This window comes from Oncorhynchus keta, chromosome 3 (genome assembly GCF_023373465.1).
Source record: "Oncorhynchus keta strain PuntledgeMale-10-30-2019 chromosome 3, Oket_V2, whole genome shotgun sequence".
In the NCBI taxonomy this organism is placed as follows: domain Eukaryota; kingdom Metazoa; phylum Chordata; class Actinopteri; order Salmoniformes; family Salmonidae; genus Oncorhynchus; species Oncorhynchus keta.
In genome coordinates, this window is record NC_068423.1 from 8,347,380 (window position 1) to 8,469,275 (window position 121,896).

General features: G+C 43.2%; 6 protein-coding genes and 1 long non-coding RNA gene across 13 annotated transcripts in view; 3 read left to right on the top strand and 4 right to left on the bottom strand.

The window, feature by feature from the left end:
• LOC118364930 (7-methylguanosine phosphate-specific 5'-nucleotidase-like) overlaps nt 1–14,917 on the bottom strand; it is an 18,185-nt gene extending 3,268 nt beyond the window's left edge. Inside the window, exons 1-7 of one of the 3 annotated variants that reach the window (XM_035746758.2) lie at nt 14,706–14,917; nt 13,536–13,610; nt 11,590–11,688; nt 5,840–5,909; nt 5,556–5,602; nt 5,329–5,414; nt 5,061–5,150 (exon numbers count right to left, since the gene is read on the bottom strand). In XM_035746758.2, the coding sequence (XP_035602651.1) occupies nt 5,061–5,150; nt 5,329–5,414; nt 5,556–5,602; nt 5,840–5,909; nt 11,590–11,688; nt 13,536–13,610; nt 14,706–14,708 (470 nt within the window). In that variant the 5' untranslated portion in view covers nt 14,709–14,917. Of the gene's footprint in view, nt 1–5,060; nt 5,151–5,328; nt 5,415–5,555; nt 5,603–5,839; nt 5,910–11,589; nt 11,689–13,535; nt 13,611–14,532; nt 14,618–14,705 lie in introns of those variants that run through there. The other 2 variants (XM_035746774.2, XM_035746767.2) reach the window with 2 other exon arrangements.
• A 208-nt stretch (nt 14,918–15,125) lies between these two features.
• On the top strand, nt 15,126–18,515 carry LOC118364954 (kelch-like protein 10). Its single transcript, XM_035746796.2, has 5 exons — nt 15,126–15,527; nt 15,923–16,412; nt 16,637–17,245; nt 17,437–17,586; nt 18,130–18,515. Exons 1-5 carry the CDS (start codon nt 15,259–15,261, stop codon nt 18,499–18,501), a joined length of 1,890 nt encoding a protein of 629 aa, XP_035602689.1. The 5' UTR covers nt 15,126–15,258; the 3' UTR covers nt 18,502–18,515.
• Nucleotides 18,516–18,554: 39 nt separating this feature from the next.
• On the bottom strand, nt 18,555–24,255 carry klhl11 (kelch-like family member 11). The gene is made up of 2 exons (XM_035746784.2): nt 23,656–24,255; nt 18,555–23,090 (listed from the first exon to the last, which is right to left on the bottom strand). Exons 1-2 carry the CDS (start codon nt 24,219–24,221, stop codon nt 21,506–21,508), a joined length of 2,151 nt encoding a protein of 716 aa, XP_035602677.1. The 5' UTR covers nt 24,222–24,255; the 3' UTR covers nt 18,555–21,505.
• A 12,333-nt stretch (nt 24,256–36,588) lies between these two features.
• LOC118363297 (serine/threonine-protein kinase BRSK2-like) lies at nt 36,589–53,674 on the top strand. 2 transcript variants are annotated; one of them, XM_052488053.1, is made up of 19 exons: nt 36,589–37,943; nt 38,165–38,259; nt 40,884–40,969; nt 41,485–41,625; nt 41,981–42,097; nt 42,438–42,471; nt 42,750–42,818; nt 43,176–43,322; nt 43,980–44,011; nt 44,190–44,354; nt 44,699–44,796; nt 45,234–45,387; nt 47,325–47,385; nt 48,196–48,832; nt 48,926–48,974; nt 49,213–49,336; nt 49,733–49,943; nt 50,342–50,425; nt 50,721–53,674. In XM_052488053.1, exons 1-19 carry the CDS (start codon nt 37,859–37,861, stop codon nt 50,942–50,944), a joined length of 2,613 nt encoding a protein of 870 aa, XP_052344013.1. In that variant the 5' UTR covers nt 36,589–37,858; the 3' UTR covers nt 50,945–53,674. The 2 variants fall into 2 exon arrangements, with proteins under 2 accessions (XP_052344013.1, XP_052344018.1); XM_052488058.1 differs by having other exon boundaries at nt 36,591–37,943; nt 48,556–48,832.
• A 4,147-nt stretch (nt 53,675–57,821) lies between these two features.
• On the top strand, nt 57,822–102,727 carry LOC118364961 (carnitine O-palmitoyltransferase 1, liver isoform-like). 2 transcript variants are annotated; one of them, XM_052488090.1, is made up of 19 exons: nt 57,822–58,027; nt 75,373–75,515; nt 82,140–82,279; nt 82,483–82,654; nt 83,083–83,184; nt 84,622–84,759; nt 85,245–85,322; nt 87,161–87,268; nt 90,821–90,905; nt 93,292–93,487; nt 93,743–93,931; nt 94,171–94,276; nt 97,604–97,720; nt 98,067–98,231; nt 98,506–98,634; nt 98,781–98,936; nt 99,576–99,689; nt 99,965–100,057; nt 100,256–102,727. In XM_052488090.1, the coding sequence occupies exons 2-19, from the start codon at nt 75,375–75,377 to the stop codon at nt 100,373–100,375; spliced, it is 2,349 nt and encodes a 782-aa protein (XP_052344050.1). In that variant the 5' UTR covers nt 57,822–58,027; nt 75,373–75,374; the 3' UTR covers nt 100,376–102,727. The 2 variants fall into 2 exon arrangements, with proteins under 2 accessions (XP_052344050.1, XP_052344048.1); XM_052488088.1 differs by lacking the exon at nt 90,821–90,905 and adding an exon at nt 90,092–90,179 and having other exon boundaries at nt 57,824–58,027.
• LOC127913970 (uncharacterized) lies at nt 83,191–84,613 on the bottom strand. 3 transcript variants are annotated; one of them, XR_008087440.1, is made up of 3 exons: nt 84,044–84,613; nt 83,819–83,854; nt 83,191–83,758 (listed from the first exon to the last, which is right to left on the bottom strand). It is a non-coding gene; the product is annotated as an uncharacterized LOC127913970 (long non-coding RNA). The 3 variants fall into 3 exon arrangements; XR_008087441.1 differs by having other exon boundaries at nt 83,819–83,878; XR_008087442.1 differs by lacking the exon at nt 84,044–84,613 and adding an exon at nt 83,953–83,983 and having other exon boundaries at nt 83,819–83,878.
• A 3,363-nt stretch (nt 102,728–106,090) lies between the features above and the next one.
• LOC118369044 (scavenger receptor cysteine-rich domain-containing group B protein-like) lies at nt 106,091–121,124 on the bottom strand. The gene is made up of 7 exons (XM_035753551.2): nt 121,111–121,124; nt 120,154–120,370; nt 113,983–114,034; nt 111,060–111,128; nt 108,130–108,444; nt 106,532–106,632; nt 106,091–106,318 (listed from the first exon to the last, which is right to left on the bottom strand). The coding sequence occupies exons 1-7, from the start codon at nt 121,122–121,124 to the stop codon at nt 106,181–106,183; spliced, it is 906 nt and encodes a 301-aa protein (XP_035609444.2). The 3' UTR covers nt 106,091–106,180.
• Between the last annotated feature and the right edge of the window lie 772 nt (nt 121,125–121,896).

A 121,896-nucleotide genomic window follows, 5' to 3' on the forward strand; every position in this document is an offset into this window, starting at 1 on the left:
AAAATCCCCAGAATGAATCTAAGAAATCTGTAATTCGTTTATACATTTTTAACGCGGATGTTTTAGTTGCACTATTTTACAACTAAATAAAGGTGTTTGTTTGGTGCAGTATTTCTCAAGTTTAAAAAAAATGCGTGATGTGTCGTCTTATGTAAAAGTCGAAACTGCTGGGCAGGTCCGTCTCACTGTCCATGTATCGGATAGAGAGCAATCACCGCCGCTGTTCACCCCATGTTAGTGGGCAACTGGACGTTGTCAAATCAAAACACCAACCTTCGTTAACCCATTGTGACGGCCGACTGTTCCAAAATCCGTTTCAGACAAGATTGACTTTATGACCAAAATGATCCTATTTACACTTTGTAGTCAATTCTGATACTAGAAAAACTGTTTGACTTATATAGGCTGTTTTCAAAGGGATTTGTTGCATTTTTTATTCAAGAGCACATAAAGAACATGTACCATACATACACAACGTATCCTTGCAAGGGAGCGTAATTACATTCACATGTTATTAAAGGTACATTTTTGGCTATATAGAGCAAATATTTCAAGTGTCTGGATAAGAATTCAATTTGGATTAAGCCACAGAAAGACACCAGAAACGACAGAATAAGACCAGTACGATATGTCAGGAACTCTGACCAAACACCTTCATACGTATGCTGTCTCTGTTCCAAGATTGATGTAATTCTCTCCATGTCAGCAAGTTCCCCGCATAGACCGAACCGCATATCTTTTGAGGGAGTAAATTCATTTTTTCACACATTTCCTTGCTGCTGCTAAAACATAATATATCAATTGAACTGGAGAGGACTGGAGTGTATCCACAGGAACAATACCTAGGAGGAGATGATATGGGTCTGGTTGAATAATAATAGCTGTGATGTCCTGTATAACATGGAGAATTTCAGACCAAAAATACTTGATTTTCAGACATTGCCAAAATATATGTGATCAAGTACCTATTTGTCCACACTGTCTCCAAAACAATCCTTTTTTAATTGTATTAAGTTTATCAGGGCTTAAAAAAACGATCTAGTACTTGGAATTAAAACTCCCTTGTTCGGTTACATGTTGTGGCTTTATATAGCGTTTTCCATATTCCCCCAACTCTCCTCTGATATCTGGACCTGTATTTCCACCTGCCACGAGTTCCTAAAATAATCTAAAGATAATATAAGCATGTTAAGGATATTGTGATAATCATTTGAAACGGTTCCAATGTTTTCCCCTTGATAAAGTAATTCAAATCATCTCATCAATAGGAGTAATCAGCTCAGTAATTTTTTGTAACAATGAATGTCCTTACTTGAAGGTACCTATAAACATTTTGCGGGGGATATAATGAATTCCTCCTGGATTTCCTGAAATTATTTCTAAATTGAGCCTTTGAATAGTTGAGACTCTACAAAGCCCTCTTCACATTCCCTAAATCCTTGGGACATAGTAACAGGAAGAAAAGGCTGGGTTGTGGAATATAGGCGAGTGTCTAGACATGTCATTACTCAGTTTATATTGGCGTTGAACCTCCCTCGATGTAAGAGAAATAATTGGGTTTTGTTTAATCCTGTCAATAGAAACAGGACTCTCATTTCAAGCCATGACAAATCCTTTTGGTTGTTGAATCCATGATGCTGTGTGATTAAGTTGCGCCGCCCAGTTATATGATTTAAGGTTAGGGAGGCCAAGCCCACCCAATTCTTTGAACTGCTGTCGTTTTTTTTATAACTAATACGAGCCTTCTTATTTTACCATAAAAAATGTGCCTATTGCTGCATATAGGCGAGTAAAGGTTTTAACAGGAAGCATTGAAAACAGATAAAGTGTTCTTGGTAAGACGTTCATTTTCACTGAAACAACCCGACCTGCTAGATATATAGGGAGGGGGAACCAACGGTCTTGATCTTCAGTGATTTTACTAAATCACACGGGGGTAGCTCAAAGCATATAGTTTCCCAAAGTCTGACGTAATATTAACACAAGTAACGCATGCTTGTCTTTGATACTTGCATCACCGAATGTCACCATAGCAATAGTTTTACCAACGATCATTTTACAGCCTGATGTAGAACTATTATTCACCTATTCATTTGAATATATTTGGAATCGTCGTCTCAGCCTCTTATGTACGGGATGACATTGTCTGCATATAGAAATATCTTGTGTTCATTTGGCTCCACCTGCAAACCATGAATGTTTATGGCACTTCGAATAGCTTCTCCTTGACGATTTGCTCATTGTAGTTCTAGCAGATGATTTTGGACTTGAATATGTCAACTCTATCAATTTTTTTTTTAAAGTGCTCCCCATAACCAAACTTCTTTAACGTTGCTGAAAGAAAGACCCAGTCAACGTGATGAAATGCCTTTTCTGCATCTCGAGATAGTATAACTGTTAGTTTGAGTTGGGTTTTAGAGTAATTGATCATATTCAGATGTCGTCTTATATTCGACATTCTTTAATGAACCCGGTTTGATCTGGATTAATGAATTATGTTACTACCTCCAACTATTTTTGTTAAAATCTAAAGGATTTTAGAGTCACAATTTAGTAAATGTACTGGTCTATGGGAACCACAGTCTAGTGGGTCCTTACCTGGCTTCTTTAATAGGGTGACGGTTGCTTCGATTTGTTGCTTTTTAATGGCAGTCACTCTTTAAACTTCAAAATTGTGAACTATCGCTTTTGATACTGAGCATAGTGTGGGTGTGTTGGGAGTAGAGTGAAGTTGCCCCTTGACGCTGACATTGGGTCAGCATTTTCCCAACTTATGTTTAAGGTTAGGATTGAAGGAGAGGAAGCTCATCCCTGTACCTAGGAGAGACTTCAGCCTGTTACCAACCCGTAGTCAATATTTTGGAAGAAAATGCGTTTGACCAGATACAATGTCATTTCACAGTAAACAAATGAACAACAGATTCTCAGCAAGCTTATAGGGAGGGCATTCAACATGTACAGCACTTACACAAATGACTGATGATTGGCTGAGAGAAATTGATAAAAGGATTGTGGAAGCTGTTTTGTTTGATTTCAGTGCAGCTCTTGACATTATCGATTATAATCTGCTGCTGGAAAAACATGTGTGGTGGATCAACAGTTACCCGTCTAACAGAACACAGAGGGTGTTCTTTAATGGAAGCCTCTCCAACATGAGTCAGGCATTCCCCAGGGCAGCTGTCTGGGCCCCTTACTTTTTTCAATCTTTACTAATGACCTGTCACGAGCTCTAAGTAAAGCCTGTGTGTCTATGTATGCTGGTGAGTCAACACTATACACGTGAGATACCACAGAAAGTGAAATCAATGCAACACTTAAGAGCTACAGTCAGTTTCAGAATGGGTGGCAAGACATAAGTTAGTCCTGAATAATAATTTAAAAAATAAGTATTGTATTTGGGACAAATCATTCACTAAACCTCAACTACATCTTGTAAGAAATCATGTGGAAATTGAGCAAGTTGAGGAGACTAAACTGCTTGGTGTAACCCTGGATTGTAAACGGTCAAAACACATTGATGCAACAGTAGCTAAGACGGAGTGAGGTATGTCCATAATAAAGCAATACTCTGCCTTCTTAACAACGCTATCAACAAGGCAGGTCCTACAGACCCTAGTTTTGTCGCACCTGGAATACTGTCCAGTCGTGTGGTCTTGTGCCACAAAGAGGGATTCAGGAAAAGTATACTGACCAAAAATATAAACTCAACAATCAACAACGAGTTACAGTTCATGTAAGGAAATCAGTCAATTGTAATAAATAAAGTCCTAATCTATAGATTTCACATGACTGGGCATAGGCCCATCCACTGGGGACCCAGGCAATCAGAATGATTTTTTCCCCACTAAAGGGCTTTATTACAGACATAAATACTCCTCAGCAATCCTCCCTCCCCCGACGATCCCGCAGGGGAAGAATGTGTAGGTCTCAGGCTGGCGTGGTTGCATGTGGTCTGCAGTTGAGGCCGGTTGAACGTACTGCCAAATTCTCTAAAACGACTTTGGAGGTGGCTTATGGTAGAGAAATTATTATATATTATTATATTATTATTATTATTATTATTATATTATAGAGAAATTAACGTTAAATTATCTGCCAACAGCTTTGCTAACTGCATGCTAACTGCACGCTTCCTCAACTTGAGACATCTGTGGCATTGTGTTGTGTGACAAAACTGCATATTTTAGAGTGGCCTTTTATTGTCTCCAGTACAAGGTTCACCTGTGTAATGATCATGCCATTTAATCAGTTTCTTGATATGCCACACCTGTCAAGTGGATGGATTATTTTGGCAAAGGAGAAATGCTCAATAACAGGGATTTAAACAAATTTGTGCACAAAATTTGAGATAAATAAGCTTTTTGTGTGTATGGAACATTTCTGGGATCTTTTATTTCAGGTCATGAAACACGGGGCCAGCACTTTACGTTGATATTTTTGTTCAGTGTACAATTGTTCCAGAACAGGGCAGCACGGCTGGCCCTTAAATGTACACAGAGATCTAACATGAATAATATGCATGTCAATCTCTTCTGGCTCAAAGTAGTGGAGAGAATGACTTCATCACTACTTGTATGTGTGAGCGGCATTGACATGCTGAATGCACCAAGCTGTCTGTTTAAACTACTAGCACACAGCTCGGACAACCATGTATACCCCACAAGACATGGCACCAGTGGTATTGTCAAAGTCCCCAAGTCCAGAACAGACTACAGGAGGAGCACAGTACTACATAGAACCGTAATTCCACATCAAGTAATTTATGCAAGCAGTAAAATTAGATACCATTTTTATTTTTTAAAGTTAAAAATACACCTTATGGAACAGCAGGGACTGTGTAGACACACACACATATCATAACATACGCACTATACACACACGTGCACATGGATTTTGTATGGTAAATATGTGGTAGTAGAGTAGTGGCCTGAGGGGACACATTTCATGTGTTGTGAAATCTGTTGTAATGTTTATAAAATTGTATAACTGCCTTGGCAGCAGCTAATGGGGACCCATAAATACTTCACCCTGGAGTGTTCAGAGTCCTACAGTGATCTGACCTGAGCATGGCACTGGACTGTTTCACTGCCTGAGCCAGCAAGTCCCTCCTGATCTTCTGTTGGATCAGCAGCTCATGGACACTGGTCCACCTGCAATGAAAAACTCAGGATACTGAGTTCCACTTAAATTACCACTTAGAGACCTAACATACACATGAAAAATGGAAATTAGATTCAACTGTACGGTAGACACTATTTGGCATGAAACCAGAAAGAGAGGCTGAATATGTTTAGGTGTAGTGTGAGGTGGATACTGCCAGTCACTAACCACTCCACCATGTGAGGAAGCTTCTCCTCAACGGTGCGAGTTGCGTCGATCTCAATAGGGTAGTAGGTATTCAACAACTCCCTAATCTACATGGAAGGGAAAAGCGTGCGAGAGACAACACAACAAAATATCTCAATAGAGAATGGACTTTTTCCAACTGTCTCATCAGAGGAACACAGTACATTAACTTTCTCTGAGTCCTCTCCTGGTTTTGTGATTGTACTCACCATTTTCTTACAGGTGTCATTGATGAGCAAGTCGTTATCCAGTATATCTTAAACAGCGGGAAAGAAAATGGCAATATCTAATTGCACTTCAAAATAACAACTTTTGTAATCATTTGTTATAATGGGATCCAGGGTAGTGTTCATTATGGCACGCAACAGAAAACGTTTTGTAAGGAAAAATGAAAATGAGTTTCTTATTGGACAAATCTAAGACCCTCGGTTTTCTTCCCTTGGTGCCTAATGAACACGACCCAAGTCTTGGTGATGGGGACCTGTGTACTCACTGTGAGTGGTGGGGCACCTCTTCCCGTTGTGGGCAAATCTGCTGAGGGTCATGTCAAAGTCCGAGATCACCTGTAGATACCAGGCATTGCTAAGAAGGGAGTCCTTTCCACTCATACACATTCACTGAATTATTATTATTATAGATCAGCTTTAATATTGCAGGGTGGATTGTGGGTTCTATCAATTGAATTGTTTGCATTACTTATAATCCCCCTCGTTTTTTAAATGTATTTATACCCCCGCAACCCTTCCTCCCCTGATTGGAGTAAACTAACGGACAACAATACTTCTACTGCTACTTACAGCTATTTTCACATGTAAGGTACAGGTAATCATGCATATATTCTGAACTTTTTCTGCAAGTGCTGGATTGTCACCCACAGCAGCCAATCCACTATTCATTCTGATCTTAACTCCAACCTTCCGATGTCCAGATTAACCCAGCTTTCCCAGTATAACGCCATTTTGCTATTTCCTTTTGCAATACATCCCTCCATTTTACTATGATGTCTTATGAGGGTCCTGAACCTCCCTATTTGTAACATTTCTACCGATGTTGCCCTAAAATATATACTTTAACCAAGTATAATTTCCCATTGACTGATCGTAGTTTTTCAGATTCCCTATCAATACAGTTTGCAGGTCCATCAGAACTCTATTATGACATAACAACCATTCCTGGACCTGACTCCTTAAGCGAGCCACCAAAGGACAGTACCAGAGAAAATGCTCTATTGATTATGTTTCCTTGTGGCAGAGTCTGCACTACGCTGACTGTTAAAATGCCCCATATATTGAGCATTGTGTTTGAAGCAAGTATTTCACATAACAGATTAAATTGAAACGGATTGATTGATGTGTCAATTGTTGTTTAATATATCAGTTCAGAAATCCGATGCCATGGTATTGGGACATCAAAGACCTGTTCCTAACCGACTTGAACGTTATACGATATTGCTGTCAAACCTTTTGACTTTAAGTGGAACTGGTACATTTGATTTATACTAATTTTAAGCCATTTATGATTTTTAACAGGTGGCAGAGGCTAATTATTTAGTTTCTTCTTTAAGTTATGGTCTCTTCCAATTTTGTGTCAGAGCCGCTCTGAGTTGGTTCTAATTTTGTTTTGAGCATACACCTCCATACACTGTTGTTAGTTGCTTGTGTGACATAATTTTACCATCCTTGTTTAAAATATCCTTCATTAATGGGGTGCCTAGTGGTTAGAGAGCTGACAAGGTAAAAATCTGTTCTGCCCCTGAACAAGGCAGTTAACCCACTGTTCCTAGGCCATCATTGTAAATAACAATTTGTTCTTAACTGACTTGCCTAGTTAAATTTTAAAAAAATATATCCTTCTGTACATTTTTTCCCCCAAAAATATTCTGTCAGTACATTGGAGTTTAGCCATATAATTTGCTGTAATATTAGATCTGCCATTGTCAATCCACCGTTTTAATGTGTAAAAAGGCAGACATCCCTCTTAAAACATAGGATCGACCCCAGTTGGGATTTAGATAAAGCCTCCATTGTACCAACATTTTAAGAGAGAGGTTTAATGCCTTAACATTTAATAGTTTTAACCCTCCAAACAAATGTCCGTTATATAAATATGCTCGTTTAACTTGATCTGGTTTGCCATTCCAAATAAAGTGGGGGGGAAAAATTCCCGCATGATTTGAAAAACGATTATTCAGGAGTCGGTAGAGACATGAATAAATATGTCAAGTGCGATATCACTAGTGAATTAAACAGGGTAATGTTCCCGTGAATGGATAGGCGTTTCCCCTCTCCATAGTTTCAACATTATCTATTTTTGCTAAGTTTTCTACCAAAGTTAATGATTGCAAGATCGCTCAACATTTCCGGCATATGTACACCAAGCACGTCGACTTCACCATTTAAATCGGGAGACAACATGGCCATTTAAAGTCTATCTTTTAGAGACCCAATCCATTAACAGTACACTTATCATAGTTGGGTTTTAGACTAGAGAAAGAATCCGGGTCCTCAAGAGAACTTGAATCGTCGGCGTACATGGATACTTCTGTCTCTAATCCATACATTTTTACCCCTTAATGTTATCATTAGATCTGAAGCTAGCCGTTCAATTGCCATAATAAGTAGTTATGGTGACAGAGGGCAACCTTATTTTACGCCTCTTGTCAATTCAAAGTTCTCAGAGAATGAATCGTTACTTATTATTTTACATAAAGGATTGTTGTACATGACTTTTACCAATCTTATGAGAGATTCTCCAAAATGTATCAAATCTAGGCACTTAAACAGATTCTAGACGTAGAGAGAATCAAATGTTCTCTCAAAATCTACTATAAATATCACGCTTGGTTTCCCTGCATTCTAATAGTTTTCATTATTTCTAGGCGGTATCTAATGTTGTCTCCCATATATCTTCCTTGTAAGAATTCTATGAGCAATACATTTAGCCAATATTGTTGTGTCGCTACATTTAATGGTGAGGGGCCTCCCTTACTTTTTATTTTAGTTGTTATAGACGTGTCTTTGTATTGGCCCTCTGGCTCCTGCTTCAGTAGCAGGGAGATCGGTCTATCTTTTTGTGTATCCGACAATTTGCCATTTATACAGTGCCTTTGGAAAGTATTCAGACCCCTTTACTTTTTCAAATCAAATTTTATTAGTCACATGCGCCGAATACAACAGGTATTGATAGACCTTGCAGTGAAATGCTTACTTACGGGGCCCTAACCAACAGTGCAGTTTCAAAAAATACAGATAAGAATAAGACATAAAAGTAACAAGAAATGAAAGAGCGGCAGTAAAAAACAACAATATATACAGGGGGGTGCCGGTACAGAGTCAATGTGCGGGGGCACCGGTTAGTTGAGGTAGTATGTACATGTAGGTAGAGTGAAATTAAAGTGACTGTGCATAGATGACAACAGAGAGTGGTAGTGGTGTGGAGACGGGAGGGTGCAAATAGTCATGGGTAGCCATTTGACTAGATGTTCAGGAGTCTTATGGCTTGGGGGTAGAAGCTGTTTAGAAGCCTCTTGGACCTTATCCACATTTTGTTATGTTAAAGCCTTGATTGATTAAATCATCCCCCCCTCAATATATACACAATACCCCATAATGACAAAACCATTTTTTTTTTTGCTAATTTATGAATGTGAAATATCACATTTACATAAGTTTTCAGACCCTTTACTCAGTACTTTGTTGAAGCACCTTTGGCAGCAATTACAGCATTGAGTCTTCTTGGGTATGATGCTACAAGCTTGGCACACCTGTATTTGGGGAATTCCTCCCATTCTTCTATGCAAATCCTCTCAAGCTCTGTGAAGTTGGTTGGGGAGTGTTGCTGCAGAGCTATTTTCAGGTCTCTCCAAAACTGTTTGATCAGGTTCAAGTCCGAGCTCTGGCTAGGCCACTCAAGGACATTCAGTGACTTGTCCCGAAGCCACTCCTGCGTTGTCTTGGCTGATGTGCTTATGGTTGTTGTCCTGTTAGAAGGTGAACCTTTGCCCAAATCTGAGGTCCTGAGCACTCTGAAGCAGTTTTTAAATCAAGGATATCTCTGTACTTTGCTCTGTTCATCTTTTCCTCAATCCTGACTAGTTTCCCAGTCCCTGCCGCTGAAAAACATGCCCACAGCATGATGCTGCAACCACCATGCGTCACCGTAGGGATGGTGCCAGGTTTCCTCCAAACGTGACACTTGGCATTCAGGCCAAAGAGTTCAATCTTGGTTTCATCAGACCAGAGAATCTTGTTTCTCATCGTCTGAGAGTCTTTAGGTGCCTTTTGGCAAACTCCAAGCGGGCTGTCATGTGTCTTTTACTGAGGAGTGGCTTCCGTCTGGTCACTCTACCATAAAGGCCTATTGGTGGAGTGCTGCAGAGATGGTTGTCCTTCTGGAAGGTTCTCCCATCTCCGCAGAGGAACTCTGGAGCTCTGTCAGTGGCAATCGGGCTCTTGGTCACCTCCCTGACCAAGGTCCTTCTCTCCCGATTGCTCAGTTTGGCTGGGCAGCGAGCTCTCGGAAGAGTCTTGGTGGTTCCAAACTTCTTCCATTTAAGAATGATGGAGGCCACTGTGTCCTTGGGGACCTTCAATGCTGCAGATTTTTGGTACCCTTCCTCAGATCTGTGCCTCAACACAATCCTGTCTCGGAGCTCTACGGACAATTCATTCGACCTCATGGTTTGGTTTTTGCTCTGACCTGATTGCAGTGTACAGTATTTAGCACATCTCCGTGACTGCATCACCGCTTGGTATGGAAACTGCTTGGCATCCGACCGCAAGGCGCTACCGAGGGTAATGCGTATGACCCAGTACATCACTGTGGCCGAGCTCCCTGCTATCCAGGACCTTGATACCAGGCAGTGTCAGAGGAAGGCCCTAAAAATTGTTAAAGACTCCAGCTACACAAGTCATAGACTGCTCTCTCTGCTACGGCATGGCAAGCAGTACCGATGCACCAGATCTGGAACCAACAAGACCCTGAACAGATTCTAAACCCCAAAGCTATAAGACCGCTAAATAGTTAACCGGAATATCTGCATTGACCCTTTTAACAACTCTTTTGACTGGTCACATACGCTGCTGTTACTGTTTATCACACTACTGCTACTCTCTGGTAATCATATATGCAGTCACTTTAACTATACATTCATGTACATACTACCTCAATTAGCCCGACTAACCGGTGCGCCCGCACATTGGCTAACCCGGACTATCTGCATTGTGTCCCGCCACCCACCCTCTTTCACGCTACTGCTACTCTCTGTTTATCATATATGCAGTCAGTTTAACCATATCTACATACTACCTCAATTAGCCCGACTAACCGGTGCCTGTATATAGCCTCGCTACTGTAATTTTTCACTGTCTTTTTACTGTTGTTTTTATTTCTTTACTTATCGACTGTTCACGTGATACCTATTTTTTACTTATAAATTGCACTGTTGGTTAGGGCCTGTAAGTAAGCATTTCACTGTAAGGTCTACCTGTTGTATTCGGCGCACGTGACAAATTAACTTTGATTTGACTTATTATCTCTCCCGTTGCCTAGTCACTTTATCCCTACCTGCATATCTACCTCAATTACCTCGTACCCGTGCACATCGACTTGGTACTGGTACCCCGTGTATATAGCCAAGTTATTGTTACTCATTGTGTACTTATTCCTTGCTATTATTTTTACTATTTCTTTTTTCTCTCTCTGCATTGTTGGGAAGGGCGAGTAAGTAACCATTCCGCTGTTAGTCTACACCTGTCGTATACAAAGCATGTGACAACACTTTTTTTATTTGAACAGTTTTTCCATCCCCGAGCCCAGCTCAAAGACTAGACTTGCTATGTAAATGCGTATACCATTGTAGCTGTTTGCGAGGCGCACCAAAATTGAGCAGGGATGGAAAGACTTGATAAGCCAATGTCTAGTCCTGGCTGATGGAGCTCAGATACCCCCCTTTCCCCACAACACACACACGCTGGTCCACCGTGGAGACCATTCTTCCCCGGCACCTCGGTGCAGTCAGACCATTATGATTATGCTGTGCCGTCAGAGCCACAGTATTCTGCCCCCTCTGTTATTGTGTGAGTGCGACCCCTCCCCTATCGTCACGGACGGTACTCAGAAGTGTTTGCTAAATTTCTACTCATACACACAAACACTCTTGTGGGGAGCTATTGCAGTGTGCTTTTTTTGGCTAGGTCTAAGTGACCTTTGACCCTGTATACAGTACTTCTGGCCAGTGGTTACCTGGAGGGCATCTGGCCCGGCTCGTTGCATGGCCTGTATGGTCTCCTCCACTCTGCTGCGGTCCCTCATTAGCACAGAGGCCTTGGCCAGCTCTGGGATCTAGGGAACAAGGAGAATACAGGCGTTGAATACCTGTAACAGTGGGGACCATTCCATGTGGGGGTTGAGGAAGGAAGGGCCAAGGGACAGAGGGGTGGGGGGACTAGAGTCAGTAGATTATACTACAAGGCTCTACACTGCAAATTCATGAATAAAGTAATGCATTTACTACACTACCAAAACATTCCTATGATGAAGCTTAAAACAAATAGTCCAGAAGTAAATCAAACACTGGCCAGAAGTAAATCAACAGGGCAAATCAACACTATTCAATTGGAATGAATGGATTAGTGAAATGTGTTCAGTATGGACAATAAGATGAATGCGGCTCGATAAAATCGCAAACAAATTGTACGAGGCTATTTCTGAATTAAAAAGCCCGTATTTCAACCTCACTAAATCTCACACACATATCTTTAGTAGGGTCTGAATCCAAAATAATAATACAAATCCCACACGTGCTATTGGTGCTATTAAACAGTAGGGGGCGCAAAAGGACAAATGTAGAAAACAGGGGACAACGCTAACCCACATAGGCCTACTTGAATACACTGTGGTTAGTTTTGAGATACTACTCCCGCCACCACGTTAACACCTTATGTATCATGCATCACTCTGCATGCTGAGCTAATTGCTTTAATTTACTAGTCAACTACGAAGCCTGCATTTCTTAAAATGTAGCCGATTTCTTCCAAGTGAGTAATACTAGACTACACACAAATACCTATTTTTGCTATTACAAAGCTACTACACAGCCTAGGTTGACTTAAAGAGCAAAATAGGAGGATAGGATACAATTCTTCCAAATCCACACAGTTTGCAGTTATTAACTTATTATAAGGCTAAGTTCACCATTTGAACCTCATAGGAGCATTGTTAAATCTCCAAGCTGTTTCCCAAAACCATCGTTATTAACGTTGCACTTGTAATCTAAAACCTGCCTCTGACCACTCGTAGAATAGCTAAGTGCGTCTTTCGACACTTTTTTTGCCCTCCCGTGTCACTTTATACACAAAAGATCTCCGTGACCGCCGACAACTTCAGAACAAAGTTGACTAGAAATAAAAATAATGTCTTTGCACTTGATACAAACAATTATATTATATTATGTATTAAAATTAAAACCGAGATGACTGCAATAAAATATAGGCCTATTTCAATCATATTTCATGTTCAATAAATGTAGTTATATTTAGCTACTTGTAGGCTACTGTCTGTAATCTCAATATATTTAATGATGTGTAGCCTAACATGTGCCAAATCGGTGGTTTAGTGAATTTTTATAGGGTAAGCATTAGAATAAGCCACCTCAATATTTGCAGACGGGGTAATATCTCTCTAGCAGCTGATACGTCGTCAAGTATTGTGAAATAATTCAAATATTAAGGCCTGATTTGAATTGAGGAAGCTGATCCAAGTGCATGACTACCTTTCTTTCGATCCTATCAGTATCGACACATGCTCCAACGACATGCGTTTCCCAAATCACCAAATACAGTGCATTCTAATGGGCTACATTTTTTTTTTTGTACCTTTATTTAACCAGGCAAGTCAGTTAAGAACACATTCTTATTTTCAATGACGGCCTGGGAACAGTGGGATATCTGCCTGTTCAGGGGCAGAACGACAGATTCGTACCTTGTCAGCTCGGGGGTTTGAACTCACAACCTTCCGGTTAATAGTGTGGAATTCGAACAGGAATTCGATGCATTTGTATTTACAAAGCAGAGACTGTCAGACAAAATGCATGCAGTTACTGAATAGCAGAGATGGATTTGGATGAATAAATTGTACTAGGCATGGGTAAAGAGAGCAGTGGACAACAATAGAACAGAAAGCTGTCTGACCTCAGACTTTGTCAGCTGGTGCCAGATTGCTAGGACAGTCCTTACTGGCAAATATATCCAGGGGATGTGGTATATCTGAGCAAAGAACCAGGGAGAGAGGTATTAGCTAATTCATGGAATTCATGGAACAGGAGACATCGTCATCCAGTCACTGATGCCTCAAGGCAGAGCGGGGAAAAAACAATGCTTAGCTTATCCAATTTATATTAAAAGAGCATTTCCGGCACTTTTCAACATCATTCATCAGCTCCAGCACCAAACCAGTGTCTACATATGTGAAAACAATGTGTGTTATATGATCTGTGTTTAAAAAGATAAGGTTAAAAAAACGATTCTCTGTGATAAAGGGTAGGATTAAAAAAATGTTGAAATGATTTTCAAACCTGCAACGGGTTTCTATCCCAAGGGATGGTATTATCTTGCTCCGCACGTCTCCGCGAATCTCAGTTTGAAAATCACTGTTTTAAAACTTAACTTTTGTTGTAGACTAACAGTGAAATGCTTACTTTAAAAAATATATTTAGTTGCATTTTAAACTTTATATATCTTTCTACAAAACGTAGAAATGTACCTTTTTTCACATATGTTGACCCTGACAATGTTCTGGAGATAATGAAGATGAGGTTGAAACGTGGTGGAGTTACCGTTTAACAGTCATTCTACTCAAGATACCCTGAGTAGAATGACTGTACTCTGTTCCCCAATACAAAACAAACATTTGCCAATATGAAATGAGATAATGTCAATTACTTCCGTCAGTAATAACATGACTATAGGCATGTACATAGCTAGCTAGATATAATAACAAGCTATGTGTGTTCTCTGTAGTTTGAGAACATTTTTTTTAATCATTTCAATATGTTTGCAATGAATTATATTTCCCTTACTTTTTAACACCCTTCCTTGGTAAATATGGCATTATTACGTTGTGCTCATCATTCCAATTCAAAACAATATAGTAAACAACCGTAGCTAACCTAGCAAAGTGTGTGGTTACCTTGCACTGCTATCCAAAATAACGCAAACCAACGAGATGTTTCTCTCGGTAAGCCATTAGAACTCGTGTCCCTTGTTTTTTGTTGTGCAATCTTGCCAGCAGTGCATAGGAATAGCCAATGGCAATGCTATCTATCTAGCTACGTTAGATATTTAACAGACCGAGACACTTACCATTTTCAGACGCTTGCTAGCTAACTAGACAAACTGGTGTGCAGTGAGCAACAAACATACGTATTTGCAATACATCAGTGAATGGTTGGTTCGAGTAAATGCTACAACTAATCAGAAAAAGAATACTGTTAGCTAGCTAGCTTGCCAGCTAGATTTCTTGACATGTCAAAATCGTGTTGCACCTGCAGTCCTCCCTCTGAAACAGACTAACGTAAACAGTGGTTCCCATACGTTGATTCAAAAAAAGTTGCTCGATATCCGCGGTTGTTGAGCAAATGGATGTCACCTGAAAACTGAAGCAAATTCCAGAATAATTCAGAATATACCCAAAAAGTGTAATCTGTTTTGACATATTTTATTTTTTAAATATAGAATGTCAGTTTTAAGTTAACAATAATTACAATTTAAAACATTTTTATTGTACATTTTATATTTTGGGGCTCTTAACTTTTTTGTTTTAGATTATTTCATTATTGGATCACGTTACCATGGTAAATTGATTGCTTTGTATCAACAGAGAAGTGGAAGAAATGCCATTGTGATATATCAATGTATGGATGTTCTAGAACTCAACAAGAATGGAAAGCAAAGTTCTCTCTCTATCACATCAAACATTTCACAAACTAAAAAGTCTGCTGAAGACAGGCAAGAGTCTAGAACCTTAACCAAATTTCAAAAGGAGAAGACTACCGGTGCCATGGCCTGCAACATTTTCAATGAGCTACGCCTGGAAGAGAAACTCTGCGATGTGGTCATCAAAGTCGAGGGAGTTGAGTTCAGTGCCCACAAGACTATCCTGTGTGGATGTAGCTCGTATTTCCGGTGAGAGGCTTGTCTGTGGTGATTGTACCATAAACATGAAAACAAAAATAACTTCAACATTCTAAATATGAATTGACATAGATGAAGAATGGAGACTTTAGCCTCAATCCATGCCCAAGAGAGAGTACCAACACGAGCCCAGTTTCCCAACACGATTGAGCCACCTTCTGTAAATACATTTAATTCAGATTAATCCTAATTTGTCTTCATAGACACATCTTCAATTATTTCTGGACTATGTTTAATGCTTAATCAAAAGAGTTTCATAGGCCAGATACATGTATCCAACTCTGGACAGTTACATTTTTTGAGAATTGGTTTCCTTATTCTGGGTCTGTGATGTGTGAAACTGTCCCTCAGTGAGTTGTCAATGTTTTGCCTTTTTCCCTCTGCAGTGCTCTGTTCACCAGTGGCTGGAACCCCTGCGAGAAACGTATGTACACCATCCCAGGTGTATCTCCTGAGATTATGAGGATGCTCATCGAGTACGCCTACACCCGGACCGTCCCGGTCACGGCGGACAACGTGGAGTTGCTCCTAGAGGCAGCAGACCAGTTCTCCATCCTGGGCATCGTGCAGGCCTGCTGCCACTTCCTGGAGACCCAGCTGTGTCTGGAAAACTGTATCGGCATCTGCAAGTTTGCCGACTTCTACTCCTGCCCGGAGCTGCAGCGCCGAGCACTGTTCTTCATCCTGCACCACTTTGAGGAAATCGTCTGCTGCTCCCAGGAGTTCCTGGAGCTGTCTCTGGCCCAACTCCTCGACCTCATCAAGAAGGACGACCTGAACGTGAGGCAGGAGAACACTGTGTTTGAGGCCATCCTGCGCTGGATCGACCACACTCCTGCCAGCCGCAGGCACTGGATCTCTGTGCTACTGCCAAAGGTGACGGTCCACTTATAAAATGGTCACTGATCAAAGGCCTACTTTTTTGTTCTCATACTGGGCACCTATGGAGCTAATAACAACCAAGTGAAAATTGGTTTCATAATATGTGCCACATTATGTTAGACAAGAAGCGTGTTTGCTTAGTCTTCTATACCTCTATGGTTTGCTTTGAGTGTTTTTCAACTGTATGAAATCCCTTACATTTAATTCTGTCCATCTAGGTGCGAATGGCTTTGATGAATGCTGACTACTTCATAAACCATGTGAGGAACAACTCCCTGGTGAAGGGCAGTGATGAATGCAAACCCATCATCCTCAACGCCTTAAAGGCCATATACGAACTCAACATGCACGGCCCCTCCATTTCCAGTAATCCGCTGAGGCGACCTCGCCTGCCTTACGCCATACTACTAGCTATCGGCGGCTGGAGTGGAGGCAACCCGACCAATGTCATCGAAGCATACGACACGAGGGCCGACCGTTGGGCGACCATAGCGCAGGAAGAGAGCCCACGGGCTTACCACGGTGCTGTGTACCTCAACGGATTCGTCTACTGCTTAGGCGGCTTTGACAGCGTGGAATACTTCAACAGCGTCCGCAAGTTCAACCCCATCACGTGCACCTGGCACCAAGTTGCGCCCATGCACTCGCGGCGCTGCTACGTCAGCGTGACAGTGTTGGACGGCTGCATTTATGCCATAGGCGGCTTCGATGGCTACGGGCGTCTTACAAGTGTGGAGCGGTACAAGCCTGAGACAAACCAGTGGACCCTGGTAGCACCGATGCACGAGAAGAGGAGCGATGCCAGTGCCACCACACTGCATGGCAAGGTAGGCCGAAGTTGAAGGGGAATAGATTAAGTGATGCCTGCCAATACTCGTGTGGCAGTACGAAAGAGTAATTGGTATTAAACCTGAAAACAGTAAATGGCAAACTAGACTACTAGATTGCACCTTACAAGTAAAAAAAAAAAAAATAACAGTTGCGGTGTGTCAATCCTGTGGGGTTCTCTGGCGTTCAGGTGTACGTCTGTGGAGGCTTCAATGGGACCGAGTGCTTGTTCAATGCAGAGAGCTACTGTCCCAAGACTAACCAATGGACCCCGATTGCCCCTATGAGTCGCCGCCGCAGTGGGGTCGGCGTCATTGCATACAAGGAGCACCTCTATGCAGTAAGTTACACACACAACATGAGTCCGAGCAGCACTTCTAGTCGGAACAAACTAAGTAATCATGTCTGGAGGACTAACACTTTTGTAATGTGTTTTGGTCTGTACATTCAAAACACTTGTCTCAGGACAAGTCCAGGGGTGTGCAGGCGCTTTACTCATGGTACAATTCAGTGGGAGATATTCAGAATTGAGTATTAATACAAATTGCAGTAACTACCTGGAGCACTGAGATGGCCTTAGGAGGCAATGGTGCTCGGCTCCTCAGTGAGATTGATTGCTGTGTAAAACTACCAGTCTGGAATAGATGGAGACGTCAATTAGCTCAATAGTCTCAGGCTGTCAAGCAAGTTACATTTTGACGGTACAACTTGAATATAAGCAGCTGTTCTTTCATGAAACTTTTCTTTCCATGAAATGTAAAGTTTATAATGAATGTATATGTGGCTAATTAAACATACAGATGAATTGCCTCTAGCTTCTGTTTCTTTCTCACAACATTTGAAATCCAATTAGCCCCAGACTCACAAGATTGTTCTACCCTAGGTCGGAGGCTTTGACGGCGCCAACCGTCTGAAGACCGCAGCGGTCTACAACCCACTGGACAACACCTGGCGCGCCTTGCCCACCATGTTCAACCCGCGCAGCAACTTTGGCATCGCCGTGGTGGATGACCTGCTCTTCGTGGTGGGCGGCTTCAATGGTTTCAACACCACCTACAACGTGGAGTGCTACGACGGGAAGACAGACGAGTGGTATGACGCCCACGACATGCCCACTTTCCGCAGTGCCCTCGGTTGTTGCGTCGTGCCCGGCCTGCCTAACGTGGCACAGTATGCTGCCCCCCGCGACTCCCCAATGTTGCTCGCTGACGAATGGAACACACCTTCCAAGACCAGGCTGGCCTCAAACCTATAGACAAGTACATCCTTCCCATTCCCCACGATAAGACTAGAAAAAAAGAGAGGATATTTTGCTTAGGAAATAAATATATTAAAAGATAACTGTTTGGAGTAAAACATTTTAGCTGATTGTTTGCATTATACATCTGACATACCAAAATAAAACATATTCAGCATCTTCACAGACAACAGATATAGGCCGCCTAATTATATGAAATATCTTTTTTTTTTTTTTAATTGCAAATGGCGGTATTCTCAGAGCTCGTTCTGCATTTTAAAGCGAATACACACAAAGCAAAATATGTCCTTTACAACTTCAAATTACTGTACGAGAATGAGACCAGAAGGAATATGGGTTCTGGACACCTACAATAACAAACACGCTCAGATTCCCTCTGCATTTATGGAAGAGGAATAACAACTGGTGGGAGATTCACTGCTTTCACCATAAAAAACATCCCAACTGGAGACATTTACAAAATCAACACCGACATAGTATACTACTCTGAATCTAACTATCCGTGGAGTGCATTTATGAATGTACATGGTAGAACATAATGAGGATCTGAATCAAAAGGAACTCTGGATTGTTTTAGCTGAAACACGATTGTGAGGTACTGTGAATAAAAATGGTGTTGAGGAATGTAAGTCACTACGTAACACAATGTGCCTCCAGCCACAATGACCTTAAAAGGTTAAGTCTTTGACAATATAAAACACACAACAGCAGGAAAATACACACAATTACCTGAAAACATTCACAATGCACTGAGTGAGTAAATACATAATTACAGGTTTTCCCATTTCTAGACAAGTTTCCAGAAAGAAAGAAAAAAGTTATTAAACCGCCAGATAACATCACGGCTTGAAGAACATTTCACACACGTCGGTATTGTAAGCACAATGGAATGCTAATAAAGTCTGACCTTGGTTTCAGGTTAACAAACGAGACAAATAATGACTGACAGACATTTCATTGAAGACCACCTGAGTGTGTCGTTAAACTTTCCTGTGCAAGTGGGGTAGGTATGTTACCCCAGTAGCTATAATCTGCCTTCCTGTGAGGTAGTGGAGTTCATTATTTCTAAATAGAATTACTTCCAGGTTACGCTTTGGCATTGGGGGAATTATAAAGTGAAATTGTAGCGTAAGGTCTTCACTGCCCTACCAAGCAAAAAGGCAGTAACTGCTCATTTGGTCGAAAACGAGTTAGTCATTTTTGCTACATCAAATACATGCTTAATTATATGGACAAGTATCCTGCCTCTTTTGTATTGTGCTCTGGAGAAAGTGGGGGTCATGTTAGCAGTAACTGCATAAGGTTACTGTGAAACTAAGGTAAATAAAAGCCATTTTTTTCCTCAGTTCCATGCTATGAGCAGTTACTGCCTTTTTGCTTGGTAGGGCAGTTCAGTTGACCAGTTTTATAAGCAGGCAAAGTCGATAGGCTTACTCAAGTGCAATTAACCGTGCTTTAGGAATGTCACAATTGAATGGAATGGAGAAAGGAGTGCTCTCAACGACTCCCGAGAAAACGTTAACGTTAAGTTACTGTAGATATCATTTGGCCCAAGTTACAGAGGACACTTGTTCCCTTAAAATTATTATTCTGCTCCACCTATAATTTTATAGCTCTCTTTTGCCAAAGAAAAAAAAAAAAAAAAAAACACATCCAACCGGTCAAAAATAGATTGAGAATTTCAAAATGAAGTGCTTTTCGTTCCTCTCCTATTATTTACAGTGCATATTTAAACAACACAAACAAATCTGGTGTTACGAGTCTCTTTCCAACATTCAAATGGTACAGAACACATTGAGCTATCGTAACACATATATCTAGTGCAAAACAAAGCCATGGAGGAAACAGGCCGAAGACTGTAATGAAGCAAGCAAAAGGAGTAGCCTAAAACTGAAAGGAGTAGCCTGTCTATACAATGCACTCAATAGATGTACATTAAAGCAAGTCTTTAAAATCCTTCCCCTTTGTGTGGGCCGTAGCATCTCACTAAAGCCAGCACATAAAAGGTGGTCATGGGAACCATCACAGTGTCAAATGGAATGTCAGTCTAAGGTCGAGTTCCTGGCCGACTACAAGCGTAAGTGTTGCATTGCATCAACCAATAGACTCCGTGCCACGTCATCGACTGTGCAGTCGGGCATCAGATTGCTATAGCATGTGATGTGGTTTAGCAGATGTGTTAAATACCTAATCAGGAGTTGTAAGATCTGGCATGCGTCTAATGTAGTTGGACAGGAACTCCCATTTACAAGCTAGAATGGAGCATTGCTAGCCTGGTCCCAGATCAACTCGTCAGGCATTGACAGCAACTGAGTTGGCATGATAGTACTAACAGGCTGACGCTAACTCGGTCCTCAGGTGCACATTTTGTACTACACCACAGGAGGTTGTTGGCACTTTAATTGGGGAGGACCAGCTTGTGGTAAAGGCTGGGGTGGAATTAGTGGAATGGTATCAAATAACTCAAACAAGTTTTCCAGGTGTTTGATGCTTATTCCATCGCGCCGCTCCGGCCATTATTATGAGCCGTCCTCCCCTCAGCAGCCTCCACTGCACTACACAACCGATTCAAATAATCAACTCATCATCACGCTTCGATTATTTCAATCAGCTGTGTAGTGCTAAGGCAAAAAAAAAAAATGTGCACACTTTGGGTTCATCGGGACCAAGTTTGGGAAACGCTTCTCTAAAGCATATATTAAGAGAGGATTAAGAGAAGGCATATTTAAGTAAGGCCAAAAGCATACATAAATAATGTCCTTTTTACATGGCGTATCGTTCCATTGTCTAGTCATACGTTTATTCAATGCCAATTGTCACATACAACTGCCACAGACACTTTCTCTCATCGACAAACCTGAGCCCAAAAAATGAAAAGCAACCCCGAAAAAAAGCGTGGCAATATCAACGAACTGCATATTAGACAGGAGGGACAGTACTGAAAGGAAAATGGGAATCGGACACTGAAAACGATGCCGCTCGTGGGAGGACGGAATGGAGTTCAGCACTCGATCTGCGACTGCAGCTGCCTGCGCAGGGTGAGGGTGCGGCGGTGGAGCTGCTGCATCTGCTGCATGCGGTCCCGCTGCCGCGCCAGGTTCTGTGGCATAGGGTAGCGCTGGCAGCCGTACAGGAAGCGGTAGGGGATGCGTACGTGGCAGGCGGTGGCACGGCAGCGCGGCTGGGGCATGGGCGGCAGCAGCATCCAGCGCTTCCGCTCGCCGCAGTAGCGGTAGGCCTCCTTGCGGTACTGCTTGTCCACGTCGTCGCTGTTCTTCCAGCCGCCGATCACAAACACGTCCTCGCCCAGGTAGCAGATGGCAGTGCCCTCGATGCTGGTGACCTCAGGCGGCAGGCTCTCCAGGATGTCGTCCGAGATGCGAGCACTGATCTTCTGCTTTGCGGTCTCGTCCTGCACGGCATAGCTCTTGGGGCAGCAGGAGGCAGTGTGGTAGAAGTTGGTGGGCGCCACCGCCATCTGGAACACACAGTAGTTGTCAATGAGCGGCAGGGAGTCCACCTCCTGCCACTGGTGGCTCTCGGTGTCGTAGCGCGTGGTCACAGTCTTCAGCCCGTCCTCGTTGTCCGTGTCCACGGGCGTGCGCGCCGTCACATATACATAGCGATCCTCCACGCTCACCGCCTTCACGTCGCGCAGGATCTTGGGCGCCGACTCAAGGTTGTGCCACTTGTCCTGCTCGGGCTCGTACACGCTCACGTCCTTGAAGCCCGGGCTGAAGTTGCCGTGGCCGCCGATGCTGTACAGGATGTTCTTGATGCAGGTGAGGCCGAAGGAGTGCTTGCGCGTGGTCAGGTTACTCACCTGTTCCCAGGTGTTGCGGTTGGGGTTGTAGCGCTCCACGGTCTTGGCGAAGCCCGGTTCCATGGAGCCTGCTACGTAAACGTGGGAGTCCGTAGTGGCGATGGCATGGCCATCCAGGTGGTTGTGGATGTGGGGCAAGTTGACCCAGCGGTCCTCATACACAAAGTAGCCCACGCACTCACTCAGGTAGTCGCCGCCCTCAGACACCCCGCCCACCACCATGATCACGTCCATGTTCTGTCCGAAGCGCGGCTGGAAGGCTGCCATGTGTGACGCCCAGAACTCTAGGTCGACTGACTTGAGGTTCTCAAAGCGAATGGCGTGGCCCTCCACGGCCTCAGACACCAGCTGCAGGCAGGCGGCGTTGTTGGCCACCAAGGGCTCCTTCTTGACCACCTGGGTTAGGTAGGTGGGCATTATCTGGGGAAGTCGGAGGAGACGAAACAGCTCCTCAAAGTGCTTCTCTCGCTCCTCAGCGTTGCGCTGTACCCATTTGACGATAGCGTCGAAGAGCACCTCCTCCGAGTCCACGGTAATCTCGGCGTCGGACAGCCAGTCCCGCACCAGGTGGAAGGGGAGCGTGTAGAATTCTTCGTCCTGGATGACCTTGTGGAAGTTGCGTCTGATCATGTCAGCAGCACGCAGGGCAAGCTGGTCCAGCGTGTACATGTGGGCCAGGCTGTGCACCGCTACGCAGTTAGCCAGGCTCAACTTCTTCTTCAGGAACTCACCGCAAAAGTCTTTCAGCTGCACCAGCAGGAACCTGAAACAGTCAATGTTCTAATGAAGCATCACATTTATTCAACCTTTATCAATATAGCACTCAGACTACCAGTAGTGGTTAAAGCCATATCAATGTATATATGGATCTGGTAGTGGTTATACATGTTTTTATTTCAATAAAATCATAATAGCCTAGATATAGATCTATAATAGAGCATTGGAATTGCCAAAGCTTAGAAACTAGAATTTTCCCCAAACCAACGCATCCCACCACTTGTTCTGTTTGGTGAGCCAATCCTGCACCTGCAACGCAGCCTTCATTGTACCCAATACATTTGAAAGGGGGTTGGGGCAAGTGTCTTTTCCGGCTTTGACAATTGGCTCAATGTGAAAATAAAATATCTAGCTATGTTTTGCTTGTTAGGGCACACATTGAACAACGATGAAAGGACAGCTTTAGGCATTCACTGTAATAGGAAAACTGTGTGTTTACAGTAAACCATCAATAACAAATGGCGGTTGCCTATTTTGGAGACTACTTTTAACTATACAAACAGTAAGTTCGTGCTACCCGATAGATGGATAACTAGTGCAATATGTATTACCTGTCAGCTAGTTCCAATACTTCGTGAACGTTGGCGGTGCTCACTCGTATTTCACCAGTGTACATGAACTGTATGACGCTTTCCACTGTCTCTGGGTCGGGCCCCGTTTCAGAGCTCCATTCTTTCATATCCACCCGCCCGGACAGCGACTCAGAAAATTGCCCCCCCAGTAGAGGGGTGAAATAGTCCGTAGATGCAGCCAGAACCGAACGGTGGGCCGTGAACTCGCAACTTTGGACCCTTTCGCTGGCTGCCCCGCTACTGAAGGCCAACGTCACATCGCAGAACAACCCGGTCTTCCTCTGCTCATTCTGCCGACGAGACAGCTCTGAGCAGTGGGTTGAAGATGTAAAATCTTCGGCCTCCTCTGAATCCCCATCCCCCGCGAGTACAGTGGGTGGGCTGGTTCCACTGCCGCTGCTTCTGTTCGAATCGTCCGGGTTCGGTGCTGTGGCTGCCATATCGGCAGAATAAGGTTTAAACCTTAAAACAATGTTATGCAAAAGCCTGGGGAAGCAGTCGCACGCACATACAACGCAAGTAAACAAACACTCCAGAATGGACATGCGTAGTCGATGGCAAGCGGTATAGCGTTTTCGAGACAACTCGGAACTCGGGGGAAAAAACGATGTCAGATCGTGACGTCAGCCATCTTTAGGTCAGAGAAGTCGGAGCCCTAGTGGTGCATTCAAAACAACCGGAACTCGAAAAAAAAACTAGGTTACATTTTTTCCGAGTTCGACGACCGTTCAAATAAAAAATCCATGTGACAAACTTTATTTGTCACATGCGCCGAATACAACAGGCGAAACAGTGAAATGCTTACATACAAGCCCTTAACCAACAATGCATTCTTAAGAAAATACAACAAAAAAAACAAAGTAAGAGATAAGAAAAACACATAATTAAGGAGCAGCAGTAAATAATAATAGCGGCGCTATATACAGGGATACCGGTTCAGAGTCAATGTGTCAATGTGCAGGGCACTGGTATTGAGGTAATTATGTACATGCAGGTTGGGTTATTAAAGTGGCTATGCATAGATAATAACAGAGAGTAGCAGCAGTGTAGGGGGGGGGGTGCAAATAGTCTAGGGAGCCATTTGTTTAGCTGTACATGAGTCTTATGGCGTGGGGGTAGAACCTGTTTAGAAGCAACCTGTCAGGATGCTCTCGATGGTGCAGCAGTAAAACCTTTTGAGAATCTGAGGACCAATGCCAAATCTTTTCCTCCTGAGGGGGAATAGGTTTTGTCGTGCCCTCTTCACGACTGTCTTGATGTGCTTGGACCATGTTAGTTTGTTGGTGATGTGGACACCAAGGAACTTGAAGCTCTCAAACTGCTCCACTACAGCCCCGTCGATGAGAATTGGGGCGTGCTCGGTCCTCCTTTTCCCGTAGTCCACAATCATCTCCTTTGTCTTGATCACGTTGAGAGAGAGGTTGTTGTCCTTGCACCACACGGTCAGGTCTCTGACCTCCTCCCTATAGGCTGACCTCGGTTGTTGAGAAACCTTCACTGGTCATGGTGGCTGTACTACCATTGTTTCTTCATTGCCACTCGTTCCTTCCCATCTTCTCACCACCTCCAGATAGGAGACACGCTGGACACTCCTTGCCACATCATTCTCCTTCACACGAACAGGGCACTCCAGGAATTCAGGTGCATGTTCACCTCCACAGTTACAGCATTTCACTTCATCTGGCGTACGATACTCTTCCCCTCTGCACACACTTGACACATGGCCAAATCTTTTGCATTTATGACACTGAAGGGGCTTGTGCACAAAAGCTCTCACATGGTATCTCATGAATCCTAACTTTATATGAGAAGGTGAGAGACTCTCCGTCAACAGTAGCATGGATGAAGTTAATTCATTTTCTCCATCCAACATACAGGTCAGTCGACGTGCACCAACCACTCCATCGATGCCTTCAGTAATATCCTCTGACTTTATTTCTTGAGCCACCTCAGAAATAACCCCCTTGATAGGCACCTTGCTAGTCTAGTAGTTTCCTATGTTCCACCACAGCTTTACTTCTCCTGTTTCCCCTTTTTCTTCGCCACTGTAACCCACTCGTTCTCACTTTCTGTGCTATTAGCTTCACCCGACTCACCAGCAGTTTCAAACAAAACCTCAGCTTCCGTCATCTTCCAATCGCCTCATCGGACAGCCCTGTTTGTCTAGCACGCTTCTAGAGTATGGCGCATGAGATTAAAGGCGCACGCATACTAGGTTCGGTTTGCTCCTAGCAGATGCTAAGCAAATGTCTGTGCCTGGCATACTCCTTTAAAAGACCTTTGCTGAAAAACAGAAAAAAAGCATCAATATTACTGTCTGTCTTGAGACACCTTAACAACAACATACACTTCCTCAAAATAGTCCAAATTAATCTAAGTTAAATCAAGACGTCTGTAACAAATTGACAGTCTTAACCGCACAATCTTACATCTAACTAATAACCTTTTCAGACATATGGAATGTGCCGCCTTGAAAGTGCCTCGGCTACGGCATGTTTAATGTGTCTTTTTAAATCATGACTGGCTTCAACTGAAGTTATTATCTGAGACTGGACATACTTTTGATTTAGCATTGTTCCTTGCTCAAGCAATGGACACTGCCCACAAGGATGTCAAAGAAATCCCAGGGAAAATGTGTGGACAGGGTTAATGTGGCTTGGAAACAAGTGACAGGCCAGGGAAGTGTGCACAAGCTAGGCATACGTCAGAGAGAGAAACCAGCACGAGGTGAGTACGTGAAAGTATGTTGCAGATGTCAAGGTGATCACATGGCAAGTGAGTGCTGTTTTCAGGATGAAAAGTGCCATACGTGTGTCAAACGAGAACATATAAAACGAGCCTGTAGGGTTAAATCCCCTGCAGAAAGATCCAGACAAAAAGGGGGAGGGAAGCAAAAGCAATGAAAAGGGAGAAAAAAATATGTATGAGACACATCACACCAGTGGGGAAGCTGAACAAAACAAATCGGAAGAAGAGGAAGAGGAAGAAGAGGAACGTTTACAATGTACAGCATGTCAGATAACATACCAAAAGTGGCGAGTTTGATGTGGATACAGGGTGCAGTGTAACCATAATCAACAGAGTTGTGGGACAGTGCAAAAGTTCCAGACTTAATGACTTGTTCTGTGCATCTCAAAACGTACACAGGTGAGAGACTAGACCCAATAGGAGCAGCTAATGTAACTGTGCAGCACAGAGACACAGTGACTCAGCTACCTGTAGTAGTCGTATCAGGCACCGGACCAAAGCTGCTACGTCAAGGCTGGATAAAATAAATGAAAGTAGACTGGGGAACAGTAAATCAGATTGATGAGGGTCAACAGTGGACTGGAAGAGGTGTTGACAAAGCATGAGAATGCGTTCAAAGAGGAACCTGGAACATTGAACGTCTCCCCAGCTAAAATCTATGTCGACACAAAGGACAAACCAAGGTCTTACAAACCAACACATGTACCTTATGCCATGAAGTCAAAGGTAGAGGCAGAGATTGACCGTCTCTTGAAAGAGGACATTATCGAACCAGTCAAATTCTCAGAATGGGCAGCTCCCATAGTGCCTGTTTTGAAACCTAACAATTTTGTGAGAATCTGTGGACATTACAAACTGACTGTTAACAGACTATCCTCGTCAGAGCAGTATCCAGTTCCAGAAACAGAGGATCTATTTGCAAATCTGGCTGGTGGACAGAAGTTCACAAAGTTAGATATGAGCCATGCATATCAACAGGTCACTCTGGTTGAGGAATCTAAGATGTATTGTACAGTAAACACACGAGGGGTTGTTTCTGTATAAAGTTTACCTTTTGGTGTCTCCAGCAGTCCTGCTATTTTTCAGAGGACCATTGAGGGCGTACTTCAATGGATTCCATATGTTGCCATTTCCTTTGATGACATCCTGGTGACGGGGAGGAATGACCAGGAGCATCTGAGCACGATGACTGAGGCACTACAGAGATTGGAGAGTGCGGGCCTGTCGTCTCAAGCGTAGGAAGTGTACCTTCATGGGGAACGTGACAGTGTTCCTAGGACACAGAGTGAACGCCATGGGTGTCCATCCGCTCAATGACGAGGTACAAGCAATCCAGCACGCACCTGCTTCTAAAAATGGGACTGAGGTTAAAACCTTACCTGGGACTGATAAACTATTATAACAGGTTCTTGCCAAACGTGTCAAGTGTTAGCACCTCATCACTGCTGAGTAAAGAGACAAAGTGGCAGCGGGGATAGAGCAGGGAGGACTTTGTTTGTAGAATCAAAGAAACTGATGCAGTCATCGGTTGTGTTGGTTCACTTCGATACTCTTGTGTGATGCGTCACCCTACGGGGTAGGGGCAGATCTGTCATACCGTATGCAGGACGGAACTGAGAGACCAATAGGGTTGATGTCGAGAACTCTTAACCCAGCAGAAAATAACTATTCCCAATTAGACAAAGAGGGGTTAGCAGTAATGTTTGGGGTTCAGAGGTTCCACAAATACATATATGTCAGGAGGTTTACCGTACGTACAGATCATAAACCTTGACTGTCTCTTTTCAATGAAATGAAAACGTGGAGAATATTGCACATAGATTACGCAGGGCCATTAGTGGGGAAAATGTTCCTGATAATTATTGATGCACATTCCAAATGGATGGATGTGTGTCCTGTTAGTTCTGCTTCATCTACTACTATAGACGGGCTACAACCAAGCTTTAACAATCAAGGGATACCTGAGATGGCGTGGAGCGACAATGCGACCTGTTTCGTGAGTACAGAGACAAAATAATTCTTCAGAAACAACAGTATCGGGCATGTGACATCTGCTCCACATCATCCACCTTCAAATGGACTGACTTGCCTAGTTAAATAAAGGTAAAATAAATAAATAGACTCAGTGACTGGTCCTGTTTCCTACAAGGTAATGTTGGGAGATATGTTAATCAGATTCTTGAACAGACGGGATGGAACAACGGTGTTTGTCGTTCACAGAGGCATGCAAAGCTTCAAAGCCGCTTAAAATACTTTGAACTCTGAACAAGAGAAAAAAAAAGAACAGTTGACAAACTGTTTTTAAAAGACAAAAGACTCACAGTAAAAGAGACTCAAGAGTTAAATACTTAGTTACCCAAGCATGTGAAAAAATAAATGATTGTGAACATGTGAAATGTCATGTTTATTGTTTACACTGACTTGTTTAGCTCAGTAGAGTACATACGTTTAAATGGATGTTTCTGTTATAGTAACTGTATTTCATAATTAGTTCCTTAACACAATAGTGGAGTATAGGGAATGTCTTGTGTTGTACATGTATATCCTAAAAAAGGGTTTATTCGGGACAATGTTATATTTAAGCAATAAGGCCCGAGGGGGTGTGGGATATGGCCAATATACCACTGTTAATGGCTGTTCTTATGCACGACACAATGCGGAGTGCCTGGGTACAGCCCTTAGCCATGGTATATTGGCCATATACCACAAACCTCTGAGGTGCCTTATTGACATTATAAACGTTTTACCAGCGTAACTAGAGCAGTAAAAATAAATGTTTTGTCATACCCGTGGTATATCTGAGCGTATACCACGGGTATGACAAAACTTTTCATTTTACTGCTCTAGTTACGCTGGTAAAACGTATACCCGTGGTATACGCTCAGATATACCACGGCTGTCAGGCCTCAAACCACCCAGTGTATAATGAAATCTTAAGAGGGGTGGAATGTGGTAATGTGGTATCAATGTCATTACACATACACACCACCAGGTGATGTAGCACTGGAGTACCGTGCAGCTGCCTGCCTGTTACACCATGCTCCTAGTTAGTAATAAAGTAATCAGTTCATAAAGAGCTACTCTCCCACTGCTTCCAAGGCATGAAGAGCTCCAAGGGTTAATAACCACATTTGGTCATAATATATGGGCAAACCACTGACAGAGAAGCATGCAACAAGCTTTAGCTCATTCGGTGCAAGCATCCAATTACTCTCATTGCCACCGGTGCCAAAAGTCCAAATGACAAATCGTACATTTCTCAATCTCACTGTCTCAAGTCCCCAACAGAACATGGACTAGTGTACTCTACCTGCTACTGCATAAAGTCATGCGCTAAGAAACAAAATGATTCTGCCACGACAATTAAATGACTCTTCTCGATATCTCACCTCTTGTTCCCTTTATTTTTCCGCCCCCTTCATTTCAATGTCTTTGTCCACAGTCACGGTGCCATTTGTCTCATCCTTCACTCTTTCTTTTAGTCAATGGCATCGAGCCCCTTGGTCAGCCGAGACCCCTCTAAGCTATTAGACTAAGAAAACAAGGGGGAGAATGTCATTATTCACTTAATGGTGAGGGATAATTGTTGACTCCTGTAACGTGTACGCTAGGAGTCGGGAAGCAAGTTCAGGGAGTGTATTTTAATTCATTAATTAACACGGAACAAAAACAAGAAACACGTGTAGCATATAGACATGAACACTGGAATAGAAACAACACCGAGGGAAATAACTGAAGGGAGTGACATATATAGGGAAGGTAACCAGGCAGGTGATGGCATCCAGGTGAGTCTGATGAGGTGCTAGTGCACGTAACGATGGTGACAGGTGTGCGTAATAATGAGCAGCCTGGTGACCTTGAGCGCCAGACAGGGAGTATACGTGACAGTACCCCCTCCCTGACCCGCGGCTCCAGCCGCAGGACGCCGACCAGAGGGAGGGTCCTGGGGACCAGGCCGGTCTCTTCTGCTGAGGCGCGGCAGCCTGAGGAGCCGGCTGAGGCACCCCCAATTGCGAGCGACACCCGGACATTGAAATTGCCTACACTAACCCCCCAAAAATTCAACACTCCCTGATGCTTCCTTTTGGTGAGGCGTTATTTTGTAACGTGTAAGCTGGGAGTCGGGAAGCAAGTTCAAGGAGTGTATTTAATAAATAAACATAGCCGAAACACAGGTGGCATACATACATACATGAACACTGAAATAGAAACAACGCCTAGAGGAAAAAAACAAAGAGAGTGACTTATATAGGGAAAGTAATCAGGCAGTCTTGGCCCGTGGCTCAATACTGATATTATATTTTGGTCCAGGAGGTTTCACCACGTTAGGTTTACAAATCATAGGAACGCTGCAATGTTATGTTACAGTAACCCCCTGGCATATGTTGAATCCAATCATAAAACATAACATCAGTTTATCTGTTGCTGAAGGTCACCAGTAGATCTTGGCTCCTCAGTTGGCTCATGACATTCATCAATCGTCTGAAAGCAGCACAAAGCAACTCAAAATTGGAAAATGAAAATGCTACAGACGTTCAGCTGTTCATACAACACACTGTAGATACTTTCAGATAAATATTGTTTAGAAAATCTTTATTCCACTTCAGTAATGTTAAAGGAGAAATCTGCAGTTCAAACAGTAACAAAGCTTTCACCCTGCCGCTGTTTTGGTAAAAAGCTGAGGGATGGGGCTAAAGAAATTAACCACTCTCATAGACAGAGCTATGGATGCAAGGAATGACCATCCATGATATCAAAATTATATTTTTAACCATGTTATACAGAGCTTGTATAAAATTACATTCATATCAAATCTAATTGTATTTGTCACATGCACCGAATACAACAGGTGTAGACTTTACCGTGAAAAGCTTACTTACAAACAACACTGCATTTAAGAAATTAGAATTAACAAAATATTTACTAAATTAACAAAAAGTAACACGATAAAATAGCAATAATGAGACTATTCACAAGGGGTACAGAGTCAATGTGCGGGGGTACAGGTTAGTCGAGGAAATTTGTACATGTAGGTAGGAGAATAGAGACTATGCATAGATAATAAATAGCAAGTAATAGCTGTTTCGTAGCAGCATTTGATTAATTGTTCAGCAGTCTTATGGCTTCGGGGTAGAAGCTGTTAAAACTTCTTAGGGCTAGGCATCCTGCTAGCGGGACAACTTCCGGTGAAACTGGAGGGCACGCAATTTAAATAAATAATCATAACAATTATGGATATTAAACATTTAGGTACATACAAGTGTCTTATATCGTCTGAAAGCTTAAGTTCTAACTGCACTGTCTGATTTACAGTAACTATTACAGCGAAAGCATGCCATGCGATTGTTTGAGGATGGCGCCCCACATCAAAATATTTTTCCACTGTCATAGGTTTCATAAATTCACAAATAGCGATTAAATATCCACTTACTTTTTGAAAACCTTCCTCTGATTTGTCATCCAAAGGGTCCCAGCTATAACATGTAATGTCATTTTGTTATATAAAATCCTTCTTTATATCCCAAAAAGTCTTTAGTTGGCGCAATCGATTTGAGTAATCCACTCATTCAACATGCAGAGAAAGGAATCCAAAAATCTACTCCTAAACTTTGTTTCAACAAGTCAAAATAAGTTTCTATATACTCTTCAGATACCCTAAAATGTAATCAAACTATAATAATTCTCACGGAAAGAAGTATGTTCAATAGGAAACCAATTTTAGCAGGTGTGTCTTGTCTTCATGGCACGCCCAAACATGAATTTCCAAGAATGTGTCCCTATACTAAAACGGATATTTCTGAAAACTTGAATATAGACTGCTGACGCCCTGTGGAAGCCATAGGAATTGCACCATGGGAGCTAGAATTCAGTATGCCCCTATACTTTGCGTTGTAAGGCCATGGTCTCTCTCAAAAAAATCTGGTTTGTTTTTTCTTTGAATTTTCTCCTACCATAGCTATTGTGTTATAGTCTCCTACATTATTTTAACATTTATGCAAACTTACGTGTTTTCTTTCCAATGGTACCAATTATACACATATCCTGGCTTCAGGGCCTGAGGAACAGGCAATTTACTTTGGGCACGTCAGTCAGAAATTGAGAAAAAAAGGGGCCTAGCCCTAAGAAGAGCCTTTTGAACCTAGACTTGGCACTCCGGTACCGCTTGCTGTGCGGTAGCAGAGATAACAGTTTATGACTTGGGTGACTGGAGTCTGACAATTTTTTGGGCCTTCCTCGGACACCGCCTAGTATATAGGTCATGGATGGCAGGAAGCTTGGCCCCAGTGATGTACTGGGCCGTACGCACTACCCTCTTGTAGCGCCTTACGGTCAAATGCAGAGCAGTTGATGGTGCAGCTGTAGAACTTTTTGAGGATCTGGGGACCCATGCCAAGTCTTTTCAGTCTCCTGAGGGGGAAAATGCATTGTCGTGCCCTTTTCACAACTTTCTTTGTGTGTTTGGAACATAATACTTTGTTGGTGTTGTGGACACCAAGGAACTTGAAACTCTCGACCCACTCCACTACAGACCTGTCGATGTGAATGGGGGTGTGTTCGGCCCTCCTTTTCCTATAGTCCACGATCATCTCCTTTGCCTTTGTGGGCACTATGGTGTTGAACACTGAGCTGTAGTCAATGAACAGCACTCTCACATATAGTTGAAGTCTGAAGTTTACATACACTTCGGTTGGATTCATTAAAACTCGTTTTTCAACCACTCCACAAATTTCTTGTTAACAAATTATAGTTTTGGCAAGTCGGTCAGGACATATACTTTGTGCATGACACACGTAATGTTTCCAACAATTGTTTACAGACAGATTATTTCACTTATAATTCACTGTATCACAATTCCAGTGGGTCAGACGTTTACATACACAAGTTGACTGTGTTTTTAAACAGCTTGGAAAATTCCAGAAAATTATGTCATGGCTTTAGAAGCTTCTGATGGGCAAATTGACATCATTAGAGTCAATTGGAGGTATACCTCTGGATGTATTTCAAGGCCTACCTTCAAACTCAGTGCCTCTTTGCTTGACATCATAGGAAAATCAAAAGAAATCAGCCAAGACCTCTGATTTTTTTTGTAGACCTCCACAAGTCTGGTACATCCTTGGGAGCAATTTCCAAATGACTGAAGGTACCACGTTCATCTGCACAAACAATAGTACACAAGTATAAACACCATGGGACCACGCAGCCATCATACCGCTCAGGAAGGAGACGCGTTCTGTCTCCTAGAGATGAACGTACCTTGGTGCGAAAAGTGAAAATCAATCTCAGAACAACAACAAAGTACCTTGTGAAAATACTGGAGGAAGCAGGTACAAAAGTATCTATATCCACAGTAAAACGAGTCCTATATCGACATAACCTGAAAGGCCACTCAGCAAGGAAGAAGCCACGGCTCCAAAACCGCCATGAAAATGGCAGATCATACTTTTTGGTCCTCTGATCTGATTAAACAAAAATAGAACTATTTGGCCATAATGACCATCATTATGTTTGGAGGAAAAGGGGGAGCTTGCAAGCTGAAGAACACCATCCCAACAGTGAAGCACGAAGTTGGCAGCATCATGTTGTGGGGGTGCTTTGCTGCAGGAGGGACTGGTGCACTCCACAAAATAGATGGCATCATGAGGTAGGAAAATTATGTGGATATATTGAAGCAACATCTCAAGACATCAGTCAGGAAGTTAAAGCTTGGTCACAAATGGGTCTTCCAAATTAACAATGACCCCAAGCATACTTCCAAAGTTGTTGCAAAATGGCTTAAGGACAACAAAGTCAAGGTATTGGAGTGGCCATCACAAAGCCCTGACCTTAATTCTATAGAAAATGTGTGGGCTGAACTGAAAAAGAGTGTGCGAGCAAGGAGGCCTACACACCTGACTGTCAGGAGGTATGGGCCAAAATTCACCCAACTTATTGTGGGAAGCTTATGGAAGGCTTCCTGAAAAGTTTGACCCAAGTTAAACAATTTAAAGGCAATGCTACCAAATACGAATTGAGTGTATGTAAACTTCTGACCTACTGGGAATGTGATGAAAGAAATAAAGGCTGAAATAAATATTTTTCTCTACTATTATTCTTACAGTTCGCATTCTTAAAATAAAGTGGTGATATTAACTGACCTAAGACAGGGAATTGTTACTAGGATTAAATGTCAGGAATTGTGAAAAACTGAGTTTAAATGTATTTGGCTGCGTTGTATGTAAACTTCCGACTTCAACTGTAGGTGTTCCTTTTGTCCAGGTGGGAAAGGGCAGTGTGGAGTTCGATTGAGATTGCATCATCTGTGGATCTGTTGGGGTGGTGTGCGAAGTCGTCCAGAACAGCTGGTGCTCTCATGCATGCTTCGGTGTAGTTTGCCTCAAAGCAAGCATAAAAGGCATTTAGCCCATCTAGTAGGCTTGCGTCGCTGGGCAGCTCGTGGCTGGGTTTCCCTTTGTGGTCCGTAATAGTTTGCAAGCCCTGCCACATCTGACGAGCGTCAGAGCCAATGTGGTAGAATTCAATCTTAGCCCTGTTTTGACGCTTTGCCTGTTTGATGGTGTACAAACAAAGGAATAAAACAAACATTTGGGGGGTTTTGATGAGGTACAACAGTTGGACTAAGCTCATGAGGCATTTATAAATTACTAGCGGTGCCCCGCCCCCTCTTGCAAATCAAAAATGTATTTATCTGTTTAGCTTTCTGGTCTGGATCTACCATTATTCTCTACTGCGGAGTATTTATACAAAAAATCTGTGGGGTCATGGCACTTGTTTTCTACATAAAATGTAATGTTGTGATAGGCCTATCCTAAACCCATATTATCCAGATATAGGCCTATTGATAAACAGTATAGGCATAGCTGCAGGAAGGCCTAGTGGAGATTTGGGGTGGCAGGTAGTCTAGTGGTTAGAGTGTTTTGCCGGTAACCAAAAGGTTGCAAGATCAAATCCCTGAGCAGGCAAGGCAAAAATCTGTTGTTCTGCCCCTGAACAAGGCAGTTAACCCACTGTTCCTGGCTGTTATTGTAAATAAGAAGTTGTTCTTAACTGACTTTCCTAGTTAAATAAAAAATAAATATATATATGTTTAGAGTTAGGGGTGCTGGGTGGGAGTCGATCAAATATTTGTGTAACCTAAATACAGATAGATTAGAGCCTTCTCTTTTCAGCAGCAGTCATTTGCATTCCAAACTGTTTTCCCTGCTAATTTAAAAAAATATATATTGTGAAAGGACAGGCAATTTTAGCTGCTGTTCAATGAGGTAACCAGTTGTTACATCCTCCATTCAGGCTACAAAGGCGTTGGTTTCCTCCTTAACTCGATTCAATGTCACCTCTGTGGAAAAAAAATATGCATACTGTCTTTAATAAAACAACATTTTACACCACCATTTTCAGATGTTGCACATTGAGTATATTGTTTATGTGGATATAAAGTAGCATTAGCCTAGCATGGTGGCAGAAAATTTTGTTTTATTAAGACAGCACGCATGTTTTCCCCCCTTGACTGGGATCTTTAATTCCAGATGATTAGTGAGGATCCATAGCGCTCACTAGCGGCTCAAATAAATCCTGTAGACCTATTATATTTGTTTAGCAATGGAATTACATGATTACCTTTTAAAATGAATAATATTCTGAGTTTGTGTCCGACATGCAATAAAACATTGTAATTGTCCATACAGCTATTGTTGTAGTAGGCTATTTGCGCCTAAATTCGAATCACAGGCCAATGTGTAGGCTATAGCCATTTGACAGAATTTCTGTTAAAAAGAAAAACAGGCCTAGGCTACATTAAATGTAGCGTGTACCTTACTAAACCTAGCTGTCATTCTAATTTAGAAATCAACCAAAAAAAACAGACAGACTATCAGTTTACATCACTGACTTTCGAATGGTCAGGTAGGCTGGCCAGGGGTAATTTTTAGGCTGCTTAATACCAATTTTGCCCAATGCAAAAGGTGGGTCAGACGTATTGCAAAAAAATATAATCTTTATAAAAGTTAGATTCATCCTGGTAAGAACTTATTCCATAATTCAAAACAAAATGTGCTTCTGCTTGCAACAGCAGTGCCGCATATGCGATGTATCTGAGGTGAATGCAGAGAGACAAGCGTATTTGAGGAAGATCAAAAGGGAGGGGTAGAAAGAGGGATGGAGAGGGAGTGGGACCCGGATGCTGATGCGAATGAGGCGAAGGAAGACGAGAGAAAATATCGATTTACGGCAAGAAAAAGCAAAGGACTGTAAACGGGGAGGCCCTCTCACGCAATGTGTGCAATTATATGAAAACGTGCCTGTCTAGTATAGTGTGAATACATATGCAGATATTTATTTCTCACTAGCAAATCGTTGATTTCATGAAATTGGAACCGGCGAAGGAGGACACGCCAAAAGGAGAGAGAGAAGATGCTGTGATACGCTTAGCCTACTGGCAGGGCTAGAGCGAGAGGGAGGGGGAGGGTGATACGGTAAAGATGGTTGTTTTGCAAGGGACGCATCTTTCCTCTAAAAAAATCGCAACGATGTGGCTGTTGGACGAAACATATCATTTCGCGTTACAAAGAAACTTCAAAATGATCCGATTTTGACAGACGCTTAAAAGACGTGGATAAACGTAGGCTAGGCTAACCACAGTGTATGGACGCACTTGTGTGGCTAATAACTCGAAGATAACATGCGGCTCCACCTGTGATATAGGCCTGCCACAGTGAATACCATTTACATCTGTCTGCATTGAACAATAAGGACGTTTTTGTGTTGCGATACGTTGTTTGAATGAATTGATGTAGCATCCCAATGATAGTAACCTGTTTGTGATCAGGTTGCAGATAGAAAAAGAATGGTGCAGTCAAAACTAATGTTGATAAATATCTATTGACGGTTGGTGCTGTCAAACAGATAATATATTGGTACTGATCTCTGTTGATTGACCAATGTATCAAAAGCAAAGCTATTTCAAATCTGAGAACTGTGACACATAGGCCTACCATGTTATCAATCTTGTCATACTTGTTATCATGATAGTTGTCGCTATTTCGAGTTTAGGCTAGTGCATACATAACATGATATGTGTGTCATAGCAATCCATTTACTCAGCTGTTGCCTACCTGTGATAGTTTCAGTTTCAGTATAATACTTGTCTATATCGAATGAAAGCAAAAATACATGAGTCCAGAACCACCTACCCAGAAAGAAGTAAAACCACAATTCTTAATCCAGGACTTGTCCGGTCTTTAGCTCTGAATATAGACCTATACTCAACCTCAGTCTATCTCAAAGCAGCGTTGCAATATTTTTTTCCTAACATTTACCATTGTTATCCAGGCTTCCTTTTTTTATTTTATTCGGGGGCGATAATTCATGAAATCCTCCTAACTATAGAGCTAGTTCTCACCATTAGCCGTTGTAAGTCGTAGGCAATAGTTAGAGCAGTATGAGTAAGGAACTGTCACTAAGTCAGTCAGCTCAATATGTTGGGCCATATCGACTGGAAAAAACACTGGGGAAGGGCCAGACAGGTGAGTTTTGAATTTCACCGCTTTTTTTCCCCCTTCTTCATCTTCGTGAAAAATAATAGTGTGTTTATTATGGGATGGAGGGATGGATGGACGGGCGGGCGAGTGGTTGCAGTGGATGGGTGGATTGATGGACAGATAGATAGGGAGTCGTGTATGTGTTAAGAATGTGTAATACCCTTATGTTGGCCAGTGTATGGTGAGCATGTGACTCGCTCTCTCAGGCCTGGTGAAGCTTGGAGTTCACTGCATTACGGGACAGAAGATAGCCATCAAAATAGTCAACAGGGAGAAACTGTCCGAGTCGGTTCTGATGAAGGTAAGATAATGATGACGCGAATAAGGATATCCCAGTATGATGACTACTTTTCTAAAAACGGACAACATTACGATTAGCTGGCTGTTTGCAGTAGTTGGGTCTTCCAATAATATGTTTTATTTCACTTAATTTTAACATTGTCGTAAAGAGCACATGTTAAACTTTAATAATAAAACACTTTTTTTCCCCATCTCAAGAGGTTAAATAAAAAATGGACAATAGTAAGTGCCAAATAAAGTAACAATGTTGACCGTATAACAGGGTTGACGACTTCCTCTTAAATCAACCATACAGTGGGGCAAAAAAGTATTTAGTCAGCCACCAATTGTGCAAGTTCTCACACTTAAAAAGATGAGAGAGGCCTGTAATGTTTATCATAGGTACACTTCAACTATGACAGACAAAATGAGAGAGAAAAATCCAGAAAATCACATTGTAGGATTTTTAATGAATTTATTTGCTAATTATGGTGGAAAATAAGTATTTGGTCACCTACAAACAAGCAAGATTTCTGGCTCTCACAGACCTTTAAGAGGCTCCTCTGTCCTCCACTCGTTACCTGTATTAATGGCACCTGTTTGAAGTTGTTATCAGTACAAAAGACACCTGTCCACAACCTCAAACAGTCACACTCCAAACTCCACTATGGCCAAGACCAAAGAGCTGTCAAAGGACACCAGAAACACAATTGTAGACCTGCACCAGGCTGGGAAGACTGAATCTGCAATAGGTAAGCAGCTTGGTTTGAAGAAATCAACTGTGGGAGCAATTATTAGGAAATGGAAGACATACAAGACCACTGATAATCTCCCTCGATCTGGGGCTCCACGCAAGATCTCACCCCGTGGGGTCAAAATGATCACAAGAACGGTGAGAAAAAATCCCAGAACCACACGGGGGGACCTAGTGAATGACCTGCAGAGAGCTGGGACAAAAGTAACAAAGCCTACCATCAGTAACACACTACGCCGGCAGGGACTCAAATCCTGCAGTGCCAGACGTGTCCCCCTGCTTAAGGCAGTACATGTCCAGGCCCGTCTGAAGTTTGCTAGAGAGCATTTGGATGATCCAGAAGAAGATTGGGAGAATGTCATATGGTCAGATGAAACCAAAATATAACTTTTTGGTAAAAACTCAACTCGTCGTGTTTGGAGGACAAAGAATGCTGAGTTGCATCCAAAGAACACCATACCTACTGTGAAGCATGGGAGTGGAAACATCATGCTTTGACCAGGACCAGGACGACTGATCCGTGTAATGGAAAGAATGAATGGGGCCATGTATCGTGAGATTTTGAGTGAAAACCTCCTTCCATCAGCAAGGGCATTGAAGATGAAACGTGGCTGGGTCTTTCAGCATGACAATGATCCCAAACACACCGCCCGGGCAACGAAGGAGTGGCTTCGTAAGAAGCATTTCAAAGTCCTGGAGTGGCCTAGCCAGTCTCCAGATCTCAACCCCATAGAAAATCTTTGGAGGGAGTTGAAAGTCCGTGCTGCTCAGCAACAGCCCCAAAACATCACTGCTCTAGAGGAGATCTGCATGGAGGAATGGGCCAAAATACCAGCAACAGTGTGTGAAAACCTTGTGAAGACTTACGGAAAACGTTTGACCTCTGTCATTGCCAACAAAGGCTATATAACAAAGTATTGAGATAAACTTTTGTTATTGACCAAATACTTATTTTACACCATAATTTGCAAATAAATTCATAAAAAATCCTACAATGTGATTTCTGGATTTTTCTCTCTCATTTTGTCTGTCATAGTTGAAGTGTACCTATGATGAAAATGACAGGCCTCTCTAATCTTTTTAAGTGGGAGAACTTGCACAATTGGTGGCTGACTAAATACTTTTTTTGCCCCACTATATATCCTCTTGTGACAGGGGGAATGGAAGCTTGTGTGTGTAACAGGGAGGGGCAATTGAATGCAAACTTCACAAAAAATATAAATTGTTAAAACATTTCTAGCCTTTCTATCTATGGGTAACAGGGTTGACGTGTTTTGCTCGACCAGCTCAGTTTCCCACCGTAAAAGTAGTTCACCTGCTTTTACACAATTATTTGACCATTAGACGCTCAATGTCTCTTTTTAAAAATATATTTAGAAAGGATTAGTTTCACCATATTAAAACGTCACTTCATGTAACATTGTTGACCTTAAAATAAGTGACATGTTTTTTTTTGTTTTTTTTAACCTTAAAATGAATCACTAATAATGTATTTTGTTGTATTTACTTACTTACGTAGGCTTATGTGTGCTGCAATTCAGCTTTTAGCTGCAATTGTGTACAATTCCCCCAAAAACGTATATATATATATATATATGTAACTTTAATGCAATATACATAGTAATTACTGTTAGGAATAGTAATGAAATTACATGCATGCAAAGGCTCTTCAACAAGACATATTTCATCAAGTATGCATTAAGAGTGAACACTGGAATGTAAATTCCTCTCAAATTACAATTTTATAGTGCTCTCTCTTCCCCCCTCTCTCTTTCTATCTCCATCTCTTCTCTCCCTCCCCATATCCCCCTCTATCCCCCTCTCTCACTTTCTCTCTCTCGCCCTCCCCCTCTCCCCCTTCTCTCTTTCTACCCCCCCATGTCTCTGTCAAGGTGGAGAGGGAGATTGCCATCCTGAAGCTAATTGAGCATCCGCATGTGTTGAAGCTGCATGACGTTTACGAGAATAACAAATACCTGTGAGTTCATTCATTGTACATTCAGGTGCGCCCCTCGGCTCTGCCTGTGCCCTGTAGCTCTAGAACCGTGGGTGTCATGTGTAAATATTAATCAAAGGACTGTATTAATCTGCTTCGTCTCTCTCTCTTGAAGTCTGCAGATTTCTGCCATCAAATCTCCCATTGACTTCAATGCATGTTGTTCGCAAATATCCAAATTACACAAGCCTGTCCTCAAATTAGGATTCAACCCTCTTTGAATTCTTGCTCAACTTCTCTCTCTCCTCTCTCTCTCTCTCTCTCTCTCTCTCTCTCTCTCTCTCTCTCTCTCTCTCTCTCTCTCTCCTCCTCCTCTCTCTCCTCTCTCTCCTCTCTCTCCTCCCTCCCTCTCCCCCCTTTCTCTCCCTCCCTCCCTCCCTCCCTCCCTCCCTCCCCCTCCCTCCCTCCCTCCCCCTCCCTCCCCCTCCCTCCCTCCCTCCCTCCCTCCCTCCCTCCCTCCCTCCCTCCCTCCCTCCTCCCTCCCTCCCTCTCTGTAGGTACCTGGTGTTGGAGCATGTGTCAGGTGGGGAGTTATTTGACTATCTGGTGAAGAAGGGCAGACTGACACCTAAAGAGGCCAGGAAGTTCTTCCGACAAATCATATCGGCCCTGGACTTCTGTCACAGTCACTCTATCTGGTAAACTACTCTATTCATGTACAAAACCTATTGTGTGTGTGTGTGTGTTCATGTACAAAACCTATGTGTGTGTGTGTGTGTGTGTCTGCCCAACTTGCTCTCCAGGCTCAATCAAATGGTCTGGTCTGGTCTCATTGTTTTTCTGCTTCCTTATGAGTAATTCTCGTCTATTCACGCCCTCCGTCAATATCTCACTAATAATGCCATTTTATTTGAATCTATTCTTATATTACTCGCTCAGTGTTTTATTGCTCACTTCCAGTAGATGATTTAAGGTCTCACTAATAAATGACTTCTATTCCGTCCTATCCTATCGCACTCAACTCTACGCTGCTCTATTCGCGCCGTCACACAGTCACAGAGACCTGAAGCCAGAGAATCTGCTCCTGGATGAGAAGAACAACATCCGCATCGCAGACTTCGGCATGGCCTCCCTACAGGTGGGGGACAGCCTGCTGGAGACCAGCTGTGGGTGAGTATGCTGTGTGTGCATGCAGGTGTGTGTGTTTGTGTGTGTGTGCGTGTTTGTGTGTGTGTGTGCGTGTGTGCGTGTGTGTGTGTGTGTGTGCAGTACATGTGTGTGTGTGTGCATGCAGTACGTGTGTGTGTGTGTGTGTGTGTGTGTGTGTGTGTGTGTGTGTGTGTGTGTGTGTGTGTGTGTGTGTGTGTGTGTGTGTGTGTGTGTGTGTGTGTGTGTGTGTGTGTGTGTGCAGTACATGTGTTTGTGTGTGTGTGTCTGTGTGTGTGTGTGTGTGTCGTATGTGCTGGTAAAAGCTTGCATCTTCTCAAGGCCTCACTTCTATCAATTTCAGATCCCCACACTATGCCTGTCCAGAAGTGATCCGGGTAGGTTTCCGGCTCGTCTTCCCTTCGTTATTTTAAGTGTCTAAGATCACCCAACCAAGTGATATAGAAATGTAATGATTGATAAGACATAAGAAATGTAAGTATTTGATAAGGTAAGAGTTTGCTGATACCAACATGTGTATGTAGGGAGGGGTACATGTTGCATAGTACACATCTCTCTCTTTCACTCTCTTTCGCTTTCTCTCTCTTTCTCTTTCACTCTCTCGCTCTCTCTCTCTTTCTCTCTCCTTCACTCACTCTCTCTTTCTCTCTATCAGGGAGAGAAGTATGATGGTCGCCGGGCAGATGTGTGGAGCTGCGGAGTCATCCTCTTTGCTCTGCTGGTGGTGAGAAAGTGTCCCGTTTGCCCTCTTTGCTTACGTCTTACACCTACCCAATCCTTTCAGATCGAGAGGAGGGGCTAGGGGTCCATTTGGAATTGAGTATTTGTGGAATTGGGTTATAACCTTGTGACCCAAAATAACTGGTCGGTTTTCTTGGCACAAATGAAGCCAAGCCCTAGACTAAAAAGTATGTTCAATGGAGATTCTCCATTGAAGGTGCTTCTTTGTCCAAGACTAGGTTTAATCTGTGCCTGGATAACCAGCCCAACATGTGTTTGTATGTGCAGTCACGCCTCCCATTCCTTGTATAAAGGCCTATTTAACAGTAACGTCCCTGTTCCCCTGTCCTCTCCTCCGTAGGGGGCCCTACCATTTGACCATGACAACCTGCGTCAGCTCCTTGAGAAGGTGAAGAGTGGGGTGTTCCACATGCCCCACTTCATCCCCCCGGACTGCCAGGCCCTGCTCAAAGGCATGATTGAGGTCGACCCCGACAAGAGGCTCACGGTACGAGAGAGGAGGATAGGCAGGCTGAGCGGTAGTGGGAGAAGGAGGCAGGGAGGGAGAGGTTAACCCCCTGACAAGAGGCTCACGGTACGAGAGAGGAGGATAGGCAGGCTGAGCGGTAGTGGGAGAAGGAGGCAGGGAGGGAGAGGTTAACCCCCTGACAAGAGGCTCACGGTACGAGAGAGGAGGATAGGCAGGCTGAGCGGTAGTGGGAGAAGGAGGCAGGGAGGGAGAGGTTAACCCCCTGACAAGAGGCTCACGGTACGAGAGAGGAGGATAGGCAGGCTGAGCGGTAGTGGGAGAAGGAGGCAGGGAGGGAGAGGTTAACCCCCTGCTAAATGGCATATATATCTACTGGCATATATATATATATATATCTACAAGAGACTCACGGATACGAGAGAGGAGGATAGGCAGGCTGAGCGGTAGTGGGAGAAGGAGGCAGGGAGGGAGAGGTTAACCCCCCGACAAGAGACTCACGGTACAAAGGTGGGGATGAGATTGAGATGCCTAAAATGTAGCCAAAAGTGATGAGAGAATCTCTTTCCAATTTCAAAAGTCAGGCCCAGCAGGAATTGTTTACCCCTTGCGCTAGCAGCCATCTGTGTCTTTGAACAGACTGTACTAATCGTTCCATCTGCCCTCTCGCCCTTCCAGCTAGAGGCCATCCAGAAGCACACCTGGTATCAGTAAGTATGGATTAGTTTGGTCTGCCTTTGAATTATAAATAGGGATGAATTGGGAATTTGAAGTTGATGCCAAACATTGTGTATGGGGCCCAGTGTTTTGGGTCACTAACATGGGGATGTGTGTCTTTGTGTGTGTGTGGTGCGTGTATCTGTTTGTCTGCGCGCGTGTGTGTCTCAGGTCGGGTCGTAACGAGCCTTGTCCTGAGCAGCCCGCTCCCAGGCGGGTGTGTGTGGGGCGTATCCTGTCGCTGACCGAATTGGACCCGGACGTGCTGGACAGCATGCACTCTCTGGGCTGCTTCAGAGACCGCGGGAAACTCACCCGTGACCTGCAGTGTGAAGAGTACGTGTGTCTGTTTGTGTGTGTGTGTGTCTGTGTGTGTGTGTGTGTGTGTGTGTGTGTCTTCTCTCACATTTCTCTCTTTGTCATCTGTCTCTTTCTTTTGTTGTTTTGTGTAGCTTGGCCCATGTCCACCTTTTGTGTCTTCTTTCTTCTTGTGTTCAACCTGTCTCTCGTCTTGCTACCTTCCTCCAAATTGTATTCCTGAATTGAAATCTTTCTACACAAATCTCCCCATGACTTTCGTTTTGCTATTTAACGAGAAAGTCCAAGTGCGTATCTCAAGATTCAACTCTCTTTAAAGCCCTCCCTCCCTCCCTCCCTGCCTCTCTCTCTCCGTCCCCCAGAGACAACCAGGAGAAGATGATCTATTATCTCCTGTTGGACAGGAAAGAGCGTTACCCCAGTTACGAGGATGAGGATTTGCCGCCCCGAAATGACGTAGGTGAGTCCCTAGGTGTCAGGAGCGAGCCACTAACCGCACTGACTTGACTCCGTCCCTGTCTGGTCCGCAGTCTTCCTCCTGCCCCTCTGTCTCTGTGTCCCGGTGTGCACCTCGCTCCTGCTTCTCCACGGACCCACCTTTTAAACCTAATTCCTCATTTTGCTGTTCGAATCTGGACACTGATGCATATGAGTGTGGGGTAGAAGTGTGTTTAGGGAAAGGTGTGTTGTGTGTGTGTGTTTGGGTTGTGTATCTGTGTGTGTGTGTGTGTGTAGGGGGAGGTTAGGTGTGTGTAGGGGCTGCCTGTGTGTGTGTGTCGGGATATTTTAGTAGTTGTGATAGCCTTACTATATACATTGTATGTTCTGATTGGGGGTTGGGGGGGTTGGGGTGGCTCTTACTGCGTAATGGACTAACTCCACCCTGGTGTCCTTCAGCGGACCCCCCTCGTAAGCGCGTGGACTCTCCCATGCTGACGCGTCATGGCCGCTGCCGCCCGGAGAGGAAGAGCCTAGAGGTGTTGAGTGTGACCGAGCAGGGGTCTCCCACCCCGACCCGCAGGGCCCTAGACACGGCCGCACACAGCCAGAGGTACTGGAGGGCTGTCACACACACGGTCCGCAAACACACAAAAAAAAAGGCTAATGCAGGCACACACTCACAAAGACAGTCAGGCACGCACACACACACACATACACACACACACACACACACACACACACACACACACACACACACACACACACACACACACACACACACACACACACACACACACACACACACACACACACACACACACACACACACATACACATACACACATATTACATTCTTACTGGCCAAAAACATTTTGTTAGCCACATCCAGTGCATTCAGAAAGTATTCAGACCCCTTGACTTTTTCCACATTTTGTTACGTTACAGCCTTATTCTAAAATTGATTAAATTGTATTTTTTCCTCATCAATCTACACACAATACCCCATAATGACGAAGCAAAAAACAGGTTTTTAGAAATGTTTGCAAATGTATTAAAAATACAAAACTGAAATATACATTTACATAAGTATTCAGACCCTTTACTCAGTACTTTGTTGAAGCACCTTATGCAGCGATTATAGACTCAAGTCTTCTTGTGTGTGATGCTACAAGCTTGGCACACCTGTATTTGGGGAGTTTTCCCATTCTTCTCTGCAGATGGGGAGCGTCGCTGCCCAGCTATTTTCAGAGTTGTTCCGGGTCTGGCTGGTCCACTCAAGGACATTCAGAGTTGTTCGATCGGGTTTAAGTCCGGGTCTGGCTGGTCCACTCAAGAACATTCAGAGACGTGTCCGGATGCCACTCCTACGTTGTCTTGGCTGTGTGCTTACGATCGTTGTCCTGTTGGCGGGTGAACCTTCACCCCAGTCTGAGGTCCTGAGCACCCTGGAGCAGGTTTTCATCAAGGATCTCTCTGTACTTTGCTCTGTTCATCTTTCCCTCTATCCTGACTCGTCTCCCAGTCCCTGCCGCTGAAAAACATCCCCACAGTATGATGCTACCACCACCATGCTTCACCGTAGGGATGTTGCCAGTTTTCCTTCAGACGTGACGCTTGGCATTCAGGCCAAAGAGTTTTATCTTGGTTTCATCAGACCTGAGCATCTTGTTTCACATGGTCTGACTCCTTTAAGTGCCTTTTGGCAAACACCAAGCGGGCTGTCATGTGCCTTTTACTGAGGAGTGGCTTCCGTCTGGCCACTCTATCATAAAGGCCTATTGGTGGAGTTTTGCAGAGATGGTTGTCCTTCTGGAAAGTAACTCTGGAGCTCTGTCAGAGTGACCATTGGCTTCTTGGTCACCTCCCTGACCATGGCCCTTCTTTCCCGATTGCTCAGTTTGGCCGGGCGGCCAGCTCTAGGAAGAGTCTTGGTGGTTCCAAACTTTTTCCATTTAAGAATGATGGCCACTGTGTTCTTGGGGACCTTCAATGCAGCAGAAATGTTTTGGTACCCTTCCTCAGATCTGTGCCTTGACACAACCCTGTCTTGGAGCTCTACGGACAATTCCTTCAACCTCATGACTTGTTTTTTACTGTGATGTACACTGTCAACTGTGGGACCTTATATTGACAGGTGTGTGCCTTTCCAAATAATGTCCAATCAATTGAATTTACCACAGGTGGACTCCAATCAAGTTGTAGAAACATCTCAAGGATAATCAATGGAAACAAGAAGCACCTGAGCTCAATTTCGAGTCTCATAACAAAGGGTCTGAATACTTATGTAAATAAAGGTATTTCTGTTTTTTCCTGTGAATAAATTAGCAAACATTTCTAAAAACCTGTTTTGCTTTGTCATTATGGGGTATTTTGTTTAGATTGATGATCACTTTTAGAATATTGATGTTATATGATGATCAATTTTAGAATTAAGGCTGTAATGTCATTTTATTTGTCACATTTTACTTGAGGGTGACATATTTTTTGTTCTCTTCACCTTTATGATAACGACCTTTAAAATGATGACCTCTTGTGACCCCTCTACAGGTCTCGATCAGTCAGTGGGGCGTCCACCGGCCTCTCCTCCAGCCCTCTCAGCAGTCCCAGGGTAAGAGGCTTGTTGGCCAACACTTTTAACATCCTCTCTGAAATGATAAAGCTTACCAACGTTGACTCTGAACTGTCTTCTCATATACAGTATATGTCAGATAATGGTTGTCTTTTTTTGCAACGTTCAAAGATTTATTGACATTGCTTTAACATTGCGTTAATGTTGCTATAACGCTTCCTCTAACTCACCCAAGCTCCTTGGTCATTCCGAGCCATTTTACATGTCATACCACACTATCAGAATAACTCTCACTCATTTGGAGTTTCTTTGGCATTTCTCTTCTTCTTCTTCTTCTTCTTCTTCTTTCTCCACATCCACAGTTTCGAGAATATATGGCACAACTTTAAAAACGTGCATATTTTGTAAAGCAACACAGCACATAAAGTAAAGATAAAACATGTTTGGGTTGCAGAAATAAAAGATAGAACTGATATAACTGTAACCGTGAAAATGTCAACATACTAGTTGAATTATTATTTTCCGGATCAGCAAAAGCAGAAACAGAGTCATAATGTATTGCTTGCGCCATTTTGTAGTTTTTGTCTTCCATACTATTTCTGACATGGAGGGATTTTTGCGTGCTGGGTTATCTAAAGTGTTAAAAAAGGTTGGAACATAAATGGTTGAATGCAGGGTCAGAACTAATGATTTTACATTCAGTTATACAAATAGCTCACACCATCAGTGCAGTTTCTTCACCATCATTCAAGAAGCACTCCTTTGTCATAACCCATAACACTCATTTCCATCCCTCTTTTTCCATTTTCCCATCCCTCTCTTTCTCTTCTTCTTTTCCATCCCCCCCAGTCCTATCAGAGCCCTGTCTTCACGTTCAGCCAATCAGACGTCACTTCCACCACCGCTCACACTAAGGACCCATCCAAACCAGGAAGTGCTACCACGCCTCGGTCGGCCCGAGCCCACGACAAACCCAAAGCGGCCCAGAACCCCAAAACCCAGACCCTGCCCACCACCACCAAGGGCGGTCCCGCCACCAATCGGCCCCACCTCCAGCCCATCAAGTCTCTCCCCATCCACAAGTCACCCTCCCGCTCACCCTCCCCCCTCCTCTCACCCATCCCCCGCTTCTTCTTCTTCCCCTCGCCCTCCGTGCTCAAGTCGGTCACTAAGAGCTTCTACCCCAACTCTACCCACTCTGTGTCGCAGGTCACCCCCCAGGGCTCGCCGCTGCCCACCCCCATGGGCACCCCCGTCCACCACCCCCACCACCCCTCCTCCACCCCTCCCTCCAACTCCTCCTCGTCCTCCTCCTCACGTGCGGAGGGAGGCGGAGGGGTGGGCTCCCTGTCCCTGACTCCGCCCTCCAGCCCCGGAGGGAGTGGCGGCATGGCGGCTAGCAGCTCTGCCCACTGGAGGACCCGTCTTAACTCGTTCAAGAACAACTTGCTGGGCTCACCCCGCTTCCACCGCCGTAAGATGCAAGGTAACTACATAGCAATAGATTTTCAACAGTTTAAATGGAGTTTTAGCAAATTACAATACAGAGCTACATGAAACAAATGTCTTGTTTTCTCAGTACCCACATTAGAGGACATGTCCAGCCTGACCCCAGAGTCCAGCCCTGAGTAAGTCATACACACACACACACACACACACACACACTCATGAACATGCCTCCCAGATGCCCTGCGTCGAGGACCAACTCATTTGACCTCGCCACAACCTTCTCTTTGTGTGTCTGTCTGTCTGTCTGTCTGTCTGTTTGTCTGTCTGTGTCTGTCTGTTTGTCCGTCTGCGTCTGTCTGTTTGTCTGTCTGTGTCTGTCTGTTTGTCCGTCTGTGTATGTGCGTCATGCTCCCTCAGGCTGGCTAAGAAGTCGTGGTTTGGGAACTTCATCAGCCTGGAGAAGGAGGAGCAGATCTTCGTGGTGATCAGAGACAAGCCGCTGAGCTCTGTCAAGGCAGACATCGTCCACGCATTCCTGTCTGTGAGTATCTGACTCTGCGCTGAACATCCTGAGTAAACAATGTCCGAGACCTGTCTTGAGAAAGGCCTACATTCTAGCTTGTTTTTTAATTTATTTTTTAAATCACACTTCAGTCCTAGTAATATGGTCATGTTTTTGAAGTGTGAGGAATTCATCTTGTGAGCCTTTATATTTTCAATATAATCCGCTTTATTGACAGACAAATGTGTCGATGTGGCTCAAATGGAGGAGTTCAACTCTCTCTCTATCATTCTCTCCAATACCCCAATCTCACATTGACTCTCTTTATCTGTCTCCCCCTCTTTTACTTTCTCTACCCACCTCTCCTTTCCTTTCTTTTCATTACCCCACATATTTATCCCTCCCTTTACTTACCCTATCCAACCCCCGGCCCAGATCCCCTCCCTCAGCCACAGCGTCATCTCCCAGACCAGCTTCAGGGCCGAGTATAAGACCTCCGGCGGCCCCTCCGTCTTCCAGAAGCCTGTGAAGTTCCAGGTGGACATTGCCTTCTCCGAGGGAGAGAGGGAGCGGGAGAGGGAGAAAGCCGAGCGGGAGGGCAAGAGAGAGGCGGGCATCTACAGCGTGACGTTCAGCCTCATATCAGGCAAGTGGAGCTTGGAATGGGAAGGACCGGTGTTCATTCGAACGCTGTCAGTTGGTGATTTACAGCATCTGGTTTATATGGTGGATTGGATTGTTACAGTTCATGCAATTGAATTAAAGTAGGGCAGGTTTGTTATGGTGGAAGGGAGAGCTTTGGCTGTGTGTGTGTGTGTGTGTGTGTGTGTGTGTGTGTGTGTGTGTGTGTGTGTGTGTGTGTGTGTGTGTGTGTGTGTGTGTGTGTGTGTGTGTGTGTGTGTGTGTGTGTGTGTGTGTGTGTGTGTGTGTGTGTGTGTGTGTGGTGGGTGCGGTGCAGGTGTGGGTGTCTTTAGTGCTGGTAAAAGCTTGCATCCTCTCAATGCCTTTATGTGTGTGCGTGCATGCGTGCGTGTGTGTTCGCAGGTCCTAGTCGCAGGTTCAAACGAGTGGTGGAGACCATTCAGGCCCAGCTTCTCAGCTCCCATGATCAGCCCATGGGGGTCTCTGGTGAGTCACACACACTCTCTGTTACTCACACACACCAACCTCACACACCATTTTCCCACATCCAGGTTCACGTCATGATAACTTAAATGAATAATCCATCATTTGCGTTGGAAATGATTGAAATGATTGAAATTGTTATAAATGTTTGTATATGTTTACAAATAATGAAATACAAATGTATTAATAGTATGCACACTATTAATAGTTGATTCATTATTTGTGAAGATTATTATAGTTCTTACACACACTGGTTTCACCTACGTGAATGGAGTCACTGTATTCTCTCCCTCTACAGACCCCTTCCCAGACGAGAAGAACAGTCGGCCCCACGGTACCCCCACCCGCCAGAACTCCCGGCGCTCCGAGGGCGGGGGCGACCGGTGCGAATGGGGCGAGCGAGGGGACGGAGGAGGTATCGGAGGCGGCATCGGAGGCAGTGGGGGGGTCCTGCAACGCCGAGGCTCCGGGAAGGAGAGGACCCGACTACTGTCCTCCAATGGAACACAGTCCCAACCCTAAATCAGAGAGAGAGAGACCAGTCGGGTAGCAGGTGTCCAGACTCCATTGGTGAAAAAAAAAACAAGACAAATTGTCATCAGACGAAACCCAAACCCTTCACAAACCATGAGGTATACAGTATCTCCCATTCAACTCCCAGAAGATGTCTCAACAAGATGCTTTAAGCCTGAACACAAGCTGATATTTTTTTCTGCTTTTCACCTGTGTTAAAATATACATTCATGTTGATTCACTGAATCAAGCAGGGATCCCATTCAAACCAGTAATAAAACAAAAACATTTTTCCAGAGGGGATACAATAGATGAGCCAGACACAGCACAGGTCAAACTAGGAACTTTGAAGAAGCGCTAATTTGCATGCCAATTAGCCAGTCATTACGATAAAGGGTGTTTGATTTGGATGATAAGATCTGCTAGCATACCATTCCTTTGCAATAACTCAAGCAAAAAGTTAAGAATGGGTTTCAACAATCGTGTGATGGTTCTCAAGAATACACAACGCCCCCTTCCCGTACCTCTACCCCACAGCAGCATAACTGAAAAGGGATACCTTGATGTGCCCAACATTGTACGTACATTTACTCAAAAGACAATGAAAGGTGATGGAGACACGGAAGAGAACCCTCTTGCTTATTATCACAGACCACCCATTCGAGAAGTTAGAACCCGGCTGCCAGTTCAATGAATGACTTTGTTTTAAAAGGGAGAAATGAGGTCCTTTTAAAAAAAAAAAAATTAAAAAGGCATTTTCAACATCCTTTTCTTTTGCGGTAAAGAAGTGCAAATTAAGCTAACTAAGTGAATGTGAAAAATATTTTTTTATTTAGGTTTAGTTAAGATGATGTAGTTATTGATTTTGAGGTTGGCGCTAATCAGCGGAGATACAGGAGAGGAACGACAACAGGAAGATTTGACACCCTCGACATATCTGCTCCAGTATCTGAATGTGGAACCCACGCAGAGTGGGGATTGGGAACGAAGTCACCATTGATGTATTAGAAAACATTTTTTTTGTTGTATTTTCTTTTTACTCAGAGACAAATACAATGTAACCAGGATGTAAGCGTCGTCGGGAAACCTTTTTTGCTCTGAAGAAAAATATTTTTGATTTGAAGAGAAATATGAAAATATATTGAAGAAGAAAAAAAAACATGGGCAAATAGTTACATGGGATGGACTTCCACTATCTGTCCCTGACTCAATGAGGAGAGAATTCCAGACCTATGGATTGGACAAACTCCATCTGAGCTTGTCTCATATCACCACCCTATTCACATATTGACTCCAAACGTAGATTTCAACACGCATTGATCGATGGACATTCTCGTGAAGCTGTACTCAAAATGCTGACGTATTACTCCTTGTTATCGAAAGACTTCAACAACAAAAAAAGGCAAACAAATGATAGGCCCTTCTGCCATCACCAATGAGCCAAGTGATCCATCCTCTGCACCCGCGGCGTCACCTTATATCACCGCTCTACAAGCAGACGTAGCTGTTTTGACGATCATGTATTACAACAGTATTATGTGATAGAAACTAGACACATTACCAGCCAGTCTTCCTTACTGCACAATATGCAACAGATGCAGAACGTTTTGCGATTTTCCATTTCCTTGTTTATGTATTTCCGTATTTATTTACTTATTTATTTACTGTTCATGTATTTATTGATATATTATTTATTTATGTGGGAAATGTATCTTGCACCAACAGAAATATATCAGGAGCTAGGGATATAATGTTTTTCTTGTCAACATTATTTTTTTCTTTGATTTCTTTCTCTTTCCCAGGACACTCGTTTTGTTTTTGGATCATGAACTTAACAACATTTACATTCCTTCCCAGCATTCTGTCTAAATGTTAGTGTTTTAGTTTCTATTGTATGAATTTGTTTATATATTTTATGTTCTGTTCGGGGTCGAATTCACTGGGAACGAAACGGAAGCAAACGGACTGAGACAGTGAGGGACTACATGAAGTTGTCCAATGAGATACACTGTTTTTTGTTTGCAACGTGTTTCGCTACGGTGGGCACTAATGAATACGGCCCAGTTCTGATTATTGGATTGTAAAGAGTTGAGTCAATGACTGAGTCATGGGTTTATATTTCAGATCTGTTGCACCACCTGTGACCAGGTTACAGGCAACGGGGTGAGAGGGACTCTCTTTAAGCATTCTGTATAAAGTGACTGAGCCAGCAATGAGCACATTGCTCTAGCAAGCTAAACTGTCCACATTCATTGGCAGACACGAGCAAACCACCATCGTACACCTTTCCTCCGACAACATCAAACGCTCATACTGCTCCCATGTCTTTCTTTATGCTTTTCCCCTTGACCTGATGCGTCTGTCATCACCAGTTCCAGCCATCGTTGTGCGGACCACTTGACTTCGAGAGAGACCACGCTGTACACGTCGGGGGCGTCACTGTCGCTATTCACCTTTATGATTGTTCACTGTCATTTTCATCATCATCATCACCAAGATCATTATATTCATCATCCTTACTCTAGCTAAGATTGTAAACTATTGTCCATTCCTAAGGGTCAGTAGAATAAGGTGTTAAAAAAGAAATGTCTGTATCATAATTTAAATATAAAAGTGCACTATTATAACTATTGCCTGTGATGAAAAAAAAACATGAAACAATTATGGTTGAATTGATGGTCAAAATAAAGAGACATCCACCTTATTGTTATGATTATAATAATAAACTCTAAAATAGTGTGTCTGTTGTGTCCTTTGGGTTTCCAGCTAGATGTTCCAAAATGAGTTTGTAATACATTGAAACGCTCAAATCATTTACAAAATCCATATTAAAGTGTAGGAGTCATGAGTTTTTACTCACCAAAGTAACAACACAGTGCGGTCAAAGACTTATTAACTTAGTTGTAGTCACCATCTGGTTACCTATAACTACAAACAGTTATTTTTTATTTATGAACTTATTTCCAGACACATTCTAAACTACCTACAATGCATTATTTATCAACTTCACATGGAGAATTTACTATGCGCTAGCTAGCTTGAGATGGCTAACGTTAGCCACTAGCCATGCAGCCTGAGTGTTGGCAGTGGTGAGCTACAATCCACCAATCATGAGGAGTTGTAATGTAAACAACCAATCAGAATGCCCACAAGTGTGGTCCGCATGATCCTGCTCTGCTACTCCAGGCAGCTCTGAATTCTCCTGCACTGGCAGGCTTGCCTCTGGCTCAAAAGTACCTTGTCTGTTCTTCATAGTTTTTGTGTGTTCTAATTTGTTTGGTCAACTTTTCAACCTGTTCTCCATGAGGTAGGCTCTCAATCCTTGGTTTAGTACAGTATCTGACTGACTGAGTTGATGGGATAATTTCCATCTGCCTGGAGCCTTCCTCCGATCGCCATTTTCTTGTGAAATGGCCTCTCTCAGAAGCGCCTCTCTCGTTGGCTTTTCTTGAATATTCCGTCTCCTGTGCCCAATGCTTCCTCTGGAATCCATCTACTTTGGATTTGCCTCCCTATATTGCCATTGGATTAGTTGACTCCCACAGCCGGTGAAATGGCCTCTCTCAGAAGCGCCTCTCTCGTTGGCTCTTCTTTGGTAGCTAACTCAGCCGTCAATCGGTAAGTCTCTGCTCTCTCTATGTTATATCTGCTGGATTTTTTGTTGTGTTCTCTGGGTTCCTGCCTGTGCTAGACTAGTTGGTGTTGTTCTCTGGCTTACTATGCAGACGACACACAATTAATCTTCTCCTTTCCCCCTTCTGATGACCAGGTGGCGAATCGCATCTCTGCATGTCTGGCAGACATATCAGTGTGGATGACGGATCACCACCTCAAGCTGAACCTCAGCAAGACGGAGCTGCTCTTCCTCCCGGGGAAGGACTGCCCGTTCCATGATCTCGCCATCACGGTTGACAACTCCATTGTGTCCTCCTCCCAGAGCGCTAAGAACCTTGGCGTGATCCTGGACAACACCCTGTCGTTCTCAACTAACATCAAGGCGGTGGCCCGTTCCTGTAGGTTCATGCTCTACAACATCCGCAGAGTACGACCCTGCCTCACACAGGAAGCGGCGCAGGTCCTAATCCAGGCACTTGTCATCTCCTGTCTGGATTACTGCAACTCGCTGTTGACTGGGCTCCCTGCCTGTGCCATTAAACCCCTACAACTCATCCAGAACGCCGCAGCCCGTCTGGTGTTCAACCTTCCCAAGTTCTCTCACGTCACCCCGCTCCTCCACTCTCTCCACTGGATTCCAGTCGAAGCTCGCATCCGCTACAAGACCATGGTGCTTGCCTACGGAGCTGTGAGGGGAACGGCACCTCAGTACCTCCAGGCTCTGATCAGGCCCTACACCCAAACAAGGGCACTGCGTTCATCCACCTCTGGCCTGCTCGCCTCCCTACCACTGAGGAAGTACAGTTCCCGCTCAGCCCAGTCAAAACTGTTCGCTGCTCTGGCCCCCCAATGGTGGAACAAACTCCCTCACGACGCCAGGACAGCGGAGTCAATCACCACCTTCCGGAGACACCTGAAACCCCACCTCTTTAAGGAATACCTAGGATAGGATAAAGTAATCCTTCTCACCCCCCCCCCCCTTAAAAGATTTAGATGCACTATTGTAAAGTGGCTGTTCCACTGGATGTCATAAGGTGAATGCACCAATTTGTAAGTCGCTCTGGATAAGAGCGTCTGCTAAATGACTTAAATGTAAATGTAAATGTAATGATAGTGCCTGTGAACTTAAAGTCACACCGGACAGTTATAGCCATAGATATGCAATATATAGTTAGTAGCAGTAATTGCATTGCATTCAATCTTAAAATGATGGATTCCTTAAGTCAGTGTAAAAGAGAATTAAAGGATACACGACTTCCACATCCAATACCTGGCATTACAGTATCTGGCAATGCATGGACTTGTGATGGATGTGACAATAAACTCTGCATCTTCTCATCGGTGCCCACATTTTAGACAACAGTCAGGTGGTAGTAGCTGTGGTGTTTACGTGTGCTTATTCTCTAAAGCAGTCTTATTATAGGGCAATGTGAATACAATGGCATGCGAGAGTATGTTTTACATCAGCTGTCAGACAGGAAATGACTATGTGATCCATTTAAAACTCTCCAGAAAAATGCCTTTGCTGAGCGTGATAGATAATACATGGACGTGTTGATTTATCTTTCAATCATGTCTCTGTTATTGGTTTTGAAAACATGGTTGATCGGACTTTGCAGTACACTGCTAACCTTGATAGAAAAGCAACACAGAGGCCTATAACTTGTAAATAATGTTCTCAGTTGCTCTTCTGAAAGCTCAATTAAACTGTACTGTTAGCCTTGTTGTCTCTTGTAATACAGTGTAAACTCTACAAAAAGGGACTTTGCTGACTTTAATCGATAATCATGACCATATAGCTTGTAAACAATCTTGTCTCTGTTATTTAAATAATTAAGTAGGCAATAGGCCTTTACTGTATACTGCAAACCTTGATAGATAAGAGGCACATATCTACAAATATTTTTTTTCATTGCTGTTCAGAAAGTGTGATTATAATGTGTCCCAATAGCCTGGTTAATATTGATTAAATTGAACTTGTAAATAAATGAGATTTCATTTTGATACTTTTTAAATGTATTTTGTTGTTGTTGTTGTTGAGTGTGTATTGATTTCAGGACCATGGATAGTACCAGATCATTTAAACCTGTGTTGCTGGATATGAAGGACACAGTACCCCTCCAAAACTAATTTGGTTAGTAGAGACCTTACTGAGTATTTCCCACCCCTTCAGCTGAAACAACTATACAAGTTCTCTCTACAAGCCAATATGTATCCCATGTACAGTATATTACAGTGTATTGCATTGGGAGCTATAGAGGGGGTGGAGAATGAAGTGCTGCTCATTGTGAACAACAAAGTGCCCCTCCAAAACGAACCATATTTGGCTAGTAGAGACGCTACTGAGTATTTCCCACCCCCAAAAAGTTGCCTCTACAAGCCAATACATATCCCATGAACAGTCTATACCAGTGTATTGCATTTGGGGCTATGGAGGGTGCGGAGTGAAATGCCAGCAGCAGGACATGTGACACAGTCCACCTCCAAAACAAAACATATTTGTATCTTCTCATCGGTGCCAACATTTTAGAAAACAGTCAGGTTTTCCTGAGAATTTTCTACTTCACTTTAGCAGAGATGGGTATAAAAGTTATATTTTTTACAAGCCAACATATACAGTGAGTACACCAAATCTTAGGAACAGCTTAATGTTTTGTATACTCAGTGTATATCCCGTGTACAGTCAATTACAGTGTATTGCATTTGGGGCTATAGAGGGGGTGTGGAGAACGAATCGCTGATGGGTATCTACGACACAGTGCCCCTCCAAAACTGACTGTATTTGGTGAGTAGGAACCGTACGGAGTATATTCCATTCAACTTGAGCTGAGATAGGTAGAAAAATGTTCTCTCTACAGCCCAATCTTCTCAACATGCCTGTGTCAACATTGTATTTTTTTTTTTCAGAATTGGACTTAACAAATATTTTGTATTTGTTTTCATTAATTACTAATTGTATTTTCTTGTTGGCACAACAAAAGTGGCCATTGATTAAAATCAGTGGAGGCTGCTGAGGGGAAGACGGCTTATAATAATGGCTGGAATGGAGTGAATGGAATGGCATCAAACACATGGAAAGCATGTGTTTAAGTATTTGATACCATTCCACTAATTTCACTCCAGCCATTACCACGAGCCCGTCCTCCCTAATTAAGATGCCACCAACCTCCTGTGATTGAAATTCAATATAATTTGAATTTCTTATCCATATTGCAATGGTTTGAAATGCGGGCTTTTATTTTGAAGGTATCGTCATTTACCATACGAAGTGACGCCATCATTTGTGTTGCTGGAAGAATACGAGTTGAGAAGGGAGGTAGATAACTACTTGGATGCGAGCAGAGAAGAGGAGGGTATTGGAGAAGGTCTCGACGTTTGCAACATTTTTTGGATGCCAACCGCTGTTAGATCTCATCAAAGAAGGTATCGACGTCACTACAGGTGCCTGCGAATTTTCGTCTTCCTCATAGATTACAGGTATGCTAACGAAATGCCTTTACATCTTTAAATATTTTTTTTGTCATACACAGTTCGGAGATCCACGCGTATAATGGGCAGGGGCTTGCTCTGTCAGCCAACTCTAACATGAATTGGAAAGCAATTGCTAACGTTAGCCAGTTAAACCAGATATTATCCTCTCTGGCTAAACTGCTATTTTTGGAGTCTATGACAATTAACAAAGTCAGCTAAGTTTGGTTTACTTTGGATATACAAGGAGTTCAATGTGTCTTAAAAGGCTATGCCTTTACTGACTGCTGCAGTTTATTCATTTGTAGGTTAATGGCTAATTTCTCGGCGTTAGCTATTTAGCTACTCTAGCCAAGTCATTCTGGAAAAATACATGTAAATTATGCGTGTCAGTGTTTCCGTTTTTCGCTCACGACGAACAAGCGCGTGCTAGTATGTAAAAGTAGCATCCATAAATGAGCTAGCTTGCTAGCCCTGTTTGCTAGCAAACTAGTGGTTCGGCTTGATTACGGTAAACCTGGTTGGATTGCTACTTTATCCATCCTAATAATGATTAGCATAACTGTAGGTCACTCTGCAATGTAAGTTGAGTTCCTTGAATGCTTTAGTTACCGTAACGTTAGATCTGGCATTTAGCCAAATAACTAATGTTGCGGATGGGGTATACTACGTTCAGGGTTTTCTAAATCTAGCCAGCTTCAGTTAGCTTCACATTCCGGCTCAGCAGGCTTCATACATACTACGACAGAGGCTATTGCTCGTCTGCCTGCCGCCACTTTTGGACTTCAATGCAGCCGTTTTTTCTTTCTCTCGATATCAATACATTTCTGGGGAACAATTAAGCACCGTACTGTGATATGTTTTCAATTAAAATAGTAAGAATAAACAAATTGTTTCATAGGAAAGAGCCATTTCTCAAAGCAAGAATTTTGCTAGGACTTCCTGGGAGTGGTCTCAGTGGGGAGGGGAAAACCAACCTGGACTCAGGGGTAGTCAAACATAGTAAATGTAAATCCAGGATACTCAATTACCATATGTTATGTATTCATTTGTGGATGCCCATCCAAGTTCGTATGATATTTTAGTAATTGCAGTTCGTATGACATGTTACAAATTGCAATTTGTACAGTGTTATGAATTTCAATATGTTAAGAATTAGTTAAATGTATGATATGTTAAGAATTCCAATTTGTTGTGGCTAACATTAGCTAGGCTAAGGGTTAGGAGATACACTATATAAAACGCACAAGTATGTGGACACCCCTTCAATTTAGTGGAATCTGCTATTTCAGCCATACCCCATACTGAAGAGCTCAGGGGCACCGTCATAGGATGCCACCTTTCCAACCAGTCAGTTTGTCAAACGTAAGTGCTGTTGTTGTGAAGTGGTAACGTCTAGGAGCAACAACAGCTCTGCCACGATGTGGTAGGCCACACGAGTTCACAGAACGTGACTGCCAGGTGCTGAAGTGCCTAGTGTGTATATAAAAAATAAATCGCAAGGCTATACACACTGTAAGCAGTGTCGGCACAAGAACTGTTCTGTCGGGAGCGTAATGAAATGGGTTTCCGTGTCCGAGCAGCCGCACATACTCCTAAGATCACCATGCGCAATGCCAAGCGTCGGCTGGAGTGGTCAAGTTCGTCGCCGTTGGACTCTGGAGCAGTGGAAATGCGTTCTCTGGTGTGATGAATCACGCTTCACCATCTGGCAATCCGGCGGATGATTCTGGGTTTGGCGGGTGCCACGAGAACCCTACCTGCTTAGATACATAGTGCAAACTGTAACATTTGGTGCAGAAGAAATATTGTTCTGGGGCTGTTTTCATGGTTTGGGCCCCTTAGTTCCAGTGAAGGGAAATATTAACGCTACAGGAAACAATTTATATTCTAGATGATTCTTTGCTCCCAATTTTATGGCAAATGTTTGGGGAAAGCATTTTCCTGTTTCTGCATGACAACGCCCCCGTGCACAAAATGAGGTACATACAGAAATGTTGAGATCGGTGTGGGAGAACTTGACTGGCCTGCACAGAGCCCTGACTTAAATCAACTCCATCGAATACCTTCGGGATGAATTGGAACACTGACTGCGAGCCAGGCCTAATAGCCCAACCTCACGAATGCTCTTGTGGCTGAATGGAAGCAAGTCCCCACAGCAATGTTCCAACATTTAGTGGAAAGCCTTCCTAGAGTAGTGGAGGCTGTTATAGCAGCAAAGGCGGGACCAGCTCCATATTAATGCACTTGATTTTGGAATGAGATGGTTTTTTTTGACAAGCAAGTGTCCACATACTTTTGATCATGTGGGTTAAAGGGGAAGGGTTGGCTAACATGCTGTCGTCGCAAAGTAGCTTAAAAAGTAGGCTAGTAAGTAGCTGCTAAAGTTGTCCTTGATGAAATTCGAACACCCGTCCACCCAACTTTCGTTTGTGTCTTCTTGCCCTTCTGTCTTATGCAACCAAACGTAACATATCATACAGTTTGTGGGTCTCTGATTTACTTTTACTATGTTACAGCTAGTCTGAGACCAGGCTGGGAAAACTAGCTTTTATTGGCAAAGAGGTTTGGAACACTTTCTTACCTACTTGTGTGTATGTACTGACATGTTAGTGTAACTGATCGATGCACCAGCACATGTTAATGTTTTAAAATGTATGTCAACTGTAAACTCTTCTCTGGAATGTATTTTTCTTTGTGTCATACCCCAGTAAGACAAGTTGTTGGCTAATAGGGCTCCTAATAAATGACAATTATTGGTCTTTTAACTAATTTACTGCTTGGTGACGTCGCAAGGCAGGCCTAAACTCCATCCCACCAAAACTTTTCAGACAGCTCTTACAATAAAAGGGAATTTTCATAATTTTCACAATTTTATTCCAACCTCATAGTGTGGAAATATAAAACACAGAAAAATCACGTTTTTGACTGCACTCGTCCACATTTACTGAATTGGTTGAACAGTGTAGAAGAGAACCGCACATGACTATTCTTCCCATTATAACGTTTGATTAACAAATATTTGAAGGTTAATTAACTGCACCTGCTGATATGACCTTGTTATTTTGGCTTGCGCCTCAAGAAATGCTGGCGGCCATGACAGACACAAGGTGTGAGTTGGCTTGGGGGGTGTGGTTTGATTTGGGGGTGACCTTGCCACCACCAAGACACTCATCTGTTAGAACCTTTGACACAGTTTGTTCCCCCCACTCAATCTTTTATTAATTTGTATTATGTCGGAGGAAAAACTGCTCAACTGACGACCGAAGTCAGACTGCAGGCGCCCGGCCCACCACAAGGAGTCTCTAGAGCAGGATGGGCCGGTTAAAGCCCCCCTAACCCAGACGATGCTAGGACAATTGTGCGCCGCCCCTATGGGACTCCCGGTCAAAGCCGGTAAATACATAGCGTGGGATCAAACCGCAGGCTGTAGTGACGCTTCGACACTGCGATGAAGTGCCTTAGACCTCTGCGTCACTCGGGAGGACATTCTTACCCCAAATGTATTCAAATTACCTCCAGAAATGGGGCCCAGTAACATTGGTTTAAAGGATGTTAGAGGTATTTTAACTTTGGACCATGCATATAGCCTATGCATGGTCTATATGATCAGATGTTCTATTAGCGATCAGCTGTAGCCCAACTGATGAATCATAGTGGCTATAAAATGTACATGGGCTCACGCATGGGGTTTGCCCATCTGCATTTACCCCATTGGACACACCTTGATTGTTATTATAAATCGTATATTATTCACTCAATTAATTTGTTTCTATTACAAAGCCTTAATTTCCCTTCATAGATGACACTGTCCCTTTTTTAAGAGCTCCGCGTGAAATGCTGGTCGTAAAAACTGCATTTTATAAAAGGATGCCGCGCGCAATTGAAGGAGTAGGGAAATAAACGTGGTAGCAATGTAATCGGATCCCGTCACTTTATTTACAGAGGTCGAAACTGGCAGAAATAGTAGCTTTGGAAAGTTACATCCTGCGTGATAAAGGATAGGCTTTAAATGACTTTGCCAGCAGCTACAGTAGGCTACACACCTGAGTTAACCGCTGCTGTGGTGAGCATTATAGACTATTTTAATTCCATTCACCTGAACATCTGCGTGTCATCAACAATCATGCGTGTCAGTTCAGTGCACACAAGGTGTGCAGAAATTAAAATATTTGGGAATATACATTGAGTATACTAAGCATTCGTTACACCTTCCTAATATTGAGTTGCATCTTGTAAAATTCCTATGTTCTCCCACGTCACTCCGCTCCGCCGCACACTCCACTGGCTTCCAGTTGAAGCTCACATCATCTCCAAGACCCTGGAGCTTGCCTACCGAGGAGCAACGGGAACTGGCCCTACTTACCTTCAGGCTATGCTCAAACCCTACATCCCAACCCGAGCACGCTGTTCTGCCACCTCTTGTCCCTCCCACCCCTACAGGAGGGCAGCTCCCGCTCAGCTCCGTCAAAGGTCTTCTCTGTCCTGACCCCCGAATGGTGGAACAAGCGTCCCCCTAAAGTCAGGACAGCGGAGTCCCCGCCCATCTTCTGAAAAAGCCTGAAACCCTACCTCTTTGAAAATCACTGCTCGATAGGGACCTTGCAGATAATTAGGTGTGGGGTACAGAGATGAGGTAGTCATTCAAAAATCATGTTCAACACTATTGCACACAGTCTGTCCATGCAACTTATTATGTGACTTGTTAAGCAAATGTTCACTCCTGAACTTATTTAGGCTTGCCATAACTAAGGGGATGAATACTTATTGACTCAGGGCATTTCAGCTTTTCATTTTTAAAATGAATTTTAAAACAATTTCACTTTGACATTGAGGTATTGAGTGTTGCCCAGTGATCCCCCAAAAAAATATATATATACATTTCATCCATTTTTAAATACAGGCTGTAACAACAAAATTAGCAACAAGTCATGGGGTGTGAACTTTCTGAAAACACTGTAGCCATTTTAAGATGAATTGTTTTTCGCTCTTAGGGCTGACCCCGATTTGGTCGACCAATATATATATATATATATTTTTTTTTTTTAGTCTCGCAATGGAAACGGACCATGGAGTTGGTGGACTCACCCTTTTTTAATTCATGGCCACTTGCGCAGCTGGGTGGGAGCGCTTAATTATGTTGGTTGGTAAATGTCCAACAGATCTTAACTCATTAAAAGGAGGTAATTGCCACCAGCCGACCTCGCTGCTTTCTCTCCCCCAGCTCCGTCTAATCCTGACATTGTGTGCAACCACAAATCAACGTAAATCCACCAAATCTATTATTTTTCATCTGAACTTTTCATCTGAACTATCTGTTGCGCTCGAGAGCGGGCAATCAGTTATTGTTTTGTAGTTTATTAACATGGAGCGTGGCTTGGAGCGCACACTTTAAACCTGTTATATCAATGGACCCTACAGATCATCATGGGACAATTATGCCATTAATATATGGTTAAAATGTAACGAAAGTATATGTACATATGAAGATAAACCTGGAAGTATGAAACGTAATTCATTTGTTAAATTGATAGTCATGAGATCAAACTGAGATTATAGATTGAATAATTGATAACTGATCGATTTTATTTGCGTTATCATGATTTTAATCTTTATGATCCTAAATGACTCAATCATCCTTCATATTGAGCTGAATTACTTAATTACATTAATAATGAATGATTGGACTTTTGTGATTTGGTGAATTTCATGTTATTCTGTTTCCTTTGTTATGCGGTACACAACTATCCAGGAAATAAACATGTATTTATGTCTGGCTCCTTTGTCACCTGACTGTGACCTCCTTCACGATCGTCAGTCATCCTACCTGTCTGGCTACACACACAGATTCCAAGAATCATTCAATGGTCCTTTGACCCAGATGATGACTGAAAGCAAATACGGTGAAAGGGAATTGGAGAAGGAAGAGTTTGTCTCCACTGGAAGGGAGGAAAGATGAAGATAAAGATGCAGGGGAAAGTCCTGGGAAGAATAAAAGCTCCAGGAGCTAAGCCTAAAGCATCGACCAAGGCTTCATCCTCAACCAGCGCCAGGAGAACCAGGCAACGAACGAGCAGACGACCACCTGGTTATCTTAAGGTTTATGTGGTGGAGTTGCCCCCACCAAAGGGCAAGGCTCAAAGCAGTGAACCAAGCTCAACGCATATAGTTGATTTTTATTGAAACACACGTGGGTCCTATATATGGGAAAAATACATGTTTTAAAAATGTTCCCTAATTGCTCTGGATTAGAGCTTCTGCTAAATGGCAAAATTGTAAATTGTACGACTTTAGTACATTTTTGACACTAGAATAAATGTTTGACTCTTCTCGACGCCATGAAGGCTGTTTTTCAAAGGAATTAGTTGGTTTTTGGGGCAGTCGTCTTCCTCAAATGAAGGGGGGGGATGAGGCTATCTTTGCAGAAGGGAGGGAATCTGAGTTCACTGGTCCTTAACTCGCAGCTCAGATACTTCATTCAGAATAAATTGAATTATCCCTGAGTAAGCCTGCCCAGGAGCGGGTTAGTTCTGAAAGATTTTTATTTATAGAAATGTACCTGGCTAAAAGGTGAGCCACTTTCTTGGTACCGGTTATCCCGAGTCGGACTAATTTGACCAAAGTAACCTCTCTAACTCCTCAAACCAGGTATGTAGTATATGGGCTCTTGCCCGTGAACTTGAGAAAAGTTAGGTCGTCGTGACTGAACCGCAGTTGGCCTTTATCTCCCGTGTATCGTGTTCCACTGTCAGTGGTTGTATTCTGTTACAATGCATGTTGTCTGAAAGCTGCTGAAAGTCAGAGTAAATTCTTTGTTCAAGTTCAGAATTTTAAATGGCTGTAATTTCTCTGGCTGTTTTGGAAAATATAATTCCGAGCTAGCCATTATTGTCCAGTTATAAGGGAATAAATTGCTCCCCAACTCCCAACTGTTCACTGTGCCCTCTAAATCAGGTAGACTCATTCCTTCACATGATGTGGGAGTGCCCTGTGCATAAACTTCCGGGATAAAGTTACAACATTAATTTCGAAGTGCATGAATGTAAATATTCAATGCTTTGAATCGACCATGTTAACGATGATCGCTCCTCGAGTCACTGAATAAATCCGAAACGGCTCCTGCTGACAGGCAACCCTGCGTTTTTAGATGGCACACAGCTCCAGAGTTCCTCAGTGGATACAGTTCCTATTAGAAGTTATAACACAAGACTCATTGACTCAATGGTGGCAGTCAAACAATTGAGGCCTGGACACACACTTGACTGTAAAATAATCTCTGCTAAAGCCCAGCATACAAATATATTTTGTTTGGGCTTTCTAAAATGATTTACCTACGTTCATAATTGTTTATTTTTTTTCTTTCAGGCTAACTGGGAAGGGGTGGTTGGGGCAGGGCAATCGTGCTCAAACATGACTGTACTGGCAGTCGGTGTGTTTCCGGTCCCCTATGTTGACTGTGTCACTGTTTTCTAGCCTGTGGGAACACTCACCTTTTACCTAGTTTACACCACGCCCTCCCCCATCCCTCTCTCTCCTCCCTGCTGTTCCACTCTGCCTGCTTGTTAGTTTTCCATCTGTGCTGGAGGATAGAGGGGTGAAGTGAAAAAAAGAGGGAGCCTTTTGCTGTTTTGAAGTAGTTCTTGATATAATGGCGTGGAAGAACGAAGTTACACATTTTTCTACTGACTGCGCTTGCATTAAAAATGGGAAACGTCCTGCAATTTTGTTTATCATATTCTCTCTGGATCCATTATCCTCTCACATCCGGTGCCAATGTTTTTTTTCTTTCTGAAGCAGTTGGCTACTGTAATCCATTAAAACAATGTCCCTTAGATCTCTCATTGAATAAACGTGACTAAGATATGGAAGATTAAAGTGCTATCACAATAGATTAAGGTCTCATGCCTGCTGCTTTCAGTGCGATCAAACTGATATCAGTGATGAATTGAGCCCGAGCCAACATTTCCTAGTGTTGAAACCCTCCGTGTGCTGGCAGTCAGCGCTGAGCTAAACAGAAGGTGTTTTTTTTGGGGGGGGGGCACTCACAAAGGGCTGCAGTGAAGTGATCAGAGCTGAAATTCACTGCTGTTAGTCCCTGGCATGGACACTCACTGCTGCATATGCCAGCTCTCTTCTATAGAACAGCAAGTTGGTTGTAATTTTACACATTTTGCCAGTGACTTTTTTTTGCCACTGGCCTAGGGCAATTTTATAACTAATTTCATTCATCTACTCATTTTGTCTTAGGGTGGAGACACGTTGGACGTTTTTAATATATCTGATCAATGTTCCTGGTCCTATGGGCCCTGGTCAAGAAGTGCACTATAGGGAGTAGTGTGAGGTGAGGGAATGAAAGGCATGGGGGAGGTGTGAGTTTGGAGAATTAATAGATACGGAATGTGACCTATAGGAATGTTTGTCAATGTTCCCTAGGCCATTATCGATATTTGTGGAGAGCAAAATCAATCCCTTTGGTGGAAAAATGGTGATCAGCTCAGAAGAGACACTCATTCCACCACGTCAGTCAACATCCCTATCAACTTTTGTAGCATCAGTCTGAGTCTAGCCAATGTCCACTACGGCAATGGCCTTTGACAAATGACAGCCCACTCATTTATATTTTGTGATATCCAATTGGTACTTTTTAATCTTGTCCCATCGCTGCAACTCCCTTACGGACTCGGGATAGGCAACGGTCGAGACCCGTGTGTCCCCCGAAACACTTCCCCCGCCATACTGCTTCTTGACACACTGCTCGCTTAACCCTGAAGCCAGCCGCACCAATGTGTCGAAGACGCACTGTACAGCTGGCAACCGAAGTCAGCGAGCATGCACCCGGCAGCCATAATGAGTCGCTTGAGCGCGACGGGACAAGGACATCCCAGGCAGCCAAAGACTCCCCTAACCTGGGCGGTGCTGTGCCAAATGTGTGCTCCCTCATGGGTGTCAAGGTCGCAACCGGCTGCGACACAGCCCGGGATGGAACCTGGATCTGTAGTGACGCCTCCAGCACTGCGATGTTTTGCCTTCGACCACTGCGCCACTTGGGAAGCCCCAGAAGTTTCGAGCTTTGTCACGTGCACAAATATAGTGAAATGCCTTTCTTGCAAGCCCTTTCCCATCAATGCTGTAATCAATATCTGTGGTACTATAAAGTGGAGCAAAAGCACACAAATAGAAATAAGAAGTACACGAGAAAGCAATTATATACAGGGTCTGTGCCAATGCCATATGTGACCAACCGGCTCGATTCGGTCTTATGTAGCAAATCTGAAATGTTTTTAAAAAATTTGATAAAGTAGAAACTCTGTGCTAGAAAATGGCATATCGCACACCACAGTTGAAGAACAATGGTAAAGTAATTCTACTTTGGAAGTTGATAAACTTGTAAACCCACTTTTGAGAAAATGTCCCTTGAATATTTTGGTTGACCTACTGGAGGGCTCTTTGTCTACAACATTCTGTATCGTTCACACTAGAGGTCGGCCGATTAATCGGAATGGCCGATTTTAATTGGGGCCAATTTCAAGTTTTCATAACAATCGGAAATCTGTATTTTTGGGTGACGATTTTGCGGAATTTAATTTTTTTACACCTTTTTTATTTAATATTTTTAACTAGGCAAATCAGTTAAGAACACATTCTTATTTTCAATGACTGCCTGGGAACGGTGGGTTAACTGCCTTGTTCAGGGGCGGAATGACAGATTTTCACCATGTCAGCTCGGGGGATCTAATCTTGCAACCTTAGTTAACTAGTCCAACGCAATAACGAGCTGCCTCTCTCTCGTTGCACTCCACAAGGAGACTGCCTGTTACGCGAATGCAGTAAGCCAAGGTAAGTTGCTAGCTAGCATTAATCTTATCTTATAAAAAAACAATCACTAGTTAACTACACATGCTAGATAATATCTAATAATATCAACCGTGTCCTGCGTTGCATACAAGTATCTGACTGAGCGGTGGTAGGCAGAAGCAGGCGCGTAAACATTAATTCAAACAGCACTTTTGTGCGTTTTGCCAGCACCTCTTCGTTGTGCATCAGGCATTGCTCTGTTTATGGCTTCAAGCCTATCGACTCCCTAGATTAGGCTGGTGTAACCGAAGTGAAATGGCTAGCTAGTTAGCGCGCACTAATAGCGTTTCAAACGTCACTCGCTCTGAGCCTTCTAGTAGTTGTTCCCCTTGCTCTGCATGGGTAACGCTGCTTCGATGGTGGCTGTTTCGAGCCCAGGGAGGAGCGAGGAGAGGGACGGAAGCTATACTGTTCCATTGGCAATACTAAAGTGCCTATAAGAACATCCAATAGGTTAATGAAATAGTCCTATAATAACGACAACCTAAAACCTCTTACCTGGGAATATTGAAGACTCCTGTTAAAAGGAACCACCAGGTTTCATATGTTCTGAGCAAGGAACTTAAACGTTAGCTTTCTTACATAGCACATATTGCTATTTTACCTTCTCCAACACTTTGTTTTTGCATTATTTAAACCAAATTGAACAGGTTTCATTATTTACTTGGGGCTAAATAGATTTTATTGATGTATTATATTAAGTTAAAATAAGTATACATGGATGAACGCTTATCCCTCTGTCACGGATGCCATGGTTGCCCTTCGTTTGGAAATTAAATCCAGAGACGAGTTCTATACAACAGCCTTTGTTCTCTTTTCGACTCCCTCTACGTAATCAAACGCCTGCATCTTATCCATCTCCTAAGCTGTGATACTATGCTCCCACCGGGCGTTCAACTGATTTCAAAACTCGGTCCTCCAGACAGTGGAGAACGGTAGCGACATCGCAGTACTTTGTGATATCTTTATACAACCAACTGCTTTTAGAAAGGATTACTGACACATACAGAGCAGCTCGTGTCTAGACCGACGTGTGCTACGTGAAAGTTCACGTGTTCCAGAAGGCAAAGCATTCTGATAAATCTGATGTTGGCGTACGATTGCCTCACCTGTGAAGTAGTGATGCGCTACTTACGCCTCGTTTCCTGTGTCACATATTTGCAATGTGCAGGGGATACTGGAGTGGTAGGGGTAGGCGTGTATAGGGTTAAGGTGATTATGCATCCGATAAATGGAGTAGCAGCAGTGCGTGTGTGTGAGCCAATGAAGTGAGTGCCAAGTCAGTGCCAAAACTAAAGAGTCGATGCAGATCCGTGTAGCCATTTTGTTAGCTATGTCTTATGGCTTGGGGACAGGAACTGTTCAGGAGCCTGTTGGTGTCAGACTTGTTTCTCTGGTACTGCTTCCTGGCCTTCCTTTCACACCACACACTACCTAGCATGTTGGCAAAGCAACAGGCGTTCACACGATCCCCCATAATGGATTGGCACTATCATTTTGACGTTGCTTTAATCCAATCGCTTATCTGAAAATAGCGTGGTGTTTCCATTGGACGAACCAGCCTTCAGTTATTGCACCACACAGTCCTCCCTAACCCATCTGTGGGCATTAATCTATTAGCAGCTGAGGCTGCTTGAATGACCATCTTGAACCAGTTTATCTTTGAAGAGCAAAGCCCTTTCCTTGTTTCTTAATGTCTGACAGGGTGCCTGGTCAGTCTGCCTTTAGTGATGGATGGGCAATACTGTATTAAATGGGTAGGAAACTTTGGGATTTGGGGTAATTTCCTACTTACCCATAGTCAGAGTAAGTCAGGGATGCTATTTATGTGCAGTTTGAGGAAGTTAAAGGAAACCTATCGTTAGCTTAGTGCAGTATCTGGTAGTCAGAGGTAACTACTTAGCCAGCTCCTCTCAAGAGCAGAGAAATGGACTTTAAAGCTGGATGGTTGGTCATTTGTCAATTTTTTTAAAATTCTGACATTTTTACTAATTATTTAAAAAATATTCTATCAACTTCCTCATTTTATGGACTACTTTTTGAATTCTGCCTGTGCTTTCTTCCTGGGTGACTTTTTGTTTTTGTAAACAAAACTCCCTTGAGGCAGCCAGCTGTTGCGTACTCTAGTAGCTAAAGTAGTTAGTTTGCTTATTGGTAAATCGTCATAACATTTTGATAAGTCATGTTGGGCTTTGAGGTAGAATCTTTTTTTTTTTTTTTATCTTTTTTTTCCCCGAGCCATATTTATTCAATCCACAATGTGCTACGGAGGAACTTCTGGAGTTGGACGCTGAGCGAACATGGAGGGAGACTAAATCAGCGGAACCAGTAGTCTAGCTTCCTGGAGCGGTGGCTAGGTCTGAGAGGGACTGTGGGATGCCAATCCATGGCAACTGACGTTGAGTGTTTCTGCGACACAGTGGGACTTCATACTGCCATTGATTGGGAGGGCTTGATATCGCGGGCGAAAAAAGCGGCACACCCAATGACTAACAAACCAGACTTTTCTGCGCTCCTCAATTGTTGAGTTAGAGACATTCTTCCGTGTCCCAAAAATTAACTGGAAGAAGCAACCCAGACACGCCGGACTGAATGGACAGGTGTATATCGAGTAAGTTACATTCTTCTTGTCCTAGCACACGTAACAAAATTATATATTGCTAACTTTTGTATTTATAATTACACTCTGATAAAAAAATTGTTTTTCTTGTTATTGGATTAGTTTCTAGCTACTTATTTGTTCTGTCTATGCAGGCTGCTGAAGGAAGAGGGACTGGGACGAGGGAACAGTCTTCCCTTCATGTGTTTGGACCATTTGTCGCAAATATGGCTCGCCGACAGGAGTTTCCGTGGGATTCAAGGAGGTGGACAATGTGGTGTAATTACAACAGGCCCATCAATGATTTGGCTTCACAGCCAGACATTGCCAAAGCATTTTATATTTTATGTTCGTACTATCTTTTTGTTGTTGCATTGTTGACGGAATCTGCGAGTTAGCATTTCATTGTATACCATGCGTATCCTGTACATATGACTAAAACTTTTAAACAATTTCAAGTCAATCTAAAGGCTTTTTGAAGTGAACCAGTGTGTTTTGTTCTGTCATCAGTAATAAATGATTTTTGAACCAGTGTGTTGTGTGTTGCAGTTCTGTCATCGCATTAAATACCATTTGCACCATTGATGTCTTTTTGTTCCACTCCACTATAAGTGATTAATTACAGTATGCCACATGAGATGGAGTTGTGTATAAAAATATAGCAGTCAGATCATTATCAGTCAAATTAGTACTTTAGGTCATTGGTTTATTGGTCAAATGCACATATTTAGCAGATGTTATTGCCGGTGTAGCAAAATGCTTGTGTTCCTAGCTCCCAATGGGGCAGTAGTGTCTAATAATACACACGTCTAAAATAATGGAGTTAGGAGAAATCGGTATGCGCAATATTGGAGTGGTCTTGACGAGAATAGTGTATACATATGAAATTATATTATATAATCATATGAAGTTAAACCAGTATGTCAATATTATTAACGTGACCAATGATTATATGTATATAGGGCAGCAGTGTTGAGTAACCAGATGGTAGCTGGCTAGTGATGGCTATTTAAGTCTGACCTTGAGAGCTGTTTTTCCCAGCTTTGATGCACCTGTACTGAACTCTCCTTCTGGATGATAGCGGGGTGAACAGACCGTGGCTTGGATGGTTGTGGTCCTTGATCTTTTTGGCCTTCCTGTGACATCTGGTGCAGTAGGTGTCCTGGAGGGCAGGTAGTTTGCCCCCAGTGATGCGTTGTGCAGACTACACCACCCTCTGGGGAGCACTGTGATTTGCAGGTGGTGCACTTGCTGTACCAGGTGGTGATACAGCCTGACATGATGCTCTCAATGGTGCATCTGTAAAGTTTGTGAGGGTCTTAGGGGCAAGCCAAATGTATTTCGCCTCCTGAGGTTGAAAAGGCACTGTTGCACATTCTTCACCACTCTGCGGGTGGACCATTTCAGATTGTCAGTGATGTGTACGCCGAGGAACTTGAAGCATTTCACCTTCTCTACTGCGGCCCCGTCGATGTGGAGAAGACCCATAAAAACATGGTCTTCAGTTGATGAACCAGCAAAGATGACAATTATTGATTTTGTTAACAGCACAGGTCGCTGCACACAATGTACCATACACAATATAGACAAGGCATTCACACAATTCACATTAATTCAAACTCAAATGTACAATAAAATAGGTATGATGGTGCTGTTATGTACAGTAGTAGCCTACAGTGAATGGATTTTGATAGTGATAATGACCAGAAGCTAACAAATTGTTATATTGGAGTGTGTCCCAGGGACTGATTTAGACCTGGGACTCCAGGTGGGTGTAATTAATTACCAGGTGGAACCAAAGTTCCCTTTTAATATTTTCCGGCACAAATTTCAGATTTTGAAGTGCGTTTACTGTGAACACAGGTTGTACCTGATTTTAATTGACTGTTTTTACAGTGGCCAAGTAGGCTAATGTGGCTATTGATCATAATGTAGGCCTACCAGAGTGGCACAGCATTTTTTTTTTTTTTTACAATGGTGAAAATGAATCACGTAACATTTTAACATGGAAATAGGGTTTCTATCATTCAGCCAACAGTAACAGCCAATGTGTGGTGTTTGATTCAGGCCTGCAGGCCATGAAACACGCAGGGCTTGACATTAACCTGTTTATCCACTTGTCCTTCAGACAAGGAGGTGACTGAAAATGTTGTTTGAATCAGGAAACCACTTTACAAAATAAAAAGTATTATTCCCATACCATTCTTACAGAGAATCAGACAAATTATGCTACCCTCTGCCTATTAACTACTTAGCTTCTTCAAGGCGGTCTCAAAATAGAGCACTGCCCCTTTAAGACAACAAAAAGCTCTTACCTGACTCTCTTTTCAATGCGGGCTTTGAAATGTACAGGTTTTGTGCTCTTGTCGTAAGCTATCACGCTCACCTTGCTGGCTACAAATGAACTATAACTGGGCAAATAACTCACGAACTAGCAAAGAATATGCGCACATGTGCACGCACACATGGCTACAAGCATTTCTCGCTTTGATCTCAAAACAAGTGCATGAAAACTATGACAGCTCATGCTGTAAAACGGTCCAGTTCAAAGTGAATAGAACAAATCCATATATGGCAACGGTCTATTTGCATTTAGGTCTACTGCAGTTCTGATTGGTTTATCATGCACCGGTCTGTGTAGAGTACGTGCCTATCAATGCAATAGAATGGTACTCCGATGCGTTCTGTCAACAACAACAGTTTTGTTTCGGTATGTTGCATGGAAAGTGCCTAATATTGCGTTGATTCGATCACAATTCCCACAGTGAAGGGAAACGTCGATAGTGTTTTAACTAACGGGGGAAACTCTGAACTTCACTCAACTTTTTAATCTTGTGCTTCTCTGCGCGGGCTGATTTGTCTTCTGCACGCCAGTCCCTGGCGAGCTGCGCACCCGCAAGCCTCTTAGAGGGAACATTGGGTGTAACCCTTGTCCTATATAGTGCATGAATATGGGTCCTTCTCATAAGTTGTGCACTATAAAGGGAATAGGGTGGCGTTTGGAACTCACCCCAAGTGTCATAAGTGTCATCTCACCTTAGGTTACAATGCAGCTCATCCGGAAATTCACGTTTAGGTTTCACCTTGAAGACTGATGCAGGCTGCTAAAACATATTCAGGAATTGGGGGTGGGAACGTTATGGTAATTGCCACGTGTAGCAGAGAAATAACAACAAATAACACTGTTGGTGTAACTAGCTCGCATGCTATGAATGTTATGTGAGCACCATTTCAGTTAAAGATGCAATTTGCAGACATCACTCTGCCATTTCCTGGCTGCTAAAATTCTAATAGTTCGCCTAATTTCAGTTTGTGAAAAAACAAGCCAGTGTAGAGAATCATTGTACCATCTAAACTGCTGTGAAATATTGTTTAAATAACCAACAATATTGTTTGTTCAGATGTTTGGGGGGGGGTTTAATGAAAGTCAATGAACTAAGTAGACCAGACCCAGCTGCTATTACAATGGTGTCTACGGGAGTCCCACCCCGTTAAGTAGACTGAAACTGACAATGTTTTTCAACAGTAAACCTGTAAGCCTGAGTGAACTCTCTTCATTTAGCCACCATCTTTGCTGTAGGCCAAGATGATATCTTATATTGCTCAGCTCCGTTGCAACTCTTTGCAGGTGTTTCTGATTTATAAACAGAGTTCCTCTGTGAAGATGAGAACCTTCCAGAAGGACAACCATCTCTGCAGCAGTCCACCAATCAGGCCTTTATGGTTGAGTGGCCAGTTGGAAGCCACTCCTCAGGAGAAGGCACATGACAGCCCTCTTGGAGTTTGCCAAAAGGCACATAAAGGACTCTGACTATGAGAAACCAGATTCTTTGGTCTGATAAAACCAGAATTGAACTGTTTGGCCTGAATGCCAAGTGTCATTTCTTAAGGAAACCTACTGTGAAGCATGGTGGTGGCGGCATCATGCTGTTGGGGTGTTTTTCAGCGGCAGGGACTGCAAGAGTAGTCTGGATCGAGGGAAAGGTGAACGGCGCAAAGCACAGAGATCCGTGATGAAAACCTGCTCCAGAGCTTTCAGGACCTCCGACTAAGGTGAAGCTTCATCTTCCAACAGGTCAATGACCTTAAGCGACAGCCAAGACAACGCAGGAGTGGCTTTGAGACAAGTCTCTGAATGTCCTTGAATGGCCCAGCCAGAGCCCAAACATCTCTGGAGAGACCTGAAAATAGCTGTGCAGCAACGCTCCCCATCCAACCTGACAGAGCTTGAGAGAATCTGCAGAGAAGAATGGGAGAAACCCCCCAAATACAAGTGTGCCAAGCTTGTGGCGTCATACCCAAGAAGACTCGGAAGTTGTAATCGCTGCCAAAGTACTGAGTAAAGGGTCTAAATACTTATGTAATATTTAGTTTTTTAAATTTAAGTTTGCACACATTTCTAAAAAACTGTTTTTGCTTTGTCATTATGGGGTATTGTGTGGAGATTGATTGATAGATTTTTTTTTTTATAAAATCAATTTTAGAATAAGGCTGCGAAGTAACATTCCATGTAATTGAACTATTTAAGAGCTAGCACGTCTGATTATTTATACTTGTCAACTAATTATCAAGCTCTCGATCGGGTGATCAGCTGAGCTAGTTAAGGACGACATCAGCATTGTGAAATGTTTGGGAGCCCCCCCCCCGAGGAGAGGTTTGAGAACCACTGCTGTAGACTATTTTAGCGACGTGAACAAATCAGGCTAAACTCACCCATTTTTCCTCTCCTCGATTTTAAACTCGGTGTGGTTTTATTGAAAACCTACACGTGTACGCACAATTAAGGCGAAAGAGTTGTAGTTGGTATGGAAGATGATCACTTAATATATATATATTTTTTTCCCCCTGTCTCTATCTGCCCCTATTCTCTCTCTCGCTCTCTCTCCATCCCTTTTTCCAGGCATGGCTGAAGCCCACCAGGCCGTGGCCTTCCAGTTCACGGTGACTCCGGAAGGCATCGACCTGCAGCTGTCCCACCAGGCCCTCACGGAGATCTACCTCTCGGGCCTGCGCTCCTGGAAAAAGAAGTTAATCCGCCTCAAGGTACTGGACATGTCTGAGGGCCTGGTCTGTCTGTCTTTGATCTGTCTGGCTTTCTCTTTCGTTGGTGTGTGTGTGTCTCTGGCTAGCCCGAGTGTACATACTCCCAGACGAGCTTTCTGGGTCATCGCTGTTGGTCTTTATCGCCTGCTTATCTGTCTGTAAGGGGGACAAATTGCTCTGACTCGCTTAGACCTGACCTCCGCTAAGTGTAGACCCCAGGCTATCCCCTCAGAATATCTCTCCGGGTTATCGCTGTCTATCTTAATTGCCTTTCTGTACACCCGTCTGTCTGCCTCCCTTGTCCATCTATCTGTGTAAGCCTGTCTATTCTACTGCACTGCTACTTGACTACTACCTTTTTCTTCTGTTTGCATGTCTTAAGATTGGTCTGTCTTCGTCTTCCTCTCTATGCCTCCCTGTCTTCCTCTCTATGCCTCCCTGTCTTCCTCTCTATGCCTCCCTGTCTTCCTCTCTATGCCTCCCTGTCTTCCTCTCTATGCCTCCCTGTCTTCCTCTCTATGCCTCCCTGTCTTCCTCTCTATGCCTCCCTGTCTTCCTCTCTATGCCTCCCTGTCTTCCTCTCTATGCCTCCCTGTCTTACTCTCTATGCCTCCCTGTCTTACTCTCTATGCCTCCCTGTCTTACTCTCTATGCCTCCCTGTCTTCCTCTCTATGCCTCCCTGTCTTCCTCTCTATGCCTCCCTGTCTTCCTCGCTCTGCCTCCCTGTCTTCCTCTCTCTGCCTCCCTGTCTTCCTCGCTCTGCCTCCCTGTCTTCCTCGCTCTGCCTCCCTGTCTTCCTCGCTCTGCCTCCCTGTCTTCCTCTCTCTGTCTCCCTGTCTTCCTCTCTGTCTCCCTGTCTTCCTCTCTCTGCCTCCCTGTCTTCCTCTCTCTGCCTCCCTGTCTTCCTCTCTCTGCCTCCCTGTCTTCCTCTCTCTGCCTCCCTGTCTTCCTCGCTCTGCCTCCCTGTCTTCCTCTCTCTGCCTCCCTGTCTTCCTCTCTCTGTCTCCCTGTCTTCCTCTCTCTGTCTCCCTGTCTTCCTCTCTGCCTCCCTGTCTTCCTCGCTCTGCCTCCCTGTCTTTCTCCCTGCTCTGCCTCCCTGTCTTTCTCGCTCTGCCTCCTCCCTGTCTTTCTCGCTCTGCCTCCCTGTCTTCCTCGCTCTGCCTCCCTGTCTTCCTCGCTCTGCCTCCCTGTCTTCCTCGCTCTGCCTCCCTGTCTTCCTCTCTGTCTCCCTGTCTTCCTCTCTCTGCCTCCCTGTCTTCCTCGCTCTGCCTCCCTGTCTTCCTCGCTCTGCCTCCCTGTCTTCCTCGCTCTGCCTCCCTGTCTTCCTCGCTCTGCCTCCCTGTCTTCCTCGCTCTGCCTCCCTGTCTTCCTCGCTCTGCCTCCCTGTCTTCCTCGCTCTGCCTCCCTGTCTTCCTCTCTCTGCCTCCCTGTCTTCCTCTCTCTGCCTCCCTGTCTTCCTCGCTCTGCCTCCCTGTCTTCCTCGCTCTGCCTCCCTGTCTTCCTCGCTCTGCCTCCCTGTCTTCCTCGCTCTGCCTCCCTGTCTTCCTCGCTCTGCCTCCCTGTCTTCCTCGCTCTGCCTCCCTGTCTTCCTCGCTCTGCCTCCCTGTCTTCCTCGCTCTGCCTCCCTGTCTTCCTCGCTCTGCCTCCCTGTCTTCCTCTCTCTGCCTCCCTGTCTTCCTCTCTCTGTCTCCCTGTCTTCCTCTCTATGCCTCTCTATGGCTCCCTGTCTGCTTCTCTATGCCTCCCCGTCTGTCTTCCTCCCTGTCTGCTTTTCTCTCTGTCTGTCGGTTAGAATTACATCACATGGTTTCTGCACAACAGCGTCCATACGTCATTCTACTGTGATCTACTGTGACATACCTCAGCTGTGTATAATAATCATATCAGCACAAACAGCAGAGGGGGACATACTGCTCTGACACACTTAAACCTGACCTCTGCTGAACAGTATGTCATTTAACGTCACAGTGCTGCTGAACAGTGTCATTTAACGTCACAGTGCTGCTGAACAGTGTCATTTAACGTCACAGTGCTGCTGAACAGTATGTCATTTAACGTCACAGTGCTGCTGAACAGTGTCATTTAACGTCACCGTGCTGCTGAACAGTGTCATTTAACGTCACAGTGCTGCTGAACAGTATGTCATTTAACGTCACAGTGCTGCTGAACAGTATGTCATTTAACGTCACAGTGCTGCTGAACAGTGTCATTTAACGTCACAGTGCTGCTGAACAGTGTCATTTAACGTCACAGTGCTGCTGAACAGTGTCATTTAACGTCACAGTGCTGCTGAACAGTATGTCATTTAACGTCACGGTGCTGCTGAACAGTATGTCATTTAACGTCACGGTGCTGCTGAACAGTGTCATTTAACGCTCTCACGGTGCTGCTGAACAGTGTCATTTAACGCCACGGTGCTGCTGAACAGTGTCATTTAACGCCACGGTGCTGCTGAACAGTGTCATTTAACGTCCTCCCTGCTGCTGAACAGTATGTCATTTAACGTCACGGTGCTGCTGAACAGTGTCATTTAACGTCACGGTGCTGCTGAACAGTATGTAATTTAACGTCACGGTGCTGCTGAACAGTATGTAATTTAACATCACGGTGCTGCTGAACAGTATGTCATTTAACGTCACGGTGCTGCTGAACAGTATGTCATTTAACGTCACGGTGCTGCTGAACAGTGTCATTTAACGTCACGGTGCTGCTGAACAGTATGTCATTTAACGTCACGGTGCTGCTGAACAGTATGTCATTTAACGTCACGGTGCTGCTGAACAGTATGTCATTTAACGTCACAGTGCTGCTGAACAGTGTCATTTAACGTCACAGTGCTGCTGAACAGTGTCATTTAACGTCACAGTGCTGCTGAACAGTGTCATTTAACGTCACGGTGCTGCTGAACAGTGTCATTTAACGTCACAGTGCTGCTGAACAGTGTCATTTAACGTCACAGTGCTGCTGAACAGTGTCATTTAACGTCACAGTGCTGCTGAACAGTATGTCATTTAACGTCACGGTGCTGCTGAACAGTATGTCATTTAACGTCACGGTGCTGCTGAACAGTATGTCATTTAACGTCACAGTGCTGCTGAACAGTATGTCATTTAACGTCACGGTGCTGCTGAACAGTGTCATTTAACGTCACGGTGCTGCTGAACAGTATGTCATTTAACGTCACAGTGCTGCTGAACAGTATGTCATTTAACGTCACGGTGCTGCTGAACAGTATGTCATTTAACGTCACGGTGCTGCTGAACAGTATGTCATTTAACGTCACAGTGCTGCTGAACAGTATGTCATTTAACGTCACAGTGCTGCTGAACAGTATGTCATTTAACGTCACGGTGCTGCTGAACAGTATGTCATTTAACGTCACGGTGCTGCTGAACAGTATGTCATTTAACGTCACGGTGCTGCTGAACAGTATGTCATTTAACGTCACAGTGCTGCTGAACAGTATGTCATTTAACGTCACAGTGCTGCTGAACAGTATGTCATTTAACGTCACAGTGCTGCTGAACAGTATGTCATTTAACGTCACAGTGCTGCTGAACAGTATGTCATTTAACGTCACAGTGCTGCTGAACAGTATGTCATTTAACGTCACGGTGCTGCTGAACAGTATGTCATTTAACGTCACGGTGCTGCTGAACAGTATGTCATTTAACGTCACAGTGCTGCTGAACAGTATGTCATTTAACGTCACAGTGCTGCTGAACAGTGTCATTTAACGTCACAGTGCTGCTGAACAGTATGTCATTTAACGTCACGGTGCTGCTGAACAGTATGTCATTTAACGTCACGGTGCTGCTGAACAGTATGTCATTTAACGTCACGGTGCTGCTGAACAGTATGTCATTTAACGTCACGGTGCTGCTGAACAGTATGTCATTTAACGTCACGGTGCTGCTGAACAGTATGTCATTTAACGTCACGGTGCTGCTGAACAGTATGTCATTTAACGTCACGGTGCTGCTGAACAGTATGTCATTTAACGTCACGGTGCTGCTGAACAGTATGTCATTTAACGTCACAGTGCTGCTGAACAGTATGTCATTTAACGTCACAGTGCTGCTGAACAGTATGTCATTTAACGTCACAGTGCTGCTGAACAGTATGTCATTTAACGTCACAGTGCTGCTGAACAGTATGTCATTTAACGTCACAGTGCTGCTGAACAGTATGTCATTTAACGTCACAGTGCTGCTGAACAGTATGTCATTTAACGTCACAGTGCTGCTGAACAGTATGTCATTTAACGTCACAGTGCTGCTGAACAGTGTCATTTAACGTCACAGTGCTGCTGAACAGTATGTCATTTAACGTCACAGTGCTGCTGAACAGTGTCATTTAACGTCACAGTGCTGCTGAACAGTATGTCATTTAACGTCACAGTGCTGCTGAACAGTATGTCATTTAACGTCACAGTGCTGCTGAACAGTGTCATTTAACGTCACAGTGCTGCTGAACAGTGTCATTTAACGTCACAGTGCTGCTGAACAGTATGTCATTTAACGTCACAGTGCTGCTGAACAGTGTCATTTAACGTCACAGTGCTGCTGAACAGTGTCATTTAACGTCACAGTGCTGCTGAACAGTGTCATTTAACGTCACAGTGCTGCTGAACAGTGTCATTTAACGTCACAGTGCTGCTGAACAGTATGTCATTTAACGTCACAGTGCTGCTGAACAGTGTCATTTAACGTCACAGTGCTGCTGAACAGTGTCATTTAACGTCACAGTGCTGCTGAACAGTGTCATTTAACGTCACAGTGCTGCTGAACAGTATGTCATTTAACGTCACAGTGCTGCTGAACAGTGTCATTTAACGTCACAGTGCTGCTGAACAGTATGTCATTTAACGTCACAGTGCTGCTGAACAGTGTCATTTAACGTCACAGTGCTGCTGAACAGTATGTCATTTAACGTCACAGTGCTGCTGAACAGTGTCATTTAACGTCACAGTGCTGCTGAACAGTATGTCATTTAACGTCACAGTGCTGCTGAACAGTGTCATTTAACGTCACAGTGCTGCTGAACAGTGTCATTTAACGTCACAGTGCTGCTGAACAGTGTCATTTAACGTCACAGTGCTGCTGAACAGTGTCATTTAACATCACAGTGCTGCTGAACAGTGTCATTTAACGTCACAGTGCTGCTGAACAGTGTCATTTAACGTCACAGTGCTGCTGAACAGTGTCATTTAACGTCACAGTGCTGCTGAACAGTATGTCATTTAACGTCACAGTGCTGCTGAACAGTGTCATTTAACGTCACAGTGCTGCTGAACAGTGTCATTTAACGTCACAGTGCTGCTGAACAGTGTCATTTAACGTCACAGTGCTGCTGAACAGTATGTCATTTAACGTCACAGTGCTGCTGAACAGTGTCATTTAACGTCACAGTGCTGCTGAACAGTGTCATTTAACGTCACAGTGCTGCTGAACAGTGTCATTTAACGTCACAGTGCTGCTGAACAGTGTCATTTAACGTCACAGTGCTGCTGAACAGTGTCATTTAACATCACAGTGCTGCTGAACAGTATGTCATTTAACGTCACAGTGCTGCTGAACAGTGTCATTTAACGTCACAGTGCTGCTGAACAGTGTCATTTAACGTCACATTGCTGCTGAACAGTGTCATTTAACGTCACAGTGCTGCTGAACAGTGTCATTTAACGTCACAGTGCTGCTGAACAGTGTCATTTAACGTCACAGTGCTGCTGAACAGTGTCATTTAACGTCACAGTGCTGCTGAACAGTGTCATTTAACGTCACAGTGCTGCTGAACAGTATGTCATTTAACGTCACAGTGCTGCTGAACAGTGTCATTTAACGTCACAGTGCTGCTGAACAGTGTCATTTAACGTCACAGTGCTGCTGAACAGTATGTCATTTAACGTCACAGTGCTGCTGAACAGTATGTCATTTAACGTCACAGTGCTGCTGAACAGTGTCATTTAACGTCACAGTGCTGCTGAACAGTATGTCATTTAACGTCACAGTGCTGCTGAACAGTGTCATTTAACGTCACAGTGCTGCTGAACAGTGTCATTTAACGTCACAGTGCTGCTGAACAGTGTCATTTAACGTCACAGTGCTGCTGAACAGTAGAGAGCTGGAATATGAACAGCCAGCAGCGTCACCTTTCTCTAATCTGTTTGCGGTAAACATGCCCTCCGGGTGACCTCATTAGTAAACATACACCAGCGCTGTGTTTGTCCCAACTCGATGCCGGCACGCATTCATCCCTGTTCTGTTCTCCCCCAGTCTCAACTCAGGCTGTATCTCTGTCTGTCCCGTGACTCATGCAGGAGATACGCTTGGGGAGATTATGGGCTTTTGCTTTTAAAACCAGGCCAAGGTACATGGTAGTAGCTGTGAAGAGCATTATCCAATACTCTCGTTTGGATTATATGCCGTGTTGACATGGCTGGGAAGGTGATTGGGTTTTGAATGGGTCACGTATGCCGTTTATTAGGGCACGTAAATCCAAAATAATTACAGTGTTTTTTTTAACCTTTTTTCTTATCCATGAAGTCCCTCCCCTTTTCAGTTTGTTTTCTTCCTGTTGGGTGCCTTAATGATCAATCTCTTTTCCCCCTAATTCCCCAACAGAATGGTGTGATAACGGGGGTGTACCCGGCCAGTCCCTCCTCCTGGCTGTTTGTGGTCATCGCCATCCTGGCCACCATGTACATGCGCTCCGACCCCTCCATGGGTCTCATCGCCAAGATCCAGGAGCACCTACCGGTCAGGTAGCTAGTTCCAGTCACCAACCGTGCACAGACACTCCGCTGTCTTCAAAGTCTACGAATATTGCTTAAAGACGGGTATTGAAGTAAAATATTTCCCCCTTTTCTCAGATGTTCTCACCAAATCATTGAAATCCTTCTCTCTCTTTCTCACCCCCTCCTCCTTTAACACTCTTTCATTCTCTAATGGAATGAACCCCTCCCAGTCAGTCTCTGAGTGCCCAGTGTCAGACGGTGGTGTCGGCGGTGCTGTTCAGCACGCTGCTCTGGTTCTCCCTCATCTTCACCATGCGCATGTGCCTGAAGCAGCTCCTCTCCTACCATCGCTGGATGTTCGAGCAGCGCGGCAAGATGTCCAACACCACCAAAGTCTGGGTGGTCGGTATCCCCCCCCCCCCCCACCCCTTGTTCATTACCTTCTCCTGTGTGTGTGTGTGTGTGTGTGTGTGTGTGTGTGTGTGTGTGTACACCGTGCATCTGTAGAGACTCCTGCCGCGTACCCACTCCTGGGGTGTCGTCAACAATTGAACATCACATCATTGTATTTGTCAAATGCACAGAATACGGTGTGGTGTCCAATGAAATGCTTACTTTCAAGCTCTCCTCTAAAATTGTTGGGAGGGGGGGTGTGTCTAAATGGTCTTTCTACCTCCATTGCAATCAGTGTAAAAAGTGATTGGATAGATTGGGAAGAAAATCACCCTGCTAGTTAGATTTAAAAGCTGTACTATTTCAAGGTGGTCGTAGGAGAGCTGCATTTAGCCCCCACCCGGGACTCGGGCTGACTTTGTTTGTGTGTGTTACAGGCGCTGGTGCGGATCTTCTCGGGCAGACAGCCTCTCCTCTACAGCTACCAGGGCTCTCTGCCAAACCAGCCCGTGCCGGCCGTCAAAGACACGGTCAAGAGGGTGAGACGCTCTTCAATTCAATCTTTATTGTCCCAACAGGGAAATACATTTCGACAGAAGATGCAGCATATCCGCTCGCCAGATATTCACGCTTGACAAAGACTAACCCAACGGCCTGACGCTATCTCCACTATGTACTGGTCTTGACGAGGAGAAAAAGGGAGGTTCTCTTTTGCACTGTTCAACCAATCCAGTAAATGTGGAGGAGGAGTTAAGATGGAGTGTCGCTTTGTTAACGTCCAAAAGCGGGAAGTTGCATCACAGGCTCTCTTTCCATTTCCCCTGAAAACCGGAACTTTCGGTTGCTGGGGACTCTGCAGAGGCTAGACAAAGACGAACGCAGGTTGGAAGTTGCCATCATCTCTCCTTACGCTCGCTTGCTTTCGCTCCAACTCTCTTTCTCTACACCTCTCTCTACACCTCTCTCTACACCTCTCTCCACCTCTTCCCTCTCTCTACACCTCTCTCCACCTCTTCTCTCTCTACACCTCTCTCTACACCTCTCTACACCTCTCTACACCTCTCTCTACACCTCTCTCTACACCTCTCTCTACACCTCTCTCTACACCTCTCTCTACACCTCTCTACACCTCTCTCTACACCTCTCTCCACCTCTCTCTCTCCACCTCTCTACACCTCTCTACACCTCTCTCTACACCTCTCTCCACCTCTCTCTACACCTCTCTCTACACCTCTTTACACCTCTCTCTACACCTCTTTACACCTCTCTCTACACCTCTCTCTACACCTCTCTACACCTCTCTACACCTCTCTACACCTCTCTCTACACCTCTCTCTACACCTCTCTACACCTCTCTCTACACCTCCTCTCTACACCTCTCTCTACACCTCTCTCCACCTCTCTACACCTCTCTCTACACCTCTCTCTACACCTCTCTCTACACCTCTCTCTACACCTCTCTCCACACCTCTTCTCTCTCTACATCTCTTTCTACATCTCTCTCTCTCTACACCTCTCTCCACCTCTTCTCTTTCTACATCTCTCTCTCTCTCTACACCTCTCTCCACCTCTTCTCTTTCTACATCTCTCTCTCTCTACACCTCTCCCCACACCTCTCTCCCCACACCTCTCCCCACACCTCTCCCCACCTCTCTCTCCACCTCTCTCTCCACCTCTTCTCTCTCTACATCTCTTTCTACATCTCTCTCTCTCCACACCTCTCTACACCTCTCTCCACCTCTCTCTCCACCTCTTCTCTCTCTACATCTCTTTCTCTCTGTCTACCTCTCTTTGCCTCTCCCTCAGTATTACCGAACCTCTAACACTCCATTGTACCTCCATCACACGTTAGCTCGATTCCCTCTGTGTATTCTGTTTCGTTGTATGTGGGATAATGTTCTGTGTCTACTGCACAATGATGTATATAATAGAATATTGTTCTGTGTGTTTGTTCTTCTCTCTCTGTTTCTCTGCAGTATCTGGAGTCGGTGCGGCCGCTGACGACCCCTGATGAGTTTGAACGCATGACGTCGCTGGCCACTCAGTTTGAGAGCAGCCTGGGGAACCGGCTACAGTGGTACCTCAAACTCAAGGCTCTCTGGGCTTCCAACTACGTAAGTAACCCCTTATATGTCGACTTTGGATGTGGCTGTGTCCAAAAATGTAACGAGCCGTCAAATCCTTGCTTCCTCTGGCCTTCCTTATTGGAGGATTCTCGGATCCTCTCCTCCAATGAGCTTTAAGAGAGCAGGAGGTGAGGCAAAGAAAGGCGCTATGCACATGTAGAAATGACCTATTTTAATAGTCGAATGCTCATGAACAATGTAGATATTTGTCGCAGGCCTTTTTGAATTATTCATTGTAATGGATGTGCTGAGGGTGTGTGAGGGCTGTGGCCCCCTGGCCAGGATGTTGCGTGGTTGTGCCACAGAGGATTTCTATGGGGTGTATTCATTAGGGCACTTTGTAACAAAACATTTTGTCACGGATCAAGAAAACAACCATTTTCTATTGGGACAACTTCAGATGGTACCTACCTTACCGTTGTCCATTTTGTGTCGACTGAACACGACCCTGGGGGTGTGTTGTTCCCTTTTAGGTGAGCGACTGGTGGGAGGAGTACATCTACCTGAGAGGACGGAGCCCTATCATGGTCAACAGCAACTACTACGGCATGGTACGTATCAACAAATCATCGACTACTCCCCATGTTCTGTCTCCTAATAGTGGAGGTGTGTTCAGTGAGGTGAAACGTTCACAGCGTTGCAGGTAGAAATGTAACAAATAGAGCAAACATGATTCCCTATTCTACTTGAACGATGACTGCGGTTTGGTCCATTTAACCTTTAACCCAACAAATGGGTGTGATCATTCTACAGGGGTCCCTGGATCGTACGCTCAAACCGGTTTGATTAGAACGTTTATTTAGAAGGTCCATTTTCGATTGATGCAACAGTCAGCATTTGAGCTAGCCACGCTGATTTTTCAATGAACTATTTTTGCACAAACGCAGTCCTTACAAAGTTATGTCCTGAATGTGCCAAGTTTATTTTTTGATGCAATGATCAGACATTCACAGAAGTAGCAACAGCATAACACAATCATCCAAACTGGAAAATGTAAGCTACATTTGTCCTAGCGCTAACTGAGGAAATGTTGACGTAACACAAGCGGTCATATTTAGAGAACCCTCAGCTGACGGAAACCACAATATGAATGAGCTAATAGCGATTACTATTTATAATTCATCACATCACGGCTGAGCTTAACATTGATTGATAAAATGTAGGAAAACACTTTCTAGAAAAGTAATCCGGTGATGGGTAGTTTGTGCGCGCCGCCATGTTTGTTTTTCGCGTCAACCAAAGATGATAAGAGGAGACTAGATGAGTTTGTTCTGTTTGCAGTATGCATGTTGAAGGGGTGTGTAGTTTATGATCATTCACTTCCCTTCATTCACTTCCGGAAGTGTTCCCGAAAGATGAGTGAACCATTCCTTCACCTCATTATAACATCTTTGGTCTGACAGATGTTTACGTGACACCAAGAATGCATTGTATAATGTCAACAAACATGGCGCCACACATAGCTGGCAAATAGCTTAGCATTAGCTCATTATAATCAGTACAGCCTTCAGTACAACATCAATGGTGTCCATTACAATCTATGCAATTATCATAATGCATTATTTGTCACCAGTACTTGAAAACATGTGAATAAAACTGTAAAACATTATGCTCCATACTTACATACTTCATGCTACAGTAGACACGACCACATGATATACAGAAAATCAGGCACTTACTTTGATAGGAACACTCACATGTCCAAAGTTTTTCTTTATAAGGAAAACAACAATGGAGGCAATGCGAGTGCCAGCCAGAAAATGTGCCAGTTTGTGCAAGACTTCGCAAATGTCTGCATACTTGATGTGCGGAAGAAATGGGGAAGGGCTCTCCTCGACGAGGGAAGTTTTGTCTGGCTCCGTAAAGCCTCTATCATAAATTGTCTGCAACACTGAACTGGGCTATTTCTATGTGAATTAATGAGGCGAAACAACCCTCAAAATTCGTCGTTAGAAATACAACTTGTCAATTTCTAATTATTTTCTAACATGTTGAAACACAGCCTATAGATAATTAGCAGGCAGCGCGTTAACTGTCCTGTTGCGTAACAATCCCGTTTTGGAACAGAGTGTGCATTCTGACATCACGTGCATAAAACAACTCGCGCTGGGGGTGACCGTTAGAGATATTTGGAACTTGCGTATGGAAAGGTTAAACAACATATCTATTTCTCTATGGGTGACATTTTGGAAGCATAACAGCGGCCCTACAGTCCAAAAGCACTTGATAAACTTGAAATGCTCTCAAATAAATCATTGCCTACCTTTTGTGGAAAAGGGGAAGGTGTTTCACATACTAATAGTATTCTCTGGTTTGCCACTTAGCAATGCTGATCTGCGTTGTCAAAATGGCACCTCCTCCCTCTCTCATACGCACTCTCTCTCCCCAGGACTTCTTGTATGTGACGCCCACCCCCATCCAGGCTGCCAGAGCAGGCAACAGCCTTCATGCCTTCCTCATGTACCGCAGGAAACTCAACAGAGAGGAGCTCAAGCCTGTGAGTTCAACAACCGGTCAACCTCCACCATTAGCGTGTGATAGGGGCTCAAGTTTAACCTGGGCCATATTCATTAGGGCACGCAATGAAAAAAGTTTTAAACCGTTTTATAATATATATATATATATTTATTTTTTGGGAAGTCCAGATAGCCCTCCCTATTTCTGTCTGTTTTCATCCATTTTGATGCCCAGTGGAAAAACCCTGAGCCCTATGCATGAAAATACCATTTGCCTTTGAATAGCATGCATTGTTCAGTGAATACCATGTATAATTCATGAAAGTACTGCCTCGATGGCTGCTGTGTGATCGCGATAGGTTTGGTGCACTAATCAGAAAGCTTTATTTGACATCAAAACTAGGGGTGTGCCGAGTAGTCGGACAAAAGAGGTATCGCAACGGATATGGGCACTTTTCTGGTTACGATTATGATCCGAGTATTTTTATATATTTTTAAAAAAATATCCGTAATCAGAATATATATATTTTTGGAGTTCCCGCAAGCATATTTCTCATGTCAGTCAGTCAGTCAGTCACGTGCATGGTCTAAATAACAATGGGCTAGTTTCCCTGTCTGTAAAGATAAGGGCGGGCTGTATGTTGATCCTGCTGCTCTGATTGGATAGAATGAAGCTGTATTCCTCCGCCCACTCGCTTCATAATTTCACCCGATGTTTTCCTCGCATGTTTTCGGTCTGATCATTTAGATTGCTGCGGCCCGCTACTATGATAAATCCCATGGCGAAGGGCACTTGCTATCAAGCTATCAATGTACATAATATCTAACCAGATGGGCAAGGGTAGGGGAAATATGAAATGTTGGTGCCCATTCCGACTGAGTGGCCGCAAGCTTGAGGACACGCGCACACCTGCTCCTAATCTGCAGGGGTTTTCTTTGCAGTGAGAACGTGCAGGGAGGTATTTTGCCAACATCTATTTAGGCATATTAAAACACTTCAGTTTCTTCCGTTCTGACTATCAACTGACAACCTCCGGATTAGATTACGAATGCGAGTATGGCCATGTCGGCACACCCCTAATCAACGAGTCCTCTGAACTCATTTTTACATATGAGCAGGGGCCTGTACCAAGGTGTTGACATGTTTTCATAATGAGGTGTTTTTATTGCGATTTCCTTTCAAATACGTACCGAAATAGGAGAGATGTGTTGAGTATGAACTCATTCCGTGTGTGTTTGTCTGTGTACATGTTGAGTGTGTGCTGGTGTGGACTGACCATGTTCATGTGTGTAAGCTGCATCAATCCATCCATCCAGTTTTTTTTAGCTCCTTCTGTGTGTAGAGGTTTGAAGTGTCCTTTGGTTTAATTTTCCAGTTTGTTTGAAACCCATTCCCTCTCATGGTCTCATACCATCACCATCTCTCCTCCCTACCCCCACACTCTGTACCTTCCCTTGGCCTTTCTCTCTCTTTTCTTTTCCTGTCCTTCTCCCTCTGGTCTGAACTCTCGCTCTCTCTCGCTCCCTGGTCTGAACTCTCTCTCGCTCCCTGGTCTGAACTCTCTCTCGCTCCCTGGTCTGAACTCTCTCTCGCTCCCTGGTCTGAACTCTCTCTCGCTCGCTCCCTGGTCTGAACTCTCTCTCGCTCGCTCCCTGGTCTGAACTCTCTCTCGCTCGCTCCCTGGTCTGAACTCTCTCTCGCTCGCTCCCTGGTCTGAACTCTCTCTCGCTCGCTCCCTGGTCTGAACTCTCGCTCGCTCGCTCCCTGGTCTGAACTCTCGCTCGCTCGCTCCCTGGTCTGAACTCTCTGGTCTGAACTCTCTCTCGCTCGCTCCCTGGTCTGAACTCTCTCTCGCTCGCTCCCTGGTCTGAACTCTCTCTCGCTCGCTCCCTGGTCTGAACTCTCTCTCAATCGCTCCCTGGTCTGAACTCCCGCTCGCTCGCTCCCTGGTCTGAACTCTCGCTCGCTCGCTCCCTGGTCTGAACTCTCGCTCGCTCGCTCCCTGGTCTGAACGCTCGCTCGCTCCCTGGTCTGAACTCTCGCTCGCTCCCTGGTCTGAACTCTCGCTCGCTCGCTCCCTGGTCTGAACTCTCGCTCGCTGGTCTGAACTCTCTCGCTCCCTGGTCTGAACTCTCGCTCTCTCGCTCCTGGTCTGAACTCTCGCTCTCTCGCTCCCTGGTCTGAACTCGCTCTCCTCCCTGGTCTGAACTCTCGCTCTCTCGCTCCCTGGTCTGAACTCTCGCTCTCTCGCTCCCTGGTCTGAACTCTCGCTCTCTCGCTCCCTGGTCTGAACTCTCGCTCTCTCGCTCCCTGGTCTGAACTCTCGCTCTCTCGCTCCCTGGTCTGAACTCTCGCTCTCTCGCTCCCTGGTCTGAACTCTCGCTCTCTCGCTCCCTGGTCTGAACTCTCGCTCTCTCGCTCCCTGGTCTGAACTCTCGCTCTCTCGCTCCCTGGTCTGAACTCTCGCTCTCTCGCTCCCTGGTCTGAACTCTCGCTCTCTCGCTCCCTGGTCTGAACTCTCGCTCTCTCGCTCCCTGGTCTGAACTCTCGCTCTCTCGCTCCCTGGTCTGAACTCTCGCTCGCTCCCCGGTCTGAACTCTCGCTCGCTCCCCGGTCTGAACTCTCGCTCGCTCCCTGGTCTGAACTCTCGCTCGATCCCTGGTCTGAACTCTCGCTCGCTCCCTGGTCTGAACTCTCGCCCGCTCGCTCCCCGGTCTGAACTCTCGCCCGCTCGCTCTCTGGTCTGCACTCTCGCTCGCTCCCCGGTCTGCACTCTCGCCCGCCCGCTCTCTGGTCTGAACTCTCGCTCTCTGAACTCTCTCTTGCTCTCCCCCCTCTCCCCTCTCCTCCTGTTCCTCCCCAGAGTCGTGTTCCAGGCACTGTCATTCCTCTGTGTGCAGCTCAGTGTGAGAGGATGTTCAACACCACACGCACTCCTGGAGAGGAGACCGGTAAACACACATGTAGAGTCATCTACATCAATACACACTTCTGAACACAGTACCTAAATGTACAAAGTACAATACATGCCTCGCGTTCAAAGCACACATTAACACAGATCTATAGGCTTTACCGTACAAATGTGCAGTAAATATCAGTAGCCATTCAAATAAGACGGTGCTTTCCAAACTTTTTTACTAAAGCCCCCCTTTCGTCATGGAGGAACGGTTATTTGGAGAGGGTTGCCATACTGTACCATAACTGACTGGACATTTGCAGTAATGTGTATATGGTCTCACTGTCCATTTCGTGAAGAGAGGGGTGTTTGTACTTCACACAGTCACAAAATGTCCGCCACAAAACTGCTCTGTCATCTTTCACTGTCTCTCATCCGTCCTGTTTCCTAGTCTGTTGTCTGTGCCGTCACTCTGGAAAAGGCTTGCCTCTAACGGACTTCTCTTGTATCTATCCACTTTATATTTGTTTTCGTTCACCTCTTTCCTTTTCACTATTCCCACCTGTTCTGTTGTTCCTCCTCTGTCCCCTTTCACTTGGTCCCTTGTTTTTTTTCGTCTGTCGTCCCATTGTGTCCTCTCCTCTATCCTCCCCCATATTTCTTTGTTTTTTTTCCCCCGGTTCCTCTATCGCTCAGTGGTTGTTGATGTCTTCGGTCCCTTGCTGTTCCTATCAGTTTGAGAGGATGTTTGACTCTTGTCGAATCCCCGGGACGATCACAGGTATTAACACTTCCTCAATACATGTAGGATGCGTCTCCTATGGCACCCTTTTCCCTATATAGTGCGCCACTTTTGAACAGGGTCCACGGGGAACAAGGTGCCATTTGGGACACACGTAGTATCCCTGTCCTTGTATCTCCCATGTGTTGTGACATCCCTCTGCAAAGTCCCCGCCCCGCGGTGACCACCACGCCCTTGCCCGATTACAAACAGGAGCCCTTTGTTTTATAAATCGGTCCAGTATTTTATAATTCCCCACCTGCTTGGTTTATGTTGACAATTACAATATATAGCCTGTTTTTATTATAGTGTTCTTCACTAGGAATTACTCCCCAATTTGTTGTAGTGAAACATTTTAAAAGTTATCAACAAATCACTTGGATATACAGTACCAGTCAAAAGTTTGGACACACCTACTCATTCAATGGTTTTTCTTTATTTTGACTATTTTCTACATTGTAGAATAGAAGTGAAGACATCAAAACTATGAAATAACACATGTGGAATCATGTAGTAACCAAAAAAGTGTTAAATAAATCATATAATTTAGTTTAGATTTTAGATTCTTCAAAGTAGCCACCCTTTGCCTTGATGACAGCTTTGCACACTCTTGGCATTCTCTCAATCAGCTTCATGAGGTAGTCACCTGGAATGCTTTTCCAACAGTCTTGAAGGAGTTCCCATATATGCTGAGCACTTGTTGGCTGCTTTTCCTTCACTCTGTGGTCCAACTCATCCCAAACCATCTCAAATGGTTTGAGGTCGGGTGATTGTGGAGGCCAGGTCATCTGATGCAGCACTTCATCACTCGTCTTCTTGGTCAAATAGCCGTTACACAGGCTCGAGGTGTATTTTGGGTCATTGTCCTGTTGAAAAACAAATGATAGTCCCACTAAGTGCAAACCAGATGGGCTGGTGTATCACTGCAGAATGCTGTGGTGGCCGTGCTGGTTAAGTGTGCCTTGAATTCTAAATAAATCACTAAAATTGTCACCAGCAAAGCACCATCACACCTCCTCCTGCGGAGATCATCCGTTCACCTGCTCTGCGTCTCACAAAGACACAGCTGTGTAACCAACAATCTCAAATTTGGACTCATCAGACCAAAAGACAGATTTCCACCGGTCTGTCTATTGCTCGTGTTTCTTGGCCCAAGCAAGTCTCTTCTTATTATTGATGTCCTTTAGTAGTGGTTTCTTTGCAGCAATTCGACCATCAAGGCCTGATTCACTCAGTTGATGTTGAGATGTGTCTGTTACTTGAACTCTGTGAAGCATTTATTTGGGCTGCAATCTGAGGTGCAGTTAATTGCCGATTCGCTGAGGTGGGTAACTCTAATGAACTTATCCTCTGCAGCAGAGGTAACTCTGGGTCTTCCTTTCCTGTGGCGGTCTTCATGAGAGCCAGTTTCATCATAGACCATGGACTTTGTCTTTTACTAAATAGGGCTGTCTTCTGTATACCACCCCTACCCTGTCACAACACAACTGATTGGCTCAAACGCATTAAGAAGGAAATAGATTCCACAAATAAACTTTTGACAAGGCACACCTGTTAATTGAAATGCATTCCAGGTGACTACCTCGTGAAGCTGGTTGAGAGAATGCAATTTGTCATCAAGGCAAAGGGTGGTTACTTTGAAGAATCTAAAATCTAAATTATATTTTGATTTGTTTCACACTTGGTTGGTTACTACATGATTTCATATGTGTTATTTCAGAGTTTTGATGTCTTCACTATTATCCTACAATGTAGAAAATAGTAAAAATAAATAAAAACCCTTGAATGAGTAGGTGTGTCAAGTGTTGACTGGTACTGTAATTTAAAGCTGATTTTAGGGACTTTAATTCATGGTGGGAATTATTTGCTACTGAACGGTTTGGTACCACTTAATTTCCCTTCGCTAAATACACACTCTGAAACCAAATCTTTCTATTGATTTGAGCTAAAACTACTTTAAGAACTTGCAGATGTAAGCGCCCTCCAATGACCAGCATTTGAGACCTGTATCATTGCTTTGTCATGACTTTAAAATGTTGACATGTCCCCTACTCTGGCAATTTTGTTTCGCATGTCGTCAATCTTATTTTCCAGCCAGAAAACACTGTGGGCAAGTGGCGCTTTTGACATTGGCATTACTGATATCAATATAGGTCCTGTAGTATGGTTACATGGTGGTAATGTTGAAAACTCTCTTGTCTGCAGCTGGTCCTGTAGTTTCTAGTCAGTCACCTCTCCTTCCTCTGTAGGCTGTCAGTCTCCCTCCCTTTCTGCCCCCTCTGCCCCTGTCCATCTGCTCCAAGGCATCTGTACCATATTTAACTCTCTCTCTCTCTCCCTCTTTCTGTCTCTCTCCCCTCTCTCTCTCCCTCTTTCTGTTGTGTAGACACGGTGCAGCACTGGCAGGACAGTGACTATGTGGCGGTGTACCACCGGGGGCGCTACTTCCGTCTGAGGATGTACTCGTCTAGCCGGCCGCTGTCACCACGCGAGATCGAGTCACAGCTCCAGAGGATCCTGGATGACCCGTCGCCCCCCTCCCCGGGAGAGGAGAAGCTCGGGGCCCTGACAGCAGGAGACAGGTGAGTCATGGATGTTTTGGTAAAAATATACAGTCATCTGATTGATAGCAGGGGCTCAAAAAAATCTCCAATGGAAAATATCTGGGTTGTGTTCAGTTGGGAACACCGTAGCAAAACCGGAAAATGACAAATCTGTGTTCTAGTAGTACCTCTCGATTTCACTCCGTCTAGAAATGTTTTCCACCTACTGAACATGACCCAGGTCTGTGTGCCTGGCTGTACCTGTCCTCCTAAGCAATACATTTGGTTTCTTAGAATTCCCTGGGCCAAGGCCAGGAAGGAATACTTCAGCTTGGGAGTGAACAAGCGGTCACTCGACTGCATCGAGAAAGCAGCGTTCTTTGTGACCTTGGACGATGACGAGCAAGGCATGATGGGAGAAGACCCAGCTGCTAGTCTGGACCGTTACGCGAAGTCCCTGCTCCACGGGAAGTGTTACGACAGGTAAGTCATCCAGACTAATGGTTGTCACGACATAGTTACCTTTTTAAAAAATAAAGCTTATTTCCAACCATAGAGATGGATAGAGGGCACACTTGCCACAAAGCCTGTTTCATTCATTCTTTTCCTTTAATACCCCAATGAAATAAGGTCTATCCTCCTCAATCACTCCCATGGTTCTACCCTTGTCGGAGTTGGTGCCGGTTATCAAAGTTGTGCACACTGTCGTTTCTTTTTGCCAGGTGGTTTGACAAGTCATTCTCCGTTGTGATCTATAAAAACGGGAAGATCGGTCTGAATGCTGAGCACTCATGGGCCGATGCACCGGTGGTAGCACACTTATGGGAGGTAAGACATAACATACAGTGCCTTTGGAAAGTATTCAGACCCCCTTGTCTTTTTCCACATTTTGTTACGTTATAGCCTTATTCTAAAATTGATTCAATATTTTTTTTCCTGTCCGCAATGTACACGAAATACCCCTTAACGACAAAGCAAAAACAGGTTTTTAGAAAATGTGCCAATTTATTACACATAAAATAGTAAAATATCACATTTACATAAGTATTCATACCCTTTACTCAGTACTTTGTTGAAGCTCCTTTGGCAGCAATTACAGCCTCGAGTCTTTTTGGGTGGGACTCTACAAGCTTGTCATACCTGTATTTGGGGAGTTTCACTCATTCTTCTCAGCAGATCCTCTCAAGCTCTGTCAGGTTGAATGGGGAGCGTTGCTGCACAGCTATTTTAAAGTCTCTCCAGAGATGTTCGATCGGTTTCAAGTCCGGGCTCTGGCTGGACCACTCAAGGACATTCAGAGACTTGTCCCGAAGCCACTCTTGCGTTGTCTTGGCTGTGTCTGAGGTCCTGAGCGCAGATTTTTTATCAAGGATCTCTCTGTGCCTTTGCTCAGTTCATCTTTGCCTCAATCCTGATTAGTCTCCCAGTCCCTGCCGCTGAAAAACATCCTCACAGCATGATGACGCCACCACCATGCTTCACCGTACGGATGGTGCCAGGTTTCCTCCAAACGTGGCGCTTGGCATTCAGGCCAAAGAGTTAAATCTTGGTTTCAACAGACCAGAGAATCTTGTTTCTCATGGTCTGAGAGTCTTTAGGTGCCTTTTGGCAAACTCCAAGCGGGCTGTCATGTGCCTTTTACTGAGGAGTGGCTTCCGTCTTGCCACTCTACCATATAGACCTGATTGGTGGAGTGCTGGTTGTCCTTTTGGATGTTTCTCACATCTCCACAGAGGAACTCTGGAGCTCTGTCAGAGTGACCATCGAATTCTTGGTCACCTCACTGACCAAGGCCCTTCCCCGATTGCTCATTTTAGCAGGGCGGCCAGCTCCAGGAGGCGTCTCAGTGGTTCCAAACTTCTTCCATTTAAGAGTGATGTTCTTGGGACCTTCAATGTTTCAGAAATGTTTTGGTACCCTTCCCCAGATTTGTGCCTCAACACAATCCTGTCTCGGTGCTCTACAGACATTTCCTTCGACCTCGTGGCTTGTTGTTGCTCTGATATGCACTGTCAACTGTGGGACCTTATATGGACAGGTGTGTGCCTTTCCAAATCATGTCCATTCAATTGAATTTACCACAGGTGGACTCCAATTAACTTGTAGAAACATCTCAAGGATGTTCAATGGAAACAGGATGCACCTGAGGTCAATGTCGAGTCTCATAGCAAAGGGTCTTAATACTTAAGTAAATAAGGTATGTTTATTTTTAATACATTTGCAAAAAAAGTTTAGCCTGTTATTGCTTTGTCATTATTGGATATTGTGTGTATATTGCTCAGGAAAAACTTGATTTAATCCATTTCAGAATAAGGCTGTAATGTAACAACGTGGAAAAAGTTAAGGGGTCTGAATACTTTCCCGAATGCACTGTATAACTATAAATATATGAATATACAGAAAAATTAGCAGACCTCTTAGGGAAAGATTTTTTTATGTATAAATATATTCCAAATGTTTGTACAATGTATATACCAGGGGTACTCAAGTCTTACTCTACGAGGTCCAGAGCCTGCTGGTTTTCTGTTCTACCTGATAATTAATTGCACACACATGGTGTCCCAGGTCTAAATCAGTCCCTGATTAGAGGGAAACAGACAAAATTAGAAACAAAATCCAGAAAATCACATTGTAGGATTTTTTAATGAATTTATTTGCAAATTATGGTGGAAAGTAAGTATTTGGTCAATAACAAAAGTTTATCTCAATACTTTGTTATATACCCTTTGTTGGCAATGACAGAGGTCAAATGTTTTCTGTAAGTCTTCACAAGGTTTTCACACACTGTTGCTGGTATTTTGGCCTATTCCTCCATGCAGATCTCCTCTAGAGCAGTGATGTTTTTAGGGCTGCTGCTGGGCAACACGGACTTTCAACTCCCTCCAAAGATTTTCTATGGGGTTGAGATCTGGAGACTGGCTGGGCCACTCCAGGACCTTGAAATGATTATTACGAAGCCACTCCTTCGTTGCCCGGGTGGTGTGTTTGGGATCATTGGGGTCATGCTGAAAGACCCAGCCACGTTTCATCTTCAATGCCCTTGCTAATGGAAGGAGGTTTTCACTCAAAATCTCACGATACATGACCCCATTCATTCTTTCCTTTACACGGATCAGTCGTCCTGGTCCCTTTGCAGAAAAACAGCCCCAAAGCATGATGTTTCCACCCCCATGCTTCACAGTAGGTATGGTGTTCTTTGGATGCAACTCAGCATTCTTTGTCCTCCAAACACGACGAGTTGAGTTTTTACCAAAAAGTTATAATTTGGTTTCCTCTGACCATATGACATTCTCCCAATCTTCTTCTGGATCATCCAAATGCTCTCTAGCAAACTTCAGATGGGCCTAGACATGTACTGGCTTAAGCAGGGGGGGACACATCTGGCACTGCAGGATTTGAGTCCCTGGCGGTGTAGTGTGTTACTGATGGTAGGCTTTGTTACTTTGGTCCCAGCTCTCTGCAGGTCATTCACTAGGCCCCCCCGTGTGGTTCTGGGATTTTTGCTCACCGCTCTTGTGATCATTTTGACCCCACGGGGTGAGATCCTGTGTGGAGCCCCAGATCGAGGGAGATGATCAGTGGTCTTGTATGTCTTCCATTTCCTAATAATTGCTCCCACAGTTGACTTCTTCAAACCAAGCTGCTTACCTATTGCAGATTCAGTCTTCCCAGCCTGGTGCAGGTCTACAATTTTGTTTCTGGTGTCCTTTGACAGCTCTTTGGTCTTGGCCATAGTGGAGTTTGGAGTGTGACTGTTTGAGGTTGTGGACAGGTGTCTTTTATACTGATAACAGGTTCAAACAGGTGCCATTAAAACAGGTAACAAGTGGAGGACAGAGGAGCCTCTTAAAGAAGAAGTTACAGGTCTGTGAGAGCCAGAAATCTTGCTTGTTTGTAGGTAACCAAATACTTATTTTCCACCATAATTTGCAAATAAATGTATTAAAAATCCTACAATGTGATTTTCTGGATTTCTTTATTCTCATTTTGTCTGTCATAGTTGAAGTGTACCTATGATGAAAATTACAAGTGGGAGAACTTCCACAATTGGTGGGAAACTAAATACTTTTTTGCCCCACTGTATATAAATAACCTGTACTGAGTAAATAAGTGAATTCATGTATTTTTCTCAGCTAATTGTCTGTCTGTTTTCAGTATGTGTTGGCAACAGACAGTTTCCAGCTGGGGTACAATGAAGAGGGCCATTGTAAGGGAGAGGTGGATGCCTCTCTACCCCGACCTCAGAGACTGAGCTGGGACATCAACCCAGAGGTGAACCACCCATCCATCTTTCTTTCATTTATTCATCCATCCAATTATCTGTCTATTATTTGAGTTATCTGTTCTCTCCTTTTAATTATCCATTCACCTCATTTGAAAATCTCTCATTGCCTATAGGAATATTTTCTGGACATTGTAATACCCATGTTTTTAATCGTTCATTTCATAACGCGTCAAGCATGCATAAGACGAATGTGTAATTCCAATGAGAACACAAGTGATCTTCCCATCAGTGTATATACATGTACATCTCAATGGCCATGCGCTAAACTCTTCTTCTGACACCCAGTGGTCTTAAGATCCAGTGTTGCCTTTTCCCCTCCTCTCTCTGTCCCAGTGTCAGGAGCAGATCTCCCAGTCTCTGGCGGTGGCCCAGGCGCTGGCCGACGATGTGGACTTCCACGTCTTCTCTTTCCGGGACTTTGGCAAGGGCATGATCAAGAAGTGCCGCATCAGTCCTGACGCCTACATCCAGCTGGCCCTTCAGCTGGCCTACTACAGGGTGAGGGGACAGCTCAAAGCAGACAGGAACATTTATACACCTACACACACACTTGTTTAATTTTTTTGTGGGGGGTTGACCCATACACTATGTAGCTTAGTACGGCTTCAATGTAGCGACAGTCAGTCAATCAAATTTAACATAGGATGTAAACCAAAGTAAATGAGCACAAAACAAAACCCCCCAAAACGTCAGGATCATTGCTCAAACATGATCAATTCTGTTCCCTCCTTACAATCTCTAACCCCATCCTTCTCCCCCACTCCCCTCTCAGGACAGGGGCATGTTCTGTCTGACCTACGAGGCCTCCATGACCCGTCTGTTTAGGGAGGGCCGGACAGAGACGGTGCGCTCCTGCTCCAATGAAAGCTGTGCCTTCATCAAAGCCCTGGAGGGAGGAGAGGTAGGGAGCATGTGATCTTACTCTGAATACTTTCTCATAAAACGTACCCTATTGCTCTCCCTCATCTCTCTCGCTCTCTCTTTACCCTTTTCTCTCTCTGTCCCGCTCGCTCTCCCGCTCGCTCTCCCCCCTCTAATGTCCACCAGGGGGTAGAGGTGTGCAGGAGACTTCTCCGCCAAGCCTCAGAGAAGCACCAGAACCTGTACAAACATGCCATGACTGGCGCCGGCATCGACAGGCACCTCTTCTGTCTCTATGTGGTCTCCAAATACCTTGGGGTGGACTCTCCCTTCCTGAAAGAGGTGTGTTTTTTTGGCATCTTGCTTTTCTGTAATAAAATGTTGATTCCATACGACGTGGCTCTGTTCTTTTTTTTTTAAGCATTTCTGTCTTACACAAATAAATAATTCACTTTTATATAATAATTCTATCCATTATATATATTATATTATATAAAAATAAGAAGCTAGTCTTTTTTTTAAGTAAATAGTTCCGGAAAACCACTGGTATGTAATTATAATCAGAGAAAAATCTGCGCTGACATATTAATTTGGTAGTAGTCAGAAACACCTTTTGTGCAACCGCCTTCGTTACAACAACGTTGTTTTATGTACAGTATTATAAACCGGGTAGTGTGGTTCCTGGATTCTGATAGGCTTAAACAGCATTTCAGCAGTGTGTATAACAGACAATATACCACAGGTATGACCCAAAAATACTTGTTACCTGTTATATTTATGTTGGAAACCAACCAGTTTTATAATAGCAATAAGGCACCTCGGGGTAAGCGTTGTGCCTAAGAACAGCCCTTAGACGTGGTATATACCACGCCTCCTCAAGCCTTATTACTTAATTATAACATCAGCCATGTTTGATCATCTCTGTGGTGACGTGTCTAGCTTAGTGGAGTAACAACACTGTCCTTGCCTGTGTTGTTCCAGGTGCTGTCCGAGCCATGGCATCTCTCCACCAGTCAGACTCCTGTCCAGCAGGTGGAGCTGTTTGACATGGTCAACCACCCAGAGTACATCTCCTGTGGCGGAGGCTTTGGCCCGGTCAGTACCTCTCGGTCTCTATCTTCGTCTCCAAACACCTTTTAATTGCAAAACTTGGTGGAATAACAGAATGCTTCCAACATAAGAACATTATTTGTCAACGAGCATATCATCTCAACTTGGAGAAAGATTGTGTTCCGTGCAGAAGCCTCCATGCGCAAGGCATGTTATAGCATATGCCAACCTACTCCATGGTAATAGACCGGTATACTGTAGCTGTGTTGTGGTGCAGAGCTGTGCTTCAAGAGAGCGAAGTATGTACTTGTCTTTCCTAGGTGGCAGACGATGGTTACGGTGTGTCCTACACCATCATGGGAGAGAACATGATGAACTTTCACATCTCCTGCAAGCACTCCTGCTCACAGACTGTGAGTACCACTGATCGGTCCACATGGAGGATCTTCGCACCACATGTCCAAACCTAAACGATGCCCTCGTTTATTCATTTCCTAAGCTAATTGAGAATGTTTGTTTTGCAGTTGATTAACGGGATACATATTTTGGCTAAGCAAACAATTCTTCGGACTAGTCTTTCTCTTGCTGATTTATTCTGTCTCTCTTATTAGAGTTCCCACACGTATGGAGCTCAGATCAGGCAGGCCCTGCGGGACATGCTTCAGCTACTCTGCCCAGACCAAAGAGAACCCTCTAGAACAGACCAGAGCCAGACCAAGAAGGACCTGTAGATCTGGAGAGGAGAATCAGAACCAGGGGGGGGGAGGAGGAGAAGATAAGGTGGTTGTGATAATTTGATGGTGAGTGTCGGAAGAATGTTGGGATGATGTCAATGAGCGTTATAGGGGGAGACTGCTGTTTTTAGTCTGTTTGTGGTTTAAGGTGGATGGGTTAAGTGATTGAAGGATCAGTATCTATGAAAAAAAACTTTTTTTATTTTTATCATGAATTTATAAAATAGTGAAGGAGGGATATGGATATATAGTTAAATCCTTAAACCTTTTTATTTGTATTTTCGATTGTATATGATTTCTGGTCTAACTTTACAATAAGTGTCCCTAATAGTATAGCACTTACAAAAACAGTGTAATAAATTACTGTGGGTACACATGGTTAGTGACGTTCTCAATTTCAAAGTATTTACAAGTACCTCAAAAATAATTTGCACGAGAGGTTTAGCCACAATTTGTTTGCGTTTGTGTAATTACAAATATTACGATTTTTAAACGACCGCAAACAAGCCTGACTTATGGAAGTACTCAAACAATACAGTACATAGGCCTGCACTGCAATAACATTGTACCTGCCTATGTAACTACCATGGATGGTCATTAGGAACACTTATTGTAAAATGGGACCTAACTTCTAAAGGATTACTAATGTTTTACTTGAATGCAGTGCCCGAACCTTGACCATTAATTACTTTGGAACACAAGTTAGAACCACATTGACCAAATGATAAGGCCCTATGTTTTGCGCACTCATGTGTCATAGCGAGATTTAAACCTGTATTTGAAGCCTTATCCAGAAATGAGAATTGCACCAGAAATGAAAGCTATTGTCTGAGGATGATGCTGGATCATCTGACATATAAAAAGAACAAGTGGACAGTTTGATGTTAAAGCTTTAAATAAAAGGCTAAAAATCCAAGCGTGTCACGTTTTTGCAAAACACGGGGCCCTTCAAAATAAGCTCTCATTATGACGTGACTATGGTCCATTGTAAAATATATATATATATATAATACAAACAAAACCATTTGGCATTCGAAGTTGAGTTAACTATTTGTGCAATGTGTCATTTTAATTGCAATATTATGTTTCCTAGTACACAGTGCAAAGTTCACTTTTGATTTCAAAGTGAAGTTTTTTTTATTTTCTGCTCCAATTGGTTCAAAAGGCACAACAATGCAAATAACATGGCATTTGTTTTATACCATTTTTCTCATCCATGTTGATGGTAGAGGTTTTCTCCTCAGGTTACAAAATGTCAATATGTAAAAAAAAGGGTGGAAATGCAAGTCCTGCAACGCTACCGGACTGACGCTATTAACGCACAGCACAGTTTAATTGGCATCATTATGGCAAGTAATTGTTTTTAGTGGGACTTTGCTTCTCGCTACGGTCTTTGGGCTGTGAAGCAACTGCTCGTAGAAAATTCAACAATTTTGAACCAAACAAACAAACTCTGTGGACCCGGAAACACCAGGGTCTCCTAGCTAAAATCTTCTTCATATTTAACTCTGGTTTGCAGAGTAACACATGATTGTACTATGGTGTATGTTGCTAGATCGTTACTGCACTGTCCAGGAGGCTTTTTACTTTCACACGGTGGTGAAATGACCTAGGTTTATTCTGCTCTCTTCCCCCCAATGATTCTAACCCTTTATAAAGCCATTTATAAAGCAATAAGTCCACTTCGACCCCTGTTATCTTTTAACAGTAGGAATTCTTATCCTCTAAGAAATAAAACTAGTTTTGTTCGGAGTATCCATTTGAATGATACGGTCCATGAAATGTTGGATTTGTTTGGCAGAACCTAATGTTGTTTTTATATATTCAAATATTTGACAGTTTACTTTACATGACTAGGGTGGGTGTATTACAGTATTAATAGTGGGTGGGTGTATTACAGTAGCTGGGCTCTTTTCTGAATTCACCAAGTCATTTCACTACCAAATGTAAACCTCTGCTGGGTAATGACGCTTTTTCTTTGTACATTTAAGTTACGTTTCAGCAAGCCGATTTAATATTTCTTTTGGAGATTTGCGTTAGTGCGTCTTTCTCTCTCTGTCCATCGGCCTGATTTAAATAGAATGATTCAACGGCCAGTACATTTTACCAGTGGCACAATTTGTGTACAAATTTGTATTTTTTTTTTTTTTCATTCATAATGTATGTGTATGTACATATACATGTATGTACTCGTTTTCCTTGTGTTTGCTGGCTCTTTTCTCACTCCAGATCAACCACTGAACAGCTGAGCGTGTCACAATATTCTTAAGCATTTTTTTCTTTCTTAAATGTAATGGAAAAACAAAAACGTATGAATTTTCTATTTTATTAAAAAGAGATTCAGTCACACTTTTTGTGTCAATTTCTGTCACGGTTATGCATGTGTTCCTTCCTCTTCCTATTGGGTTATGATTAGTATTTCATTGGTGTTCATCACTGCTGTATATGCATATATATTAGTGGCTATTTATGAAGGGCTGAATCCTAATTTGAGATCTGGCGCTTCTCTCATATTAACATTAATGGATTTGTGTGAAAAATGTAACATTTCTATTTTCCATGTAAATGGCATGTTATAGAAGCGTCCAGACACTTTTTGTGATTTCAGTTGCTTTTTAGAAACCTACCCCACCACCAATAGACTTCCTAGACAATGGGAAACGAGAAGGCATGCACAAGGAAAATTACAATCTCTTTCCCATCCACAGGAGTCTTAGTGGGGGAAGGAGCTGTAAACACTTTCTCTTTACGTATTGGCGACACAAACGGGTAAACCGTCATGCTATCAGTGGGCTATTATCCGACATACTTGTGACTTATTATTTTGCTTGCTGAAAGCAAAAACACTATTTTTGTTTCATCCGATCAGAGGACATTTCTCCAAAAAATACGATCTTTGTCCCCATGTGCAGTTGCAAACCGGTCTTGCTTTTTATGGCGGTTTTGGAGCAGTGGCTTCTTCCTTGCTGCGCGGCCTTTCAGGTTATGTCAATATAGGACTCGTTTTACTGTGGATATAGATACTTTTGTACCTGTTTCCTCCAGCATCTTCACAAGGTCCTTTGCTGCTGTTCTGGGATTATTTGCACTTTTCACACCAAAGTACGTTCATCTCCAGGAGACAGAACGCGTCTCCTTCCTGAGAGGTATGACGGCTGCGTGGTCCCATGGTATTTATACTTGTATACTATTGTTTGTAGAGATGAACGTGGTACCTTCAGGCATTTGGAAATTGCTCCCAAGGATGAACCAGACTTGTGGAGGTCAACACATTTTTTTTCTGAGGTCTTGGCTTATTTCTTTTGATTTTCCCATGATGTCAAGCAAAGAGGCACTGAGTTAAGGTAGGCCTTGAAATACACTGCTCAAAAAATAAAGGGAACACTTAAACAACACAATGTAACTAACTCCAAGTCAATCACACTTCTGTGAAATCAAACTGTCCACTTAGGAAGGCAACACTGATTGACAATAAATTTCACATGCTGTTGTGCAAATGGAATAGACAACAGGTGGAAATTATAGGCAATTAGCAAGACACCCCCAATAAAGGAGTGGTTCTGCAGGTGGTGACCACAGACCACTTCTCAGTTCCTATGCTTCCTGGCTGATGTTTTGGTCACTTTTGAATGCTGGCGGTGCTTTCACTCTAGTGGTAGCATGAGACGGAGTCTTACAACCCACACAAGTGGCTCAGGTAGTGCAGCTCATCCAGGATGGCACGTCAATGCGAGCTGTGGCAAGAAGGTTTGCTGTGTCTGTCACCGTAGTGTCCAGAGCATGGAGGCGCTACCAGGAGACAGGCCAGTACATCAGGAGACGTGGAGGAGGCCGTAGGAGGGCAACAACCCAGCAGCAGGACCGCTACCTCCGCCTTTGTGCAAGGAGGAGCAGGAGGAGCACTGCCAGAGCCCTGCAAAATGATCTCCAGCAGGCCACAAATGTGCATGTGTCTGCTCAAACGGTCAGAAACAGACTCCATGAGGGTGGTGGTATATGAGGGCCCGACGTCCACAGGTGGGGGTGGTGCTTACAGCCCAACACCGTGCAGGACGTTTGGCATTTTCCAGAGAACACCAAGATTGGCAAATTTGCCACTGGGGAGCCCTGTGCTCTTCACAGATGAAAGCAGGTTCACACTGAGCACATGTGACAGACGTGACAGTCTGGAGACGCCGTGGAGAATGTTCTGCTGCCTGCAACATCCTCCAGCATGACCGGTTTGGCGGTGGGTCAGTCATAGTGTGGGGTGGCATTTCTTTGGGGGGGCCACACAGCCCTCCATGTGTTCGCCAGAGGTAGCCTGACTGCCATTAGGTACCGAGATGAGATCCTCAGACCCCTTGTGAGACCATATGCTGGTGCGGTTGGCCCTGGGTTTCTCCTAATGCAAGACGATGCTAGACCTCATGTGGCTGGAGTGTGTCAGCAGTTCCTGCAAGAGGAAGGCATTGATGCTATGGACTGGCCCGCCCGTTCCCCAGACCTAGTCCAATTGAGCACATCTGGGACATCATGTCTCGCTCCATCCACCAACGCCACGTTGCACCACAGACTGTCCAGGAGTTGGAAGATGCTTTAGTCCAGGTCTGGGAGGAGATCACTCAGGAGACCATCCGCCACCTCACCAGGAGCATGCCCAGGCGTTGTAGGGAGGTCATACAGGCACGTGGAGGCCACACACACACTACTGAGCCTCATTTTGACTTGTTTTAAGGACATCAAAGTTGGATCAGCCTGTAGTGTGGTTTTCCACTTTAATTTTGAGTGTGACTCCAAATCCAGACCTCCATGGGTTGATAAATTTGATTTCCATTGATCATTTGTGTGATTTTGTTGTCAGCACATTCAACTATGTAAAGAAAAAAGTATTTAAGAATATTTCATTCATTCAGATCTAGGATGTGTTATTTTAGTGTTCCCTTTATTTTTTTGAGCAGTGTACATCCACAGGTACACCTCCAATTATGTCAATTAGCCTATCAGAAGCTTCTAAAGCCACGACATCATTTTCCAAGTTGTTTAAAGGCACAGTCAACTTGGTGTATGTAAACTTCTGACCCACTGGAATTGTGACCGTGAATTATAAGTGAAATAATATGTCTAAACAATTGTTGGAAAAATCACTTGTCACGCACAAAGTAGATGTCCTAACCGACTTGCCAAAACTATAGTTTGTTAACAAGAAATTTGTGGAGTGGTTGAAAAACAAGTTTTAATGACTCCAACCTAAGTGTATGTAAACTTCCGACTTCCAACCGTATACCCATATTTCAAGTAATTAAATAAAAAATGTAACCTTTATTTAACTAGGCAAGTCAGTTAAGAACAAATTCTTATTTTTCAATGACGGCTTTGGAACAGTGGGTTAACTGCCTTGTTCAGGGGCAGACAAACAGATTTTTATCTTGTCAGATTGGGGATTCGATCCAACATCCTTTCAGTTACTGGCCCAATGCTCTAACCACTAGGCTAGCCTCCCTTAAAGTAAGGCTCCATGCTAATTAAAGTTATTCATTATAGGGTAAATTAAAGATTTAAAAAATGGTCCTTTGTCCTTTAAATATTGAACTGTATATCACACATTTACAATAAAACAAGTTTTTTTCTGTATTAAAGAAACAATTATTTTATGGTTATATAAAGAAATTCAATAGGAAGCATTATTGTTCAATATCAAGCATTATAGCAGTTACTATAGGTAATAAAAAAAAAAATTTAATCAATGAATATAGTGCATAGTACCTTTAATATTGGGAAGGTGTTTTTAATGGTTTGTACACTGTATATTTGCCTGTGTATTTACAGTTCTGACCTCTTCCTCCTCTTTTTCGGACTCTTTCCCATCTCCTTCTTGTGGAAAATTTCTTCATCAGGCTGCACTTTCCAACTCAGTTTAACGGTGTCAGACATCCCCTGAGCTCTCAGTTTGGCTTTTATCTGAAAATAAGTCATTTACTGAATATATGTTATAATATTGTAGGGTTCCATGATGTACTCTTAGTTCTACTCTTAATTGATATCCATGACTGCGTTTTATAACTGAAATATGTTTGTAAAGAATTGCATTGGACTTTGGGTCTGTTCCTCCTGGGACCGGAGTCTGCCGGTTGAGAAAGCCCAATATACAGTTGAGTAGAGGGTGAGACTCACCTGCTGCAAAATGGCCTCACTCACGGCAGGATCACTTAAATTCGTCGGTGAATCAGGGGTCAGCTCCACTCTCACCATCTGTATCGTCTTAGTGGGGAACTCTATCAATAGACAGCACAGATGGTAGAACATCACACTATTTATCTGTAGAAAAGGCTGAATTTAGCAGTGGTAACCAAAGCAAGAGTGTGGCTGAAATAGCCAAATCCACTCATTTGAAGGGGTGTCCACATACACTATATACAAAAATGTATGTGGATTTGGCTATTTCAGCCACATGAAATAGCCGAATCCACTAATCTGAAGGGGTGTCCATATACTTTTGTGTATATAGTGTATATTCTACCACTCAAAATATACAGCAATTTTAGAGCAATCTCTCCCGTTACAGTCCTGCCTTGGTTGCTTCACATGCACAAACAATCATTATCACACAATAGCGGAGGTGCATAAAGATGGTGGCCTCCACCACTTACCACAAATTCCTAGTTTGCGATGTTTGCCTATTGTACATTGCACTCAATTACTCATTTTTTAAAATCATTAGTGCAGCATACATGATCCCAATTATATCTCAAATACTCCGGCAATTTGAAAAAAAAAAAAGCTGCTGATTTATTGACGTATTATACAACGCCTGGCTCTAATCCTGAATGCTGATTGGTGAAAACAGCATTCCAGCACGTGCCTACTGCACAAATTTACCTTTGTCTAAATCTTTGACGTCAAAATGCCTATTTACTCTGTTCCATCAGACTGCGCAATCCACTGACATTACCTCACATTTATTTTAGACTGAAATGTTGTTTTCAACAGCGGAGATTTGTATAAACCTTGCTGGCAGGCAGCGTTTCTCAGCCAGTCGAAATCATGAATCAGCTTGCATAATTTTTATGGTATTTAAAAAAAAGAAATCTATTGAAAAAAGTCAAACGAAACGTAGCTAATTTACAGTCTTTACAGCTGCAGTTTGAAGGGATTGTTTTACTGTAGCTGTGTGGTTGGTAGCTCCTCTGAACAGCAGTATCCTGGAGTGAGCACATGTTCTATACCAGGCGAAATCGCGCCTCATTGCCTCATTGTTATGGATGCATCCAAATTAATGTTACTAGAAAACAGCTTAAACAAATGTAGCTACTTTGCTGATATTCTGTCTGCACTTTTTAAAATGACTGTAAATTAGCCGTAGTTGGATAGCTGCTGTAGCAATCAAGGGATAAGAACGTTTCCAGCCAATATAGCAATGGAACATTAAGAACGAACGACTGGGTCGTGTCCATACATACAGAATAAAAAGACTGAACGACTGGGTCGCGTCTCTGGCAACGCTACATTTGTGTCGGGACTATATCTTGTGGAAGGATGAAATAGTATGACTAAAAATAACGTTTTTTAATGAAAATATGTCCATCGTTATTTGAATGTTGGTAACCCCTTGTGTAAAAAGTGCTAATGCCCTCGAAGCCGGTGTTTGGCGGATGTATTTGCACGGTTTGTTAGCGCTGCTAAAAATGACGTCATATCTGAATTCCGAAATCTTTATACACGTTCCCATTGATAAGTAAAAGCACACAACTCCTTAGAATCGAATCCCTTACCCGTGCAGATAACTCCAGCGTCCTCATTATGGTTACAGTTGTGCATTCCCCAGCCGAAGTGGGAGCAGTTTGTGAGATCTATCTCGCTTCCATTGCAGTCTACATCATCTAAGAGGATAGGGTCCAAGCCGGTGCCGAAGTAGGCCTGAGGATTGGCTGAGATGGCGGTGCCACAGCCCAGCTGCCCACACACCACCTGGGCATCTTGAAGGTCCCAAAAGTCATCACACACCGTGCCCCACTGATTGATGTGGAACACCTCCACACGGCCCTGGCAGCGGTTGTTGCCGTTCACCACGCGGATGGTGGGCATCTCTGGAGAAGATCGAGAGATTGACAGATGGGTACATGTCAAAATAGAGAAGAAAGTCTTCATGGTGTGCTTGATGGCAAACAGGTGTCGTTGCACAATCTATAAATAGAAAATAAAGTAGTACATCATTATGAATTGTAAGTATCCCAATGTCTATAAAAGCTGTTGGTCTACCAATTAGCTTCTGGAGTGTTTATTTCACGCTCACTGAAAGTAGTGACGTTCAAAAAGAACAAATTGTTCTCAAACTGCACAACTCTTTTTACTGACTCGAGTCAGGGTTAGTTTTTACGAGTAACTCATTCCTTTTAGTCGTTAAATTTGACCTGCTGGCCGCAATTAATTCTTCAGCAGGATGGATATATTCTTCAGCAGGTTTATATATTATTCAGCAGGATTGATAGGCGCTCCTCTGCCTCCGCGGCTCCGAAGACATGCTCCGACCACCAACTGTCTATCATGCAGTATGTGCGCACAGGGAAAAGACATGTTTAGAACTGATAATTGATTGTATGGTGTAAAAATGTACTCAATGAATTGATAATTGAAGGTTATCGATGAACACTGCAGTGTAGAACCAAACATTACACAGTCTGCTTCTGCTCAACAAACTCGAGAACTAATTGTTTCGGGTTGTCGCTGCAGTTAATATTAATGATAATGTGTTAATCTCCCGACGGTAGCCAAGCAATTGCAATCCGCCAAGACGAGTCGTTCACAATCTAGTACGGTTGCGGCGGCAACTAAACCTTGTTTTTTTTTAAAGGTATCAAGAAATAATCTTATTTGTATGCCTAGCAATCCGAAATGTAAATTGTTTTGAAGACCACTTTTATTAGCCTGTCACAAATGACAGAGAGAACGAGAGTCATGTAGAATCATGATTCTTTTGAGTTTTGAGTTCATTGTTCGCTGGTAGAGGTCCTGTATGCATTGGCCTCTGGGCATTATTGAATCAAAGGAACGAAGACCCAAACTTCCCATCACAAACTAAAAGTAGGGGAGAGGGCTCTGATTCAGCTGCAAGCAGTAGGGGAGCGTGGGATAAATCGTGCCAAAGGGTTAGTTGAGCCAACCCTTGTTTTTAGGAAACTATACACAAAATGAATCATGTGACCAAATATTTAGATAGAGGCCATCATCATTTCATGGAGTCTGTGAAGGAAGAAACCACATGAAAAAAATGTAGGAAGTTTGGTCCAAAAAACAGATTTCCCCAATGTCAAGTGAATTTGTGTTTGAGGTTTCATGATGCGTGTATCAACACCTAAATAGATAGTTTTAAGACTGTTTTATACATTAGTTGGGTTCTCTATAAGCTACAATACGAGGTCCTAAGCCTAGCATGAAAGTGCATCCTTGTTAGGGTTGCTAAGGGAGGGTATAATACTAGAAACTTCCAAAGTTGACCAGTAATCTACCAGAATTTTGGTATCTTTCAAGGATTTTAGGTAATCATTTATTATTAATTAGGCTATTTTCTCTTGAACCATAAGGTTTATCCACTAGAAACTCATGGACAATGTGGACGCATATGTAATAAATTAATACTATTTATGAATACATTAAAAAAAGTAAATTACCAAAGTTCTGATAGATTGCCTTAGATTTTCTGTTAATTACCAAAATTACTGAAGATTCAGGTAACTTTGGTAAATTATCTGGTAACTATGTGTAACGGATGTGAAACGGCTAGCTTAGTTAGCGGTGTGCGCTAAATAGCGTTTCAATCGGTTATGTCACTTGCTCTGAGACCTTGAAGTAGTAGTTCCCCTTGCTCTGAAAGGGCCGCGGCTTTTGTGGAGCGATGGGTAACGATGCTTCGTGGGTGACTGTTGTTGATGTGTGCAGAAGGTCCCTGGTTCGCGCCCGGGTATGGGCGAGGGGACGGTTTAAAAAATATATATACTGTTACATATGCAACCCTAATCCTTGTAGCTGTGTGGGCTAATATAATAAATGTTTTGCTTTGGGGGAAATTGTGCCATTTGGCCAGGGCAAGTTGAGCCAAAGGCTGAACATACCCCATACAAATGATGATTGCATTTGTGTCAGTAATGCATAGTATTTTAGGAAAATGTCATGCATATGAACTCGATATGGGACAGGGAACAATTGTTTTCTTCTTTTGGCTCTGTACTCCAAAAGTTTAAATTTGAAATTAAACAATGATTGAGGTTAAAGTGCAGATTTTCAGCTTTAATTTGAGGGTATTTCCATCCCTATCGTGTGAACTGCTATGTATATGGGACCAAATACTGAACTTTTTACTACTTTATTACAATATAAGTGAAATTGTCCCAATACCTTTGTTCTCCTAAAATGAAGGGACCACGTGTTGTCATTTCTAAACGGTTCAACCGATAGGATGAATATACCCTCAAATTAAAGTTGGCAGTCTGCACTTTAACCTCATAATCATTGTTTGATTTCAAATACAAAGTTTTGAAGTATAGAGACATGCTTCACTCTCCCTATAATTACATAGGGCACAGTATCCGTTGATATATTTGTTAGAAAGAATACTATATTTCCTTGACGTAATGATCCTAATTCCCCTATAAGGTACCGTACTGTAGGTCTATTTATCATATCACATGGGATGCAGCATTATTACCTCTTGTTGTCATAACAGGTGTAGAGGCAGCCGTCATAGTTCCGTTTACTGGTTCTGTTACGTTTGTCACTAGAGTAGAAAAAAGTGAATCAAAATCAGAATACCCTTTTCATAATTTATCCCTCTACATAAGCATATGAAGCAGATTGGGATCTGTGAATGGCTCTCCGTAAATAACAAAAACAAGAAAATGGTTCAGACTGAACCATTTTCTTGTTTTTGTTATTTACGGTTCAGACTGAACCATTTTCTTGTTTTTGTTATTTACGTTTCAGACTGAACCATTTTCTTGTTTTTGTTATTTACGGTTCAGACTGAACCATTTTCTTGTTTTTGTTATTTACGGTTCAGACTGAACCATTTTCTTGTTTTTGTTATTTACGGATCAGACTGAACCATTTTCTTGTTTTTGTTATTTACGGATAGCCAGGGGCATAAGCCAACGACGTCTTTTCAAACTAAGTATTTGTTTTTAGTGAGTCCGCCATATCAGAGTAGGAATGACCTGGGATTTTCTCTTGATAAGTGCATGAATTCGACCATTTTCCCGTCCTGCTATGCATTCAAAGTGTAACAAGTATTTTTGGCTACCAAGGAACATGTTTTGCTTAATATAAGGAATTTTCTAAAATATACTTAAGTAAAAGTATAAATAATTTCAGTTACATTTCCTTTTAATACTTAAGTAAATTTAAAACCAAATACCTTTTAGACTTTTACTCAAGTAGTATTTTACTGGGTGACTTTCACTTTTACTTGAGTCATTTTCTATTAATCTATTAAGGTATCTTTACTTTTACTCAGTGGTCGAAAAAGTACTAAATTGTCATGCTTGAGTAAAAGTAAAGATACCTTATTAGAAAATGACTCAAGTAAAAGTGAAAGTCGCCCAGTAAAACACCACTTGAGTAAAAGTTTAAAATGTATTTGGTTTGAAATATACTTAAGTATTAAAAGGAAATAGAATTGCTCAAATGTGTAGCATTTCGCTACACTTGCATTAGCATCTGCTAACCATGTGTATGTGACAAATACAATTTGATTTGATTTGAAGTATCCAAAGTAAAAGTCAAACCATTTTAAATTCCTTATATTCAGCAAACCAGACAGCAATATATATATATATATTTTTTTTATTGACGGATTGCCAAGGGCACACTCCAACACTAATTTACAAATCATTTGTATTTAGTGAGTCCACCAGATCAGAGGCAGTAGGGATGACCAGGAATGTTCTCTTGATAACTGTGTGAATCTGACCATTTTCCTGTCAAAATATAACACGTACTTTGGGTGACAGGGAAAATGTATGGAGTAAAAAGTACATTATTATCTTTAGGAATGTAGTGAAGTAAAAGTTGGCAAAAATATAAATAGTAAAGTACAGATACCCCCCAAAACGACTTAAGCAGTGCTTTAAAGTATTTTTACTTAAGTACTTTACACCACTTCTTTTACTCAAGTATGACAATTGGGTACTTTTACAACCACTGCCTTACTGTAATAGTTTTCCATCAAAAAATTCATTTTTGCAACCCCCCCCCCAAAATTCAAGCAAGTATACTGAACTAAAATATTAACACAACATGTAAAGTGTTGGTCCCATGTTTCATGAGCTGAAATTAAAGATCCCAGAAATGTTCAATACGCACAAAATGCTTATTTCGCTCAAATTTTGTGCACAAATTTGTTTACATCTGTTAGTGAACATTTATCCTTAGCCAAATAATCCATCCCCCTGACATGTATGGCATATCAAGATTAAACAGCATGATCATTACACAGGTGCACCTTGTGCTGGGGACAATAAAAGGCCACTGTAAAATGTGCAGTTGTCACACAACACAATGCCACAGATGTCTCTGTGCTCATCTGCGTGCTCGTCCTCGTCCTCACCAGGGTCTTGACCTGACTGCAGTTCGGTGTGTTAACCGAATTCTGTGGGCAAATGCTCACCTTCAATGGCCACTGGCATGCTGGAGAAATGTGCTCTTCACGGATGAATCCCGGTTTCAACTGTATCGGGCAGATGCCGTTGTGTAGGCGAGTGGTTTGCTGATGTCAACATTGTGAATAGTGTGCCCCATGGTGGCAGTGGGGTTATGGTATAGGCAGGCATAAGCTGCGGACAACGAATACAATTACATTTTATCAATGGCAATTTGAATGCACAGAGATACCGTGACAAGATCCTGAGGCCCATTGCTGTGCCATTCATCCGCCACCATCACCTCATGTTTCAGCATGATAATGCACGGCCCCATGATGCAAGGATCTGTAGACAATTCCTGGGAGCTGAAAATGTCCCAGTTCTTCCATGGCCTGCATACTCACCAAACATGTCACCCATTGAGCATGTTTGGGATACTCTGGGTCGATGTGTACGACAGCACGTTCCAGTTCCCGCCAATATCCAGCAACTTCGCACAGCCATTGAAGAGGAATGGGACAACATTCCACAGGCCACAATCAACAGCCTGATCACTCTATTCGAAGGAGATGTCACCCTGCATGAGGCAAATGGTGGTCACACTCGATACTGACTTTCTTTTTTAACCACACCCCTACCTTTAAAAAAATATATATTTGTGACCAACAGATACATATATGTTTTCCCAGTCATGTGAAAGATTACAACCTAAAACATTTATTTCAATAGTGATTTCACCAGGCAAGCCAAAACTCCACCCATGCAAAACCTGCTGATTTAGAAGGTCCTGTGTGATTGTATTTTCAACCAGCAACTATCAGGAAATTACACTGATCCATTTCTGTCAGACCTTGGTAGTGTTACTTTCATTCAGCTGTTGTACAATGATTTAAATAAACACAGGAAAAAACTATTTTTTTTGACGGCCCTTAACCCCTGGTTTTGCGCTTCACACTTGAAGATAGTGAGTAGACATTGAATAAAGACACTGACCTGAGAACAGCGCTAGGAATAACATCCACTGCATGATGGTAGACTGTTTACCCTATGACACAAAGAGAGAACACACACTATGATAATGACTTCCATAACAGGGAACAATAATCTGTAGGTTTTAATATATGTTATCTGATTGGAGTGTCCAGACAAATGCTGAACATTGGTTACATCTTTGCCATTTAATGTTTTGAGTGATACCCAATGCTTTTATTTAGAAATCATTTGAGATTTGAACGATACCTACATAAAAAAAATACTACAGTTTACTATAGAATAATATAGTACTTACTATAAAATACTGTAGTAAATATCAGTAAACTATAATATACTGTATAATAGTATATTCCACACTAGTGTCCCTCGATCATGTGAAGTATTTACTATAGAATGTTGTAGAATACTATACTACACGCTATAGTATTCCTCCATTACAGTAATTACTATAGTACTGTAAATACTACAGTATACTACAGTCATGTCCTCAAAAACACTGTAGTGAATACTACAGTAAAGTCTGCAAGAACACGAAAGTGAATACTATAATATATAATTATAGTAATACTACAGTATTTATGCCATAGTGTACTATAGTATTTTTTCATCTGTATCTACAGTTGTCAGTTAGTTAATACAAAATTGTCCCAATGAAAAGCACAATCACAAAGTTAATATCTAAACCTTCTTGTTATTGTGTAGTCAAATCTTTGTTCTGAAATGTTTGATTTAATTATTCAATCAAAAACATCTTTCCTCCTATTGAATAGTACAGTGCCCTCTAATTATGCGGACAGTGAAGCCTTTTTTCTTCTTTTTGCTCAATATTCCAAAAGGTTTGAATTTGAAATCGAACAATGACTATGACGTTAAAGTGCAATATGTCAGCTTTATTTTTAGGGTATTTTCATCCATATCGGGATGAACCGTTTAGAAATTTCAGCACTTTTTGTACCAAGACCCCCCCATTTTAGGGGACCAAAAGTATTGGGACAATTTCACTTATGTGTGTATTAAAGTAGTTAGGTATGTGGTCCCATATTTATAGCACGCAATTAATGACTACATCAAGCTTGTACCTAAACGTTCTACCACAGCGACCATGTTATTTTTTGGAAGCATATTTGATATTTGATTTGAAACGTTATATTCGAAAACTACGTCTTAGACTCATATATTCAGTGTTCGGAACGTACATTACTGGCACTAAAGGGTGTGTTCGGAAATTCAATCTGGAGTGCCAAAGGGCGTTCATAAAATCAGTCAAGCACCCAAGCTAATTTGCTGACATTGGCTAGCTTGCGAGCTACTTCAAGACGCAAATGAGAGAACACCTCACTCTGACCATTTTACATGCCCTAGCAGATCTTGTTTGTCTGTTTTCATGTTATCTAGAGCGTTGGTGACTGTGCTGTTGTCATAAATAATTATGTTTTTATGCCGAAATTGACTGACACCGGCCATATTCATGCACGTTCGTAAATTCAGTTATTCTGCCCTCTGGCACACTCAGACAGAGTGCTCTGAAATCGGAGTAGATAGCCTGAGTGAATTTACGAACGCACCCAAAGAGTGAGGCTTGCTCGGCTGGTGCTAGCACACTCGCAGATCAAATACACAGCTGGAACACCGATTTATGATTTAAGACATTTGTTCTTCAGTACTGATTTATTTATTAGCCTATGCATTATAATTTATTTGTCTTATAGGGCAACAAGTTATGACTGAAAAGAAGCTGCAGGTAAGCCAGGACTGACTAGACAGGTTGACTAAAATAGCCTATCAAATTTCAGAAATCATAAGCAGGTAAATGTACAAATTTGACTTAAACTGTATTTTTCCTACACAACCTGTGAAAAAGGATGTCCCACCATCTGCCTGTCAAACAAGGAGGCTACCATAGACATTCATTCGTATTTCTATGGAGGCTACAGTGTCCGCTGCAAACCTCCTCTGTATGGTCTGTTGTTTCTCACCACTATCCAGGTAACCTAATGAAGTAGCCGACGTCCTCTGAAGTGTCTGGCTGGCTAGCTTGCCTCTGACTTTTCCATACGCTGACTAGGCTAACCCCAGTTTTCTGTCTTTATAAGTAGACTTGATTTACTTTTCTGCTTGTAACATGCCCGGCACATGTTGAGTTCTCTTGGGGCAGGGGGCTAAACCAGCCGGATGTAAGAGCGGAGCCTCGTGTTCTAAATGAGTTTTGTTATTGTTTACTTTCCAAAGAAGTCTATACAGTCCTCTGGATGGATACACTTTCATGCAGGCTGCGGTTGGTTAGATACACAGAAGGATAGACCACGTGAGAGAGGAATGTACAACTCAACAACGAGAGGGACAGACAGTTCGTGAAAGTATTCCTTATCTACTTGGAAGAACTAGTAAAATGATTTTGTCAGACAGCTCTGCAGCATACTTAGGCAGGCTAGGTAAATAGGATGACTAAAGACAGTACAGTATTGGGAGCACGTGACGTAGATGGTCTGTCTGCTACCTGCTTGAGCAGAGATGAGATGAGTACTTTAAGGAATGAAACATAATAAAGTAATCAAAGTAATATACACAACTGATATATTTGACTATTTCTGATATATTTTATTATATATTCTATTTTTCGATTGATGTCTACCAATGTGAACCTGACAGAGACAATGTAATAATTTCAATGTTTTGGCAATTGAATGTTTACTATTTTTGTCTTTGGAATTTCCTAAAATCATTGTAATGTCATTATTTCATAATGTGTTTAATGTTAAAGTAAATGATCGATACCAAAATCTAAAACCGTGATTATTTTAATAATCTAACTGAAACCAACCTCAAAAAGCTCTAATTGCTCAGCCCTATTCACTGGGCACTGTATGTGTATAGGAGGAATACTTTCTATAGTCATTCAGTGGAGAGTGTTATTCATTGCACTTTTACAATGTTAGAGTTTTTTTCCCTAAATCTCACCGAACCAAACAATTGACTTTTTACAACCACAATCCTTCCTTCCACAAAAACATCCTTGTCCAAACAATTAGCAGTGTCAGTATCGTCTGGTGAACCTGCGGAAGACATGGACTGAAGCACAGAGTTATTTCAGAAAGAATTGCTTTGACCTGAGGCTGTGGGAAAAGTAGATTGAAGTGAGTTTGTAAAGCAGGGATTGGAACCGGTTCAGGGAACAATCGAAAATTGAAAATATTTATTTTTGAGGAACAGAATCAGAATCATGAATGGAACCAGCATTTTAAAAGCATGGGAACCAGTTAATGACGTTATTTTACATTCCAGCATTTTTTTCCAGTCCCACAAAAAAATGCAACAAAGCGCCTATTTAAAGCCCTCACTCTTGTCACTCAAACTTATTCCAGTGTCTGTCTGCCTGCCAGCTGAAAATCTTTGCCAGTTTGTGTGTGTGTGTGTGTGTGTGTGTGTGTGTGTGTGTGTGTGTGTGTGTGTGTGTGTGTGTGTGTGTGTGTGTGTGTGTGTGTGTGTGTGTGTGTGTGTGTGTGTGTGTGTGTGTGTAGGCCCCTCCCCGTCCGAAGCATAGCCTATTAGCCGACTGACATTACAATCGTGATTCAAAAACGGAGAGATTTTTTTTATTAGAGAAGAATGGATTCATCTTTTCAATGCTTGTTAATGTTACTCTAGTTCTAACGTTTCAATATTGGATTTGTTAACTACAAAAAGGTTAAGACATGTTTTTATTTGAATTCTGATGCCCCTCTGCATACAGGCCATAGTCACAGGAGGTTGGGGTGCTGCAGTACCCTGATAAACCCACCCTGTTGACAGCACTCCCTATCTAAAACATCCTTCCCCGCAGCTATGACACGGGGTGGAAAGTGATATCAGGGAGACAAAAAATCTAAAATAACAATAAATACAATAATCATCAACAAAAACGTTACTGATGAGAAAGATTTGTATATATTTTGATCATTTGACTGGGCAGTAGTCCAGGTGTGACAAAAAGTGGTAAGGGTAGGCAACAACACATCTCCCACGCTGACCCTCAACATGGGGTCCCCTCAGGGGTGCGTGTTTAGTCTCTTCCTGTACTCCCTGTTCACCCACGACTGCGTGGCAGCGCTCGACTCCAACACCATCAAGTTTGCAGACGACACGACGGTGGTACTGTAGACCTGATCACCAACGACGATGAGACAGCTTATAGGGAGGAGGTCAGAGACCTGGCAGTGTGGTGCCAGGACAACAACCTCTCTCTCAACGTCAGCAAGACAAAGGAGCTGATCGTGGACTGCGGGAAACTGAGGCCCAAGCACACTCCCATTCTTCACATCGACAGGGCTTTAGTGGAGTGGGTCGAGAGCTTCAAGTTCCTCAGTGTTCTTTGGACAGCCAAATAACCCTTTTAGGATCTAGATAGCACCTTTTTTCAAAAGATGTAGGCTGCTATCCTGTGAGAATTATTTTTGCCATATTTGTTATCGCCGGCGACACGACCGTGATACCCAGTAGGAAGCACTTCAATTTGGCAAAAAATAGCTAAAACAATTATGCTTATGCTGTCATTCAGTCTAGAGGGCTGCATTCACGCAGGAAACTTTGGGATGAAAATATTTAGCAAATTATTTGGAAATGCTCTTTGTATGCTTTAGCCTATCTGTTGTATTAAAATCAAATCTGTCACATTATTCACACACTCAGTTATCTTTCCAAGGAAATGTACATGGATATGAATAGACTATAGTTTTTTACAGTGTCTGTAAAGAAATATTGATAATGTAAAATCAACCAACGTGAGTCGATGTGCAATAAATAAATAATATTGAAAAGGAAAATAGCTCTAGTCTACATGTGGTGCACATGTAATTAAATAGAGGAGTCTATAGCCTATGGACAGAGAACCACCGGGCAGTTATCTTTCCAAGGAAATGTAAAGTGGGGCAAAAAAGTATTTAGTCAGCCACCTTTTGTGCAAGTTCTCCCACTTAAAAAGATGAGGCCTGTAATTTTCATCATAGGTACACTTCAACTATGACAGACAAAATGAGATGAAAAAAAATACAGAAAATCACATTGTAGGATTTTTAATTAATTAATTTGCTCTGTAGAGCTCTACCTCAGTCTCTCATGCAATGAGAAATTCTCCAAAGCAAAACCTAAATATCATATTTGAAGTGGTAACGCAATCAAAACAACAAAAAATTGCAACAGGAAGTGGTCAGGGCCCAAGATCGAACAATAAACAGTTCTAGAATTTTCATCAAAAAAGACAATGAGGAGATGCTCGTGTCTCCGATCCTAACAATAACAATGGGAGTAGTTGTCCCAAAGGAGGGAAGGCAGGCAACAAGCTTGCGTCCAAAATAAGCCTATAGAAGCGCATTAGGCTTATTTTGGACAGATTTTGGTGAGAGGTCAGCCATTTCTTTTCTGATTTGTCTATGTTTGAGAAGAAAAAAATGGTGCAATGGATTATGGTCATTGTAGTTAATTACCACGTGTCTGCGCTAACCTAGGTTGCATATTTGTTTAATGAAAACGACCACTCCCTTCAGCCTAGTGTCCCACATAGTTCTTGACTTGATTTCTCTCCTAAATTATTAGGATTTTTCTCTACAATAACAGCGCTTTGGGCTCGCAAAAAATGATAACTAAATGGAATTCAAGAACTTGAACCAACGTCTGTCAATTAGTTGTTTAGTAACATTTTTGGTTAATTGCTCAGCCCTGCTTGTGAAAGTCTTGATTGCCTTTACACAGTTTTACTGCCTTTTATTTAAATATAAAAAGGGATTGCATACCATATTTCATATTTTCAAAGTCTTAAATGCCCATGTAAATCAAATCAAATTCTATTTGTTACATACACATGCATAGCAGATGTTATTGTGGTGGTAGAAAAACAAGCATTTTGCTATCTCCAACATTGCAGTAATATCTAACAAGTAATATCTAACAATAGACGCAATCTAAAGTAAAGGAATGGAATTAATAATATATAAATATTTGGATGAGCAATGTTAGAGCGGCATAGACTAAGATACAGTAGAATAGGATAGAATACATTATTAAAGTGGCCAGTGATTTCAAGTGTATAGGGCAGCAGCCTCTAATGTGGCTACTGATGGCTATTTAACCTTCTGATGGCCTTGAGATCGAAGCTGTTTTTCAGTCTCTCGGTCCCAGCTTTGATGCACCTGTACTGACCTTCTGGACGATAACGGGGTGAACAGGCAGTGGCTCAGGTGGTTGATGTCCTTTGATGTCACAGGCCTTCCTGTGACATCGGGTGCTGTAGGTGTCCTGGAGGGCAGGTAGCTTGCCCCCGGTGATGCGTTGGGCAGACCGCAACACCCTCTGGAGAGCCCTGCAGTCGCGGGTGGTGCAGTTGCCGTAACAGTGTTGGTTATGTTTCCACTTGACACTGCAGAAATATGTATTTGATGTTTATATATTCCTATTGGTTGGTTGAATTTACATACACTATATATATACAAGTATGTGGACACCCCTTCAAATTGCCTAGTTAAATAAAGGTTAAATTAAATAAATTAAAAACATTTGTGGATTCGGCTATTTCAGCCACACCCGTTGCAGACAGATGTATAAAATTGAGCACACAGCCATACAATCTCCATAGACAAACATTGGCAGTAGAATGGCCTTACTGAAGAGCTCAGTGACTTTCAACATGGCACCATCATAGGATGCCACCTTTCTAACAAGTCAGTTTGTCAAATTTCTGCTCTGCTAGAGCTGCCCCGGTCAACTGTAAGTGCTGTTATTGTGAAGTGGAAATGTCTAGGAGCAACAACGGATCAGCCGCGAAGTGGTAGGCCACACAAGATCACAGAATGGGACTGCCGAGTGCTGAAGCGCTTAGCACGTACAAATTGTCTGTCTTCGGTTGTAACACTCACAACCGAGTTCCAAACTTCTCTGGAAGCAACGTCAGCACAATAACTGTTAGTCTATGTCCGAGCAGCCGCACACAAGCCTAAGATCACCATGCGCAATTCCAAGCATAGGCTGGAGTGCTGTAAAACTTGCCGCCATTGGACTCTGGAGCAGTGGGGACGCGTTTTCTGGAGTAATGAGTCACGCTTCTTCACCTGGCAGTCCGATGAAAGAATCTGGGTTTGGCGGATGCCAGAAGAACGCTACCTGCCCCAATGCATCGTGCTAACTGTAAAGATTGGTGGAGGAGGAATAAGGGTCTGGGGCTGTTTTTCATGGTTTGGGCTAGGCCCCTTAGTTCCAGTGAAGGGAAATATTAACGCTACAGCATACAATGACATTCTAGACAATTTTGTGCTTAAAACTTCTTATGGCTTGGGTGCAGTATTTTGCCGTCTGGATGAGAAGCATGCCCAAAGTAAACTGCCTGTTACTCAGGCCCAGAAGCTAGGATATGCATATAATTGGTAGACGTGAATAGATAGTTTCCAAAACTGTTAAAATAATGTCTGTGAGTATAACAGAACTGATATGGCAGGCAAAAACCGGAGGAAAATCAGATTTTTTCGATGTGGGTAGTTTTCAATTGAATGCCTATAGAGTATCTAATGGGTTGGGACCCAGATTGCAGTTCCTATGGCCTTCACTAGATGTCAACAGTCTTTAGCCATTGTTTCAGGCTTGTTTTCTGAAAAATGAAGAAGAATTAGACCTTTCTGTCAATGGACTGAGGAATCATGCAGTGCTGGTTTGCGCGTGTGACCGAGTGAGTGCCCTTCGTTGTTTTTCCTTTCTATTGAATATGCTATTGTCCGTTTGAAATATTATCGATTATTTAGACAATTGACTACCTGAGGATTAATTATAAACATTGTTCTACATGTTTCGACGAACTTTACCGGTACTATTAGGATGTATTCATCTGCATGTTTTGACCACCTTTGAGCCAGTGGATTACTGAACAAAACGCGCCAACAAAACTGAGTTTTTGGG

Excerpts from the sequence above, each read along its gene's own strand:
- LOC118364961 (XM_052488088.1), top strand. The coding sequence starts at position 75,375 with ATGGCTGAAGCCCACCAGGCCGTGGCCTTCCAGTTCACGGTGACTCCG. Across the intron at positions 82,655-83,082 it reads ACACCACCAAAGTCTGGGTG|GCGCTGGTGCGGATCTTCTC; the intron begins GTCGGTATCCCC and ends TGTGTGTTACAG. Across the intron at positions 83,185-84,621 it reads TCAAAGACACGGTCAAGAGG|TATCTGGAGTCGGTGCGGCC; the intron begins GTGAGACGCTCT and ends GTTTCTCTGCAG.
- LOC118363297 (XM_052488053.1), top strand. The coding sequence starts at position 37,859 with ATGAGTAAGGAACTGTCACTAAGTCAGTCAGCTCAATATGTTGGGCCA. Across the intron at positions 44,012-44,189 it reads CAGAAGCACACCTGGTATCA|GTCGGGTCGTAACGAGCCTT; the intron begins GTAAGTATGGAT and ends TGTGTGTCTCAG. Across the intron at positions 45,388-47,324 it reads ACGGCCGCACACAGCCAGAG|GTCTCGATCAGTCAGTGGGG; the intron begins GTACTGGAGGGC and ends ACCCCTCTACAG.
- LOC118364954 (XM_035746796.2), top strand. The coding sequence starts at position 15,259 with ATGGATGTTCTAGAACTCAACAAGAATGGAAAGCAAAGTTCTCTCTCT. Across the intron at positions 15,528-15,922 it reads GGATGTAGCTCGTATTTCCG|TGCTCTGTTCACCAGTGGCT; the intron begins GTGAGAGGCTTG and ends TTCCCTCTGCAG. Across the intron at positions 17,246-17,436 it reads CCACCACACTGCATGGCAAG|GTGTACGTCTGTGGAGGCTT; the intron begins GTAGGCCGAAGT and ends TCTGGCGTTCAG.
- LOC118369044 (XM_035753551.2), bottom strand. Across the intron at positions 108,445-111,059 it reads ACCTGTTATGACAACAAGAG|AGATGCCCACCATCCGCGTG; the intron begins GTAATAATGCTG and ends GATCTTCTCCAG. Across the intron at positions 106,633-108,129 it reads CGCTGGAGTTATCTGCACGG|AGTTCCCCACTAAGACGATA; the intron begins GTAAGGGATTCG and ends GTCTATTGATAG.
- klhl11 (XM_035746784.2), bottom strand. The coding sequence starts at position 24,221 with ATGTCCATTCTGGAGTGTTTGTTTACTTGCGTTGTATGTGCGTGCGAC. Across the intron at positions 23,091-23,655 it reads GTATTGGAACTAGCTGACAG|GTTCCTGCTGGTGCAGCTGA; the intron begins GTAATACATATT and ends TGACTGTTTCAG.